Here is a 144179-nt window from a genome sequence, read left to right on the forward strand (position 1 = left end):
AATCTGCCATCCTGTCCGACAGTGCAGTGCCACTCCTAGATGGGCCAGGTGTTTGTGTCGGCCACTTGGGTCGCTTAGCTTAGCCACACAGCTACCTCATTGCACCTCTATTTTTCTTGGCATCATGTGCTGTTTGGGGACTATTTTTTAAATCTGTCATCCTGTCTGACACTGCAGTGCCACTCCTAGATGGGCCAGGTGTTTGTGTCGGCCACTTGGGTCACTTAGCTTAGCCATTCAGCTACCTCATTGCACCTCTTTTATTCTTTGCATCATGTGCTGTTTGGGGACTATTTTTTAAATCTGCCATCCTGTCTGACAGTGCAGTGCCACTCCTAGATGGGCCAGGTGTTTGTGTCGGCCCCTTGGGTCGCTTAGCTTAGCCACACAGCTACCTCATTGCACCTCTTTTTTTCTTTGCATCATGTGCTGTTCGGGGACTATTTTTTAAATCTGCCATCCTGTCTGACACTGCAGTGCCACTCCTAGATGGGCCAGGTGTTTGTGTCGGCCACTTGGGTCGCTTAGCTTAGTCATCCAGCGACCTCGGCGTAAATTTTAGGACTAAATATAATATTGTGAGGTGTGAGGTGTTCAGAATAGACTGGAAATGAGTGGAAATTGTGGTTATTGAGGTTAATAATACTATGGGACCAAAATTACCCCCAAATTCTATGATTTAAGATGTTTTTGAGGTGGTTTTGGAAAAAAAACACCCGAATCCAAAACACACCCGAATCCGACAAAAAATGTTAAGGGAGGTTTTGCCAAAACGCGTCCGAATCCAAAACACGGCCGCGGAACCGAATCCAAAACCAAAACACAAAACTCGAAAAATTTCCGGTGCACATCTCTTATAATAATGCACCTGACACATATGCCCCATATTAGTAATGCTAGTAGCTTTTTTTTAATTAAACTTATCACTGCGTTTTGTGTTGGTTATACAAAAAGACCAGTATCAAACATGTAGCAACTGTTCATTCTCTTTACTGTTCAGTGTGTTTCCTGGTGTCTGTTACTCCCAGCAACTACATGCCCTTTATTTTATACTGTGGGAGTGATATGCTCTGCCCTCCAGTCTGACGTGTCCGAAAGTCACGCTGCACTGATGTTTCATATAGAAATAGCGCAACACAACGAACTGACCATGTTACAGTACTGGATGGCAGGGGAATTTTACGGCATGGACTAACTAGAAAATAAAGTGTGGGGAGAACACTGCTCATGTTATGTCCCTGCAGACACATGGAGATTGCATAGGGATAAGGGACACACACAGGATGGCAGGGTTCCCCTCCCCCATGTGCACAAGCAGTAGAGATGATGTCAGATTTATGTGAAGCAGTCTTCAAAAATACACATGTGGTATCATAAGGAGCCATCCAGTAATAACCTTTTATAGTCAGTGAAAATATCACAGGTCAAGGAATTGCAGTTACTGGGCTTCTGCTGTCTGTCTGAGGTCTCACAAGTCAGGGGTATTCAAGCATGTTGGAGGGAGTTTAACAAACTTTAAGGGACAGTGTGCATTCTATTTGACAAATGTAAACAGCAGTGTATACAAGTACTGATTGAATACATTTGGAAAGCAACAGTTAGTTTGTAGACTGTCCCTCCCAGCATGCAGGGACATGCTTGGACGCCCCTAGACATACTTGGATGCCCTAGGCAAATGCATAGCCTGCCTATGGCTAAGGTCGGCTCTGCGTGTCAGTTTACCACCGTCATGTGGTGCTTTATACAGTGCATCCGGAAAGTATTCACAGTGCTTCACTTTTTCCACATTTTGGTATGTTACAGCGTCATTTCAAATTAAGCTGTAGAAACATCCAGGGGCAGATTGGCCAAAGGGCTCACCATGAAGAATCCTGGTAGGCCGATGTGTCTGTGGGGCCTGTTTTGTGTTTTGACATGTGGGCCCAGCCCACCACATTGCATTGTTCCCATTCATTCTGTTATTCCATCTCATCAATACAGCAACTCTGCCATACAGTTATGCTGCCATGGCTACATGGTATGTTATACCTCTTGTGCTGCTAACGTCACGCCACTTCTACAAAACAGTATAGGGCCACTTTTGGTTCCGAATCTGCCCCTGGTCTCAGACACAGGGGCAGCAAAGATGCAAGGAGAGCCGCATTTGCAAACAATCAGGCCCTATGAGGAGGGATCTTGCACCCCCTCAGCAGACCCCACCCGCTCATAAGACCACACCTCTATTAGGGTTGCTTCCATAAATTTCCCAGGGTGGTTTTCCATCCCAATCTGCCCCTGGGAACATCTCAAGGATGATCAGTGGAAACAGGATGCACCTGTGCTCAATTTTGAGCTTCATGGCAAAGGCTGTGAATACTTATGTAAATGTAATTTTTTCGTTTTTTAATTTTAATAAATTTGCACAAATCTTAAAAAACTTTTTCCATGATGTCATTAAAGGGTATTGTGATTAGAATTTTGAAGGAAAAATTAATGTATTCCATTTTGGAATAAGGCTGTAGCATAACAAAATGTGGAAAAAGTGAAGCGCTGTGAATACTTTCCGGATGCACTGTACCTTTCTCCTGCTGACTTAATTCTTAAAATATAAATACAAGCCCCAACACAGTCAGTATATAGAGAGGTATCAACAGCATTTGTAAAAAAAAAAAGGTCAAATATTTTGGTTAATTATATTCCCTAATATCTAATAATTTGCAAGAGTGGAGGGGTAAGGAAAGGAGGGGTACAATCTCCTAACCTGGACAGGATATAAAGACACATAGACAATTAGTGGTATCAAATGACATGGGTGAGGGAGGATATTGAGAGAAGTCAAATAAATTCAGCGTCTACTCAAAGTATGTTTAAATATGTGGACTACCCACCTGAATCTTTGAACTGGAGTCTGTAAAACAAAAAGGGAGATAAACTCAGAGTATCTGTAAAATGCCGAAAGAGTGATATCTTTGATTTCAATATATAAATTAATACTGTTAAATTAAGCTCAAAATGATGAGTTTTTCCAGAAAACTGGGATAATCGCTTTTGCTGCATTAGAGCTGACGGCCTAATATTGGGAAATAAGGGTAACATTTAATTTGGTGGGCATATTTTTTTCCAATTCAGAATCCCATTTTAATCTTTGACCTCATTTTGTAGATTTTCTTGAATCTTTTCTTCTTCATAATGTCTTTCTACAAATTTGTTATCCACTCTATTTCCTCCTAGATTTCGAGTTAGTGTTTTCTTGATATAAGTAGAAAGTTATCACACTCATCTGGCAGTTTGATACGAGTCCGGGTTCTTACTGGATTCTTATTATTGAAAATCTCCATTTAAAAAGAAAAAAAAAAAAACGAAACACCACTCTCTGCTTGTCATGGCTATAAAATAAAATATACATGTTTCTTATTTGAATAATATGAGGGGTCCATGCCTAACAACTAGTGATGAGCAGGTTCGGATCCTCGGAATCCGAACCCCCCCGAACTTCACCCTTTTTACACAGGTCCGAGGCAGATTCGAACCTTCAGGCCTTGCTCGGTTAACCCGAGCGCGCCCGAACGTCATCATCCCGCGGTCGGATTCTCGCGAGATTCGTATTCTATATAAGGAGCCACGCGTCACCGCCATTTTTCACTTGTGCATTGGAAATGATAGTGAGAGGACGTGGCTGGCGTCCTCTCAGTTTTATTCAGGTGGCTGCAAATATCTGTGCTCACTGCTTTATTGTGGGGACTGGGGACCAGCAGTATTATATAGGAGGAGTACAGTGCAGAGTTTTGCTGACCAGTGACCACCAGTATTATACGTTCTCTGCCTGAAAAATGCTCCATATCTGTGCTCAGTGTGCTACATATATTTGTGCTCACACTGCTTTATTGTGGGGACTGGGGACCACCAGTATTAAATAGTAGTGATGAGCGGGTTCGGTTCCTCGGAATCCGAACCCCCCCGAACTTCAGCCTTTTTACACGGGTCCGAGGCAGACTCGGATCTTCCCGCCTTGCTCGGTTAACACGAGCGCGCCCGAACGTCATCATCCCGCTGTCGGATTCTCGCGAGGCTCGTATTCTATAGCGAGACTCGGATTCTATATAAGGAGCCGCGCGTCGCCGCCATTTTCACACGTGCATTGAGATTCATAGGGAGAGGACGTGGCTGGCGTCCTCTCCATTTAGATTAGAAGAGAGAGAGTGAGAGTGAGACACTTGATTTACTGGAGCTTAGGAGTACTCAGAGAGTGCAGAGTTTACTAGTGACTGACCAGTGACCACCAGTGCAGTTTTATTATATTATTATTTAATATAATCCGTTCTCTGCCTGAAAAAAAACTATACACAGTGACACAGTAACAGTATACCATATCTGTGCTCAGCCTCAGTGTGCTGCATCATCTATGTATATCTGACTGTGCTGAGTGCTCAGTGCTCACACAGCTTAATTGTGGGGGAGACTGGGGAGCAGTAGCAGGAGTACATATTATTTAACAGTGCACACTTTTGCTGCCAGAGTGCCACTGCCAGTGTGACTGACCAGTGACCACTGTCTGACCACCAGTATATTGTGATTGTCTGCCTGAAAAAGTTAAACACTCGTCGTGTGGTGTTTTTATTCTATAAACGCATTCTGCTGACAGTGTCCAGCAGGTCCGTCATTAATTATATAATATATACCTGTCCGGCTGCAGTAGTGATATATATATATATTTTTTATATCATTATCATCCAGTCTATATTAGCAGCAGACGCAGTACGGTAGTCCACGGCTGTAGCTACCTCTGTGTCGGCAGTCGCTCATCCATCCATAATTGTTTACCACCTACCTGTGGTGTTTTTTTTTTCTTCTATCTTCTTGATACTAGTAGCTTACTTTAGGAGTCTGCAGTGCTGACAGTGTCCAGCAGATCCGTCATTATAATATATACCTGTCCGGCTGCAGTAGTGATATATATATATATTTTATATCATTATCATCCAGTCTATATTAGCAGCAGACGCAGTACGGTAGTCCACGGCTGTAGCTACCTCTGTGTCGGCAGTCGCTCGTCCATCCATAATTGTATACCACCTACCTGTGGTGTTTTTTTTTTTCTATCTTCTTGATACTACTAGTAGCTTACTTTAGGAGTCTGCAGTGCTGCTGACAGTGTCCAGCAGGTCCGTCATTATATAATATATACCTGTCCGGCTGCAGTAGTGATATATATATATTTTTTATATCATTATCATCCAGTCTATATTAGCAGCAGACGCAGTACGGTAGTCCACGGCTGTAGCTACCTCTGTGTCGGCAGTCGCTCGTCCATCCATAATTGTATACCACCTACCTGTGGTGTTTTTTTTTTTCTATCTTCTTGATACTACTAGTAGCTTACTGTAGGAGTCTGCAGTGCTGCTGACAGTGTCCATCAGGTCCGTCATTATATAATATATACCTGTCCGGCTGCAGTAGTGATATATATATATTTTTTAAATCATTATCATCCAGTCTATATTAGCAGCAGACGCAGTACGGTAGTCCATGGCTGTAGCTACCTCTGTGTCGGCAGTCGCTCGTCCATCCATAATTGTATACCACCTACCTGTGGTGTTTTTTTTTTCTATCTTCTTGATACTAGTAGCTTACTTTAGGAGTCTGCAGTGCTGACAGTGTCCAGCAGGTCCGTCATTATATAATATATACCTGTCCGGCTGCAGTAGTGATATATATATATTTTTATATCATTATCATCCAGTCTATATTAGCAGCAGACGCAGTACGGTAGTCCACGGCTGTAGCTACCTCTGTGTCGGTAGTCGCTCGTCCATCCATAATTGTATACCACCTACCTGTGGTGTTTTTTTTTTCTATCTTCTTGATACTAGTAGCTTACTTTAGGAGTCTGCAGTGCTGACAGTGTCCAGCAGGTCCGTCATTATATAATATATACCTGTCCGGCTGCAGTAGTGATATATATATATTTTTTATATCATTATCATCCAGTCTATATTAGCAGCAGACGCAGTACGGTAGTCCACGGCTGTAGCTACCTCTGTGTCGGCAGTCGCTCGTCCATCCATAAGTATATTAGTATCCATCCATCTCCATTGTTTACCTGAGGTGCCTTTTAGTTGTGCCTATTAAAATATGGAGAACAAAAATGTTGAGGTTCCAAAAATAGGGAAAGATCAAGATCCACTTCCACCTCGTGCTGAAGCTGCTGCCACTAGTCATGGCCGAGACGATGAAATGCCAGCAACGTCGTCTGCCAAGGCCGATGCCCAATGTCATAGTACAGAGCATGTAAAATCTAAAACACCAAATATCAGTAAAAAAAGGACTCAAAAATCTAAAATAAAATTGTCGGAGGAGAAGCGTAAACTTGCCAATATGCCATTTACCACACGGAGTGGCAAGGAACGGCTGAGGCCCTGGCCTATGTTCATGGCTAGTGGTTCAGCTTCACATGAGGATGGAAGCACTCAGCCTCTCGCTAGAAAAATGAAAAGACTCAAGCTGGCAAAAGCACAGCAAAGAACTGTGCGTTCTTCGAAATCACAAATCCACAAGGAGAGTCCAATTGTGTCGTTTGCGATGCCTGACCTTCCCAACACTGGACGTGAAGAGCATGCGCCTTCCACCATTTGCACGCCCCCTGCAAGTGCTGGAAGGAGCACCCGCAGTCCAGTTCCTGATAGTCAGATTGAAGATGTCAGTGTTGAAGTACACCAGGATGAGGAGGATATGGGTGTTGCTGGCGCTGGGGAGGAAATTGACCAGGAGGATTCTGATGGTGAGGTGGTTTGTTTAAGTCAGGCACCCGGGGAGACACCTGTTATCCGTGGGAGGAATAGAGCCATTGACATGCCTGGTGAAGATACCAAAAAAATCAGCTCTTCGGTGTGGAAGTATTTCAACAGAAATGCGGACAACATTTGTCAAGCCGTGTGTTGCCTTTGTCAAGCTGTAATAAGTAGGGGTAAGGACGTTAACCACCTCGGAACATCCTCCCTTATACGTCACCTGCAGCGCATTCATCATAAGTCATTGACAAGTTCAAAAACTTTGGGCGACAGCGGAAGCAGTCCACTGACCAGTAAATCCCTTCCTCTTGTAACCAAGCTCATGCAAACCACCCCACCAACTCCCTCAGTGTCAATTTCCTCCTTCCCCAGGAATGCCAATAGTCCTGCAGGCCATGTCACTGGCAATTCTGACGAGTCCTCTCCTGCCTGGGATTCCTCCGATGCATCCTTGCATGTAACGCCTACTGCTGCTGGCGCTGCTGTTGTTGCTGCTGGGAGTCGATGGTCATCCCAGAGGGGAAGTCGGACTCATAAGACCACTTTTACTACTTCCACCAAGCAATTGACTGTCCAACAGTCCTTTGCGAGGAAGATGAAATATCACAGCAGTCATCCTGCTGCAAAGCGGATAATTGAGGCCTTGGCATCCTGGGCGGTGAGAAATGTGGTTCCGGTATCCATCATTACTGCAGAGCCAACTAGAGACTTGTTGGAGGTACTGTGTCCCCGGTACCAAATACCATCTAGGTTCCATTTCTCTAGGCAGGCGATACCGAAAATGTACACAGACCTCAGAAAAAGACTCACCAGTGTCCTAAAAAATGCAGTTGTACCCAATGTCCACTTAACCACGGACATGTGGACAAGTGGAGCAGGGCAGGCTCAGGACTATATGACTGTGACAGCCCACTGGGTAGATGTATGGACTCCCGCCGCAAGAACAGCAGCGGCGGCACCAGTAGCAGCATCTCGCAAACGCCAACTCTTTCCTAGGCAGGCTACGCTTTGTATCACCGCTTTCCAGAATACGCACACAGCTAAAAACCTCTTACGGCAACTGAGGAAGATCATCGCAGAATGGCTTACCCCAATTGGACTCTCCTGTGGATTTGTGGCATCGGACAACGCCAGCAATATTGTGTGTGCATTAAATCTGGGCAAATTCCAGTACGTCCCATGTTTTGCACATACCTTGAATTTGGTGGTGCAGAATTATTTAAAAAACGACAGGGGCGTGCAAGAGATGCTGTCGGTGGCCAGAAGAATTGCGGGACACTTTCGGCGTACAGGCACCACGTACAGAAGACTGGAGCACCACCAAAAACGCCTGAACCTGCCCTGCCATCATCTGAAGCAAGAAGTGGTAACGAGGTGGAATTCAACCCTCTATATGCTTCAGAGGTTGGAGGAGCAGCAAAAGGCCATTCAAGCCTATACAACTGAGCACGATATAGGAGGTGGAATGCACCTGTCTCAAGCGCAGTGGAGAATGATTTCAACGTTGTGCAAGGTTCTGCAACCTTTTGAACTTGCCACACGTGAAGTCAGTTCAGACACTGCCAGCCTGAGTCAGGTCATTCCCCTCATCAGGCTTTTGCAGAAGAAGCTGGAGACATTGAAGGAGGAGCTAACACTGAGCGATTCCGCTAGGCATGTGGGACTTGTGGATGGAGCCCTTAATTCGCTTAACAAGGATTCACGGGTGGTCAATCTGTTGAAATCAGAGCACTACATTTTGGCCACCGTGCTCGATCCTAGATTTAAAACCTACCTTGGATCTCTCTTTCCGGCAGACACAAGTCTGCTGGGGTTCAAAGAACTGCTGGTGACAAAATTGTCACGTCAAGCGGAACGCGACCTGTCAACATCTCCTCCTTCACATTCTCCCGCAACTGGGGGTGAGAGGAAAAGGCTCAGAATTCCGAGCCCACCCGCTGGCGGTGATGCAGGGCAGTCTGGAGCGACTGCTGATGCTGACATCTGGTCTGGACTGAAGGACCTGACAACGATTACGGACATGTCGTCTACTGTCACGGCATATGATTCTCTCCCCATTGAAAGAATGGTGGAGGATTATATGAGTGACAGCATCCAAGTAGGCACGTCAGACAGTCCGTACTTATACTTGCAGGAAAAAGAGGCAATTTGGAGGCCCTTGCACAAACTGGCTTTATTCTACCTAAGTTGCCCTCCCACAAGTGTGTACTCCGAAAGAGTGTTTAGTGCCGCCGCTCACCTTGTCAGCAATCGGCGTACGCGGTTACATCCAGAAAATGTGGAGAAGATGATGTTCATTAAAATGAATTATAATCAATTCCTCCGCGGAGACATTCACCAGCAGCAATTGCCTCCACAAAGTACACAGGGAGCTGAGATGGTGGATTCCAGTGGGGACGAATTGATAATCTGTGAGGAGGGGGATGTACACGGTGATATATCGGAGGATGATGATGAGGTGGACATCTTGCCTCTGTAGAGCCAGTTTGTGCAAGGAGAGATTAATTGCTTCTTTTTTGGTGGGGGTCCAAACCAACCCGTCATTTCAGTCACAGTCGTGTGGCAGACCCTGTCACTGAAATGATGGGTTGGTTAAAGTGTGCATGTCCTGTTTATACAACATAAGGGTGGGTGGGAGGGCCCAAGGACAATTCCATCTTGCACCTCTTTTTTCTTTCATTTTTCTTTGCGTCATGTGCTGTTTGGGGGGTGTTTTTTGGAAGGGCCATCCTGCGTGACACTGCAGTGCCACTCCTAGATGGGCCAGGTGTTTGTGTCGGCCACTAGGGTCGCTTAGCTTAGTCACACAGCTACCTCATTGCGCCTCTTTTTTTTCTTCTTTGCGTCATGTGCTGTTTGGGGACTAGTTTTTTGAAGGGCCATCCTGCGTGACACTGCAGTGCCACTCCTAGATGGGCCAGGTGTTTGTGTCGGCCACTTGGGTCGCTTATCTTACTCACACAGCTACCTCATTGCGCCTCTTTTTTTTCTTCTTTGCGTCATGTGCTGTTTGGGGAGTGTTTTTTGGAAGGGCCATCCTGCGTGACACTGCAGTGCCACTCCTAGATGGGCCAGGTGTTTGTGTCGGCCACTTGGGTCGCTTATCTTACTCACACAGCTACCTAATTGCGCCTCTTTTTTTCTTTGCGTCATGTGCTGTTTGGAGAGTGTTTTTTGGAAGGGCCATCCTGCATGACACTGCAGTGACACTCCTAGATGGGCCAGGTGTTTGTGTCGGCCACTTGGGTCGCTTATCTTACTCACACAGCTACCTCATTGCGCCTCTTTTTTTCTTTGCGTCATGTGCTGTTTGGGGAGTGTTTTTTGGAAGGGCCATCCTGCGTGACACTGCAGTGCCACTCCTAGATGGGCCAGGTGTTTTTGTCGGCCACTTGGGTCGCTGAGCTTAGTCATCCAGCGACCTCGGTGCAAATTTTAGGACTAAAAATAATATTGTGAGGTGTGAGGTGTTCAGAATAGACTGAAAATGAGTGGAAATAATGGTTATTGAGGTTAATAATACTTTGGGATCAAAATGACCCCCAAATTCTATGATTTAAGCAGTTTTTTAGGGTTTTTTGAAAAAAAAACCCGAATCCAAAACACACCCGAATCCGACAAAAAAAATTCGGTGAGGTTTTGCCAAAACGCGTTCGAACCCAAAACACGGCCGCGGAACCGCACCCAAAACCAAAACACAAAACCCGAAAAATTTCCGGTGCTCATCACTATTAAATAGGAGGAGTACAGTGCAGAGTTTTGCTGACCAGTGACCACCAGTATTATACGTTCTCTGCCTGAAAAACGCTCCATATCTGTGCTCAGTGTGCTGCATATATCTGTGCTCACTCCGCTTTATTGTGGGGACTGGGGAACCACCAGTATTATATAGGAGGAGTACAGTGCAGAGTTTTGCTGACCAGTGACCACCAGTATTATACGTTCTCTGCCTGAAAAACGCTCCATATCTGTGCTCAGTGTGCTGCATATATCTGTGCTCACACTGCTTTATTGTTGGGACTGGGGACTAGCAGTATTATATAGGAGGAGTACAGTGCAGAGTTTTGCTGACCAGTGACCACCAGTATTATATGTTCTCTGCCTGAAAAACGCTCCATATCTGTGCTCAGTGTGTTGCATATATCTGTGCTCACACTGCTTTATTGTGGGGACTGGGGACCAGCAGTATTATATAGGAGGAGTACAGTGCAGAGTTTTGCTGACCAGTGACCACCAGTATTATACGTTCTCTGCCTGAAAAACGCTCCATATCTGTGCTCAGTGTGCTGCATATATCTGTGCTCACACTGCTTTATTGTGGGGACTGGGGACCAGCAGTATTATATAGGAGGAGTACAGTGCAGAGTTTTGCTGACCAGTGACAACCAGTATTATACTAGAGATGAGCGGGTTCGGTTCCTCGGAATCCGAACCCGCCCGAACTTCATTTTTTTTTACACGGGTCCGAGCGACTCGGATCTTCCCGCCTTGCTCGGTTAACCCGAGCGCGCCTGAACGTCATCATCCCGCTGTCGGATTCTCGCGAGGCTCGGATTCTATCGCGAGACTCGGATTCTATATAAGGAGCCGCGCGTCGCCGCCATTTTCACACGTGCATTGAGATTCATAGGGAGAGGACGTGGCAGGCGTCCTCTCCGTTTATAGAGAAGAGAGTGAGACAGTAGAGAGAGACACAGTAGTAATTTTGGGGAGCATTAGGAGGAGTACTAGACTAGTTACTTGCTGAAATGATAGATAGTGTGACTGTATTATCTGACTTGTGGGGGAGACACTGACAGTGGGGAGCAGTTAGAGTCTGAGAGCAGGACTCAGGAGTACATATAACGTACAGTGCACACTTTTGCTGCCAGAGTGCCACACTGCCATTGTGACCACACTGACCACCAGTATAATATATATTGTGATTGTCTGCTTAGGAGTACTACTTGCAAGTTGCTGATAGTGTGACCAGTGACCTGACCACCAGTTTAATAATCACCACCAGTTTAATATATATATATATATATATATATATAATTGTATATAATATATATATAATATTGTATACCACCTACCCGTGGTTTTTTTTTTCTTTCTTCTTTATACATACTACTATAGTAGCTTACTGTAGCAGTCTGCGGTGCTGCTGAGCTGACAGTGTCCAGCAGGTCCGTCATCAGTCATTACATAATAAATATATCTACCTGTCCGGCTGCAGTACTAGTGTGATATAATATATATTGATTTCATCTCATTATCATCCAGTCTATATTAGCAGCAGACACAGTACGGTAGTCCACGGCTGTAGCTACCTCTGTGTCGGCAGTCGCTCGTCCATCCATAATTGTATACCACCTACCCGTGGTTTTTTTTTTCTTTCTTCTTTATACATACTACTATAGTAGCTTACTGTAGCAGTCTGCGGTGCTGCTCAGCTGACAGTGTCCAGCAGGTCCGTCATCAGTCATTACATAATAAATATATCTACCTGTCCGGCTGCAGTACTAGTGTGATATAATATATATTGATTTCATCTCATTATCATCCAGTCTATATTAGCAGCAGACACAGTACGGTAGTCCACGGCTGTAGCTACCTCTGTGTCGGCAGTCGCTCGTCCATCCATAATTGTATACCACCTACCCGTGGTTTTTTTCTTTTCTTTCTTCTTTATACATACTACTATAGTAGCTTACTGTAGCAGTCTGCGGTGCTGCTGAGCTGACAGTGTCCAGCAGGTCCGTCATCAGTCATTACATAATAAATATATCTACCTGTCCGGCTGCAGTACTAGTGTGATATAATATATATTGATTTCATCTCATTATCATCCAGTCTATATTAGCAGCAGACACAGTACGGTAGTCCACGGCTGTAGCTACCTCTGTGTCGGCAGTCGCTCGTCCATCCATAATTGTATACCACCTACCCGTGGTTTTTTTTTTTCTTTCTTCTTGATACATACTACTATAGTAGCTTACTGTAGCAGTCTGCGGTGCTGCTGAGCTGACAGTGTCCAGCAGGTCCGTCATCAGTCATTACATAATAAATATATATACCTGTCCGGCTGCAGTACTAGTGATATTATATATATATATATATATTAATTTCATCTCATTATCATCCAGTCTATATTAGCAGCAGACACAGTACGGTAGTCCACGGCTGTAGCTACCTCTGTGTCGGCAGTCGCTGGTCCATCCATAATTGTATACCACCTACCCGTGTTTTTTTTTTTTCTTTCTTCTTGATACATACTACTATAGTAGCTTACTGTAGCAGTCTGCGGTGCTGCTGAGCTGACAGTGTCCAGCAGGTCCGTCATCAGTCATTACATAATAAATATATCTACCTGTCCGGCTGCAGTACTAGTGATATTATATATATATATATATTAATTTCATCTCATTATCATCCAGTCTATATTAGCAGCAGACACAGTACGGTAGTCCACGGCTGTAGCTACCTCTGTGTCGGCAGTCGCTGGTCCATCCATAATTGTATACCACCTACCCGTGTTTTTTTTCTTTCTTTCTTCTTGATACATACTACTATAGTAGCTTACTGTAGCAGTCTGCGGTGCTGCTGAGTTGACAGTGTCCAGCAGGTCCATCATCAGTCATTACATAATAAATATATATACCTGTCCGGCTGCAGTACTAGTGATATTATATATATATATTAATTTCATCTCATTATCATCCAGTCTATATTAGCAGCAGACACAGTACGGTAGTCCACGGCTGTAGCTACCTCTGTGTCGGCAGTCGCTGGTCCATCCATAAGTATACTAGTATCCCTCCATCTCCATTGTTTACCTGAGGTGCCTTTTAGTTGTGCCTATTAAAATATGGAGAACAAAAATGTTGAGGTTCCAAAATTAGGGAAAGATCAAGATCCACTTCCACCTCGTGCTGAAGCTGCTGCCACTAGTCATGGCCGAGACGATGAAATGCCAGCAACGTCGTCTGCCAAGGCCGATGCCCAATGTCATAGTACAGAGCATGTAAAATCCAAAACACCAAATATCAGTAAAAAAAGGACTCCAAAATCTAAAATAAAATTGTCGGAGGAGAAGCGTAAACTTGCCAATATGCCATTTACCACACGGAGTGGCAAGGAACGGCTGAGGCCCTGGCCTATGTTCATGGCTAGTGGTTCAGCTTCACATGAGGATGGAAGCACTCAGCCTCTCACTAGAAAAATGAAAAGACTCAAGCTGGCAAAAGCACCGCAAAGAACTGTGCGTTCTTCGAAATCCCAAATCCACAAGGAGAGTCCAATTGTGTCGGTTGCGATGCCTGACCTTCCCAACACTGGACGTGAAGAGCATGCACCTTCCACCATTTGCACGCCCCCTGCAAGTGCTGGAAGGAGCACCCGCAGTCCAGTTCCTGATAGTCAGATTGAAGATGTCAGTGTTGAAGTACACCAGGATGAGGAGGATATGGGTGTTGCTGGCGCTGGGGAGGAAATTGACAAGGAGGATTCTGATGGTGAGGTGGTTTGTTTAAGTCAGGCACCCGGGGAGACACCTGTTGTCCGTGGGAGGAATAGGGCCGTTGACATGCCTGGTGAAAATACCAAAAAAATCAGCTCTTCGGTGTGGAAGTATTTCACCAGAAATGCGGACAACATTTGTCAAGCCGTGTGTTGCCTTTGTCAAGCTGTAATAAGTAGGGGTAAGGACGTTAACCACCTCGGAACATCCTCCCTTATACGTCACCTGCAGCGCATTCATAATAAGTCAGTGACAAGTTCAAAAACTTTGGGCGACAGCGGAAGCAGTCCACTGACCAGTAAATCCCTTCCTCTTGTAACCAAGCTCACGCAAACCACCCCACCAACTCCCTCAGTGTCAATTTCCTCCTTCCCCAGGAATGCCAATAGTCCTGCAGGCCATGTCACTGGCAATTCTGACGAGTCCTCTCCTGCCTGGGATTCCTCCGATGCATCCTTGCGTGTAACGCCTACTGCTGCTGGCGCTGCTGTTGTTGCCGCTGGGAGTCGATGGTCATCCCAGAGGGGAAGTCGTAAGCCCACTTGTACTACTTCCAGTAAGCAATTGACTGTTCAACAGTCCTTTGCGAGGAAGATGAAATATCACAGCAGTCATCCTACTGCAAAGCGGATAACTGAGGCCTTGACAACTATGTTGGTGTTAGACGTGCGTCCGGTATCCGCCGTTAGTTCACAGGGAACTAGACAATTTCTTGAGGTAGTGTGCCCCCATTACCAAATACCATCTAGGTTCCACTTCTCTAGGCAGGCGATACCGAGAATGTACACGGACGTCAGAAAAAGACTCACCAGTGTCCTAAAAAATGCAGTTGTACCCAATGTCCACTTAACCACGGACATGTGGACAAGTGGAGCAGGGCAGGGTCAGGACTATATGACTGTGACAGCCCACTGGGTAGATGTATGAACAGCAGCGGCGGCACCAGTAGCAGCATCTCGCAAACGCCAACTCTTTCCTAGGCAGGCTACGCTTTGTATCACCGGTTTCCAGAATACGCACACAGCTGAAAACCTCTTACGGCAACTGAGGAAGATCATCGCGGAATGGCTTACCCCAATTGGACTCTCCTGTGGATTTGTGGCATTGGACAACGCCAGCAATATTGTGTGTGCATTAAATATGGGCAAATTCCAGCACGTCCCATGTTTTGCACATACCTTGAATTTGGTGGTGCAGAATTTTTTAAAAAACGACAGGGGCGTGCAAGAGATGCTGTCGGTGGCCAGAAGAATTGCGGGACACTTTCGGCGTACAGGCACCACGTACAGAAGACTGGAGCACCACCAAAAACGCCTGAACCTGCCCTGCCATCATCTGAAGCAAGAAGTGGTAACGAGGTGGAATTCAACCCTATATATGCTTCAGAGGTTGGAGGAGCAGCAAAAGGCCATTCAAGCCTATACAATTGAGCACGATATAGGAGGTGGAATGTACCTGTCTCAAGCGCAGTGGAGAATGATTTCAACGTTGTGCAAGGTTCTGCAACCTTTTGAACTTGCCACACGTGAAGTCAGTTCAGACACTGCCAGCCTGAGTCAGGTCATTCCCCTCATCAGGCTTTTGCAGAAGAAGCTGGAGGCATTGAAGGAGGAGCTAAAAGGGAGCGATTCCGCTAGGCATGTGGGACTTGTGGATGGAGCCCTTCATTCGCTTAACAAGGATTCACGGGTGGTCAATCTGTTGAAATCAGAGCACTACATTTTGGCCACCGTGCTCGATCCTAGATTTAAAACCTACCTTGGATCTCTCTTTCCGGCAGACACAAGTCTGCTGGGGTTCAAAGACCTGCTGGTGACAAAATTGTCAAGTCAAGCGGAACGCGACCTGTCAACATCTCCTCCTTCACATTCTCCCGCAACTGGGGGTGCGAGGAAAAGGCTCAGAATTCCGAGCCCACCCGCTGGCGGTGATGCAGGGCAGTCTGGAGTGACTGCTGATGCTGACATCTGGTCCGGACTGAAGGACCTGACAACGATTACGGACATGTCGTCTACTGTCACTGCATATGATTCTCTCCCCATTGAAAGAATGGTGGAGGATTATATGAGTGACCGCATCCAAGTAGGCACGTCAGACAGTCCGTACTTATACTGGCAGGAAAAAGAGGCAATTTGGAGGCCCTTGCACAAACTGGCTTTATTCTACCTAAGTTGCCCTCCCACAAGTGTGTACTCCGAAAGAGTGCTTAGTGCCGCCGCTCACCTTGTCAGCAATCGGCGTACGAGGTTACTTCCAGAAAATGTGGAGAAGATGATGTTCATTAAAATGAATTATAATCAATTCCTCCGTGGAGACATTGACCAGCAGCAATTGCCTCCACAAAGTACACAGGGAGCTGAGATGGTGGATTCCAGTGGGGACGAATTGATAATCTGTGAGGAGCGGGATGTACACGGTGATATATCGGAGGATGATGATGAGGTGGACATCTTGCCTCTGTAGAGCCAGTTTGTGCAAGGAGAGATTAATTGCTTCTTTTTCGGTGGGGGTCCAAACCAACCCGTCATTTCAGTCACAGTCGTGTGGCAGACCCTGTCACTGAAATGATGGGTTGGTTAAAGTGTGCATGTCCTGTTTATACAACATAAGGGTGGGTGGGAGGGCCCAAGGACAATTCCATCTTGCACCTCTTTTTTCTTTCATTTTTATTTGCGTCATGTGCTGTTTGGGGAGTGTTTTTTGGAAGGGCCATCCTGCGTGACACTGCAGTGCCACTCCTAGATGGGCCAGGTGTTTGTGTCGGCCACTAGGGTCGCTTATCTTACTCACACAGCTACCTCATTGCGCCTCTTTTTTTCTTTGCGTCATGTGCTGTTTGGGGAGTGTTTTTTGGAAGGGCCATCCTGCGTGACACTGCAGTGCCACTCCTAGATGGGCCAGGTGTTTGTGTCGGCCACTAGGGTCGCTTAGCTTACTCACACAGCTACCTCATTGCGCCTCTTTTTTTCTTTGCGTCATGTGCTGTTTGGGGAGTGTTTTTTGGAAGGGCCATCCTGCGTGACACTGCAGTGCCACTCCTAGATGGGCCAGGTGTTTGTGTCGGCCACTAGGGTCGCTTATCTTACTCACACAGCTACCTCATTGCGCCTCTTTTTTTCTTTGCGTCATGTGCTGTTTGGGGAGTGTTTTTTGGAAGGGCCATCCTGCGTGACACTGCAGTGCCACTCCTAGATGGGCCAGGTGTTTGTGTCGGCCACTAGGGTCGCTTATCTTACTCACACAGCTACCTCATTGCGCCTCTTTTTTTCTTTGCGTCATGTGCTGTTTGGGGAGTGTTTTTTGGAAGGGCCATCCTGCGTGACACTGCAGTGCCACTCCTAGATGGGCCAGGTGTTTGTGTCGGCCACTAGGGTCGCTTATCTTACTCACACAGCTACCTCATTGCGCCTCTTTTTTTCTTTGCGTCATGTGCTGTTTGGGGAGTGTTTTTTGGAAGGGCCATCCTGCGTGACACTGCAGTGCCACTCCTAGATGGGCCAGGTGTTTGTGTCGGCCACTAGGGTCGCTTATCTTACTCACACAGCTACCTCATTGCGCCTCTTTTTTTCTTTGCGTCATGTGCTGTTTGGGGAGTGTTTTTTGGAAGGGCCATCCTGCGTGACACTGCAGTGCCACTCCTAGATGGGCCAGGTGTTTGTGTCGGCCACTAGGGTCGCTTATCTTACTCACACAGCTACCTCATTGCGCCTCTTTTTTTCTTTGCGTCATGTGCTGTTTGGGGAGTGTTTTTTGGAAGGGCCATCCTGCGTGACACTGCAGTGCCACTCCTAGATGGGCCAGGTGTTTGTGTCGGCCACTAGGGTCGCTTAGCTTACTCACACAGCTACCTCATTGCGCCTCTTTTTTTCTTTGCGTCATGTGCTGTTTGGGGAGTGTTTTTTGGAAGGGCCATCCTGCGTGACACTGCAGTGCCACTCCTAGATGGGCCAGGTGTTTGTGTCGGCCACTAGGGTCGCTTATCTTACTCACACAGCTACCTCATTGCGCCTCTTTTTTTCTTTGCGTCATGTGCTGTTTGGGGAGTGTTTTTTGGAAGGGCCATCCTGCGTGACACTGCAGTGCCACTCCTAGATGGGCCAGGTGTTTGTGTCGGCCACTAGGGTCGCTTATCTTACTCACACAGCTACCTCATTGCGCCTCTTTTTTTCTTTGCGTCATGTGCTGTTTGGGGAGTGTTTTTTGGAAGGGCCATCCTGCGTGACACTGCAGTGCCACTCCTAGATGGGCCAGGTGTTTGTGTCGGCCACTAGGGTCGCTTATCTTACTCACACAGCTACCTCATTGCGCCTCTTTTTTTCTTTGCGTCATGTGCTGTTTGGGGAGTGTTTTTTGGAAGGGCCATCCTGCGTGACACTGCAGTGCCACTCCTAGATGGGCCAGGTGTTTGTGTCGGCCACTAGGGTCGCTTATCTTACTCACACAGCTACCTCATTGCGCCTCTTTTTTTCTTTGCGTCATGTGCTGTTTGGGGAGTGTTTTTTGGAAGGGCCATCCTGCGTGACACTGCAGTGCCACTCCTAGATGGGCCAGGTGTTTGTGTCGGCCACTAGGGTCGCTTATCTTACTCACACAGCTACCTCATTGCGCCTCTTTTTTTCTTTGCGTCATGTGCTGTTTGGGGAGTGTTTTTTGGAAGGGCCATCCTGCGTGACACTGCAGTGACACTCCTAGATGGGCCAGGTGTTTGTGTCGGCCACTAGGGTCGCTTATCTTACTCACACAGCTACCTCATTGCGCCTCTTTTTTTCTTTGCGTCATGTGCTGTTTGGGGAGTGTTTTTTGGAAGGGCCATCCTGCGTGACACTGCAGTGCCACTCCTAGATGGGCCAGGTGTTTGTGTCGGCCACTAGGGTCGCTTATCTTAGTCACACAGCTACCTCATTGCGCCTCTTTTTTTCTTTGCGTCATGTGCTGTTTGGGGAGTGTTTTTTGGAAGGGCCATCCTGCGTGACACTGCAGTGCCACTCCTAGATGGGCCAGGTGTTTGTGTCGGCCACTAGGGTCGCTTATCTTACTCACACAGCTACCTCATTGCGCCTCTTTTTTTCTTTGCGTCATGTGCTGTTTGGGGAGTGTTTTTTGGAAGGGCCATCCTGCGTGACACTGCAGTGCCACTCCTAGATGGGCCAGGTGTTTGTGTCGGCCACTAGGGTCGCTTATCTTACTCACACAGCTACCTCATTGCGCCTCTTTTTTTCTTTGCGTCATGTGCTGTTTGGGGAGTGTTTTTTGGAAGGGCCATCCTGCGTGACACTGCAGTGCCACTCCTAGATGGGCCAGGTGTTTGTGTCGGCCACTAGGGTCGCTTAGCTTAGTCATCCAGCGACCTCGGTGCAAATTTTAGGACTAAAAATAATATTGTGAGGTGTGAGGTATTCAGAATAGACTAAAAATGAGTGGAAATTATAGTTTTTGAGGTTAATAATACTTTGGGATCAAAATGACCCCCAAATTCTATGATTTAAGCTGTTTTTTAGTGTTTTTTGAAAAAAACACCCGAATCCAAAACACACCCGAATCCGACAAAAAAAATTCGGTGAGGTTTTGCCAAAACGCGGTCGAACCCAAAACACGGCCGCGGAACCGAACCCAAAACCAAAACACAAAACCCAAAAAATTTCAAGTGCACATCTCTATATTATATGTTCTCTGCCTGAAAAACGCTCCATATCTGTGCTCAGTGTGCTGCATATATCTGTGCTCACACTGCTTTATTGTGGGGACTGGGGACCAGCAGTATTATATAGGAGTACAGTGCAGAGTTTTGCTGACCAGTGACCACCAGTATTATACGTTCTCTGCCTGAAAAACGCTCCATATCTGTGCTCAGTGTGCTGCATATATCTGTACTCACACTGCTTTATTGTGGAGACTGGGGACCAGCAGTATTATAAAGGAGGAGTACAGTGCAGAGTTTTGCTGACAAGTGACCACCAGTATTATACGTTCTCTGCCTGAAAAACGCTCCATATCTGTGCTGCATTGTAGTATATACTGTAGTAGGAGTACAGTGCATAATTTTGCTGACCACCAGTATATAATATATAGCAGTACGGTACAGAAGGCCACTGCTCTACCTACCTCTGTGTCGTCAAGTATACTATCCATCCATACCTGTGGTGCATTTCAGTTTTGCACAGTTTGCTGACCACCAGTATATAATATATAGCAGTACGGTACAGAAGGCCACTGCTCTACCTACCTCTGTGTCGTCAAGTATACTATCCATCCAACTTGTGGTGCATTTCAGTTTTGCACAGTTTGCTGACCACCAGTATATAATATATAGTAGTACGGTACAGAAGGCCACTGCTCTACCTACCTCTGTGTCGTCAAGTATACTATCCATCCATACTTGTGGTGCATTTCAGTTTTGCACAGTTTGCTGACCACCAGTATATAGTATATAGCAGTACGGTACAGTAGGCCACTGCTCTACCTACCTCAGTGTCGTCAAGTATACTATCCATCCATACCTGTGGTGCATTTCAGTTGTGCGCAGTATATATAGTAGTAGGCCATTGCTATTGATACTGGCATATAATTCCACACATTAAAAAATGGAGAACAAAAATGTGGAGGGTAAAATAGGGAAAGATCAAGATCCACTTCCACCTCGTGCTGAAGCTGCTGCCACTAGTCATTGCCGAGACGATGAAATGCCATCAACGTCATCTGCCAAGGCTGATGCCCAATGTCAAAGTAGAGAGCATGTAAAATCCAAAAAACAAAAGTTCAGTAAATGACCCAAAAATCAAAATTAAAAGCGTCTGAGGAGAAGCGTAAACTTGCCAATATGCCATTTACGACATGGAGTGGCAAGGAACGGCTGAGGCCCTGGCCTATGTTCATGGCTAGTGGTTCAGATTCACATGAGGATGGAAGCACTCATCCTCTCGCTAGAAAACTGCAGTGCCACTCCTAGATGGGCCAGGTGTTTGTGTCGGCCACTTTGGTCGCTTAGCTTAGTCACACCGCTACCTCATTGCGCCTCTTTTTTTCTTTGCATCATGTGCTGTTTGGGGACTATTTTTTAAATCTGCCATCCTGTCTAACACTGCAGTGCCACTCCTAGATGGGCCAGGTGTTTGTGTTGGCCACTTGGGTCGCTTAGCTAAGTTACACAGCTACCTCATTGCGCCTCTTTTTTTCTTTGCATCATGTGCTGTTTGGGGACTATTTTTTTGAAGTGCCACTCCTAGATGGGCCAGGTGTTTGTGTCGGCCACTTGTGTCGCTTAGCTTAGCCATTCAGCGACCTTGGTGCACCTCTTTTTTTCTTTGCATCATGTGCTGTTTGGGGACTATTTTATTGAAGTGCCATCCTGCCTGACATTGCAGTGCCACTCCTAGATGGGCCAGGTGTTTGTGTCGGCCACGTGGGTCGCTTAGCTTAGCCATCCAGCGACCTTGGTGCACCTCTTTTTTTCTTTGCATCATGTGCTGTTTGGGGACTATTTTTTAAATCTGCCATCCTGTCTGACACTGCAGTGCCACTCCTAGATGGGCCAGGTGTTTGTGTCGGCCACTTGAGTCGCTTAGCTTAGTCACACAGCTACCTCATTGCGCCTCTTTTTTTCTTTGCATCATGTGCTGTTTGGGGACTATTTTATTGAAGTGCCATCCTGCCTGACATTGCAGTGCCACTCCTAGATGGGCCAGGTGTTTGTGTCGGCCACTTGGGTCGCTTAGCTTAGCCATCCAGCGACCTTGGTGCACCTCTTTTTTTCTATGCATCATGTGCTGTTTGGGGACTATTTTTTAAATCTGCCATCCTGTCTGACACTGCAGTGCCACTCCTAGATGGGCCAGGTGTTTGTGTCGGCCACTTGAGTCGCTTAGCTTAGTCACACAGCTACCTCATTGCGCCTCTTTTTTTCTTTGCATCATGTGCTGTTTGGGGACTATTTTTTTGAAGTGCCATCCTGCCTGACACTGCAGTGCCACTCCTAGATGGGCCAGGTGTTTGTGTCGACCACTTGTGTCGCTTAGCTTAGCCATCCTGCGACCTTGGTGCACCTCTTTTTTTCTTTGCATCATGTGCTGTTTGGGGACTATTTTTTGGAAGTGCCATTCTGTCTGACACTGCAGTGCCAGTCCTAGATGGGCCAGGTGTTTGTGTCGGCCACTTGGGTCGCTTAGCTTGCTTAGTCATCCAGCGACCTCGGTGCAAATTTTAGGACTAAAAATAATATTGTGAGGTGTGAGGTGTTCAGAATAGACTGAAAATGAGTGTAAATTATGGTTATTGAGGTTAATAATACTATGGGATCAAAATGACCCCCAAATTCTATGATTTAAGCTGTTTTTGAGGGGTTTTTGTAAAAAAATACCCGAATCCAAAACACACCCGAATCCGACAAAAAATTTTCAGGGAGGTTTTGCCAAAATGCGTCCGAATCCAAAACACGGCCGCGGAACCGAATCCAAAACCAACATACAAAACCCGAAAAATTTCCGGTGCACATCACTACTAATAACAAAGATGTCAACAATGTAGTTAAAACAGCACATAAGATTAGTCTACCACTTAAAAAATAAAGATACATTTCTATACTTTTTATTATGAAACTAGGTGATTCATCACATCCTACGGGTCCTCTTCACACCGTTGTGAGGGGCTACGCCCCTTAACCCTTGCACGCCCTTGTGGCGTGCAATATTTGTATTATATGGGGTATTACCTCCAGTCATAATTGTGTGAGTTGTTAAAAACTGCACGAACAAAGGGCCTGCGATGGTTAAGGGGTCATAGCCCCTTGCAACAGCGTGAACAGTGCACGCAGGGCCTGATGAATCACCTAGTAAGTGCTGTGGTTGGTGGAGTGGCGGGTGCTGGGCAGACACGGATGTGCCACGGGTAGGGGAGGGTCTCGTGCATTGGTGCCATGGGTGGGGGTGGGTGCCGCAGGTTGGGGTCCAGAGCCACCACGGGAGCGGGGGTACCGTGGGTGGGCGGGTGGGGGAGGGGCGGGTGCAGGGGTGCTGCGGTGCTGCGGGTGGGGGTCCGGAGTCACTACGGGTGGTGAAGGGGTGCATGTGGGGTGCCGCGGATGGGGCCCGGAGGTACTGCGAATGGGGGAGGGGTGGGTAATGCTTCTCCTGCTTCTCCTCCTGGAAGCAGTTAAACTGCTGTTCTCCCTTTGGCAGTGGCTCTCCCGGAAACTCGCACAGTAGCCAAGTAGCCAGTAACTATTGTTAGTGCCGCTGTCCCATCGCACCGCATTACAGGGAAGAAGATGCACTCAATAAACTATAGCTCCCAGCAGGCCTTAGCACTTTGGCATTAAGGGCTGCCGGGAGGTGTAGTTTATTTAGTGTGTCTACTTCCCTGTAACGCGGCACGTTGGGACACCGGCGCTAAAAATAGTGACTGGCTGGCAGAACTGACTGACTTGCTGAATCAATGTAAAAGATGAGAGAGCTGTGCATTGTCAGTGACACTGCACACCCACTGCACTGCACAGCACTGTCACCTTTTACATTGATTCAGCGTCCAAACATTACCCTCCGCGATATCACCCACTCTATCCATTACATTAGCCAACTCGGAGCTTCCAGGTCGGCAGCCCAGGTGCTGTGTTACTGAGTCAGGGCCTCAGGGGATCTGAGCATGGCTGTAGCGGGGAGGCACTTCTGTGACATCACGCGCACAGGAGGCTTCGGGGCTTAGAGAGTATGCGGCGCAGGGAGGGCTATGAAAGCCTTCCACTGCACCGCTTTCATACACATCTATGCCAGTGGCCGCAGCAGCTTTTTTTCCACCTGCTAGAGAGTGGGGATTGTTAATGCCGGAGGGGGCAGGTGGACTGGCAGCAGGACATAGGGGGTAATTCCGACCCGTTTGCACGCTGCTGTTTTTTGTAGCAGTGCGAAGGGGTCGGTTCTGCGCATGTGCGGTGGCCACAATGCGCAGGCGCGTTGTTGCCCAGCGACGGCTGTCGCTGGGCAACGAAAGAAGAACAAAGAAAGCGATCACTGCCGCGATCGCAAGAAGATTGATAGGAGGAAGGTGTTCTGAGGCGTCAACTGACCGTTTTCTGGGAGTGGTGCGACGAACGCAACCATGTCCAGCCGTTTGCAGGACGGGCATCTGACGTCAATTCCGGGACCTGACAGGCTGAAGACATCGCAGCGGGTAAATAACTCCAGAGCTACTCAGAAAGTGCACAAAATGTTTTTGCATAGCTCGGCTGCACAAGGGTTCGCAGCCTTGCTATGCAAAAAAACCCACCCCCATAGGCGGCATCTAGTTGATCGCACGGGCAGCAAAAAGTTGCTACGTGCGATCAACTCGGAATGACCCCCATAGGACGCTGCAGTAAAAGGATTTTTTGTTTTCCCTATCTACAGCGAGGGGCTTGCTGCAGATGCAGTTGCATACCCTCCAGCTGTACCTTTTTGGCAGGTACAGTAACTGTTTTTTATGGTCAGTACTGATGTTTGGCTCTCCAAACTTCCATTGAAAGTATCGGAAAGGGGGCGTGGCCACACCACTGTACCTATGGCCATGCCCCTTTTTTTTATTTGTAGCAATTTTTATGTGTAAATTGTTGGAGGGTATGTTGCTACAGATGCAGTGGACCTATTTTGGGGTGTGAACCTGGGGCTGCAGCTCCATCAGCCTTATTGTTAATCCTGCTCTGTGAACACACAGCAGCCAAAGGGCAGAACCTCCCATTGGATATAACCTGTGTGGGAGGGCGTTTCTTGACCAATCAGCTGTGGGCTGGGTGTGATAGATCTGCTGCTAACATAGGGGGTAATTCCAAGTTGATTGCAGCAGGAAATTTTTTAGCAGTTGGGCAAAACCATGTGCACTGCAGGGGAGGCAGATATAACATGTGCAGAGAGAGTTAGATTTGGGTGTGGTGAGTTCAATCTGCAATCTAAATTGCAGTGTAAAAATAAAGCAGCCAGTATTTACCCTGCACATAAACAAAATAACCCACCCAAATCTAACTCTCTCTGCACATGTTATATCTGCCCTCCCTGCAGTGCACATGGTTTTGCCCAACTGCTAAAAAATTTCCTGCTGCGATCAACTTGGAATTACCCCCATAATTAGAGCTCCTAGCCATGCCCAGCATTAACCACACAGTCACAGAGTGACAGATCTGGGCAATTATATAGGAGATTTATTTGTTCTGTTTTTTCTTTAACCAGATTGCTCACAAGATAAATTATGTGACTGCACCAGCCATTAACTCAGGGTATAATGAGATCACCAGTTTCTACTAGAGATGTGCACCGGAGATTTTTCGGGTTTTGTGTTTTGGTTTAGATTCGGTTCTAGAGATGAGCGCCTGAAATTTTTCGGGTTTTGTGTTTTGGTTTTGGGTTCGGTTCCGCGGCCGTGTTTTGGGTTCGAACGCGTTTTGGCAAAACCTCACCGAATTTTTTTTGTCGGATTCGGGTGTGTTTTGGATTCGGGTGTTTTTTTCAAAAAACACTAAAAAACAGCTTAAATCATAGAATTTGGGGGTCATTTTGATCCCAAAGTATTATTAACCTCAAAAACCATAATTTACACTCATTTTCAGTCTATTCTGAATACCTCACACCTCACAATATTATTTTTAGTCCTAAAATTTGCACCGAGGTCGCTGTGTGAGTAAGATAAGCGACCCTAGTGGCCGACACAAACACCGGGCCCATCTAGGAGTGGCACTGCAGTGTCACGCAGGATGTCCCTTCCAAAAAACCCTCCCCAAACAGCACATGACGCAAAGAAAAAAAGAGGCGCAATGAGGTAGCTGTGTGAGTAAGATTAGCGACCCTAGTGGCCGACACAAACACCGGGCCCATCTAGGAGTGGCACTGCAGTGTCACGCAGGATGTCCCTTCCAAAAAACCCTCCCCAAACAGCACATGACGCAAAGAAAAAAAGAGGCGCAATGAGGTAGCTGACTGTGTGAGTAAGATTAGCGACCCTAGTGGCCGACACAAACACCGGGCCCATCTAGGAGTGGCACTGCAGTGTCACGCAGGATGTCCCTTCCAAAAAACCCTCCCCAATCAGCACATGATGCAAAGAAAAAGAAAAGAAAAAAGAGGTGCAAGATGGAATTGTCCTTGGGCCCTCCCACCCACCCTTATGTTGTATAAACAAAACAGGACATGCACACTTTAACCAACCCATCATTTCAGTGACAGGGTCTGCCACACGACTGTGACTGATATGGCGCACTACGAGAACCCTGCACATTAGATACATGGAGCATAGGAGGAATGTAATTAGAGGAGCGAAACATCCCTTGTCAGATCACGTGATACAGTGTCAAAAGGCAAGATGGGAGAATATGACCATGATAGGTATTGAACATATTAAAACAACAAGTAGAGGGGGGGATCGTTTCAATAGGCTCCGCAGGCGCGAAGCTTATTGGATCTTTCTATTAGACACCATGGTTCCCTCGGGCCTGAACGATACGGTAGAATTAAATGGAGTGTAGAGAGGATTAGAAATTGTCCATTGTATATATCCTCAATAATACCATGTGTAGTTTTTAGATAAATCAGGGTTAAACAATGAGGATATATAATCATCACACTTATTAGTTCCATACATATGCATATACATATATGTGCATGTATACATGTACTCATTCATCTGGATAATAGACATAAGTAGATATTTTAGGGCATATTAGAATTATATGATATGTATTCAAATAATAAATAATACACACCCACTTAATTCTATATTGTCCACTATATTAGGTGGTAAGATAAATAAAGAGTAATAGTTCATAAATACTAATAATGGCCATAAAAGAATAAAGTGGAGTTCGATCATAGAAAATTGCGTGTTATATATATTTCTTTATGTTAATTAAACTGTAAAGATTGGGGACACTCTTATGCATAGATATAAGAAAGAAAATAAAAATGCAAATGAGTGCCATTATTATGGGTATATATTGAAATGTCTCTTGTTGGCAATACAGAAGAAGGGTCTTTTTATATTTTTTATATTTATTATTAATATTATTTTATAATATATTTTTTTTTTTATATATATATTTATTTTTATTTTTATTTTTTAGATTATTTGCACACTATGTTATTCTTTATATATATATTATATATGTACATTTAAAACTGTTTCCTAGGCAGTATATAAATCGATAAAGTAATAATGACTAATAATAGGATAGAGATATATGCCTATGGAGAGAGGGAATGATTAGTATATTAATTGCACATGATTTGTTCAATTGAATGGCTATTAAAAAGGAGTAGCCAGGGGAGAAAGTTCATGACACTGAGGAAGCCGCCGATACCTGCAAGTAGGCGGAGAAACGCGTATGTCAGCATCTCCGGTCACATTGTATTGTAGACCGAGCCCACCAGCCAGCCAGCTCAGCACAGTCTCTGTGGAGAGGAGAAACCTTTCACCTTTACCTGCTCACGGACTCCTGACAAGGCCGAGGGGAGTGCGTACCGGCCGGGAGGAAAACGGAGCACAGTTCCTTTGGAAAGGGGGAAAAAATCCTTCAACATCACCCGTTCATGGACTCCGGATAAGGCCGAGGTTAGTGCTCACCGGCCGGGAGGAGAACGGAGCACACTGCGGATAAAAGCCGCTCAACCCTAACGAAAAGGCTTTTGTGGAGCATCAGCCAGGAGGAGCATTACCATCTTTGTGCCTAAACAGAGGCTATTTCACGGTATTTTCAATTATCATATACACAGTGACATATTCATCATACATGCATTAACTTTATCCATGAACCACACTTAATATCTCCGAATCAGTCCACCATAGGATTGGTCGTATCCATTGGGAATATATGCACTTTATTAACCCGGGATCCATGGACATAAGTGTGGTCTAATTTTGCTATAGAGACACATGTCTATAAAGTGTCAGACCAAACAGCAATAAGATATTTACATGAGAAGACAAACAGGTGGATTAATTGTATGCATGTAAATTTCTGTCTTAATATAAAACAGATTAGAATTTAGAATCATTGTGCTTATAATATATAGGTGAAAGATTTTATCCATAATCAGTGTGATTATTACTTAGTTGATTGTAATATATATATATTTTTTATCATTATTGTTTGTGCATTGCCGGCCGGCATTTGAATGTGCTTTTAGCAAAAATTGATTATTAAGGAAAAATAAAATCCACATCAAATGTGAATAGCGCTTTCTCATTTTTTCGTTTTTTCTGTTTCCTTATTAGGGGCGAAATACCAATTGCCCCTGAGAGAGCTGCTTACGCACTTGTTTAAATCATAGCGCCTGGTATTTTCTCTTGTTTTCCTTTTCCTATATTGGTATCCAGGCAGCTTTTGATTTATTGTGGATTTTTCTATTGTTATACATATATATATATATAGAGGAACCCTTCTTTCTCTTATTTTTATTTATATTAATATACAAAAAAGTTGAAATAAGACACATTTGTATATAGAGTTAACATGACACAATTAACGTGTATTGCCAACAGACTTGAGAGGAGAGACCTATATTTAAGGGGCAATAACACTGTGAATGTGGAAAAGAGCACCGGGGCGGTTGCAGAGATGCATGGTTGGTTCAATAAATTGGAAAACCTCTGCATCTCTGAAACCAAGCACTGGTGGGACCAAGTATCCTTACAAAAATATCTAGATGGGGGCCTCATCCCTAGGGGTCTCAGAATCCTGAAGGAATCTACCTTCAGAGAGGATAAAACCTTCACTGATGAATGGAACACCACACTGGACAATTGTTCTAGGCATCTTATGCAGTTACTCATTAGGTATAGAGAACAAAAAGTTAAAGAACTCCAAACAGAAATAGAAACCATTCACTCTTCCTTAAAAGATTATGAAAAATTAGAAGAATTTAAAGAGAGAGATGTCAAAGTAAATAAAAAATTATTGGATTTTGAACAAACATTAGTGGACAGAAAAGATCACAAAATGGAAAGGGATGTTACAGATTACGAGAAGGGAATATCACGTGACTATAGAAAGACATATGCATCTAATAACTACAACTCCCATCAGGGTACACCTAATGTAGGGTATAAAAAGAGACAACCCTATAGAGGTCAAAATACATCACGACAATGGGAAAACCAATATGAGAATAGGGGGAGGAACCCACGCATGCAAATGCAAAATCGGAGAGTAGAATTCACACATAGAAACAGATATCAGGTACTAGATGATGATAGAAATCATAGATCTTACAATAGAACAATGAGACCATCTGAAACTGAGGAGGAGCAGGAATCCACACCTGTCAATCATAACAATTTTTTAGACAGGCGCAGGGGATCAAATATGTGGCACACAAACAAATATCACATGAAGAGAGGAAGAAACAGAGAAGGAGAGGATGTAGAGGAGGAGGGAGACGGAAACAGATTCAAAACACCCCGCAGAAAGTAACACATAAGGGAACTGGGAAAGGCATTTTTAATTTATCCAAGAGAGTATTAACAGAGGAGGAGAAAAACTTGCTTGAAAAGGGATTAAATTATGCTCCTGTGGCTAAACCCAACCTCTTCCAGTTATTTGTCGATCTAAATAGATACATCCGTACATTAAGTAGGAAAAGGTATTTTGCTCTTAAAGTTTTAAAAAAGAACAAAAGTGATGAATTGCCTATAATATTAGATGAGGAAGATTCTAATGCATTAGAGATCCTCGAATGTCTGGAACAGGAAGGAGCCACAGAGATGTCTAAGATGGAAAGTAAGATTCCCATTTATGATATAAAAAATCATTTATTCAAAAAGAAAACAGATTTTTACCCTTTAGCTTATAAAGGGCCTTATGTAGACAGTTTTTATAAGTCCACATTAGCTAACTTTAGGGACATATGTGAAAAATCAGATGAGTGCAAACATTGGGACAACTTGACCCCTGGGGAACGTAAGGCCCTAAAAACAATACAAGGGGATACATCTATTATAATAAAATCTGCGGATAAGGGCGGTGGGGTTGTAATTTTAAACACGGAGGACTATACCTCAGAGTGCTATAGACAATTACGAGATGGGCACTTTTATCGTAGTATAGGTGCAAACCCCACCGTCCTGTTCCAAAAACAACTCAATGAATTGTTAGACTCTGCTTATGAAGAAGGCTCTATATCAAAAGAAACTCAAAATTTCTTATTTTGTGCACACCCTATCACACCCACGTTTTATGTTTTACCTAAAATTCACAAGACACTTATTAATCCACCTGGTCGACCAATAATTTCGGGAGTGGGATCACTTACTAATAATTTGTCCTTTTTTGTTGATCATTACTTACAGGGACACGTAGAGAGTCTAAGATCACACATAAAAGATACTCAACATTTTTTGAATGCTATCAATGCGATAGTATGGAAAAATAACTATTATTTACTGACATGTGATGTCGAAGCATTATACTCGAACATACCACATGATAAAGGAATATCTGCAGTTGATCACTATCTAAAACAAAGTGATCTTGCGGACTCTCTGCGTGTCTTTGTTTTAAAAGCAATTCAATTTATTTTATCACATAATTATTTTATGTTTGACACTCAATATTATTTACAGACACGAGGTGCGGCCATGGGGGCCAGATTCGCTCCGAGTCTCGCGAACCTATACATGGGTATGTTTGAGGAGGAGCATGTATGGGGGAGTGAGCTCGGGGCGGATCTGATCTACTATGGTCGGTATATAGATGATTTGTTTATTATTTGGGGTGGCACATTAGATTCACTTCACTTGTTCACGAATAGTTTAAATAATAATGAATACGGATTAAAATTTACGTCTAATTACAGTAAAAATAATATTAGTTTTCTTGATATAGAGCTAATAATTGAGCAAGAAAAACTGGTCACAAGAACATTTATTAAGGAAGTAGATCATAACAAATATTTGAATTATAAAAGTTCCCATAAACAGTGTTGGAAGGACAACATCCCCAGGGGCCAATTTTTACGTCTAAGACGAAATTGCACCTCCATCACCACCTACAAAACTCAAGCTAACATACTTATGGAATCTTTTTCTGAACAAGGATATCCTCAAGACTTATTAGAAAAAGCTTATATAGAAGTTGAGAAAATACAAAGAGAACAATTGCTTATACCTAAGGATAAAAAAGAAAAGGGATATACTTTAGGCTCTAATAAGAACGATAAAAATATGGCTTTTATTACACAATATAACAGTTGTGCACACAAAATCAGTCAAGTAATAAGGAAAAATACCTCACTGTTACTCTTGGATGATGTATTAAAGCCACTTATAAATCCGAAAGGCTCTATGATTTTTAGGAAGGCTGATAATTTAAGAAAAAAATTAGTACCCAGTCATTTTGTTAAGGAAAAGAAATCCACTTCTATAATACAGAACACATGGCTTCCTGTACGACCAATAGGATACCACAGGTGTGGCAAAGCCAATTGTCAGTCCTGTATGAATATTCCCAAAAAAAGTGTAAATTATAAATCCCATACAACAGGGGAAATTTATTCTATAAAAGATTTTATTAATTGCATGTCCACATTTATTATATACCTAATCTCCTGTCAATGTGGAAAACAATACGTGGGGCGCACTACGAGAACCCTGCACATTAGATACATGGAGCATAGGAGGAATGTAATTAGAGGAGCGAAACATCCCTTGTCAGATCACGTGATACAGTGTCAAAAGGCAAGATGGGAGAATATGACCATGATAGGTATTGAACATATTAAAACAACAAGTAGAGGGGGGGATCGTTTCAATAGGCTCCGCAGGCGCGAAGCTTATTGGATCTTTCTATTAGACACCATGGTTCCCTCGGGCCTGAACGATACGGTAGAATTAAATGGAGTGTAGAGAGGATTAGAAATTGTCCATTGTATATATCCTCAATAATACCATGTGTAGTTTTTAGATAAATCAGGGTTAAACAATGAGGATATATAATCATCACACTTATTAGTTCCATACATATGCATATACATATATGTGCATGTATACATGTACTCATTCATCTGGATAATAGACATAAGTAGATATTTTAGGGCATATTAGAATTATATGATATGTATTCAAATAATAAATAATACACACCCACTTAATTCTATATTGTCCACTATATTAGGTGGTAAGATAAATAAAGAGTAATAGTTCATAAATACTAATAATGGCCATAAAAGAATAAAGTGGAGTTCGATCATAGAAAATTGCGTGTTATATATATTTCTTTATGTTAATTAAACTGTAAAGATTGGGGACACTCTTATGCATAGATATAAGAAAGAAAATAAAAATGCAAATGAGTGCCATTATTATGGGTATATATTGAAATGTCTCTTGTTGGCAATACAGAAGAAGGGTCTTTTTATATATTTTATATATATTTTTTATATTTATTATTAATATTATTTTATAATATATATTTTTTTTTATATATATATTTATTTTTATTTTTATTTTTTAGATTATTTGCACACTATGTTATTCTTTATATATATATATTATATATGTACATTTAAAACTGTTTCCTAGGCAGTATATAAATCGATAAAGTAATAATGACTAATAATAGGATAGAGATATATGCCTATGGAGAGAGGGAATGATTAGTATATTAATTGCACATGATTTGTTCAATTGAATGGCTATTAAAAAGGAGTAGCCAGGGGAGAAAGTTCATGACACTGAGGAAGCCGCCGATACCTGCAAGTAGGCGGAGAAACGCGTATGTCAGCATCTCCGGTCACATTGTATTGTAGACCGAGCCCACCAGCCAGCCAGCTCAGCACAGTCTCTGTGGAGAGGAGAAACCTTTCACCTTTACCTGCTCACGGACTCCTGACAAGGCCGAGGGGAGTGCGTACCGGCCGGGAGGAAAACGGAGCACAGTTCCTTTGGAAAGGGGGAAAAAATCCTTCAACATCACCCGTTCATGGACTCCGGATAAGGCCGAGGTTAGTGCTCACCGGCCGGGAGGAGAACGGAGCACACTGCGGATAAAAGCCGCTCAACCCTAACGAAAAGGCTTTTGTGGAGCATCAGCCAGGAGGAGCATTACCATCTTTGTGCCTAAACAGAGGCTATTTCACGGTATTTTCAATTATCATATACACAGTGACATATTCATCATACATGCATTAACTTTATCCATGAACCACACTTAATATCTCCGAATCAGTCCACCATAGGATTGGTCGTATCCATTGGGAATATATGCACTTTATTAACCCGGGATCCATGGACATAAGTGTGGTCTAATTTTGCTATAGAGACACATGTCTATAAAGTGTCAGACCAAACAGCAATAAGATATTTACATGAGAAGACAAACAGGTGGATTAATTGTATGCATGTAAATTTCTGTCTTAATATAAAACAGATTAGAATTTAGAATCATTGTGCTTATAATATATAGGTGAAAGATTTTATCCATAATCAGTGTGATTATTACTTAGTTGATTGTAATATATATATATTTTTTATCATTATTGTTTGTGCATTGCCGGCCGGCATTTGAATGTGCTTTTAGCAAAAATTGATTATTAAGGAAAAATAAAATCCACATCAAATGTGAATAGCGCTTTCTCATTTTTTCGTTTTTTCTGTTTCCTTATTAGGGGCGAAATACCAATTGCCCCTGAGAGAGCTGCTTACGCACTTGTTTAAATCATAGCGCCTGGTATTTTCTCTTGTTTTACTGATATGACGGGTTGGTTTGGACCCCCCCCAAAAAAGAAGCAATTAATCTCTCCTTGCACAAACTGGCTCTACAGAGGCAAGATGTCCACCTCATCTTCACCCTCCGATATATCACCGTGTACATCCCCCTCCTCACAGATTATCAATTCGTCCCCACTGGAATCCACCATCTCAGCTCCCTGTGTACTTTGTGGAGGCAATTGCTGCTGGTCAATGTCTCCGCGGAGGAATTGATTATAATTCATTTTAATGAACATCATCTTCTCCACATTTTCTGGATGTAACCTCGTACGCCGATTGCTGACAAGGTGAGCGGCGGCACTAAACACTCTTTCGGAGTACACACTTGTGGGAGGGCAACTTAGGTAGAATAAAGCCAGTTTGTGCAAGGGCCTCCAAATTGCCTCTTTTTCCTGCCAGTATAAGTACGGACTGTGTGACGTGCCTACTTGGATGCGGTCACTCATATAATCCTCCACCATTCTATCAATGTTGAGAGAATCATATGCAGTGACAGTAGACGACATGTCCGTAATCGTTGTCAGGTCCTTCAGTCCGGACCAGATGTCAGCATCAGCAGTCGCTCCAGACTGCCCTGCATCACCGCCAGCGGGTGGGCTCGGAATTCTGAGCCTTTTCCTCGCACCCCCAGTTGCGGGAGAATGTGAAGGAGGAGATGTTGACAGGTCGCGTTCCGCTTGACTTGACAATTTTGTCACCAGCAGGTCTTTCAACCCCAGCAGACCTGTGTCTGCCGGAAAGAGAGATCCAAGGTAGGCTTTAAATCTAGGATCGAGCACGGTGGCCAAAATGTAGTGCTCTGATTTCAACAGATTGACCACCCGTGAATCCTTGTTAAGCGAATTAAGGGCTGCATCCACAAGTCCCACATGCCTAGCGGAATCGCTCCCTTTTAGCTCCTTCTTCAATGCCTCCAGCTTCTTCTGCAAAAGCCTGATGAGGGGAATGACCTGACTCAGGCTGGCAGTGTCTGAACTGACTTCACGTGTGGCAAGTTCAAAGGGCATCAGAACCTTGCACAACGTTGAAATCATTCTCCACTGCACTTGAGACAGGTGCATTCCACCTACTATATCGTGCTCAATTGTATAGGCTTGAATGGCCTTTTGCTGCTCCTCCAACCTCTGAAGCATATAGAGGGTTGAATTCCACCTCGTTACCACTTCTTGCTTCAGATGATGGCAGGGCAGGTTCAGTAGTTTTTGGTGGTGCTCCAGTCTTCTGTACGTGGTGCCTGTACGCCGAAAGTGTCCCGCAATTTTTCTGGCCACCGACAGCATCTCTTGCACGCCCCTGTCGTTTTTAAAAAAATTCTGCACCACCAAATTCAAGGTATGTGCAAAACATGGGACGTGCTGGAATTTGCCCATATTTAATGCACACACAATATTGCTGGCGTTGTCCGATGCCACAAATCCACAGGAGAGTCCAATTGGGGTAAGCCATTCCGCGATGATCTTCCTCAGTTGCCGTAAGAGGTTTTCAGCTGTGTGCGTATTCTGGAAAGCGGTGATACAAAGCGTAGCCTGCCTAGGAAAGAGTTGGCGTTTGCGAGATGCTGCTACTGGTGCCGCCGCTGCTGTTCTTGCGGCGGGAGTCCATACATCTACCCAGTGGGCTGTCACAGTCATATAGTCCTGACCCTGCCCTGCTCCACTTGTCCACATGTCCGTGGTTAAGTGGACATTGGGTACAACTGCATTTTTTAGGACACTGGTGAGTCTTTTTCTGACGTCCGTGTACATTCTCGGTATCGCCTGCCTAGAGAAGTGGAACCTAGATGGTATTTGGTAACGGGGGCACACTGCCTCAATAAATTGTCTAGTTCCCTGTGAACTAACGGCGGATACCGGACGCACGTCTAACACCAACATAGTTGTCAAGGACTCAGTTATCCGCTTTGCAGTAGGATGACTGCTGTGATATTTCATCTTCCTCGCAAAGGACTGTTGAACAGTCAATTGCTTACTGGAAGTAGTACAAGTGGGCTTACGACTTCCCCTCTGGGATGACCATCGACTCCCAGCGGCAACAACAGCAGCGCCAGCAGCAGTAGGCGTTACACGCAAGGATGCATCGGAGGAATCCCAGGCAGGAGAGGACTCATCAGAATTGCCAGTGACATGGCCTGCAGGACTATTGGCATTCCTGGGGAAGGAGGAAATTGACACTGAGGGAGTTGGTGGGGTGGTTTGCGTGAGCTTGGTTACAAGAGGAAGGGATTTACTGGTCAGTGGACTGCTTCCGCTGTCACCCAAAGTTTTTGAACTTGTCACTGACTTATTATGAATGCGCTGCAGGTGACGTATAAGGGAGGATGTTCCGAGGTGGTTAACGTCCTTACCCCTACTTATTACAGCTTGACAAAGGGAACACACGGCTTGACACCTGTTGTCCGCATTTCTGGTGAAATACCTCCACACCGAAGAGCTGATTTTTTTGGTATTTTCACCTGGCATGTCAACGGCCATATTCCTCCCACGGACAACAGGTGTCTCCCCGGGTGCCTGACTTAAACAAACCACCTCACCATCAGAATCCTCCTGGTCAATTTCCTCCCAAGCGCCAGCAACACCCATATCCTCCTCATCCTGGTGTACTTCAACACTGACATCTTCAATCTGACTATCAGGAACTGGACTGCGGGTGCTCCTTCCAGCACTTGCAGGGGGCGTGCAAATGGTGGAAGGCGCATGCTCTTCACGTCCAGTGTTGGGAAGGTCAGGCATCGCAACCGACACAATTGGACTCTCCTTGTGGATTTGGGATTTCGAAGAATGCACAGTTCTTTGCTGTGCTGCTTTTGCCAGCTTGAGTCTTTTCATTTTTCTAGCGAGAGGCTGAGTGCTTCCATCCTCATGTGAAGCTGAACCACTAGCCATGAACATAGGCCAGGGCCTCAGCCGTTCCTTGCCACTCCGTGTGGTAAATGGCATATTGGCAAGTTTACGCTTCTCCTCCGACAATTTTATTTTAGGTTTTGGAGTCCTTTTTTTACTGATATTTGGTGTTTTGGATTTTACATGCTCTGTACTATGACATTGGGCATCGGCCTTGGCAGACGACGTTGCTGGCATTTCATCGTCTCGGCCATGACTAGTGGCAGCAGCTTCAGCACGAGGTGGAAGTGGATCTTGATCTTTCCCTAATTTTGGAACCTCAACATTTTTGTTCTCCATATTTTAATAGGCACAACTAAAAGGCACCTCAGGTAAACAATGGAGATGGATGGATTGGATACTAGTATACAATTATGGACGGGCTGCCGAGTGCCGACACAGAGGTAGCCACAGCCGTGAACTACCGCACTGTACTGTGTCTGCTGCTAATATATAGACTGGTTGATAAAGAGATAGTATACTCGTAACTAGTATGTATGTATAAAGAAAGAAAAAAAAACCACGGTTAGGTGGTATATACAATTATGGACGGGCTGCCGAGTGCCGACACAGAGGTAGCCACAGCCGTGAACTACCGCACTGTACTGTGTCTGCTGCTAATATAGACTGGTTGATAAAGAGATAGTATACTCGTAACTAGTATGTATGTATAAAGAAAGAAAAAAAAACCACGGTTAGGTGGTATATACAATTATGGACGGGCTGCCGAGTGCCGACACAGAGGTAGCCACAGCCGTGAACTACCGCACTGTACTGTGTCTGCTGCTAATATATAGACTGGTTGATAAAGAGATAGTATACTCGTAACTAGTATGTATGTATAAAGAAAGAAAAAAAAACCACGGTTAGGTGGTATATACAATTATGGACGGGCTGCCGAGTGCCGACACAGAGGTAGCCACAGCCGTGAACTACCGCACTGTACTGTGTCTGCTGCTAATATATAGACTGGTTGATAAAGAGATAGTATACTCGTAACTAGTATGTATGTATAAAGAAAGAAAAAAAAACCACGGTTAGGTGGTATATACAATTATGGACGGGCTGCCGAGTGCCGACACAGAGGTAGCCACAGCCATGAACTACCGCACTGTACTGTGTCTGCTGCTAATATATAGACTGGTTGATAAAGAGATAGTATACTCGTAACTAGTATGTATGTATAAAGAAAGAAAAAAAAACCACGGTTAGGTGGTATATACAATTATGGACGGGCTGCCGAGTGCCGACACAGAGGTAGCCACAGCCGTGAACTACCGCACTGTACTGTGTCTGCTGCTAATATAGACTGGTTGATAAAGAGATAGTATACTCGTAACTAGTATGTATGTATAAAGAAAGAAAAAAAAACCACGGTTAGGTGGTATATACAATTATGGACGGGCTGCCGAGTGCCGACACAGAGGTAGCCACAGCCGTGAACTACCGCACTGTACTGTGTCTGCTGCTAATATAGACTGGTTGATAAAGAGATAGTATACTACTAATATTATATATACTGGTGGTCAGGTCACTGGTCACTAGTCACACTGGCAGTGGCACTCCTGCAGCAAAAGTGTGCACTGTTTAATTTTAATATAATATTATGTACTCCTGGCTCCTGCTATAACCTATAACTGGCACTGCAGTAGTGCTCCCCAGTCTCCCCCACAATTATAAGCTGTGTGAGCTGAGCAGTCAGACAGATATATAATATATATAGATGATGCAGCACACTGGCCTGAGCCTGAGCAGTGCACACAGATATGGTATGTGACTGACTGAGTCACTGTGTGTATCGCTTTTTTCAGGCAGAGAACGGATATATTAAATAAACTGCACTGTGTGTCTGGTGGTCACTCACTATATAATATATTATGTACTCCTGGCTCCTGCTATAACCTATAACTGGCACTGCAGTAGTGCTCCCCAGTCTCCCCCACAATTATAAGCTGTGTGAGCTGAGCAGTCAGACAGATATATATAATATTATATATAGATAATAGATGATGCAGCACACTGGCCTGAGCCTGAGCAGTGCACACAGATATGGTATGTGACTGAGTCACTGTGTGCTGTGTATCGCTTTTTTCAGGCAGAGAACGGATTATAAATAAAACTGGTGGTCACTATCAGCAAAACTCTGCACTGTACTGAGTACTCCTAATGCTCCCCAAAATTAGTAAATCAAGTGTCTCTCTAATCTATTCTAAACGGAGAGGACGCCAGCCACGTCCTCTCCCTATCAATCTCAATGCACGTGTGAAAATGGCGGCGACGCGCGGCTCCTTATATAGAATCCGAGTCTCGCGATAGAATCCGAGCCTCGCGAGAATCCGACAGCGTCATGATGACGTTCGGGCGCGCTCGGGTTAACCGAGCAAGGCGGGAAGATCCGAGTCGCTCGGACCCGTGAAAAAAAACATGAAGTTCTGGCGGGTTCGGTTTCAGAGAAACCGAACCCGCTCATCTCTATTCGGTTCCGCGCCCGTGTTTTGGATTCGGACGCATTTTGGCAAAACCTCGGATTCGTTTTTTTTTTTTCAAAAACCCCTCAAAAACAGCTTAAATCATAGAATTTGGGGGTAATTTTGATCCCATAGTATTATTAACCTCAATAACCATAATTTCCACTCATTTCCAGTCTATTCTGAACACCTCACACCTCACAATATTATTTTTAGTCCTAAAATTTGCACAGAGGTCGCTGGATGACTAAGCTAAGCGACCCAAGTGGGCGGCACAAACACCTGGCCCATCTAGGAGTGGCACTGCAGTGTCAGACAGGATGGCACTTAAAAATTTAGCCCCAAACATCACATGATGCAAAGATAAATAAAAAAAAAGAGGTGCAAGATGGAATTGTACTTGGGCCCTCCCACCCACCCCTCCCACCCACCCTTATGTTGTATAAACAGGACATGCACACTTTAACAAACCTATCATTTCAGCCACAAGGTCTGCAACACAACTGTGGCTGAAATGACTGGTTGGTTTGTGCCCCCACCAAAAAAAAAGCAATTAATCTCTCCTTGCACAAACTGGCTCTACAGAGGCAAGATGTCCACCTCCTCCTCATCGTACAATTCATCACCCCTTTCACTGTGTACATCCTGCTCCTCACAGAGTATTAATTCGTCCCCACTGGAATCAACCATCTCAGGTCCCTGTGTACTTTCTGGAGGCAGTTGCTGGTTAATCTCTCCACGGAGGAATTGATTATAATTCATTTTGATGAACATCATCTTCTCCACATTTTGTGGAAGTAACCTCAAACGCCGATCGCTGACAAGGTGACCGGCTGCACTAAACACTCTTTCGGAGTACACACTGGAGGGGGGGCAACTTAGGTAAAATAAAGCCAGTTTCTGCAAGGGCCTCCAAATTGCCTCTTTTTCCTGCCAGTATACGTACGGACTGTCTGACGTGCCTACTTGGATGCTGTCACTCATATACTCCTCCACCATTCTTTCAACGGTGACAGAATCATATGCAGTGACAGTAGACGACATGTCAGTAATCGTTGGCAGGTCCTTCAGTCTGGACCAGATGTCAGCACTCGCTCCAGACTGCCCTGCATCACCGCCAGTGGGTGGGCTCGGAATTCTTAGCCTTTTCCTCGCAGCCTCAGTTGCGGGAGAATGTGAAGGAGGAGTTGTTGACGGGTCACGTTCCGCTTGACTTGACAATTTTCTCACCAGCAGGTCTTTGAACCTCTGCAGACTTGTGCCTGCCGGAAAGAGAGATACAACGTAGGCTTTAAACCTAGGATAGAGCACGGTGGCCAAAATGTAGTGCTCTGATTTCAACAGATTGACCACCCGTGAATCCTGGTTAAGCGAATGAAGGGCTCCATCCACAAGTCCCACATGCCTAGCGGAATCGCTCCGTATTAGTTCCTCCTTCAATCTCTCCAGCTGCTTCTGCAAAAGCCTTATGAAGGGAATGACCTGACTCAAGCTGGCAGTGTCTGAACTGACTTCACGTGTTATTTTACTGAACTTTTGTTTTTTGTATTTTACATGCTCTCTACTATGACATTGGGCATCGGCCTTGGCAGACGACGTTGATGGCATTTCATCGTCTCGGCCATGACTAGTGGCAGCAGCTTCAGCACGAGGTGGAAGTGGATCTGATCTTTCCCTATTTTACCCTCCACATTTTTGTTCTCCATTTTTTAATGTGTGGAATTATATGCCAGTAATATATCAATAGCAATGGCCTACTGTACTGTCTGTACTACTACTGCTGGTCACCAAAATGCTGCACTGTCCTACTATATACTGCTCACAATAATGCAGCACAGATATGGATAGTATACTTGACACAGAGCTGCAAGATACATCAATGGCCTACTGTACTGAACTATTTGTATACTGCTGGTCACCAAAATGCTGCACTGTCCTACTATTATTATTATTATTATTATTTTATTATTATCCTTTATTTATATGGCGCCACAAGGGTTCCGCAGCGCCCAATTACAGAGTACATAAATAATCAAACAGGAAAACAGCAACTTACAGTTGATGACAGTATAGGACAAGTACAGGGTAAATAAACATAGTTACATCAGCAGATGACACTGGAATAAGTATCAGGTGGCAGAAGACTGTTGGAGTTGATGCAGTTGAATATTATTAAAGTAAGAAAGGATAAGCACATGAGGGAAGAGGGCCCTGCTCGTGAGAGCTTCCATTCTAAAGGGGAGGGGTAGACAGACATGGGTGACACAGATGGGGTACATGGAGAGTGTAGAACAGAGGGTTAGGATGAGATTTGGCTGGGTTTGGTGAAGAAGTGGGTGTTGAGAGCCCGTTTGAAGTTTTGTAGAGAGGTGGAGAGTCTGAGGGGGAGAGGTAGGGAATTCCAGAGAAGTGGTGCAGCACGCGAAAAATCTTGGAGGTAGGAGTGGGAGGAGGTAATCCATAGGCAGGAAAGTCATCGTGCATTAGCAGAGCGAAGAGGACGTGTGGGAATGTAAAGGGAGATAAAATCAGAGATGTAGATGGGAGAGGAGTGGGTGAGGGCTTTGTAAGCGAGTGTGAGAAGCTTGAAATGGATTCTGAAAGGGAAGGGGAGCCAGTGAATGTCTAGTAAGAGAGGAGAGGTAGACGTAGTGTGTTTGGTGAGGAAAATGAGCCGGGCAGCAGCATTGAGGATAGATTGGAGTGGAGAGAGGTGTTTGTCAGGAATGCCAGTCAGGAGGAGATTACAGTAATCCAGTCTGGAGATGACCAGTGAGTGGTTAAGAGTCTTAGTAGCATCCTGGGTCAGAAAGGGTCTGATCCTGGAAATATTTTTTAGATGAAAACGGCAGGTTTGTGAGAGGTACTATATACTGCTCACAATAATGCAGCACAGATATGGATAGTATACTTGACAGAGCTGCAAGATACAGCAATGGCCTACTGTACTGTACTATATGTATACTGCTGGTCACTAAAATGCTGCACTGTCCTACTATATACTGCTCACAATAATGCAGCACAGATATGGATAGTATACTTGACACAGAGCTGCAAGATACAGCAATGGCCTACTGTACTGTACTGTACTATATGTATACTGCTGGTCACCAAAATGCGGTACTGGCCTACTATATACTGCTCACAATAATGCAGCACAGATATGGATAGTATACTTCACAGAGCTGCAAGATACAGCAATGGCCTACTGTACTATATGTATACTGCTGGTCACCAAAATGCTGCACTGTCCTACTATATACTGCTCACAATAATGCAGCACAGATATGGATAGTATACTTGACACAGAGCTGCAAGATACAGCAATGGCCTACTGTACTGTACTATATGTATACTGCTGGTCACCAAAATGCTGCACTGTCCTACTATATACTGCTCCCAATAATGCAGCACAGATATGAATAGTATACTTGACACAGAGCTGCAAGATACAGCAATGGACTACTGTACTGTACAACTATAATTATATACTGGTGGTCCCCACAATGCAGCACACTGAGCACATATATTTGCAGCACACTGAGCACAGATATGGAGCGTTTTCAGGCAAAGAACGTAGATATTTTCAGCACACTGAGCACAGATATTTGCAGCACACTGAGCACAGATATTTGCAGCACACTGAGCACAGTTACGGAGCTTTTCAGAGAGAGAACGCAGCCACGTCCTCTCCGTTCAATCTCCAATGCACGAGTGAAAATGGCAGAGACGCGCGGCTCTTTATATAGAATATGAATCTCGCGAGAATCCGACAGCGGGATGATGACATTCGGCCGCGTTCGGGTTAACCGAGCAAGGCGGGAAGATCTGAGGCTGCCTCGGAACCGTGTAAAATAGGTGAAGTTCGGGGGGGGTTGGGATCTCGACGAACCGAACCCGCTCATCTCTAGTTTCTACAGAAAAATATCTCTATAATTAGACAAATTGGAAATCAGTGTTATAGATGGAAATATTGGGAATAAAATGGATTGTTTTGTCCTGATGTATTATTGCAAGGTGGAGAAGTATGCACTGCAGGGGTCTTTTACACAGAGATAGTCTATGTTGAATTGTAAAAGAAGCTCTTCTTGATAGTGGGCTGACAGTTGTGCAAGGTACTTCATTTTGGGGTTATTTTTTTTTTTTTAATATGTGCCTGTTTCCCTGAGTTCAAATATTGTGTCTTCTAGGTACGTAGTTGTATTGAAAATGACTAAGTAACCCCCTCTTTGAGACTTCCAGTTCTGGCTGGAATGGAGTGAGCAATGTCTCCCAGGTACTCTGGTAACAGCCTCGCCATACTGCTGAACTGCTGCAATTGTTAGCTCTGCGATGTGCAGCAGCAATGTGCGTCATCTCCCCCCCTCCCTACAGCAGTGATTGCGTGAGGTTGTATGGAGAAGTTTTTAGCACTCCTATGCACAGGTTACAAAAGACATGCCAGGACTGGAGCCATGCAGCACTGCATGCTAAAATGGCCACTGCAGCCTGTGCCGGATTAAGCCTTGGGGGGAAGGGGGGGGGGGCTGGTGCACTTAGGACAGGGGGGCTCTGGTGAAGGGTATATTAGAGTATATTAGATTGTGCATACCTCTAAGTATGACCCATTCCAGGAGGAACAAAATCCTCCTACCTGGACTTCCCTTTTAATATATGATTGTCATCACATATGTTGAACTATTTCATTGATAAAAAAAAAGGTATTTCAACACAAATGATTATAATTACACATTAAGAGGGAAGTCTAGGTAGAGAGCATTTTGTCCCTCCTGGAATGGGTCATGTTGGGAGGTATGGATTGTGTGTATTAAATATAAACCAATGGTGTACAGTATACAGGATTAGATTTAAACTAATAGTTTAATAAGGCCTAGGTACTGTTTATATCTCCACCTAATAGAGAGACAGCTATTTTATAATGTTTTCCTGTAGTGGAACAAAGACAACTTAAGCTTAAAATACACATAGAAAAATAAAATCTATAATTTATCTTGAAAAAATGCAATAGCTGCAGCCTCTGTACTACCTACACACTGGGACAGGACTCAGGAGGATGCTCTGTGTGTCTCTCTCTCTAGACATGAATGCTCTCATTAGATAACAGGTTAAACAGGACCCTGACACCCAGGGGTAGGAAAAGCTGGGATTATTGGGTCACTTACAGCTCCCTCCCCTCTGCTGTCTCTCCTCTGGACAGGAAGCTTTGTCTGAATTTCTTGAAAACATGATACTCCTGTATCTGTGCCTGCAATGCATACTGTCCTGCCCACATTCTGGCAGCCTGATTCTGCTGCTGCACAAGAGGGAGAGCTAGTGATGTCAGTATGCTCTGGCTGGAGGCCCTCTTGACAGAGTGAGGCCCAGGGTACAGTGTGCTGGGTACAAATGCTGGGTCACTGGTAATGCATCATGTGGGGGTCCCGCATGTGGCAACAAATATTCCTAACACCCCAGTTTACGTACGTAGATGTGGTGCAAGCCATACAAGAAATGGTGAGCCCTCTCTTTAAAGAGCAGGCACAAGAACAGGCTGTGGTTTTGCAGCAAACAGTAGCAGATATTAAAGAGCAGATACAGCAATTGAAACAGAGGCCCTCATTCCGAGTTGTTCGCTCGCAAGGCGATTTTAGCAGAGTTACACACGCTAAGCCGCCGCCTACTGGGAGTGAATCTTAGCTTCTTAAAATTGCGAACGATGTATTCGCAATATTGCGATTACAAACTACTTAGCAGTTTCTGAGTAGCTTCAACCTTACTCGGCATCTGCGATCAGTTCAGTGCTTGTCGTTCCTGGTTTGACGTCACAAACACACCCAGCGTTCGGCCAGACACTCCTCCGTTTCTCCAGCCACTCCCGCGTTTTTTCCGGAAACTGTAGCGTTTTTATCCACACGCCCATAAAACGCCGTGTTTCCGCCCAGTAACACCCATTTCCTGTCAATCACACTACGATCGCCGGAGCGAAGAAAAAGCCGTGAGTAAAAATACTATCTTCATAGCAAAATTACTTGGCGCAGTCGCAGTGCGAACATTGCGCATGCGTACTAAGCAGAAAAACGCTGCGATGCGAAGAAAAATACCGAGCGAACGACTCGGAATGAGGGCCAGAGTGTCTCTGTTGGAATATAGGTGTGGTGAAGACTTTCAGGATTTTACAGAGTTAAAAGCACTGACTTCTAGATTGTAATAGTCTGACCAACAAATATGGGCTAAATTAGATGACCTTTAGAACAAATCTTGGTATAATAATCTGACAATTGTTTGTTCACCAGAAACATTTAAAGGTCCTGCACTATATACATTTTTGAAAAAACAGTACCTGGGATCCTTCAGATAGAAGATGTATGCAGTGACTTTGTCATTAACTGGCAGGACTGGGCCTATTAGATCACAGCCTTAAGATATTAAATATACTTTGCACACCATTGAATTGTAGCATGAACGTTAAATCTGAGATGTTAGAAATGATCTCAGGTGGAATATATATGGGGAGAGTTCAAAAAAGATCATTAATGCACCATATAAATGATCATTCAAGAAGTTATGAGGGTCATTCCGAGTTGATCGCTCGCTAGCTACTTTTTGCATCGCTGCGATAAGATAGTCGCCGCCTATAGGGGAGTGTATTTTCGCTTTGCAAGTGTGCAAACGCTTGTGCAGCCGAGCGGTACAAAAAAGTTTTGTGCAGTTTCCAAGTAGGTCTGAACTTACTCAGCCGCTGTGATCACTTCTGCCTGTCCGGTCCCGGAATTGACGTCAGACACCCGCCCTGCAAACACTTGGACATGCCGGCATTTTTCCATCCACTCCCTGAAAACGGTCAGTTGACACCCATAAACGCCTTCTTCCTGTCAATCTTCTTGCGATCGGCTGTGTGAATGGATTCTTCGTTAAATCCATGGCCCAGCAATGATACACTATGTCCCGTACGACTCACCTGCGCATTGCGGTGCATACGCATGCGCAGTTTTGCAGAGTTTTAACCTGATCGCAGCGCTGCAAAAAGTAGCTAGCGAGCTACTTTGATAATTTGTAATGTTTTACAGGGTATATGCTTAAATATTAACGTAATGTGGTTGCCACTAAAATGAGACTGATGTATTGGAGTTAAATTAAAAGAAAATGTCTCTAAAGCAGCACAAATGACTTCAATAGTAGATGGTTTTAAAAGGAAGGCTTCCTCCAGATGCCAATGAGGAGGAGTGATTGATCTTTAAGAAAATTATGAGCTTACCTGTGATTATAGTGTGCTCTCTGGGGTTTGAGCCACCAAGACAGAGGCTTCAGTGGTCCCAGTCCTCATGTTTTCTGCAGCGGGGTACACTGGTATTCCACAGGGAATAACATCGGGGTGTAGAGTTGGATCTTGATCCGAGGCACCAACAGGCTAAAGCTTTGACTGTTCCCAGGATGCACTGCACCACCTCCTCTATAGCCCAGCCTCCAGGCACTGGAGCTCAGTTTGTAAGTTGGTGCTGTCACAACTGAGGGCCTGAGCTGACGGGAGGCAGCCTCAGTTGTAGGGGCTGAGATGTACCGGAACCTGGGAGGTTGTATCAGACCCCTGGACATGTAAGTAACATGAATAATAACTGCCCGAAGGCGTGACCACGACAACTTAGATAAAAGTCAATGATGTTTATTATGACAACTCCGCAACACAGCAGCAGTAAAAGAAAACGTAAAAGTCAGCAAATAATAAATACAGTTCCTGGGTACTACAGGATGGCAGGAGCCACAGGGCACTGGTAGTGTGAGATAGTTCTTATGATCTTCTAGATGGAAAGTCCTTACCAGGCCCGACTGTAGCAATGGAGATAACCCAGGATTGTGCCAGCTGGTGTTCCAGGAAAAGCTGGGTTGCTGAAGGTAAAACAGCTGCTGTGGATACTGGCTGGAACCAGACTGTTGTTAGCACGGAGTGGATACTGGCTGGAACCAGTTAAATAATAAATGAACTTGGGAGCGATGAAATATGAACTGAAATGTAGAACTTGAGAGCGGAGAAATAATAATACCGGTGGAGAGTGGTAAAGTGTAGAAAGGACACCGGCCCTTTAAGGGAAGCTGTACTCTGCTGGAAGCTGAGCTGGAAGCAGGTAATGTTGTAGCTGGAAACAGATGAATCCACAATGGATTGGAGAGTCAGGCTACACCGCAGGTGGAATGCTGGTGCGGGTCTCTATGGTGGAAGTCTTGAGACAGGAGCTGGAACCTGGAAGACAATCACAGGAGAGAGACAAACAGGAACTAGGTTTGACAACCAAAGCACTGACGCCTTCCTTGCTCAGGCACAGTGTATTTATACCTGCAGCAAGGAAGGGATTGGCTAGGCAATTATGCAGATTAACAATACTGACAACAGATTGGAGGAAATGATCAGCTGACAGAATCCAAGATGGCTGCGCCCATGCAGACACTTGGAGGGAAGTTTGGTTTGTAATCCATGTGGTAATGAAAACAGTAATGGCGGCGCCGGCCACTGGAGACAGGAGACGCCAGGCTGACAAGTGCACATCCAACCACGCGGACACAGCGGAGGCCGCGGCTGACGTAATCGCCACTCTGACACTCTGCATGCAGAAGCTCAGGGACGGCGGCGGAGGCCGCGGGAGACGCCATGCCAGATGTAATAAGGCGTTACTGTGACAGCGTCTCAGAGAGACAGGAGAGGATGCAGGAATGTGAACATTAGGATAACAGATGGGATCCGGTCCTGGAGCGCTGAGCCAGCCTTAGGAGGCATCTGATGGGTAAGAAATGGCGTCCAGATACCCGGATCGTGACAGCACCCCCCTCTTTAGGAGTGGCCCCAGGACACTTCTTTGGCTTTTGAGGAAACTTGGAATGGAATCTCCGGACCAAGGCAGGAGCATGGACATCAGAAGCATTGGTCCATGAACGTTCCTCAGGACCATAACCCTTCCAGTCAATAAGATATTGTAGTTGACCGTAACGGTGACGTGAGTCCAGGATCTTGGCCACTTCATACTCAACGCCTCGTTGAGTTTGGACTTTCGGAGTTGGAGGAAGTGAGGAATGAAACCGATTCAAGATCAGCGGTTTCAACAGGGAAACATGGAATGTCCTGGGTATTTTTAAGAAGGGAGGCAACTGGAGTCTGTAAGCAACAGGATTGATGACTTGTTCAATCTTGAAAGGACCGATATAGCGAGGTGCAAACTTCATACTGGGAACTCTTAACCTCAAATTCTTCGTGGATAACCATACCCGATCACCCACCTTGAGAGCAGGAACTGCTCGACGCTTCTTATCCGCAAACTTCTTGTACCTGAACGATGCCTTGAGCAGAGCTGATCGTACGCTCTTCCAGATATTGGCAAACTGATGCAAGGTGATATCCACTGCGGGAACAGAAGTTGCTGGAAGCGGTTGGAACTCAGGAACTTTAGGGTGGAATCCAAAGTTAGTGAAGAATGGTGTTGAAGCAGATGAAGAATGATACTGGTTGTTATGACAGAACTCGGCCCAGGGAAGTAATTGAACCCAGTCATCTTGAGAGGAGGACACATAGATGCGGAGGAAGGCCTCCAAGTCCTGATTCACCCTCTCGGTTTGACCATTGGTCTGAGGATGGTAAGCCGTGGAAAACTTTAGCTTGACTTGGAGGACTTGACATAAACTTCGCCAGAATTTGGCTGTGAATTGAACTCCTCGATCTGAGATAATTTCTTCAGGAAGACCGTGGAGTCGGAAGATCTCTTGTATGAATACTTGAGCCAACTTGGAAGCTGACGGAAGACCGGTGAGAGGAATGAAGTGGGCCATCTTGGTGAACCGGTCAACTACCACCCAGATGGTATTGAACTTGTTGCACATGGGTAAGTCTGTAATGAAATCCATCGACAAGTGGGTCCATGGTCGACGGGGAACGGATAGTGGAACCAGTTGCCCCGCAGGCGACTGGCGGGATACTTTATGTTGGGCACACTTTGGGCAAGATGCAATAAACTCCAAGACGTCCTTTTTCAGAGTTGGCCACCAATAGGACCTAGAGATAAACTCCAGGGTTTTTTGGATACCTGTATGTCCGGCAAAACGGGAAGCATGGGCCCAATACATGAGCTTCTTCCTTAGCATCGGCTTCACAAAACTTTTCCCTGATGGGGGCGTAGAGTCCATCCCTACCGTGGAGAATGCCAACGGATTTATAATAGGATGCTTGTCTGAAGACTCTGACTCATTTTCTTGCTCCCATGAGCGGGAAAGGGCATCGGCCTTGCGATTCTGAGAGCCCGGACAGAACTGGAGTTTAAAGTCGAACCTGGAAAAGAAAAGTGCCCATCTGGCCTGACGAGGGTTGAGACATTGTGCGCCCTTCAGGTATAAAAGGTTCTTGTGGTCTGTAAGTATGGTGATTAAATGAGAAGCTCCCTCCAACAGATACCTCCACTCTTCTAGAGCGAGCTTGATGGCTAGCAACTCCTGGTCGCCAATGGCATAGTTGCGCTCAGCTGGGGAGAACTTCCGGGAGAAGAAACTGCAAGGATGTAAATGGCCATCTTTAGCCCTCTGAGATAACACCGCTCCTACTCCAACGGAGGAGGCATCCACCTCTAGGATGAAAGGAGAGTCGATGTCAGGCTGTTTCAGGACAGGCGCAGAGATGAACCTCTGTTTTAAAAGATGAAAAGCTTGCATGGCTTCTTCAGACCACTTGGACGGGTTAGCACCCTTCTTGGTGAAAGCAGTAATAGGCGCCACAATGGTGGAAAAGTCTCGTATAAACTTTCGGTAATAATTGGCGAACCCTAAGAACCTCTGGACCCCTTTGAGGGTTAAGGGTACCGGCCAATTCTGAATTGCTTGTAGTTTCTCAGGATCCATCTCTAGTCCGGAACCGGACACAATGTACCCTAGAAACGGAATGGACTTGACTTCAAAGACGCATTTTTCTAATTTGCAATAGAGATGATTGACACGGAGACGGGACAGAACCTCTTTAACCCAAAAACGATGTTCCTCTAAATCGTTGGCAAAAATGAGGATATCGTCTAGATAGACCACGACATGACGGTATAGAATGTCTCTGAAAATCTCATTGACAAAATGCTGGAAGACAGCTGGAGCATTGCTCAATCCGAAGGGCATGACGAGGTACTCATAATGTCCGTCACGGGTGTTAAAGGCGGTCTTCCACTCGTCACCCTCACGGATCCGGATGAGATTGTATGCACCTCGCAAGTCCAGCTTTGTAAAGATGGTAGCTCCGCTAACTCTGTCAAAGAGCTCAGTAATCAGGGGTAAAGGATAACGGTTCTTGATGGTAATGTCGTTCAAACCTCTGTAGTCGATGCACGGCCGCAGACCACCATCTTTCTTTTTTACAAAAAAGAAGCCTGCGCCGGCTGGGGAAGAAGAAGGTCGAATGAACCCCTTTGCTAGGTTCTCTTTAATGTATTCCTCCATAGAATGCGTCTCAGGCAGAGACAACGGATAAGTTCGGCCTCGAGGTGGAACCTTCCCTGGAACGAGATCAATCGGGCAGTCCCATTCTCTATGAGGAGGAAGGATATCAGCAGAAGCTTTACTGAACACATCCGTGAAATCTTGATATGGAGGAGGTGGAACATCAGACGACCTGGGGGAGGAAGAACAGACAGGCAATACTTTAAACAAACATGTCTCTGCACAGGAGGAACCCCATGCCAGGATTTGCGTAGTCGTCCAATCAATTGTAGGATTGTGAAGACGGAGCCATGGAAGGCCCAGGACCACAGGATGTGTGGCTCTTGGAATCACTAAAAGTGAAATAAGTTCGGAATGAAGAACTCCCACTCTCAGACGAACTGGTAGAGTCCTTAGAGCAATAACAGTATCAAAAATGTTACTGCCATCCACGGCAGTTAAGGAAAAGGAGGAAGGAAGTCTCTCGGTGGGTAGGGACCACCGTTTAACATAGGCTTCAGTAATAAAGTTCCCAGCTGCTCCGGAATCAAGGAGAGCAATGACGTTCCGATAACGTTGAGCAACTTGAAGCGAGACTGGGAGATTACAATCATGAGGAGATGGAGAGGAGATCATTACTCCTAGCCGGCCCTCTCCTGGGTGAGCTAGGGTTTGGAGTTTTCCCGGACGTTCGGGACAGGCATTGATGGTGTGAGACGGAGCTGCACAGTAAAGACAAAGAGACTCAGAGAGACGTCTTCGGCGCTCAGCAGGAGTTAAACGGGAATGGCCAATTTGCATGGGCTCATCTTTAGATGGTGACAGTTGACGAGGAGGAGGAGCAGAAGATTTTGGAGCAGATGATCTTCCACGCTCAGTTGCTCTCTCTCTGAAACATAAATCAACTTTCGTGCAGAGTGAGATTAGCTCATCTAACTTAGAAGGTAAGTCTCTGGTAGCTAACTCATCTTTAATAAGCTCAGATAAGCCATGCCAGAATGCAGCATACAGGGCCTCGTCGTTCCATGCCAGTTCGGATGCCAGGATCTGGAACTGTATCAGATATTGTCCTACAGTACGTGACCCCTGGCGTAACCGGAGAATCTCGGATGAAGCTGAGGTTACCCGGCCTGGCTCGTCGAAGATGCGCCTGAATGTTGACACGAATGCAGTGTAAGAAGATAGCAGGGTGTCGGACCTCTCCCATAACGGTGATGCCCAGTCAAGGGCGGAGCCACTGAGAAGAGAGATGATGTAGGCAATTTTTGTACGATCACTGGGAAAATTGCCAGGTTGTAGCTCAAACTGAATCTCACACTGGTTGAGAAATCCCCTGCAGAATCTTGGAGATCCGTCAAATTTTGCTGGCGTTGGAAGATGAAGACGTGGAGCAGAAATGGGTAAGGTGGGTGGGGTTATAGCTGGAGTCACTGTGGTTGACGCACCAGATGCGCCTGATCCACGGAGAGTTGTCTGAATCCCATCCAGCCGAGTAGAGAGATCCTGGAGACAGCGGATGATGTGGCCCTGTGCAGCCTCCTGATGTTCTAGTCGGGCTGCCAGTTCTTGCATCGGCCTGGCCGCTTGATCCTGGTCTCCGGCTGGATTCATTAGGTCAGTGCTTACTGTCACAACTGAGGGCCTGAGCTGACGGGAGGCAGCCTCAGTTGTAGGGGCTGAGATGTACCGGAACCTGGGAGGTTGTATCAGACCCCTGGACATGTAAGTAACATGAATAATAACTGCCCGAAGGCGTGACCACGACAACTTAGATAAAAGTCAATGATGTTTATTATGACAACTCCGCAACACAGCAGCAGTAAAAGAAAACGTAAAAGTCAGCAAATAATAAATACAGTTCCTGGGTACTACAGGATGGCAGGAGCCACAGGGCACTGGTAGTGTGAGATAGTTCTTATGATCTTCTAGATGGAAAGTCCTTACCAGGCCCAACTGTAGCAATGGAGATAACCCAGGATTGTGCCAGCTGGTGTTCCAGGAAAAGCTGGGTTGCTGAAGGTAAAACAGCTGCTGTGGATACTGGCTGGAACCAGACTGTTGTTAGCACGGAGTGGATACTGGCTGGAACCAGTTAAATAATAAATGAACTTGGGAGCGATGAAATATGAACTGAAATGTAGAACTTGAGAGCGGAGAAATAATAATACCGGTGGAGAGTGGTAAAGTGTAGAAAGGACACCGGCCCTTTAAGGGAAGCTGTACTCTGCTGGAAGCTGAGCTGGAAGCAGGTAATGTTGTAGCTGGAAACAGATGAATCCACAATGGATTGGAGAGTCAGGCTACACCGCAGGTGGAATGCTGGTGCGGGTCTCTATGGTGGAAGTCTTGAGACAGGAGCTGGAACCTGGAAGACAATCACAGGAGAGAGACAAACAGGAACTAGGTTTGACAACCAAAGCACTGACGCCTTCCTTGCTCAGGCACAGTGTATTTATACCTGCAGCAAGGAAGGGATTGGCTAGGCAATTATGCAGATTAACAATACTGACAACAGATTGGAGGAAATGATCAGCTGACAGAATCCAAGATGGCTGCGCCCATGCAGACACTTGGAGGGAAGTTTGGTTTGTAATCCATGTGGTAATGAAAACAGTAATGGCGGCGCCGGCCACTGGAGACAGGAGACGCCAGGCTGACAAGTGCACATCCAACCACGCGGACACAGCGGAGGCCGCGGCTGACGTAATCGCCACTCTGACACTCTGCATGCAGAAGCTCAGGGACGGCGGCGGAGGCCGCGGGAGACGCCATGCCAGATGTAATAAGGCGTTACTGTGACAGCGTCTCAGAGAGACAGGAGAGGATGCAGGAATGTGAACATTAGGATAACAGATGGGATCCGGTCCTGGAGCGCTGAGCCAGCCTTAGGAGGCATCTGATGGGTAAGAAATGGCGTCCAGATACCCGGATCGTGACAGGTGCCTGCAGTGCAGGTCACTAACAGGTGGGGCTGCGCTAGTCAGTCCTGAAAAGAGCTTTTCAGAAGACTTCAAGGGCCGCAGCACTTTCTATGTCTTTATGACATGCTGTGCTGCTGCTGCATCACCTCTCTCAGTGGCGCTGCCTACTTCCGCGGCCGGGTTCCCGGGTATTTGCAGCAGAGACGCAGCGGTTTTCAAGCACACCACCACTGCCGCTCTCCAGGATCGCGTGGCTGCACTAAAGGGAGGAGGTAAGAGGGTCCCCCAGGTGGGACCCGCCGGTAAATCACGATCCGGTCGTGGTCCCAGGAGACAGAGCGCGCCGCTGGCGTGGGCACTGTGTCGCACAGGGTCCCCACTATATCCACCAGGGCAGGGAGCACATGTCGGATTTAATAAATCCATTCATAATAGACTCCACAGTACCTGGTGGTGAAGTCCAGCAGAGGGGATAAGGCGCTGACCGGTAGCCCCTCCCCCAGCTCTGGGCGCCATCTACTGCTGGTGTTCCCGCCCTGGAGCTGAAATTCTCTCTCCCTCACTCCCTGACAGAGATTATAGCGCCATTACATAGCTGGGCTGATCTCCGGGACTGCTGGGCACTGTCACCTCTGTAAATCCGCCTGTATCATCAGCGATGTGCATATACAGACACTTAAGTATTCTGCATGTCATTTTAGACAGTGTTAGTTAAGAACAATTGTACTGCTATCTGAATATTTAGTACAAGTATTCTGTGAAATACATCCAGTGTTTACTGTGCATTGTTATATCTGTATACATTCATATCTATATGTAATTTACTAGTCCAGTGCAGTTTTATTGTTTATATGTAATAATTCCTGCATTGTACTTATGACTGAGTGTGTCTGTAGCTGTGTGGATTCCATTCTTGTGTATCACACGTTTTGCTATCACTATATTCTGTACCCTGGGGGCTAGGTGCGTCAGGGTCTCAAATTATATATAGTGCTACAGAGGGTATACTGTTTTGTATTTCAGTCACCCCACACCACTTAAATCCTCTGTTTGTGCTCTGTGTTTACTGTCACATAAAACGGGATTATTTGCTGGTTTTCTGTTTGTCTGGCTATATTGTACTGTTATGTCCTAAGGCTACATCCCATACAATGTCTGCTACACAGGGCGGGACATCCGCGGACGCTCTTGCATCATGCAGTGCTGTCACCACGGATTCCCCAGTGGGGGAAGTGTTAGCTGCTGGTTCAGGCGCTGCGTGCCATACATCTCCCAGTTCACCTGCGGCACCTGTGGCCAATCAGAACCTACCTTGGGCAGCATTTTCAAATATACTGACTACGCTTGTAACACGTCTTACAACCCCTGTGGGACCTCCTGTGCCATTACAACCACATATTGTCCCTGTAGTTAATCCGCCATGGGCGGATACTCTGTCTACCCAGTTACAGCAATTAAATCAGTCTTTGGTTATACAAAAGTCTACCCACGCCCCTCTGGGGCCAAAGGGTCAGCTAAACAGGCCATTTCTTCCTCATAATCCACTAATATTTCGGATAATTCTTCAGATGAGGATGGGGAATATACTGATCCGTCAGACACTGATACAGTTGCTTCTGATGAGGAATCTACAACCCAGGTTGATGTTCCTGACCTTGTGGAGGGTATCAAGCTGATTCTCCAAATTGATGATGACACTGAGCCCCCTGCTACGTCTAAGAAACCTGATAAGTTCAAACGTCAAAAGGTTGCTGAAGTAGTTTTACCACATTCTGACCTTTTAATTGACATACGTCAGGAATCCTGGTCATCTCTGGGAAAGAAGTTTTCCCTGTCTAAAAAGATGCTAGCTTGTTATCCTATCCCTGCGGAGTTGAGTAACAAGTGGGAAAATCCACCGCTGGTGGACTCTCATGTCGCCCGTCTTGTGGTGTCATCTACTCTGCCTGTCACCACTGTCACCTCACTGAAGGAACCGACAGATAAGCGTGTGGAGGGATGCCTGAAGTCTATTTACCCTCTCACCAGTGCTGTACATAGACCCACTACGGCTGCCTCTTGGGCGGCAAAAGGAATTGAAGCATGGGTTTAGGCAATTGAAGATGAGTTGCCTCAGGATTTTTCTGACACTGCCAGACAATATCTGTCGTATATTACCACAGCCTCTCATTATATTCAAGAGGCGGCCTCTGATGCAGGGGTCATGGCGGCCAAGGCATCTACTACATCTATCCTGGCTTGCCGGATTTTGTGGTTGAGATCCTGGAAAGTGGACCTGGACTCTAAAAAGACCTTGGAGGTGCTTCCTTTCAAGGAAGACGTACTATTTGGGGAGGATCTGAACAAGATTGTAACTGACTTGGCGACTGCCAAGACTGCGTTTCTCCTTAGTATTAATCCTTCTGCTCCAAAGGTTAAGAGTACAACTTTTCATTCCTTTCGACCTCTAGGTAAAGCAAAAGGTCAGGCGTACCCGAGACAGGCTCTCACTTCCAAAACCACTAAGCCCAAATCTAAACAATTCTGGGCAGCCTGGGGACCCCAGGGTGGGAGGCCAACTTCTGCAGTTCGCCCAGGCCTGGTTAAAGACCACTTGAGATGCCTGGGTGCAGGAAGTTGCCTCTCACGGTTACGCAATCTCTTTCAAGAGACATCCTTCTCGCCAGTTCTGTTCAACGGCTATCCCTTCGAATCCATTGAAAGCGCAAGCTCTACACCTGGTTGTACAATCCCTCATGGAAACAGGAGTGGTAGTGCCGGTACCTCTGTCCCAGAGATGCAGGGGTTACTATTCGACCTTGTTCCCAGTCCCAAAACCAAATGGGTCTTTCCGGTCTATCCGCAACCTCAAATCATTGAACAAGTTTTTGAGAGTGTACAAATTCCGTATGGAAACTCTGCACTCTATTGTACTGGCCATGGAACCCGAGGACTATATGGTATCCATGGACATACAGGATGCTTACTTGCAGGTACCTATTGCTATTTTGCATCAGCAATATCTGCGGTGTGCTATTGGCAACCTTCATTTTCAATTCCAGGCTCTGCCATTTGGACTGGCCACGGCACCTCGGATTTTCACCAAGGTCATGGCCGTGATGACGGCTTTCCTCCGTCGTCAGGGAATCAGGATCCTGCCGTATCTGGATGACTTGCTGATTCTGGCGAACTCCCAAGATGTCCTCCTCAGTCAACTGGAGACGTCGGTCCAATTCCTACAAGCCCACGGGTGGTTCATCAATTTGAAGAAGTCCTCACTGGTCCCTGCTCGGATCATGGTGCACCTGGGGGCGCTGCTGGACACACACAGCCAAAGACTGTTTCTGTCTCCGGAGAAGGTCCTGAAACTTCGGGACAAGATCAGATACTTCCTCTCTCGCCCGAGAGTGTCGATACACTCAGCGATGCAAGTACTAGGCCTCATGGATTTGGCTTTCAACATGGTAGAGTACGCTCAATTTCATTACCGCCCTCTGCAGAGGTTAATCCTTTCCAGGTGGGATGGCCTGCCTCATCAGATCAGGTCTCAAATGATCTCCTTGACTCCGGAGGTTCGTCTGTCACTAAGCTGGTGGCTACAGGACCAACAGTTGAGCAGGGGCCGTCCCTTCTGGATCTCCAACTGGGTCCTCCTGACAACGGATGACAGTCTGTGGGGTTGGGGCGCGGTGTTGGAGCAACACTCTCTCCAAGGTCGGTGGGCCAGGGAGGAATCTCTCCTCCTGATAAACATTCTGGAATTGTGGGCTGTGTTCAATACGTTGACACTGGCCCTGCCTCTAGTACAGAACAGGCCTGTTCAAGCAAAATCAGACAATTCCTGCACGGTGGCATACATAAATCATCAAGGCAGCACTCCAAGCTGCATGGCACTGCTGGAAGTATCAAAAATCCTCTGTTGGGCGAAACGCCATCTGCCAGCAATATCGGCAGTGTTCATCCCCGGAGTCCTCGACTGGGAAGCGGATTTCCTCAGTCGTCAGGACGTTCACACCGGAGAGTGGAGTCTTTTTCTGGAAGTCTTTCAATTCCTAGTGGACAGGTGGGGCCTACCAGATGTAGACCTGATGGCGTCTCAACACAATCACAAGGTTCCGGTCTTCGGATCAAGGACAAGGGATCCTCAAGCAGCGTTCGTGGACGCATTGGCAATTCCATGGAACTTTCGGCTGCCATACATGTTCCCTCCAGTGTCACTCCTGCCCAGGGTTCTACGGAAGTTCAAACCAGAAAGAGGAATACTACTTCTAGTTGCTCCAGCGTGGCCCAGTCAGCATTGGTTCTCAGACCTGCAGGGTCTCTTGATAGAGCATTCTCTTCTACTTCCTCAACGCCCAGACCTCCTCATTGTCATGCAGCTGCACGCCTGCGTTGCCGGGAGCGCGCCCCTAAAATGGCGGCCAAATGCCAATGGCCTGCCCAGCAACCGCCTCTGACTGTTAATCAGGCAGATTTAATCAGGCAGAGGTGATCGCAGGGCTGAGACAGCCGACGACTGTCTGGCATGCGCCGGCGTACTGCGGCGCATGCGCAGTTCAGACATGATCGGCTGCTGTGCAAAAATGCACAGCAGTGATGAGGTCTGAATTAGGCCCATAAGGCGCTTGTCTTGTGGGAAAGGGGCTTGACAAAATTAATCGCAGAAAAAGCCCATGCTATGATGCCCCTTTCCACATTTTGGCCCATCTAGGAGTGGCACTGCAGTGTCAGACAGGATGGCAGATTAAAAAAATAGTCCCCAAACAGCACATGATGCAAAGAAAAAAAAAGAGGCGCAATGAGGTAGCTGTGTGACTAAGCTAAGCGACCCAAGTGGCCGACACAAACACCTGGCCCATCTAGGAGTGGCACTGCAGTGTCAGACAGGATGGCACTTCCAAAAAATAGTCCCCAAACAGCACATGATGCAAAGAAAAAAAGAGGCGCAATGAGGTAGCTGTGTGACTAAGCTAAGTGACCCAAGTGGCCGACACAAACACCTGGCCCATCTAGGAGTGGCACTGCAGTGTCAGACAGGATGGCACTTCCAAAAAATAGTCCCCAAACAGCACATGATGCAAAGAAAAAAAGAGGCGCAATGAGGTAGCTGTGTGACTAAGCTAAGTGACCCAAGTGGCCGACACAAACACCTGGCCCATCTAGGAGTGGCACTGCAGTGTCAGACAGGATGGCACTTCCAATAAATAGTCCCCAAACAGCACATGATGCAAAGAAAAAAAGAGGCGCAATGAGGTAGCTGTGTGACTAAGCTAAGCGACCCAAGTGGCCGACACAAACACCTGGCCCATCTAGGAGTGGCACTACAGTGTCAGACAGGATGGCAGATTATAAAAATAGTCCCCAAACAGCACATGATGCAAAGAAAAAAAGAGGCGCAATGAGGTAGCTGTGTGACTAAGCTAAGCGACCCAAGTGGCCGACACAAACACCTGGCCCATCTAGGAGTGGCACTGCAGTGTCAGACAGGATGGCACTTCCAAAAAATAGTCCCCAAACAGCACATGATGCAGAGAAAAAAAGAGGCCCAAGAAGGTAGCTGTGTGACTAAGCTAAGCGACCCAAGTGGCCGACACAAACACCTGGCCCATCTAGGAGTGGCACTGCAGTGTCAGACAGGATGGCACTTCCAAAAAAAGTCCCCAAACAGCACATGATTCAAAGAAAAAAAGAGGCGCAATGAGGTAGCTGTGTGACTAAGCTAAGCGACCCAAGTGGCCGACACAAACACCTGGCCCATCTAGGAGTGGCACTGCAGTGTCAGACAGGATGACACTTCCAAAAATAGTCCCCAAACAGCACATGATGCAAAGAAAAAAAGAGGTGCAATGAGGTAGCTGTGACTAAGCTAAGCGACCCAAGTGGCCGACACAAACACCTGGCCCATCTAGGAGTGGCACTGCAGTGTCAGACAGGATGGCAGTTTAAAAAATTGGCCACAAACAGCACATGATGCAAAGAAAAAAAGAGGCGCAATGAGGTAGCTGTGTGACTAAGCTAAGCAACCCAAGTGGCCGACACAAACACCTGGCCCATCTAGGAGTGGCACTGCAGTGTCAGACAGGATGGCACTTCCAAAAAATAGTCCCCAAACAGCACATGATGCAAAGAAAAAAAGAGGCGCAATAAGGTAGCTGTGTGACTAAGCTAAGCGACCCAAGTGGCCGACACAAACACCTGGCCCATCTAGGAGTGGCACTGCAGTGTCAGACAGGATGGCACTTCCAAAAAAAAGTCCCCAAACAGCACATGATGCAAAGAAAAAAAGAGGCGCAATGAGGTAGTTGTGTGACTAAGCTAAGCGACCCAAGTGGCTGACACAAACACGTGGCCCATCTAGGAGTGGCACTGCAGTGTCAGACAGGATGGCACTTCCAAAAAATAGTCCCCAAACAGCACATGATGCAAAGAAAAAAAGAGGCGCAATAAGGTAGCTGTGTGACTAAGCTAAGCGACCCAAGTGGCCGACACAAACACCTGGCCCATCTAAAAGTGGCACTGCAGTGTCAGACACGATGGCACTTCCAATAAATAGTCCCCAAACAGCACATGATGCAAAGAAAAAAAGAGGCGCAATGAGGTAGCTGTGTGACTAAGCTAAGCGACCCAAGTGACCGACAGAAACACCTGGCCCATCTGGGAGTGGCACTGCAGTGTCAGACAGGATGGAACTTCCAAAAAATAGTCCCCAAACAGCACATGATGCAAAGAAAAATAGAGGCGCAATGAGGTAGCTGTGTGACTAAGCTAAGCGACCCAAGTGACCGACAGAAACACCTGGCCCATCTGGGAGTGGCACTGCAGTGTCAGACAGGATGGAACTTCCAAAAAATAGTCCCCAAACAGCACATGATGCAAAGAAAAATAGAGGCGCAATGAGGTAGCTGTGTGACTAAGCTAAGCGACCCAAGTGGCCGACACAAACACCTGGCCCATCTAGGAGTGGCACTGCAGTGTCAGACAGGATGTCACTTCCAAAAAAAATAGTCCCCAAACAGCACATGATGCAAAGAAAAAAAGAGGCGCAATGAGGTAGCTGTGTGACTAAGCTAAGCGACCCAAGTGGCCGACACAAACACCTGGCCCATCTAGGAGTGGCACTGCAGTGTCAGACAGGATGGCACTTCCAAAAAAAAGTCCCCAAACAGCACATGATGCAAAGAAAAAAGAGGCGCAATGAGGTAGCTGTGTGACTAAGCTAAGCGACCCAAGTGGCCGACACAAACACCTGGCCCATCAAGGAGTGGCACTGCAGTGTCAGACAGGATGGCACTTCCAAAAAAAAGTCCCCAAACAGCACATGATGCAAAGAAAAAAGAGGCGCAATGAGGTAGCTGTGTGACTAAGCTAAGCGACCCAAGTGGCCGACACAAACACCTGGCCCATCTAGGAGTGGCACTGCAGTGTCAGACAGGATGGCACTTCCAAAAAAAAGTCCCCAAACAGCACATGATGCAAAGAAAAATAGAGGCGCAATGAGGTAGCTGTGTGACTAAGCTAAGCGACCCAAGTGGCCGACACAAACACCTGGCCCATCTAGGAGTGGCACTGCAGTGTCAGACAGGATGGCACTTCCAAAAAAAAGTCCCCAAACAGCACATGATGCAAAGAAAAAAGAGGCGCAATGAGGTAGCTGTGTGACTAAGCTAAGCGACCCAAGTGGCCAACACAAACACCTGGCTCATCTAGGAGTGGCACTGCAGTGTCAGACAGGATGGCACTTCCAAAAAATAGTCCCCAAACAGCACATGATGCAAAGAGAAAAAGAGGTGCAATGAGGTAGCTGTGTGACTAAGCTAAGCGACCCAAGTGGCCGACACAAACACCTGGCCCATCTAGGAGTGGCACTGCAGTGTCAGACAGGATGGCACTTCCAAAAAAAAGTCCCCAAACAGCACATGATGCAAAGAAAAAAGAGGCGCAATGAGGTAGCTGTGTGACTAAGCTAAGCGACCCAAGTGGCCGACACAAACTCCTGGCCCATCTAGGAGTGGCACTGCAGTGTCAGACAGGATGCACTTCCAATAAATAGTCCCCAAACAGCACATGATGCAAAGAAAAAAAGAGGCGCAATGAGGTAGCTGTGTGACTAAGCTAAGCGACCCAAGTGACCGACAGAAACACCTGGCCCATCTAGGAGTGGCACTGCAGTGTCAGACAGGATGGAACTTCCAAAAAATAGTCCCCAAACAGCACATGATGCAAAGAAAAATAGAGGCGCAATGAGGTAGCTGTGTGACTAAGCTAAGCGACCCAAGTGGCCGACACAAACACCTGGCCCATCTAGGAGTGGCACTGCAGTGTCAGACAGGATGGCACTTCCAACAAATAGTCCCCAAACAGCACATGATGCAAAGAAAAAAAGAGGCGCAATGAGGTAGCTGTGTGACTAAGCTAAGCGACCCAAGTGGCCGACACAAACACCTGGCCCATCTAGGAGTGGCACTGCAGTGTCAGACAGGATGGCACTTCCAAAAAATAGTCCCCAAACAGCACATGATGCAAAGAAAAAAAGAGGCGCAATGAGGTAGCTGTGTGACTAAGCTAAGCGACCCAAGTGGCCGACACAAACACCTGGCCCATCTAGAAGTGGCACTGCAGTGTCAGACAGGATGGCACTTCCAAAAAAAAGTCCCCAAACAGCACATGATGCAAAGAATAAAGAGGCGCAATGAGGTAGCTGTGTGACTAAGCTAAGCGACCCAAGTGGCCGACACAAACTCCTGGCCCATCTAGGAGTGGCACTGCAGTGTCAGACAGGATGGCACTTCCAAAAAAAAGTCCCCAAACAGCACATGATTCAAAGAAAAAAAGAGGCGCAATGAGGTAGCTGTGTGACTAAGCTAAGCGACCCAAGTGGCCGACACAAACACCTGGCCCATCTAGGAGTGGCACTGCAGTGTCAGACAGGATGACACTTCCAAAAATAGTCCCCAAACAGCACATGATGCAAAGAAAAAAAGAGGTGCAATGAGGTAGCTGTGACTAAGCTAAGCGACCCAAGTGGCCGACACAAACACCTGGCCCATCTAGGAGTGGCACTGCAGTGTCAGACAGGATGGCAGTTTAAAAAATTGGCCACAAACAGCACATGATGCAAAGAAAAAAAGAGGCGCAATGAGGTAGCTGTGTGACTAAGCTAAGCAACCCAAGTGGCCGACACAAACACCTGGCCCATCTAGGAGTGGCACTGCAGTGTCAGACAGGATGGCACTTCCAAAAAATAGTCCCCAAACAGCACATGATGCAAAGAAAAAAAGAGGCGCAATAAGGTAGCTGTGTGACTAAGCTAAGCGACCCAAGTGGCCGACACAAACACCTGGCCCATCTAGGAGTGGCACTGCAGTGTCAGACAGGATGGCACTTCCAAAAAAAAGTCCCCAAACAGCACATGATGCAAAGAAAAAAAGAGGCGCAATGAGGTAGTTGTGTGACTAAGCTAAGCGACCCAAGTGGCTGACACAAACACGTGGCCCATCTAGGAGTGGCACTGCAGTGTCAGACAGGATGGCACTTCCAAAAAATAGTCCCCAAACAGCACATGATGCAAAGAAAAAAAGAGGCGCAATAAGGTAGCTGTGTGACTAAGCTAAGCGACCCAAGTGGCCGACACAAACACCTGGCCCATCTAAAAGTGGCACTGCAGTGTCAGACACGATGGCACTTCCAATAAATAGTCCCCAAACAGCACATGATGCAAAGAAAAAAAGAGGCGCAATGAGGTAGCTGTGTGACTAAGCTAAGCGACCCAAGTGACCGACAGAAACACCTGGCCCATCTGGGAGTGGCACTGCAGTGTCAGACAGGATGGAACTTCCAAAAAATAGTCCCCAAACAGCACATGATGCAAAGAAAAATAGAGGCGCAATGAGGTAGCTGTGTGACTAAGCTAAGCGACCCAAGTGACCGACAGAAACACCTGGCCCATCTGGGAGTGGCACTGCAGTGTCAGACAGGATGGAACTTCCAAAAAATAGTCCCCAAACAGCACATGATGCAAAGAAAAATAGAGGCGCAATGAGGTAGCTGTGTGACTAAGCTAAGCGACCCAAGTGGCCGACACAAACACCTGGCCCATCTAGGAGTGGCACTGCAGTGTCAGACAGGATGTCACTTCCAAAAAAAATAGTCCCCAAACAGCACATGATGCAAAGAAAAAAAGAGGCGCAATGAGGTAGCTGTGTGACTAAGCTAAGCGACCCAAGTGGCCGACACAAACACCTGGCCCATCTAGGAGTGGCACTGCAGTGTCAGACAGGATGGCACTTCCAAAAAAAAGTCCCCAAACAGCACATGATGCAAAGAAAAAAGAGGCGCAATGAGGTAGCTGTGTGACTAAGCTAAGCGACCCAAGTGGCCAACACAAACACCTGGCCCATCAAGGAGTGGCACTGCAGTGTCAGACAGGATGGCACTTCCAAAAAAAAGTCCCCAAACAGCACATGATGCAAAGAAAAAAGAGGCGCAATGAGGTAGCTGTGTGACTAAGCTAAGCGACCCAAGTGGCCGACACAAACACCTGGCCCATCTAGGAGTGGCACTGCAGTGTCAGACAGGATGGCACTTCCAAAAAAAAGTCCCCAAACAGCACATGATGCAAAGAAAAATAGAGGCGCAATGAGGTAGCTGTGTGACTAAGCTAAGCGACCCAAGTGGCCGACACAAACACCTGGCCCATCTAGGAGTGGCACTGCAGTGTCAGACAGGATGGCACTTCCAAAAAAAAGTCCCCAAACAGCACATGATGCAAAGAAAAAAGAGGCGCAATGAGGTAGCTGTGTGACTAAGCTAAGCGACCCAAGTGGCCAACACAAACACCTGGCTCATCTAGGAGTGGCACTGCAGTGTCAGACAGGATGGCACTTCCAAAAAAAAGTCCCCAAACAGTACGTGATGCAAAGAAAAAAGAGGCGCAATGAGGTAGCTGTGTGACTAAGCTAAGCGACCCAAGTGGCCGACACAAACTCCTGGCCCATCTAGGAGTGGCACTGCAGTGTCAGACAGGATGCACTTCCAATAAATAGTCCCCAAACAGCACATGATGCAAAGAAAAAAAGAGGCGCAATGAGGTAGCTGTGTGACTAAGCTAAGCGACCCAAGTGACCGACAGAAACACCTGGCCCATCTAGGAGTGGCACTGCAGTGTCAGACAGGATGGAACTTCCAAAAAATAGTCCCCAAACAGCACATGATGCAAAGAAAAATAGAGGCGCAATGAGGTAGCTGTGTGACTAAGCTAAGCGACCCAAGTGGCCGACACAAACACCTGGCCCATCTAGGAGTGGCACTGCAGTGTCAGACAGGATGGCACTTCCAACAAATAGTCCCCAAACAGCACATGATGCAAAGAAAAAAAGAGGCGCAATGAGGTAGCTGTGTGACTAAGCTAAGCGACCCAAGTGGCCGACACAAACACCTGGCCCATCTAGGAGTGGCACTGCAGTGTCAGACAGGATGGCACTTCCAAAAAATAGTCCCCAAACAGCACATGATGCAAAGAAAAAAAGAGGCGCAATGAGGTAGCTGTGTGACTAAGCTAAGCGACCCAAGTGGCCGACACAAACACCTGGCCCATCTAGAAGTGGCACTGCAGTGTCAGACAGGATGGCACTTCCAAAAAAAAGTCCCCAAACAGCACATGATGCAAAGAATAAAGAGGCGCAATGAGGTAGCTGTGTGACTAAGCTAAGCGACCCAAGTGGCCGACACAAACTCCTGGCCCATCTAGGAGTGGCACTGCAGTGTCAGACAGGATGGCACTTCCAAAAAATAGTGCCCAAACAGCACATGATGCAAAGAGAAAAAGAGGTGCAATGAGGTAGCTGTGTGACTAAGCTAAGCGACCCAAGTGGCCGACACAAACACCTGGCCCATCTAGGAGTGGCACTGCAGTGTCAGACAGGATGGCACTTCCAAAAAATAGTCCCCAAACAGCACATGATGCAAAGAAAAAAAGAGGCGCAATGAGGTAGCTGTGTGACTAAGCTAAGCGACCCAAGTGGCCGACACAAACACCTGGCCCATCTAGGAGTGGCACTGCAGTGTCAGACAGGATGGCACTTCCAAAAAATAGTCCCCAAACAGCACATGATACAAAAAAAAAAAGTCGCAATGAGGTAGCTGTGTGACTAAGCTAAGCGACACAAGTGGCCGACACAAACACCTGGCCCATCAAGGAGTGGCACTGCATTGTCAGACAGGATGGCACTTCCAAAAAATAGTCCCCAAACATCACATGATGCAAAGAAAAATGAAAGAAAAAAGAGGTGCAAGATGGAATTGTCCTTGGGCCCTCCCACCCACCCTTATGTTGTATAAACAGGACATGCACACTTTAAAAAAACCATCATTACAGCGACAGGGTCTGCCACACAACTGTGACTGAAATGACTGGTTGGTTTCGGCCCCCACCAAAAAAGAAGCAATCAATCTCTCCCTGCAAGATGTCCACCTCCTCCTCATCGTCCGATTCCTCACCCCTTTCACTGTGTACATCCCCCTCCTCACAGATTATTAATTCGTCCCCACTGGAATCCACCATTTCAGGTCCCTGTGTACTTTCTGGAGGCAATTGCTGGTGAATGTCTCCACGGAGGAATTGATTATAATTCATTTTGATGAACATCATCTTCTCCACATTTTCTGGAAGTAACCTTGAACGCCGGTTGCTGACAAGGTGAGCGGCTGCACTAAACACTCTTTCGGAGTACACACTGGAGGGGGGGCAACTTAGGTAAAGTAAAGCCAGTTTGTGCAAGGGCCTCCAAATTGCCTTTTTTTCCTGCCAGTATACGTACGGACTGCCTGACGTGCCTACTTGGATGCTATCACTCATATAATCCTCCACCATTCTTTCAATGGTGACAGAATCATATGCAGTGACAGCAGACGACATGTCAGTAATCGTTGGCAGGTCCTTCAGTCCGGACCAGATGTCAGCACTTGCTCCTGACTGCCCTGCATCACCGCCAGCGGGTGGGCTCGGAATTCTTGCCTTTTCCTCGCAGCCCCAGTTGCGGGAGAATGTGAAGGAAAAGCTGTTGACGGGTCACGTTCCGCTTAACTTGACAATATATATATATATATATATATATATATATATATTTATATACTGGTGGTCAGCAAACTGTGCAAAACTGAAATGCACCACAGGTGTGGATGGATAGTATACTTGACGATACAGAAGTAGGTAGAGCAGTGGCCTACTGTACCGTACTGCTATATATTATATATACTGGTGGTCAGCAAACTGTGCAAAACTGAAAGGCACCACAGATATGGATGGATAGTATACTTGACGACACAGAGGTAGGTAGAGCAGTGGCTTACTGTACCGTACTGCTATATATTATATATACTGGTGGTCAGCAAATTGTGCAAAACTGAAATGCACCACAGGTATGGATGGATAGTATACTTGACGACAGAGGTAGGTAGAGCAGTGGCCTACTGTACCGTACTGCTATATATTATATATACTGGTGGTCAGCAAACTGTGCAAAACTGAAAAGCACCACAGGAATGGATGGATAGTATACTTGACGACACAGAGGTAGGTAGAGCAGTGGCCTACTGTACCGTACTGCTATATGTTATATATACTGGTGGTCAGCAAACTGTGCCAAACTGAAATGCACCACAGGTATGGATGGATAGTATACTTGACGACACAGAGGTAGGTAGAGCAGTGGCCTACTGTACCGTACTGCTATATATTATATATACTGGTGGTCAGCAAACTGTGGAAAACTGAAATGCACCACAGGTATGGATGGATAGTATACTTGACGACACAGAGGTAGGTAGAGCAGTGGCCTACTGTACCGTACTGCTATATATTATATATACTGGTGGTCAGCAAACTGCAAAACTGAAATGCACCACATGTATGGATGGATAGTATACTTGACGACACAGAGGTAGGTAGAGCAGTGGCCTACTGTACCGTACTGCTATATATTATATATACTGGTGGTCAGCAAACTGTGCAAAACTGAAATGCACCACAGGTATGGATGGATAGTATACTTGACGACACAGAGGTAGTTAGAGCAGTGGCCTACTGTACCGTACTGCTATATGTTATATATACTGGTGGTCAGCAAACTGTGCCAAACTGAAATGCACCACAGGTATGGATGGATAGTATACTTGACGACACAGAGGTAGGTAGAGCAGTGGCCTACTGTACCGTACTGCTATATATTATATAAACTGGTGGTCAGCAAACTGCGTAAAACTGAAATGCACCACAGGTATGGATGGATAGTATACTTGACGACACAGAGGTAGGTAGAGCAGTGGCCTACTGTACCGTACTGCTATATATTATATATACTGGTGGTCAGCAAACTGTGCAAAACTGAAATGCACCACAGGTATGGCTGGATAGTATACTTGACGACACAGAGGTGTAGGTAGAGCAGTGGCCTACTGTACTGTACTGCTATATATTATATATACTGGTGGTCAGCAAACTGTGCAAAACTGAAATGCACCACAGGTATGGATGGGATAGTATACTTGATGACACAGAGGTAGAGCAGTGGACTACTGTACCGTACTGCTATATATATAGTTATACTGGTGGTCAGCAAAATTCTGCACTGTCCTCCTACTATATACTACAATGCAGCACAGATATGGAGCGTTTGTCAGGCAGAGAACGTATAATACTGGTGGTCACTGGTCAGCAAAACTCTGCACTGTCCTCCTACTATATAATACTGCTGGTTCCCAGTCCCCACAATAAAGCAATTAGCACACTGAGCACAGATATTTGCAGCAAACTGAGCACAGATATTTGCAGCACACTGAGCACAGATATTTGCAGCACACTGAACATAGAAACTGAGAGGACGCCAGCCACGTCCTTTCACGATCATCTCCAATGCACGAGTGAAAAATGGCGGCGACGCGCGGCTCCTTATATAGAATACGAATCTCGCGAGAATCCGACCGCGGGATGATGACGTTCGGGCGCGCTCGGGTTAACCGAGCAAGGCGGGAGGATCCGAGTCTGCTCGGACCCGTGCAAAAAAGGGTGAAGTTCGGGGGGGGTTCGGATTAGGGATGAGCGGGTTCGGTTCCTCGGAATCCGAACCCGCCCGAACTTCATGTTTTTTTACACGGGGCCGAGCGACTCGGATCCTCCCGCCTTGCTCGGTTAACCCGAGCGCGCCCGAACGTCATCATCCCGCTGTCGGATTCTCGCGAGGCTCGGATTCTATCGCGAGACTCGGATTCTATATAAGGAGCCGCGCGTCGCCGCCATTTTCACACGTGCATTGAGATTCATAGGGAGAGGACGTGGCTGGCGTCCTCTCCGTTTATAGAGAAGAGAGTGAGACAGTAGAGAGAGACACAGTAGTAATTTTGGGGAGCATTAGGAGGAGTACTAGTTACTTGCTGAAGTGATAGATAGTGTGACTGTATATTATCTGACTTGTGGGGGAGACACTGACAGTGGGGAGCAGTTAGAGTCTGAGCGCAGGACTCAGGAGTACATATAACGTACAGTGCACACTTTTGCTGCCAGAGTGCCACACTGCCATTGTGACCACACTGACCACCAGTATAATATATATTGTGATTGTCTGCTTAGGAGTACTACTTGCAAGTTGCTGATAGTGTGACCAGTGACCTGACCACCAGTCACCACCAGTTTAATATATATATAATATATATAATTGTATATAATATATATATAATATTGTATACCACCTACCCGTGGTTTTTTTTTTCTTTCTTCTTTATACATACTACTATAGTAGCTTACTGTAGCAGTCTGCGGTGCTGCTGAGCTGACAGTGTCCAGCAGGTCCGTCATCAGTCATTACATAATAAATATATATACCTGTCCGGCTGCAGTACTAGTGATATTATATATATATATATATATTGATTTCATCTCATTATCATCCAGTCTATATTAGCAGCAGACACAGTACGGTAGTCCACGGCTGTAGCTACCTCTGTGTCGGCAGTCGCTCGTCCATCCATAATTGTATACCACCTACCCGTGGTTTTTTTTTTTCTTTCTTCTTTATACATACTACTATAGTAGCTTACTGTAGCAGTCTGCGGTGCTGCTGAGCTGACAGTGTCCAGCAGGTCCGTCATCAGTCATTACATAATAAATATATATACCTGTCCGGCTGCAGTACTAGTGATATTATATATATATATATTGATTTCATCTCATTATCATCCAGTCTATATTAGCAGCAGACACAGTACGGTAGTCCACGGCTGTAGCTACCTCTGTGTCGGCAGTCGCTCGTCCATCCATAATTGTATACCACCTACCCGTGGTTTTTTTTTTTCTTTCTTCTTTATACATACTACTATAGTAGCTTACTGTAGCAGTCTGCGGTGCTGCTGAGCTGACAGTGTCCAGCAGGTCCGTCATCAGTCATTACATAATAAATATATATACCTGTCCGGCTGCAGTACTAGTGATATTATATATATATATATATTGATTTTATCTCATTATCATACAGTCTATATTAGCAGCAGACACAGTACGGTAGTCCACGGCTGTAGCTACCTCTGTGTCGGCAGTCGCTCGTCCATCCATAATTGTATACCACCTACCCGTGGTTTTTTTTTTCTTTCTTCTTTATACATACTACTATAGTAGCTTACTGTAGCAGTCTGCGGTGCTGCTGAGCTGACAGTGTCCAGCAGGTCCGTCATCAGTCATTACATAATAAATATATATACCTGTCCGGCTGCAGTACTAGTGATATTATATATATATATATATATATTGATTTCATCTCATTATCATCCAGTCTATATTAGCAGCAGACACAGTACGGTAGTCCACGGCTGTAGCTACCCCTGTGTCGGCAGTCGCTCGTCCATCCATAATTGTATACCACCTACCCGTGGTTTTTTTTTTTCCTTTCTTCTTTATACATACTACTATAGTAGCTTACTGTAGCAGTCTGCGGTGCTGCTGAGCTGACAGTGTCCAGCAGGTCCGTCATCAGTCATTACATAATAAATATATCTACCTGTCCGGCTGCAGTACTAGTGTGATATAATATATATTGATTTCATCTCATTATCATCCAGTCTATATTAGCAGCAGACACAGTACGGTAGTCCACGGCTGTAGCTACCTCTGTGTCGGCAGTCGCTCGTCCATCCATAATTGTATACCACCTACCCGTGGTTTTTTTTTTTTTCTTTCTTCTTTATACATACTACTATAGTAGCTTACTGTAGCAGTCTGCGGTGCTGCTGAGCTGACAGTGTCCAGCAGGTCCGTCATCAGTCATTACATAATAAATATATATACCTGTCCGGCTGCAGTACTAGTGATATTATATATATATATATTGATTTCATCTCATTATCATCCAGTCTATATTAGCAGCAGACACAGTACGGTAGTCCACGGCTGTAGCTACCTCTGTGTCGGCAGTCGCTCGTCCATCCATAATTGTATACCACCTACCCGTGTTTTTTTTTTTTCTTTCTTCTTTATACATACTACTATAGTAGCTTACTGTAGCAGTCTGCGGAGCTGCTGAGCTGACAGTGTCCAGCAGGTCCGTCATCAGTCATTACATAATAAATATATCTACCTGTCCGGCTGCAGTACTAGTGTGATATAATATATATTGATTTCATCTCATTATCATCCAGTCTATATTAGCAGCAGACACAGTACGGTAGTCCACGGCTGTAGCTACCTCTGTGTCGGCAGTCGCTCGTCCATCCATAATTGTATACCACCTACCCGTGGTTTTTTTTTTTCTTTCTTCTTTATACATACTACTATAGTAGCTTACTGTAGCAGTCTGCGGTGCTGCTGAGCTGACAGTGTCCAGCAGGTCCGTCATCAGTCATTACATAATAAATATATATACCTGTCCGGCTGCAGTACTAGTGATATTATATATATATATATATATATATATTGATTTCATCTCCTTATCATCCAGTCTATATTAGCAGCAGACACAGTACGGTAGTCCACGGCTGTAGCTACCTCTGTGTCGGCAGTCGCTCGTCCATCCATAAGTATACTAGTATCCATCCATCTCCATTGTTTACCTGAGGTGCCTTTTAGTTGTGCCTATTAAAATATGGAGAACAAAAATGTTGAGGTACCAAAATTAGGGAAAGATCAAGATCCACTTCCACCTCGTGCTGAAGCTGCTGCCACTAGTCATGGCCGAGACGATGAAATGCCAGCAACGTCGTCTGCCAAGGCCGATGCCCAATGTCATAGTACATATCATGTAAAATCCAAAACACCAAATATCAGTAAAAAAAGGACTCCAAAATCTAAAATAAAATTGTCGGAGGAGAAGCGTAAACTTGCCAATATGCCATTTACCACACGGAGTGGCAAGGAACGGCTGAGGCCCTGGCCTATGTTCATGGCTAGTGGTTCAGCTTCACATGAGGATGGAAGCACTCAGCCTCTCGCTAGAAAACTGAAAAGACTCAAGCTGGCAAAAGCACCGCAAAGAACTGTGCGTTCTTCGAAATACCAAATCCACAAGGAGAGTCCAATTGTGTCGGTTGCGATGCCTGACCTTCCCAACACTGGACGTGAAGAGCATGCGCCTTCCACCATTTGCACGCCCCCTGCAAGTGCTGGAAGGAGCACCCGCAGTCCAGTTCCTGATAGTCAGATTGAAGATGTCAGTGTTGAAGTACACCAGGATGAGGAGGATATGGGTGTTGCTGGCGCTGGGGAGGAAATTGACAAGGAAGATTCTGATGGTGAGGTGGTTTGTTTAAGTCAGGCACCCGGGGAGACACCTGTTGTCCGTGGGAGGAATAGGGCCGTTGACATGCCTGGTGAAAATACCAAAAAAATCAGCTCTTCGGTGTGGAAGTATTTCACCAGAAATGCGGACAACATTTGTCAAGCCGTGTGTTGCCTTTGTCAAGCTGTAATAAGTAGGGGTAAGGACGTTAACCACCTCGGAACATCCTCCCTTATACGTCACCTGCAGCGCATTCATAATAAGTCAGTGACAAGTTCAAAAACTTTGGGCGACAGCGGAAGCAGTCCACTGACCAGTAAATCCCTTCCTCTTGTAACCAAGCTCACGCAAACCACCCCACCAACTCCCTCAGTGTCAATTTCCTCCTTCCCCAGGAATGCCAATAGTCCTGCATGCCATGTCACTGGCAATTCTGACGAGTCCTCTCCTGCCTGGGATTCCTCCGATGCATCCTTGCATGTAACGCCTACTGCTGCTGGCGCTGCTGTTGTTGCTGCTGGGAGTCGATGGTCATCCCAGAGGGGAAGTCGTAAGCCCACTTTTACTACTTCCACCAAGCAATTGACTGTCCAACAGTCCTTTGCGAGGAAGATGAAATATCACAGCAGTCATCCTGTTGCAAAGCGGATAACTGAGGCCTTGACAACTATGTTGGTGTTAGACGTGCGTCCGGTATCCGCCGTTAGTTCACAGGGAACTAGACAATTTCTTGAGGCAGTGTGCCCCCGTTACCAAATACCATCTAGGTTCCACTTCTCTAGGCAGGCGATACCGAGAATGTACACGGACGTCAGAAAAAGACTCACCAGTGTCCTAAAAAATGCAGTTGTACCCAATGTCCACTTAACCACGGACATGTGGACAAGTGGAGCAGGGCAGGGTCAGGACTATATGACTGTGACAGCCCACTGGGTAGATGTATGGACTCCCGCCGCAAGAACAGCAGCGGCGGCACCAGTAGCAGCATCTCGCAAACGCCAACTCTTTCCTAGGCAGGCTACGCTTTGTATCACCGGTTTCCAGAATACGCACACAGCTGAAAACCTCTTACGGCAACTGAGGAAGATCATCGCGGAATGGCTTACCCCAATTGGACTCTCCTGTGGATTTGTGGCATTGGACAACGCCAGCAATATTGTGTGTGCATTAAATATGGGCAAATTCCAGCACGTCCCATGTTTTGCACATACCTTGAATTTGGTGGTGCAGAATTTTTTAAAAAACGACAGGGGCGTGCAAGAGATGCTGTCGGTGGCCAGAAGAATTGCGGGACACTTTCGGCGTATAGGCACCACGTACAGAAGACTGGAGCACCACCAAAAACGCCTGAACCTGCCCTGCCATCATCTGAAGCAAGAAGTGGTAACGAGGTGGAATTCAACCCTCTATATGCTTCAGAGGTTGGAGGAGCAGCAAAAGGCCATTCAAGCCTATACAATTGAGCACGATATAGGAGGTGGAATGTACCTGTCTCAAGCGCAGTGGAGAATGATTTCAACGTTGTGCAAGGTTCTGCAACCATTTGAACTTGCCACACGTGAAGTCAGTTCAGACACTGCCAGCCTGAGTCAGGTCATTCCCCTCATCAGGCTTTTGCAGAAGAAGCTGGAGGCATTGAAGGAGGAGCTAAAAGGGAGCGATTCCGCTAGGCATGTGGGACTTGTGGATGGAGCCCTTAATTCGCTTAACAAGGATTCACGGGTGGTCAATCTGTTGAAATCAGAGCACTACATTTTGGCCACCGTGCTCGATCCTAGATTTAAAACCTACCTTGGATCTCCCTTTCCGGCAGACACAAGTCTGCTGGGGTTCAAAGACCTGCTGGTGAGAAAATTGTCAAGTCAAGCGGAACGCGACCTGTCAACATCTCCTCCTTCACATTCTCCCGCAACTGGGGGTGCGAGGAAAAGGCTCAGAATTCCGAGCCCACCCGCTGGCGGTGATGCAGGGCAGTCTGGAGCGACTGCTGATGCTGACATCTGGTCCGGACTGAAGGACCTGACAACGATTACGGACATGTCGTCTACTGTCACTGCATATGATTCTCTCACCATTGAAAGAATGGTGGAGGATTATATGAGTGACCGCATCCAAGTAGGCACGTCAGACAGTCCGTACTTATACTGGCAGGAAAAAGAGGCAATTTGGAGGCCCTTGCACAAACTGGCTTTATTCTACCTAAGTTGCCCTCCCACAAGTGTGTACTCCGAAAGAGTGTTTAGTGCCGCCGCTCACCTTGTCAGCAATCGGCGTACGAGGTTACTTCCAGAAAATGTGGAGAAGATGATGTTCATTAAAATGAATTATAATCAATTCCTCCGTGGAGACATTGACCAGCAGCAATTGCCTCCACAAAGTACACAGGGAGCTGAGATGGTGGATTCCAGTGGGGACGAATTGATAATCTGTGAGGAGCGGGATGTACACGGTGATATATCGGAGGATGATGATGAGGTGGACATCTTGCCTCTGTAGAGCCAGTTTGTGCAAGGAGAGATTAATTGCTTCTTTTTCGGTGGGGGTCCAAACCAACCCGTCATTTCAGTCACAGTCGTGTGGCAGACCCTGTCACTGAAATGATGGGTTGGTTAAAGTGTGCATGTCCTGTTTATACAACATAAGGGTGGGTGGGAGGGCCCAAGGACAATTCCATCTTGCACCTCTTTTTTCTTTCATTTTTATTTGCGTCATGTGCTGTTTGGGGAGTGTTTTTTGGAAGGGCCATCCTGCGTGACACTGCAGTGCCACTCCTAGATGGGCCAGGTGTTTGTGTCGGCCACTAGGGTCGCTTATCTTACTCACACAGCTACCTCATTGCGCCTCTTTTTTTCTTCTTTGCGTCATGTGCTGTTTGGGGAGTGTTTTTTGGAAGGGCCATCCTGCGTGACACTGCAGTGCCACTCCTAGATGGGCCAGGTGTTTGTGTCGGCCACTAGGGTCGCTTATCTTACTCACACAGCTACCTCATTGCGCCTCTTTTTTTCTTCTTTGCGTCATGTGCTGTTTGGGGAGTGTTTTTTGGAAGGGCCATCCTGCGTGACACTGCAGTGCCACTCCTAGATGGGCCAGGTGTTTGTGTCGGCCACTAGGGTCGCTTAGCTTACTCACACAGCTACCTCATTGCGCCTCTTTTTTTCTTCTTTGCGTCATGTGCTGTTTGGGGAGTGTTTTTTGGAAGGGCCATCCTGCGTGACACTGCAGTGCCACTCCTAGATGGGCCAGGTGTTTGTGTCGGCCACTAGGGTCGCTTATCTTACTCACACAGCTACCTCATTGCGCCTCTTTTTTTCTTCTTTGCGTCATTTGCTGTTTGGGGAGTGTTTTTTGGAAGGGCCATCCTGCGTGACACTGCAGTGCCACTCCTAGATGGGCCAGGTGTTTGTGTCGGCCACTAGGGTCGCTTATCTTACTCACACAGCTACCTCATTGCGCCTCTTTTTTTCTTCTTTGCGTCATGTGCTGTTTGGGGAGTGTTATTTGGAAGGGCCATCCTGCGTGACACTGCAGTGCCACTCCTAGATGGGCCAGGTGTTTGTGTCGGCCACCAGGGTCGCTTATCTTACTCACAGAGCTACCTCATTGCGCCTCTTTTTTTCTTCTTTGCGTCATGTGCTGTTTGGGGAGTGTTTTTTGGAAGGGCCATCCTGCGTGACACTGCAGTGCCACTCCTAGATGGGCCAGGTGTTTGTGTCGGCCACTAGGGTCGCTTAGCTTACTCACACAGCTACCTCATTGCGCCTCTTTTTTTCTTCTTTGCGTCATGTGCTGTTTGGGGAGTGTTTTTTGGAAGGGCCATCCTGCGTGACACTGCAGTGCCACTCCTAGATGGGCCAGGTGTTTTTGTCGGCCACTAGGGTCGCTTAGCTTAGTCATCCAGCGACCTCGGTGCAAATTTTAGGACTAAAAATAATATTGTGAGGTGTGAGGTATTCAGAATAGACTGAAAATGAGTGGAAATTATGGTTTTTGAGATTAATAATACTTTGTGATCAAAATGACCACCAAATTCTATGATTTAAGCTGTTTTTTAGGGTTTTTTGAAAAAAACACCCGAATCCAAAACACACCCGAATCCGACAAAAAAAATTCGGTGAGGTTTTGCCAAAACGCGGTCGAACCCAAAACACGGCCGCGGAACCGAACCCAAAACCAAAACACAAAACCCGAAAAATGTCAAGTGCACATCCCTAGTTCGGATCCCGAGGATCCGAACCCGCTCATCACTAAGTTCTGAATAGTCTGGAAATGAGTGGAAATGAATGTTATTGAGGTTAATAATACTGTTGGAACAAAAACATCCCCAAATTCTGTTATTTTAGCTGTTTTGATGATTTTTTCGAAAGAAATCCAGATCCAAAACCTATACTAAAACAAAAACCCGCAAGGGTGGTTTTGGCGAAAACAATCCAGATCCAAAACACAAAGAAGATCCAGATCCAAAACCAAAACACAAAACACGAAAAATGACCTAGTGCACACTCCTATCCAAAACATGAACGGAGACCCAGATTCAAAACCAAAACACAAAACCTGGTGCACATCTATTATCATAACATGATTATAATAATTCACAATAAGGTTTGTTCGGGTGAAATATCATATGACAATGGAACAGTAAGATGTTGAGTCCATAACCTTATCACTTTCCTACCAAATGATCTCTGCTGTGTAGTCATAAATTAGACTGTGTAGACATTTATGCCCCCTACACATTGGGGCGATATGCCGCCGAGCTGCCCGGCGGTGGATACGGCCAACTGGTGACCCGGTGGCGGGGGGGAGGTGACGTGGGGAGTGAAGTTTCTTCATTACCCCTGTCACCCTGCTCCATACCAGTGCATGCTAATATGGACAATCTCATCCATATTGGCCTGTATGCATAAGCGACTGGGCACCAACGATGAACGAGCGCGGGGCCGCGCATCGTTCATCGTTGGTGCCTACACACTAAAAGATATGAATGAGTTCTCGTACATTAATGAACGAGAACGTTCATATCGTTTAGTCAAATCTATTAGTGTGCAGGGCCTTTTACTCATAAACTAGACCTTTCATCTGTCACTTTTTGTTTTACGTTTATTTTCCCTAACGGTTGACTGTTGATCATCAAAGTGATAAAATATATACTGTATATGAGAATAGGCTAATGACATTTTTTGCTTCATTCTGTGATCTGAGAACATTTTAAGTTATATAAGGAGGAGCCTTAAAATTATGAAAACATTTACTATTTAATGAATCATCTAAAAGTTGATTTAGGTATTATACCTATAAAATATTTCAGTATGCAATAATAACGGTTTTATGTTTCTGTTTATGTATCCGAATACTGGAAAATGACAAATTTGTGGAACAAAGGATTCTGCACAGTTGTTTGTTTGTCGTGTGGGTGTTTTAGGAGACTATGGGGGTAATTCCAAATTGATCGCAGCAGGAATTATGTTAGCAACTGGGCAAAACCATGTGCACTGCAGGGGAGGCAGATATAACATGTGCAGAGAGAGTTAGATTTGGGTGTGGTGTGTTCAATCTGCAATCTAATTTGCAGTGTAAAAATAAAGCAGCTAGTATTTACCCTGCACAGAAATAAAATAACCCACCCAAATCTAACTCTCTCTGCAAATGTTATATCTGCCTCCCCTGCAGTGCACATGGTTTTGCCCAACTGCTAAAACATTTCCTGCTGCGATCAACTTGGAATTACCCCCTATATACCTCAGTTCTTGACATATACTAATGCACAATGTATAATCCTACATCTGATTTTCATAACCTTGTTTATTTCCTTGCAGTAGCAATGCAGACATTTGTATTCCTACCAGACACACGATTTTCCCTCCCTTCTGGTAAAATCTGACCATGTGTTCTGAAGTTGATGGTGTATTTGAGTGGGATACATTTAGAAATGACATCGTAACTTTATTGGGAATGTAACCCAACCTAAAGAATAGAGTGCTTTATTGAATAAGGAAAAATATTTAATCCTCCCCGCTTAAGGGATAAACATTACACAAACCAGGTGTTGTCATTAAAGAAACTTGTACATACAGTGATGCTTTGCCTTCAATTTGGATACACAAAGTATAGCACATGAATTTAAGGACAAGTAATAATACGATCAAAACGGTAAATGTTCCCTAACTATCCACATAACACATCTGCCATTGCACTACTGTAACATGTATATCTTGTTAGACACAATTATATTTAAGAAAATATATAGGGGGTCATTCCGAGTTGATCGCTCGCTAGCAGTTTTTAGCAGCCGTGCAAACGCATTGTCGCCACCCACTGGGGAGTGTATTTTCGCTTGTGCAGCAGAGCCCCTGCAAAATCTTTTTGTGCAAAACAAGACCAGCCCTGTAGTTACTCTTCGTGTGCGTTGATTCTAACGACGGAGGGACGGCTTTTGACGTCACACACCCGCCCAGCGAACGACCAGCCAAGCATGTGTTTATTCTGCCAGGCCTGCGTTTTACCAAACACTCCCTGAAAACGATCAGTTGCCACCCGGAAACGCCCACTTCATGTCAATCTCCTTGCGATCAGCTGTGTGTTTGGAATCGTCAGTAGAACCAGTGCAAAACCACAAAGGACTTAGTACCCGTACGACGCGCATGCGCATTGCGGTGCATGCGCATTGCGGTGCATACGCATGCGCAGATTACCAGTTTTTTTCACTGCTCGCTATGCAGCGAACAACGGCAGCTAGCGATCAACTCGGAATGATCCCCATAGTTAGTTTGAAAAGGAACACAGCTCTTGAAATAAACAGAAAGGCATTGCAATGCCTGAAATGCACAGGAGTTACTGGAGACAAACTCACAGTAGTGGGCAGGTATTTCCTGGCTGTAGTTTCAAGCAAGCATTTGGACTTTATTGCGTATTAGTAAAGGACACACATATGTGGCCCATAAGAATACATTATAAATCTATATATAAAACCTATAAACAAGTCCACATGCCATTTCTTTCTGTGTTGTTGTAGGAATGGCAGTAGCACTATCAGTAATGTAACAGAGCTGAAGATAGCTGGTCTCCTCACTGTGGGAGCAGCGTAGGAGGGAGCCTAGTGAAAGCACTTGCTGGGGGCAGCACAGCAGGCTGCTGAAGACAGGGGTTTCTTTCTTTTTTGTTATTACAACTTTTTTTATTATTATTTTTTTAAACTGGCGGGGGTGGAATAATGGTCTGCAAATTGTGGTGTGGGAGGTTGTGTCTGTTTGCATGAAGGCATCGGGACTGGCCTTGACATAAATGGGGGCAGTGACATGATGGGGGGACCAATAATGTGCTTAGGGGCGGCCTGACCCTCCTCACCATGATCCTTCCCTAGCCTTTAATGCAGCCAGATATGTCATTATGCTGCTGCAGCCCAATATGTGACAAAGCAGCCCAATGTGTTACTACACTCTTCTGTCTTTATTTTCAGAAGACTTGACTTTAAAAAATGTTTCAACCCTAAAATATAATTTACCATCAAGGTTATTGAGACCATTTTCCACACTCCAATTGCATTTTGGTTCTTCTTTGTCAATGTAGCCTGCAATGGTTCACAAATCCAATGTCAAAGTCTGCAATTTTGGCGGAGAACTATTTACTAGGTGGTACATGTACAGACATGTTACTTCTTGTATAGTGATTCATTCTAGTGCAACGTAATTAGCTTACTGTAGGCTAAAGACTCAATTCCAAAGCTACATATTGACACTTGTGACATCATGTACCAACTTTTGCAAAAATGTGTACAATTGCCTATATATATATATATATATATATATATATATATATATATATATATCAACTCCATTCACCATGAAACCTGCTAGGGGAGGGGAAGGGGAGGGGGCATCATTTGCCATGAAGAATATGCATTTGGGTGTATTTTGCTCTGGTCTACTCCTGTTAGAGGATAATGGAAGAGAGTTCCATCAGACATTCAACATTATTTATGTTGTCATACAGTAATCTTAAAATACAATCATACATAAAATGTGAAGATCGTTCAACCCATATAGACTGCACCTTGCGCTTACAAATTAACAATGCTAAATGCTAAAATTATTTATTTAATCATAATAATAATAAATAAATAGTATCTGTATATAGTTATTATAGTTGCCATTGTAACCGATTTTTAGGTAAATAATATAATTTTTTGCTTGTTTATTTCAGAGAATCATTCGGTCAGTTAATCTCTTAATAGACATGGGATTATGGGGGTCATTCCGAGTTGATCGCTAGCTGCCGTTGTTCGCAGCGCAACGATCAGGCTAAAAATCAGCATTTCTGCGCATGCGTATGCACCGCAATGCGCACTCACGACGTACTGGTACAAAGTCCTTTGTGGTTTTGCACAGGTTTTAGTGAAGCTTTCAGTCGCACGGCAGAATGCAGGAAGATTGACATGAAGTGGGCGTTTCTTGGTGGCAACCAACCGTTTCTAGGGAGTGCTTAGAAAAACGCAGTCATGTCGGGGAAAACGCAGGTGTGGCTGGGTGAACGCTGGGCGAGTGTGTGACGTCAAAAGCCGTTCCTTCATCGTTAGAATCAATGCACACGAAGAGTAACTACAGGGCTGGTCTTGTTTTGCACAAAAAGATTTTGCAGGGGCTCCGCTGCACAAGCGTTTGCACTTCTGCAAAGTGAAAATACACGCCCCAGTGGGCAGCGACAATGCGTTTGCACGGCTGCTAAAAGTAGCTAGCGAGCGATCAACTCGGAATGACCCCCAATATCCACAAGTAATTCAACCACACATGGACTGCTGGGGTGGTATTCATGTGACCGGCGGTCGGGAGACTGACAGTCACATGACCTCCTCCAGCATCCCGACCCCTCACTATACCAATGGTCGGCATGCCGACCAACAGGAACTATTTCCACTCGTGGGTGTGCACGACACCCATACAGTGGGAATAGAACCCGTGGCGACCGCTTGCTGCACTCGCCCCTCCCCGCCGGAATCCGGCGTCGGTATGCTGCCGGGATCCTGGCGTCGGTATGCTGACCAGTGGTCTCCTGACCGCCGGTCAGCCATACTACACCCGGACTGCTGATATAAGCAAGTGGAAAGTGAAAATGAATAGAATCTTTATCTTGGCCATTAAGCAGTGACTGCATTGTCTGTTTTGCAGTTAAATAGTGAAGCTTCTGTTTGCCGAGGGGCTTTCAGACTTTTATAACTATAAATAGCAGCTTCCCATATGTTGCAGTGTTGTCACTGCACATGTGTCCATGACAGAAGTAATAAAACAATACAAAAGGTCCACTTTCTGTAAAGCTGGAATTACAGAAGTAGAATCACATTCTTCGTTGCTACAGAGTTATCCAGAAAGGGGATTAACGTATTAGCTAGATAAAATAAATGTTAAAATGATTGTTCTGAATGTGCTCAAGATTATTAAGTTTAAGACGCATTGAAAGTCTCTTCCTCTCAGATATTGTCTGTGTTTTTATTTAAGTTAAGGACCCGTAATAAAAGGGGCTTTTGTCATTCACTTAGTAAAATAACCCAAACTCAATTTAGGTGGAGGGGTGGTCAAGCAAACACATTGTGCATACATTTCATTTTTCCTTTCAATTCAATTCCAGATCATCTTTTCATTTCAATTATCATAAGAACACATTCTAGTCTCCTAGCCCAAGTACATATAGCAAGTCCCGAGGCTTGGACTCCAGATTAGAACCCTACAATTTTCAGGTGTATTACACGGTCACCACTGAACTAATATGAAACCATCACTGAAATATGTTGATCTCACAGTTGATTTCACAGTTGAACTGGTAGTTTTTGTGATCATTCATTATCCAGAAGAGAAGCTTTAATAATCAGTCAGCCAGTGATAGGAGTGAAATTGGATTAAAAATGAGCTAAAAATGAATATCCCCTTTATTCTGGATCCACTGCATATTATGTGATGAGGCAAAGGTTTAGATTCCTTCCTTGTTTTAAAAACAAAATAGCTTTACTTAATTTACACAGATTAAGAACGGATAATAACAATCTTTAATATATGTACAATAAAATATTGGCTGTTATCTGGGATAAAACCCACGATGACATAGCCTTAAAGAGTGCAACTGTCCTTTATAATTAGGGACTGTCTGCAACTGTGAATTCAATGGGAAAAATTGTGGGAACTTTGTGACTGCAGAGAATGTCAATTTTGACCGCTTTTAACCACTGTGATTTTCTGACAGCTACGCCACTGTCTCACTTGTTGAGTTACTATAATAACAAGTTATAACTCTCTTAGGAGCTACCTTACTGACTATGTTTGGCAAACTTGAAATCAAGACCTAATTTTTACAAGGCACTAACCAAACATACATGTATATGTAATATTTTCCACTGCTATTCCACAACTATAAGCTCCAGCCGACAGTAACATAATATCAGCTCAGTATTTTGAGGCCCTAGTGGAAATATAACTGTGCACTTAAAAATTATTTTCATCAATAGATGCTGGAGAAGTTCACACATGGAATGTTAAGTTATTGCATGTGTTTTAACTATGGGGATCATTCAGAGTTGATCGCTCGCTAGCTAGTTTTAGCAGCCGTGCAAACGCTATGCCGCCGCCCACTGGGGTGTGTATTTTATCTTAGCAGAAGTGCGAACGCATGTGCAGCCGAGCTCTGTAAAAAAAGTTTGTGCAGTTTCTGAGTAGCTCTGAACCTACTCAGCGCTTGCAATCATTTCAGCCTATATGTGTCCGGATTTGACGTCATACACCCGCCCAGCGAACGCCCAGCCACGCCTGCATTTTTTCAAACACTCCCTTAAAATGGTCAGTTGACACCCAGAAACGCCACCTTCCTGTCAATCTTCTTGCGGCCATCAGTGCGACTGAAAACTTCGCTACAACCTGTGCACTACCACAACAAGCTTTGTACCCGTATGACGCGCGTGCGCATTGCGGCCCATACACATACGTAGAAATGCCAATTTTTAGCCTGATCGCTGTGCTGCGAACAACGGCAGCTAGCGATTAACTCGGAATGACCCCTATGTCTTAATGTTTTTTTCATTAAAAAAACATTTATGTGGACAGGGCCCGTGCAAGGGTGTTTGGCACCCTCCTGCAAACTACTATGCATTTGCGCCCTCACTCCCATACTTTACAAAGGAACAGAGCCGCCAAAGGGTTGTGGTCTCACAAGAAAGGGGTGTGGCCGCAGAGTAGTACCAACATTTCATATTACACCACACAGTAGCGCAATCTTATTCACATTACTCCAGGGACGTTCGGTGAGGTAAATGGCTCAGGAGGCACTGGCTAATACCAAAGCCAGAGTTACAAACAATATATGAGCCAGAGAGTTCATGTGGGCATTGTACAAAGATTCAGCAGTACATTCTGCTGGAAATTCGCTGAGCTTTGATCAGAGATGAGCGGAAAAGATAGGCATTGCCTCACCTGCCATAGACTTTTTACTCCAGAGTTTTGATTATAAAAATGATCAGAATAATACAAAGAAGATATTTCTACTATATTCTTTTTATTTTTCATTTTCATATAAGGCTTTGCCTCACCTGACCACACGTCACTGCATTACACCACATTGTAGTGTACCTTATTCACATTACGACACACAGTAGTGCCCCTTATTCACGTTACGCTAAGCAGTGGTACCCCTTATACATGTTTTGCCGCAGAGTGTTGCTCATTATACACATTACACCTACACAATAGTAGCCCTAATACACGTTACGTCACACAGTAGTGCCCCTTCTAAACAATGTCCACCGCAGTAGTGCCGCTTACTGTAGTTTGAGTGGGGCCACAGGGGGAATGGAGCGGGAGAGTGTGTAATGAGGTTGGGGGCCCGGGCACATGTGCACACAAGAACATGCCAAGACATAGCAATATACCGCATTCCACCACCAAAGCTTACCTACATTCAGTGTCTCTGAATATGGACTCACTGGTGCTCTCCGGCCAGGACTGGCTGCTGCTGGCGGGGGGTAGGCGCTGAGTGGGAGTCGTCCATCAGAAAATACATGCAGGCAGGGGAGTGAGCTGAGTTCGGCATTCTTAGTTACAGGGGCTGGCTGGCTGGCAAATTTATCTTGGGGGCAAGACCAAAGCCCTGACTTATGAGCAGCCCATAGATACAGTCAGAGGCACAAAGATAGCGGCATACATAGGTAATGGCAGTGAAACACATGGCTAAAGGCAGTGGCAGACATGGGTACAGGCAGAGGCACACATGGGTGCAGACAGAGGCACACATGGGTGTTGACACAGGCACACATGGGTAGTAGATAGGGGTAGAGGGACAGATGAAGATAAGTGCACAAATTGGTGATTAAGTGGGAAAACTTATGGTGGTGAGAGAGAAAGTGACAGGCACATGTGAGGGATGGGAGGAGCAGACACATATTGTTGGTTAACAGCCAAAATGTAGGGGAAGAAGGTGAGATGTGAGCTGAGGAGGAATGGGTCAGGGCAGTTAAGTGTGGTCAGGCTGGGCTTAGAGCAGATGTGAACATCTGATCACTTACATCTTTAGTTGCTGGTCACACGGCCTCCTCCTCCAATGGGAGACAGCAAACAGGGGTAATCACTGGTCGGACAAAATACAGAAGGAAATGGTGTGGTCGGTACTGGCCATGGCAGAGAGGCTGGCACCAATTTATCAGCCACCCGTGGGCTTGAAGGAAAGTTACCATCAGTTGGAGATGACTGAGGAGAATTTCCTGTGAATTGCCAGGATCAGAAGACCATCCAGGTATGGCAGGGTTCTGATCCCCTTGCGACGGAGGTAAGCCACCATAACAGCCATGACCTTGGTGAAGATACGGGGAGCTGCCGCCAGTCCAAATGGAAGCACCTGAAATTGGTAATGTAGGCTGCCAATGGAAAATCACAGGAACTGATGATGTGACTTGGCAAGATGAATATGCTGATATGCATCCTTATATCCAGGAATACCATATAGCCTCCGGGTTCCATAGCTTGAACTTTCTAGCTCAAAGTTTCCATACGAAAGTTGGATACTCTCACAAACGTATTCAAAGATTTGAGGTTGTGTATAGGCTGGTGTGACCCATTGGGTTTGGGTACCAAGAACAGGGTCGCGTAATAACCTCTGCCCCTTTGGGACTGAAAAACTGGCACAATCACTCCTGTGTGAAAGAGGGACTAGACCACAGTTTGCAGAGTTTGCGCCTTCAGTGGGTCCTGTGGAAGGCCCATGGTAAGAACTGGTGAGGGGGAAGTCCCTTGAGCGAGACAGTGTACCCGTGAGAGACAACTTTAGCACCAAAGCGTCCAAAGTGGTCGTGTGCCAGACCTGGGCGAAGTGCAGAAGTCAGGCTCCCACCCTGGGATCCACCAGGGGAAGGCTTGCCCCATCAGACTGTAGGATTGTCAGGCTTAGAGGTAGGCTGACAGGCTGCCCGGGGCTGTTTAGCCTTGGGCTTGGAGGGTTTGGGATTGCGAGACTGTCTGGTGTATGACTGACCTGTCGCTTTTCCCTGAGGCCAAAAGGAACGAAAAGTGGTATTCTTGGCCTTCTCAGAAGGATTAGTAATGGGGAGAAAACCTGTTTTGGCAGCCGCCAGTTCAGACACTATTTTATTTAGGTCTTCCACAAACAGAATGTCTACAGTGAAGGGGAGGATTTCCAAGGTTTTCTTGGAATCTAAATCCACTTTCCACAGTCTCAACCACAGAATGCAGTGCACCAGAATGGACGCAGCAGACGCTTTGACAGCCAGCACTCCTGCCTCAGATTATGCTTCTTGTATGTAATAAGAAGCCATCTTAATGTGAGACAGGTATAATCTCAGAGATATGCTCAAGTAGCTCATACTCCAGTGCCTGAACCCAAGCTTCTATGGCCTTTGCAGCCCAAGAAGCAGCTATAGTGGGTCTATGAACAGCTCCTGTAAGGGAGTATATAGATTTCAGGTGCCCTTCAATACGTTTTTTTCAGTCGGTTCCTTCAGAGAGGCGACTGTAGTAACTGCCAGAGTGGATGACACCACGAGGTCTGCAGGGAGAGGGTAATGAGCTAAAGCCCTTTTGGAGACAGGGAACTTTTAACCTGGGGTAGTCTAGGGTTCCCGCTTGAATAAATTATCAGAATGGGGTCATTCAGTTTTAACCACCTTCTGCTTTTTAAACTTGGCAGTATTTTTAGCCACTGTAGTGGAATCCTCCTCCTCAGAGAGTAGGAGGATATGCTTAATAGCATTCACCAGTGCAAGGACATATATGGACTAGAGATGAGCGCCTGAAATTTTTCGGGTTTTGTGTTTTGGTTTTGGGTTCGGTTCCGCGGCCGTGTTTTGGGTTCGAACGCGTTTTGGCAAAACCTCACCGAATTATTTTTGTCGGATTCGGGTGTGTTTTGGATTCGGGTGTTTTTTTCCAAAAACACTAAAAAACAGCTTAAATCATAGAATTTGGGGGTCATTTTGATCCCAAAGTATTATTAACCTCAAAAACCATAATTTACACTCATTTTCAGTCTATTCTGAATACCTCACACCTCACAATATTATTTTTAGTCCTAAAATTTGCACCGAGGTCGCTGTGTGAGTAAGATAAGCGACCCTAGTGGCCGACACAAACACCGGGCCCATCTAGGAGTGGCACTGCAGTGTCACGCAGGATGTCCCTTCCAAAAAACCCTCCCCAAACAGCACATGACGCAAAGAAAAAAAGAGGCGCAATGAGGTAGCTGTGTGAGTAAGATTAGCGACCCTAGTGGCCGACACAAACACCGGGCCCATCTAGGAGTGGCACTGCAGTGTCACGCAGGATGGCCCTTCCAAAAAACCCTCCCCAAACAGCACATGACGCAAAGAAAAAAAGAGGCGCAATGAGGTAGCTGTGTGAGTAAGATTAGCGACCCTAGTGGCCGACACAAACACCGGGCCCATCTAGGAGTGGCACTGCAGTGTCACGCAGGATGGCCCTTCCAAAAAACCCTCCCCAAACAGCACATGACGCAAAGAAAAAAAGAGGCGCAATGAGGTAGCTGACTGTGTGAGTAAGATTAGCGACCCTAGTGGCCGACACAAACACCGGGCCCATCTAGGAGTGGCACTGCAGTGTCACGCAGGATGTCCCTTCCAAAAAACCCTCCCCAAACAGCACATGACGCAAAGAAAAAAAGAGGCGCAATGAGGTAGCTGTGTGAGTAAGATTAGCGACCCTAGTGGCCGACACAAACACCGGGCCCATCTAGGAGTGTCACTGCAGTGTCACGCAGGATGTCCCTTCCAAAAAACCCTCCCCAATCAGCACATGATGCAAAGAAAAAGAAAAGAAAAAAGAGGTGCAAGATGGAATTATCCTTGGGCCCTCCCACCCACCCTTATGTTGTATAAACAAAACAGGACATGCACACTTTAACCAACCCATCATTTCAGTGACAGGGTCTGCCACACGACTGTGACTGATATGACGGGTTGGTTTGGACCCCCCCCAAAAAAGAAGCAATTAATCTCTCCTTGCACAAACTGGCTCTACAGAGGCAAGATGTCCACCTCATCTTCACCCTCCGATATATCACCGTGTACATCCCCCTCCTCACAGATTATCAATTCGTCCCCACTGGAATCCACCATCTCAGCTCCCTGTGTACTTTGTGGAGGCAATTGCTGCTGGTCAATGTCTCCGCGGAGGAATTGATTATAATTCATTTTAATGAACATCATCTTCTCCACATTTTCTGGATGTAACCTCGTACGCCGATTGCTGACAAGGTGAGCGGCGGCACTAAACACTCTTTCGGAGTACACACTTGTGGGAGGGCAACTTAGGTAGAATAAAGCCAGTTTGTGCAAGGGCCTCCAAATTGCCTCTTTTTCCTGCCAGTATAAGTACGGACTGTGTGACGTGCCTACTTGGATGCGGTCACTCATATAATCCTCCACCATTCTATCAATGTTGAGAGAATCATATGCAGTGACAGTAGACGACATGTCCGTAATCGTTGTCAGGTCCTTCAGTCCGGACCAGATGTCAGCATCAGCAGTCGCTCCAGACTGCCCTGCATCACCGCCAGCGGGTGGGCTCGGAATTCTGAGCCTTTTCCTCGCACCCCCAGTTGCGGGAGAATGTGAAGGAGGAGATGTTGACAGGTCGCGTTCCGCTTGACTTGACAATTTTGTCACCAGCAGGTCTTTCAACCCCAGCAGACCTGTGTCTGCCGGAAAGAGAGATCCAAGGTAGGCTTTAAATCTAGGATCGAGCACGGTGGCCAAAATGTAGTGCTCTGATTTCAACAGATTGACCACCCGTGAATCCTTGTTAAGCGAATTAAGGGCTGCATCCACAAGTCCCACATGCCTAGCGGAATCGCTCCGTGTTAGCTCCTTCTTCAATGCCTCCAGCTTCTTCTGCAAAAGCCTGATGAGGGGAATGACCTGACTCAGGCTGGCAGTGTCTGAACTGACTTCACGTGTGGCAAGTTCAAAGGGCATCAGAACCTTGCACAACGTTGAAATCATTCTCCACTGCACTTGAGACAGGTGCATTCCATCTCCTATATCGTGCTCAATTGTATAGGCTTGAATGGCCTTTTGCTGCTCCTCCAACCTCTGAAGCATATAGAGGGTTGAATTCCACCTCGTTACCACTTCTTGCTTCAGATGATGGCAGGGCAGGTTCAGTAGTTTTTGGTGGTGCTCCAGTCTTCTGTACGTGGTGCCTGTACGCCGAAAGTGTCCCGCAATTTTTCTGGCCACCGACAGCATCTCTTGCACGCCCCTGTCGTTTTTAAAAAAATTCTGCACCACCAAATTCAAGGTATGTGCAAAACATGGGACGTGCTGGAATTTGCCCATATTTAATGCACACACAATATTGCTGGCGTTGTCCGATGCCACAAATCCACAGGAGAGTCCAATTGGGGTAAGCCATTCCGCGATGATCTTCCTCAGTTGCCGTAAGAGGTTTTCAGCTGTGTGCGTATTCTGGAAAGCGGTGATACAAAGCGTAGCCTGCCTAGGAAAGAGTTGGCGTTTGCGAGATGCTGCTACTGGTGCCGCCGCTGCTGTTCTTGCGGCGGGAGTCCATACATCTACCCAGTGGGCTGTCACAGTCATATAGTCCTGACCCTGCCCTGCTCCACTTGTCCACATGTCCGTGGTTAAGTGGACATTGGGTACAACTGCATTTTTTAGGACACTGGTGAGTCTTTTTCTGACGTCCGTGTACATTCTCGGTATCGCCTGCCTAGAGAAGTGGAACCTAGATGGTATTTGGTAACGGGGGCACACTGCCTCAATAAATTGTCTAGTTCCCTGTGAACTAACGGCGGATACCGGACGCACGTCTAACACCAACATAGTTGTCAAGGACTCAGTTATCCGCTTTGCAGTAGGATGACTGCTGTGATATTTCATCTTCCTCGCAAAGGACTGTTGAACAGTCAATTGCTTACTGGAAGTAGTACAAGTGGGCTTACGACTTCCCCTCTGGGATGACCATCGACTCCCAGCGGCAACAACAGCAGCGCCAGCAGCAGTAGGCGTTACACGCAAGGATGCATCGGAGTAATCCCAGGCAGGAGAGGACTCGTCAGACTTGCCAGTGACATGGCCTGCAGGACTATTGGCATTCCTGGGGAAGGAGGAAATTGACACTGAGGGAGTTGGTGGGGTGGTTTGCGTGAGCTTGGTTACAAGAGGAAGGGATTTACTGGTCAGTGGACTGCTTCCGCTGTCACCCAAAGTTTTTGAACTTGTCACTGACTTATTATGAATGCGCTGCAGGTGACGTATAAGGGAGGATGTTCCGAGGTGGTTAACGTCCTTACCCCTACTTATTACAGCTTGACAAAGGGAACACACGGCTTGACACCTGTTGTCCGCATTTCTGGTGAAATACCTCCACACCGAAGAGCTGATTTTTTTGGTATTTTCACCTGGCATGTCAACGGCCATATTCCTCCCACGGACAACAGGTGTCTCCCCGGGTGCCTGACTTAAACAAACCACCTCACCATCAGAATCCTTCTGGTCAATTTCCTCCCCAGCGCCAGCAACACCCATATCCTCCTCATCCTGGTGTACTTCAACACTGACATCTTCAATCTGACTATCAGGAACTGGACTGCGGGTGCTCCTTCCAGCACTTGCAGGGGGCATGCAAATAGTGGAAGGCGCATGCTCTTCACGTCCAGTGTTGGGAAGGTCAGGCATCGCAACCGACACAATTGGACTCTCCTTGTGGATTTGGGATTTCAAAGAACGCACAGTTCTTTGCGGTGCTTTTGCCAGCTTGAGTCTTTTCAGTTTTCTAGCGAGAGGCTGAGTGCTTCCATCCTCATGTGAAGCTGAACCACTAGCCATGAACATAGGCCAGGGCCTCAGCCGTTCCTTGCCACTCCGTGTGGTAAATGGCATATTGGCAAGTTTACGCTTCTCCTCCGACAATTTTATTTTAGGTTTTGGAGTCCTTTTTTTTCTGATATTTGGTGTTTTGGATTTGACATGCTCTGTACTATGACATTGGGCATCGGCCTTGGCAGACGACGTTGCTGGCATTTCATCGTCTCGGCCATGACTAGTGGCAGCAGCTTCAGCACGAGGTGGAAGTGGATCTTGATCTTTCCCTAATTTTGGAACCTCAACTTTTTTGTTCTCCATATTTTATAGGCAGAACTAAAAGGCACCTCAGGTAAACAATGGAGATGGATGGATTGGATACTAGTATACAATTATGGACGGACTGCCACGGTTAGGTGGTATAAAAAAACCACGGTTAGGTGGTATATATTGTAATACAATTATGGATGGACGGACTGCCTGCCGAGTGCCGACACAGAGGTAGCCACAGCCGTGAACTACCGCACTGTACACTGGTTGATAAAGAGATAGTAGTATACTCGTAACAACTAGTATGACTGACTATGACGGTATAAAGAATGAAAAAAAAACCACGGTTAGGTGGTATATATTGTAATACAATTATGGATGGACGGACTGCCTGCCGAGTTCCGACACAGAGGTAGCCACAGCCGTGAACTACCGCACTGTACACTGGTTGATAAAGAGATAGTAGTATACTCGTAACAACTAGTATGACTGACTATGACGGTATAAAGAATGAAAAAAAAACCACGGTTGGGTGGTATATATTATAATACAATTATGGATGGACGGACTGCCTGCCGACTGCCGACACAGAGGTAGCCACAGCCGTGAACTACCGCACTGTACACTGGTTGATAAAGAGATAGTAGTATACTCGTAACAACTAGTATGACACTATGACGGTATAAAGAATGAAAAAAAAACCACGGTTAGGTGGTATATATTATAATAATACAATTATGGATGGACGGACTGCCTGCCGAGTTCCGACACAGAGGTAGCCACAGCCGTGAACTACCGCACTGTACACTGGTTGATAAAGAGATAGTAGTATACTCGTAACAACTAGTATGACTGACTATGACGGTATAAAGAATGAAAAAAAAACCACGGTTAGGTGGTATATATTATAATACAATTATGGATGGACGGACTGCCTGCCGACTGCCGACACAGAGGTAGCCACAGCCGTGAACTACCGCACTGTACACTGGTTGATAAAGAGATAGTAGTATACTCGTAACAACTAGTATGACACTATGACGGTATAAAGAATGAAAAAAAAACCACGGTTAGGTGGTATATATTATAATACAATTATGGATGGACGGACTGCCTGCCGACTGCCGACACAGAGGTAGCCACAGCCGTGAACTACCGCACTGTACACTGGTTGATAAAGAGATAGTAGTATACTCGTAACAACTAGTATGACACTATGACGGTATAAAGAATGAAAAAAAAACCACGGTTAGGTGGTATATATTATAATACAATTATGGATGGACGGACTGCCTGCCGAGTGCCGACACAGAGGTAGCCACAGCCGTGAACTACCGCACTGTACACTGGTTGATAAAGAGATAGTAGTATACTCGTAACAACTAGTATGACTGACTATGACGGTATAAAGAATGAAAAAAAAACCACGGTTAGGTGGTATATATTATAATACAATTATGGATGGAAGGACTGCCTGCCGACTGCCGACACAGAGGTAGCCACAGCCGTGAACTACCGCACTGTACACTGGTTGATAAAGAGATAGTAGTATACTCGTAACAACTAGTATGACACTATGACGGTATAAAGAATGAAAAAAAAACCACGGTTAGGTGGTATATATTATAATACAATTATGGATGGACGGACTGCCTGCCGACTGCCGACACAGAGGTAGCCACAGCCGTGAACTACCGCACTGTACACTGGTTGATAAAGAGATAGTAGTATACTCGTAACAACTAGTATGACACTATGACGGTATAAAGAATGAAAAAAAAACCACGGTTAGGTGGTATATATTATAATAATACAATTATGGATGGACGGACTGCCTGCCGACTGCCGACACAGAGGTAGCCACAGCCGTGAACTACCGCACTGTACACTGGTTGATAAAGAGATAGTAGTATACTCGTAACAACTAGTATGACTATGACGACGGTATAAAGAAAGAAAAAAAAATACCACGGTTAGGTGGTATATAATTATACAATTATGGATGGACGGACTGCCTGCCGAGTGCCGACTGCCGACACAGAGGTAGCCACAGCCGTGAACTACCGCACTGTACTGTGTCTGCTGCTAATATAGACTGGTTGATAAAGAGATAGTATACAACAATATACTACTATACTGGTGGTCAGGCACTGGTCACCACTAGTCACACTGGCAGTGGCACTCCTGCAGCAAAAGTGTGCACTGTTTAATTTTAAATTAATATAATATTATGTACTCCTGGCTCCTGCTATAACAACCTGCAGTGCTCCCCAGTCTCCCCCACAATTATTATAAGCTTTTATACATTGATGTGCAGCACACTGGGCTGAGCTGAGTGCACACAGACTGAGTCACACTGTGTGACTGCTGTGTATCGTTTTTTTCAGGCAGAGAACGGATATAGCAGAGAACGGATATATTAAATAAAAGTTAACTTAACAACAACTGCACTGGTCACTGTGGTAAACTCTGTCTGCACAATCTCTCTCTCTTCTAATCTATTCTAATGGAGAGGACGCCAGCCACGTCCTCTCCCTATCAATCTCAATGCACGTGTGAAAATGGCGGCGACGCGCGGCTCCTTATATAGAATCCGAGTCTCGCGAGAATCCGACAGCGTCATGATGACGTTCGGGCGCGCTCGGGTTAACCGAGCAAGGCGGGAAGATCCGAGTCGCTCGGACCCGTGAAAAAAAAAGTGAAGTTCGTGCGGGTTCGGATTCAAAGAAACCGAACCCGCTCATCTCTAATATGGACATGGGATACTCCTCATCTGCAACACAGGAGTCTGTATCAGAGAGCATAGTACACTCCGCCTCCTCTTCAGATGAAACATCAGAGAGGATAGTGGATTGTGAGGAAGCAGTAGCCCGCTTGGAGAGATTAGAGACATGTGTGTGTCCTGTGGGAGCATTCTATCTAGCCAGCGACTGATTAAGCTGCTGCAATTGATTAGACAAATTTTCCGCCCACAGCAGGTTCACTATAGGGACAATTTGAGGAGGTAGTGCCATAGGGGGCACAAGGCGTTCTACCAGAGTACCGAGTAATTATGAAAATGCTGCCCATGGGGGCTCCTGAACAGGGGCAGGAGGACCGGACTGACAGGTAGATACATAACAAACAGTACAGAGACCATCATGTGATATGTCCCCCTCAGCCAAACAGCACACTCTGCATGACATTAATACAGGGGCTTCAGACAGTTTGTGGCCCTTTTTGATAGCCGTTATGATAATGGAAAACAACTGGACTTATACAGTATGATACATGCAATGTAAACAGAATTCTTTATGCAAGCAGTACAGGGTACAATGTGACTGTGACACAGATTAATATACTTATATATGCATATAGATAAAACCTGTGTTACTTATGATCCAAATGCACCTCAGCCCAGGGTACAGTATAGAATAATAGAGAGATATATCTGAGATACACTTGAAAGTGAAACAAGACAGCAGGTATAGGCACTCAGTCACACACAATGTAGATATTATATCACATTAACACTGCAGTGGACCCCTATATCACAGCACAGCCCGGAGACTGGTGGATATAGCAGACAACTTGTACAAAAATATCTGCAGGTAACACTATTCTCAACTAACACTGTCTTATGAGACAGGTAGGAAACTCAAGTGTTTGTAAAAAGCAGTCCTGTTCAGGCATTTTTACAGGGAGACATTGCCCAGCAATCCCGGAGACCAGTTGCTGCTATGTTGTAAAATGGCTGCCCTGTGTCTACTGTGAGGGAAGTTGGAGAGTGAGGCAGCTCAAGGGTGGGAAATCTGCTGTAGATGTCACCCAGAGCTGGGGGAGGGGCTACATGTCAAGCGCCACCTCCCCTATGCTGATCATCCAGCCAAGGTACTGCAAGGCCTTATTAAACTAGATGTTTATACACCTAAACCTGTGTATTTATGCCCTGGTGGTCTGGTGGGGTCCCTGTTCGGTGACAGTGTCCACGCCAGCGCCGCAGTCCTCCCCAGACCGCGGTCAGAATGTGATTTAATGACGGGTCTTGCAAGGAGACCCTCTACCTGCCTCCCGGTAGCAGCCCCGCAAACCCAGGGAGCATTCCACGGCTGTGCCTATGACCACGGACGTCCCCACCGCAAGTACCTGGGCAAGCCAGTAGGATTATGCAGCGCCACTTGGGAGGTGATGGAGCTGCAGCGCTGAAGTCACCCTGACTTACAGCGCTGCCTGCTCATGAATAAAAAAGTCAACTTCTTTTAAAAAACAAAAGCTTTCAGGGCTGCCTGTGCAGCCCTCCTGTTTAGTGACCTGCTACTCCAGGCACCAACTACAAAACTGAGCTCACAGTGCCTGGAGGCGGGATTATATAGGAGGGCCCCAATGCATCCTGGTACAGCTAAAGCTTTTGCCTGTTGGTGCCTGGATCCAGATCCATCTCTACACCCCGATGTTTCCCTGTGGAAACCCTATGTACCCTGCTGCAGAAAAAAACTTTTTAACGCTTTCCCCCATACACATCTAAAGAGATTAAACAGATTCAGCAGTGATAAAAAAAGACTATAGGAATGGCTTATCTTAACTAGTGTTACTACAGTCCAGCCAAGATTCTACCTACTGCTCACCCCTACCCCCACTGTGTCCGCCCCTCTATATACATACCTTCCTGTTTCAGAGTGGTATTATGGTCATACAAGGGGCCCCCTGAGAGCCTGTGCGGCTTTTCTCTGTGGAAGTGCAAGTGCCTGTTAAAGATCATCCGTGCTTTTGTGAGAGGGGCATGTGTCCCGATATGCAACCCTCCTTAAACTGGAACTTGAAAGATTCAGGTCCCTAGCATGATGAGGCATGTCCTGGGCATACCCAGATTAAAGGGGGGGCACACGAGTAATGTACCCAGGGCCCACCTCTGTCAAGGGGCCCCTTGGTCGGAGTACACTGATATAATTAGCTCTCCCTCTTGTGCAGCAGCAGAACCAGGCAGCTAGAGTGCAAGCAGGACAGTATGCAGTGCAGGTAGAGACACATAAGTATCAGGTTTCAAGAGCTACCAACAGAGCTTCCCGACCAGAGAAGAGATGGGAAGGGGAGAGAGCTGTAAGTGACCCAGGGATTTAAGTTTCTCCTTCTCCCCGTCTGGGTGTCTGGGTCCTGTGTAACCTATTATCTAATGAGAGCATTTAGGTCTAGAGAGACACACAGAGAGTCCTCCTGAGTACTGTTCCAGTGTGTAAATAGTACAAAGGCTGCTGCTGCTATTCTTGCATGTGACAAGATAAATTATACATTTTTTATTTTTTCTATGTGTGTTTTAAGGTTGTTTAAGTTGTCTTTGTTCCACTACAAGAAAACGTTATAAAATAGCTACAAACAGTACCCAGGCATTATTAAAATATTATTTTCAATCTAATATACAGCATTGGTTTAAATTTAATATACACAAGCCATACCTCCCAACATGACCCATTCCAGGATGGACAAAATGCTCTCTACCTGGACTTCCCTCTTAATTTATGATTGCAATCACTTGTGTTGAAAGACCTTTCTTATCAAAGAAATAGTTCAAGACAGGGGACACCAAACATACACTATATGGACAAAAGTATTTGGCCACACCTGTTAATTATTGATTTCAGGTGTTTCAATCAGACCCATTGCCACAGGTGTACAAAATCAAGCACCTAGCCATGCAGTCTCCATCTGCAAACATTTGTGAAACAAAATCAGTTGGTCTGAAGAACTCAGTGACTTCAAGCGTAGTACTGTGATAGGAAGCCACCTTTGCAATAAGACGGTTCTTGAAGTTTCATCCCTGCTGGATATTCTGTGGTCAACTGTAATTGCTATTATTAGAATGTAGAAGTGTTCAGGAACAACAGCAACTTAGCCACAAATCGGAAGACCATGTAAAATCACAGAGCGGGGTCAACGACTGCTAAGGAGCATGGTGTGTAAATTGCCAACGCTCTGCTGATTCCATAGCTGAAGAGTTCGAACTTACACTGGCATTAATTTATGCACAAAAACTGTGCAGCAGGAGCTTAATGAAATGGGTTTCCATGGCCGAGCAGCTGCATGCAAGCCTTACATTACCAAGTCCAATGCTAAGTGTTGAACGGAGAGGTATATATAAAGCGCACCGAGACTGGACTGTCGAGCAGTGGAAACGTGTTCTGTGGAGTGATGAATCACACTTCTCTATTTGGCAGTCAGATGGGCGAGTCTGGGTTTGGTGGATGAACGTTACCTGCCTGACTGCATTATGCCAAATGTGAAGTTTGGTGGAAGAAGGATCATGGTATAGGGCTGTTTTTCAGGGTTTGAGCTAGGCCCCTTATCTCAAGTGAAGGGCAATCTTAATGCTTCAGCATACCAAGACATTTTGGACAATGCTATTCTTCCAACTTTGTGGCAACAGTTTGGGGAAGGCTAATTTCTATTCCAACATAATTGTGCCCCAGTGCACAAAGCAAGGACTATAAAGACATGGGGGGTTATTCCAAGTTGATCGCAGCAGGAATTCTGTTAGCAATTGGGCAAAACCATGTGCACTGCAGGGGAGGCAGATATAACATGTGCAGAGAGAGTTAGATTTGGGTGTGGTGTGTTCAATCTGCAATCTAATTTGCAGTGTAAAAATAAAGCAGCCAGTATTTACCCTGCACAGAAATAAAATAACCCACCCAAATCTAACTCTCTCTGCAAATGTTATAACTGCCTCCCCTGCAGTGCACATGGTTTTGCCCAACTGCTAAAAAATTTCCTGCTGCGATCAACTTGGAATTACCCCCATGGTTTGATGAGTTTGGTGTGGAAGAACTGACTGGCCCACACAGAGCCTGGACTTCAACCCCATTGAGCACCTTTGGGATGAAATGGAACGGAGACTGTGAGCCAGGCCTACTCATCCGACATCAGTGCCTGACATCATAAATGCTCTATAGCAGACTTGTCCAACTCGCAGGCTGCAGGTCACATGCGGGCCACAATGCATACTTTTGCGGCCTAAGTTTACCTTTTTTAAACAATGGAATGCGGCCCACCACTGCCGGATGAGTTACTGTTGGCTCATCTGCTGTGATCGGAGCCTAGCTCAAATCGGGCAGCTTTCACCATACTGCACATGTGCGGGAATGTAGTGATAGAGATGGCGAAATATCCACGGGGAAGCAGCTGTGCATGCCTGGCTGCCTTTGCAAAGCTCTGCCCCCTGCCGCATTCCGCCTGCTCAGCGCCAATAGCACTGAAGCCGTCACGCCCTGTATCTGTGTGTGCCCAGCTGCCATGTGTACCCAGCTGCCCTAATTGCAGGAGGATTCTTCTGGAACGGAACAAGAGGAACAGAGGGCTTGTGGCTGGAGGGGACAGAAGGAACAAGAGGGGATACCAGGGGGCATGTGGCTGGACTGGAGGGACAGAGAGGGGCTGGAAGTGACACATTTTACTAGCACTGATATGTATTATATAGGAGAGTGGACCACACAGTGATATATGAGGGGGTATAACACAGCTCTCAGCTCACACTATTAAATTTGTTTTCTCCCTAATACTTGACATCTCTTTGATTTTACGTTATTATTGGTTTTTCGAATAAATCTTTCAAAATTGCATATGACTTTTACTTGAGGCCCACCCAAGAATTAGAGCTTGATTATTCAGCCCATTTGAGATTTTGAGTTTGGCATGCTTGCTGTACAGAATGAATGGGCACAAATTCACTTAGAAACACTCCAATATCTTGTGGATAACCTTTCAGGAAGTTTGGAAGCTGTTATAGCTGCAAAAGGGGGACCAACTTCATATTAAAGTATATGTAATCTGAATACTTTTGTCAATATATTATATATTAAGAGGGAAGTCTAGGAGGGAGCATTTCGTCCCTCCTAGAATGGGTCATGTAGGGAGATATGCACAATCAAATATACACCCCCTTTTTTCCCGGGACCCCCTGTCTTAAGTGCCTCGGGCCCTCCAAGGCTCAATCTGGGTCTGGTCCCGGGGCTACCTTCTTGCTTGCAAGACACCTTTTGAATTTGATGCATTCACCAGCACACTGGGGAACACTTTCCAGCTACAAGTTTTAGCAATGCAAAACGCAAATGCAGTTTAAAGGAAAGACCAGCATTATATGAAAAGACGAACAGTGAAAGATCGGAGGATAACTGTGTAGCTTTTGTCTTTGCCATGGGGGTCATTCCGAGTTGTTCGCTCGGTAAAAATCTTCGCATCGCAGCGATTTTCCGCTTAATGCGCATGCGCAATGTCCGCACTGCGACTGCGCCAAGTAAATTTGCTATGCAGTTAGGAATTTTACTCACGGCTTTTTCATCGTTCTGGCGATCATAATGTGATTGACAGGAAATGGGTGTTACTGGGCGGAAACAGGCCGTTTTATGGGCGTGTGGGAAAAAACGCTCCCGTTTCCAGAAAAAACGCAGGAGTGGGCGGAGAAACGGAGGAGTGTCTGGGCGAACGCTGGGTGTGTTTATGACGTCAAACCAGGAACGACAAGCACTGAACTGATCGCAGATGCCGAGTAAGTCTGGAGCTACTCAGAAACTGCTACGAGGTGTGTAATCGCAATATTGCGAATACATCGTTCGCAATTTTAAGATGCTAAGATTCACTCCCAGTAGGCGGCGGCTTAGCATGAGCAAATCTGCTAAAATCCGCTTGCGAGCGAACAACTCGGAATGACCCCCCATGATATGATGGGCAGTGTTTTTACTGAATTTATGGTTTAAAGTTAACAAAGCACTATTTAATAAGAACTTGGTAAGAGGTTGTCTTAAAATGAGATACAGCAACTCAGACAACTTAATGTCAGATTTATTTATAGAAAATATACTTTGTTGCGCTAGTTTTAAAGCCCAACCACAGACTGTATCTATTACAGAAATCCTCCATCTTTCCTAACTTAGATATTTATATTATATGTTTCTTACACATCATATTTCATAGTGATGTGCAGTAAATTGATACATTCTCTACACTTTTCCAATGAAATCCGCCCATGGAACAATGACTCTGTACTTTCCAGCAGACAGATTAAATATGTGTGAGAACATTCCAAGTTTGTAATGAGTCATAAAGGAGATTTTGTTCAAGACTAAAAACAATGGTGATACTTTCTGTTGTAATTCTATATGAAAGATATATAAACAGAGTGATAGAGTGATATAGGTCCTAATTCAGACCTGATTGCAGCACAGCAAAATTGTTCTCTAATGGGCAAAACCATGGGGGTAATTCCAAGTTGATCGCAGCAGGAATTTGTTTAGCAGTTGGGCAAAACCTTGTGCACTGCAGGTGGGGCAGATATAACATTTGCAGAGAGAGTTAGATTTGGGTAGGTTATTTTGTTTCTGTGCTGGGTAAATACTGGCTGCTTTATTTTTACACTGCAATTTAGATTTCAGTCTGAACACGCCCCACTCAAATCTAACTTTCTCTGCACATGTTATATCTGCCCTCCCTGCAGTGCACATGGTATTGCTCAACTGCTAAAACATTTGATGCTGCGATCAACTCAGAATTAGGCCCAATGTGCACTGCAGGGGAGGCAGATTTAACATGTGCAGAGTGAGTTAGATTTGGGTGTGGTGTGTTCAATCTGCAATCTAAATTGCAGTGTAAAAATAAAGCAGCCAGTATTTACCCTGCACAGAAATAAAATAACCCACCCAAATCTAACTCTCTCTGCAAATGTTATATCTGCCACACCTGCAGTGCACATGGTTTTGCCCAACTGCTAAAAAATTTCCTGCTGCGATCAACTTGGAATTACCCCCCATGTGCACTGCTTGTGGGGCATATATAACATGTGCAGAGAGAGATTTGGGTGGGTTATTTTGTTTCTGTGCAGGGTAAATATTGGCTGCTTTATTTTTACACTGCAATTTAGATTAGAGTTTGAACACACCCCACCGAAATCTTAAGGGCTCTACACATTGGCCGAGGTGCCCAATGACTGATACAGCCGACGGGCGACCCGGCGGTGGGGAGGGGGTGTGACGGGGGTCTCCCTGATGTCGCCCGGCCCCATAGCACTGCATGCTAATATGGACGAGATTGTTCATATTGGCTTGCATGTATAAACCAGCCGGCATCAACGATGAACTAGCGCGGGGCCGCGCATCGCTCATCGTTGGTGTCTACACACTGAGCGATATGAATGATATCTCGTTCATTAATTAACGAGATTGTTCATATCGCTCAGTGTAATCGGCAAGTGTGTAGGGCCCTCTACTTTCTCTGCACATGCTATATCTGCCCCCCTCCCTGCAGTGCACATGGTTTTGCCCATTAGAGGGGATGCAGTCAATTTACCTACAATCAAAATCCCGACGGTCAAAATACCGACAACCATTGAGCGATGGTCAAAATACCGACATGGTCAAAATACAGATATTAACAATGTCGACACTGTCAAAATACCGACAGTTGAAATGTCGACAGGTCAAAAAATCAACATGAGTTTTTCAAGATTTTTCATTGAAACCTACTTGTTCATACTTTTCCATCCCACGTGGAGGGGGAATATACAGTAATAGTATGCCGAGTGCAGCGAGGCACCGTGCCCGCGAGGGTCCATGTCGACCTATGTTGACATACACACCAAAAAAACTAGAAAACTAGAAAAACTTGTGTCTACTTTTTGACCTGTCCACAGGGCCGGACTGGCCATCTGGCACTTCTGGCAAATGCCAGAAGGGCCGATGGCCACGTGGGCCGGTCCAGCGCTGACTGAGACACGCTGCCGCTCAGTCCGGCGGTAGCATGTCTCAGCTGTCAGGAGAGGAGAGAGCCCGCCAGCGCGGCTGTGACTGGCGCGGCAGCGACTGGCGCAGCAGCGTATAGCGGACTTCAAACCAGCCGCCGGTTCGCGAGCCAATGAGAGCTCGCGGACCGGCAGCCAATCAGAAGCCGCCGGTCCGCGAGCTCTGATTGGCTCACGAACCGGCGGCTGATTTGAACGAAGTCTGCTATACGCCGCCGTGCCAGACACAGCCGCGCTGGCGGGCCCTACCTCTCCTGACTCACCCGTCCCTCACAGCCGTAGCCCGGAGGAGGAGCAGCAGCAGCAGCAGTGCAGCAGCGGTAAGCAGCTGCAGCACTGGCTGCTGTGGGGGAAATTGTATACCTGCCTGGCACTGTGGGGGCAATTGGCTGGCACTATGGGGCATTTGTATACCTGGCACTGTGGGGGCAATTGTTTACCTGGCACTGTGGGGGCATTTGTATTAGTGATGAGCGGGTTCGGTTTCTCGGAAACCGAACCCCCCCGAACTTCACCCTTTTTACACGGGTCCGAGCCATACTCGGATTCTCCCGTATGGCTCGGGTAACCCGAGCGCGCCCGAACGTCATCATCCCGCTGTCGGATTCTCGCGAGATTCGGATTCTATATAAGCAGCCGCGCGTCGCCGCCATTTTCACTCGTGCATTGGAAATGTTAGGGAGAGGACGTGGCTGGCGTCCTCTCCGTTATTGTTGAACTTGATTGTGCTGTGCAGTGCACTATTGCTTAATTGTGGGGAGGGCTGGGGAGCAGCTGTATATAGGAGGAGTACAGTGCAGAGTTTTGCTGATCAGTGACCACCAGTTATCCGTTCTCTGCCTGAAAAAAATGCTCCATATCTGTGCTCACAGTGTGCTGCATATATCTGTGCTCACACGGCTTAATTGTGGGGACTGGGGAGCAGCTGTATTATATTGCAGGAGTACAGTGCAGAGTTTTGCTGACAGTGACCACCAGTATACGTTGTCTGCCTGAAAAACACTCCATATCTGTGCTCAGTGTGCTGCTTTATTGTGGGGACTGGGACCACCAGTATAATATTATATAGGAGGAGTACAGTGCAGAGTTTTGCTGACCAGTGACCACCAGTATATAATATATAGCATGACGGTACAGTAGGCCACTGCTGTACCTACCACTGTGTCGTCATTAAGTATACTATCCATCTACATTCTATACCTGTGGTGCATTTTAGTTTTGCAGTTTGCTGACACACTGACCACCAGTATACTATATATAGCAATACGTAAGGCCACTGCTGTACCTACCTCTGTGTCGTCATTCATTAAGTATACTATCCATCTACATTCTATACCTGTGGTGCATTTTAGTTTTGCAGTTTGCTGACACAGTGACCACCAGTATACTATATATAGCAGTACGGAAGGCCACTGCTGTACCTACCTCTGTGTCGTCATTCATTAAGTATACTATCCATCTACATTCTATACCTGTGGTGCATTTTAGTTTTGCAGTTTGCTGACACAGTGACCACCAGTATACTATATATAGCAGTACGGAAGGCCACTGCTGTACCTACCTCTGTGTCGTCATTCATTAAGTATACTATCCATCTACATTCTATACCTGTGGTGCATTTTAGTTTTGCAGTTTGCTGATACAGTGACCACCAGTATACTATATATAGCAGTACGGAAGGCCACTGCTGTACCTACCTCTGTGTCGTCATTCATTAAGTATACTATCCATCTACATTCTATACCTGTAGTGCATTTTAGTTTTGCTGTTTGCTGATACAGTGACCACCAGTATACTATATATAGCAGTACGGACGGACACTGCAGTACCTACCTCTGTGTCGTCATTCATTAAGTATACTATCCATCTACATTCTATACCTGTGGTGCATTTTAGTTTTGCAGTTTGCTGACACAGTGACCACCAGTATACTATATATAGCAGTACGGTACGGAAGGCCACTGCTGTACCTACCTCTGTGTCGTCATTCATTAAGTATACTATCCATCTACATTCTATACCTGTGGTACATTTTAGTTTTGCAGTTTGCTGACACAGTGACCACCAGTATACTATATATAGCAGTACGGAAGGTCACTGCTGTACCTACCTCTGTGTCGTCATTCATTAAGTATACTATCCATCTACATTCTATACCTGTGGTGCATTTTAGTTTTGCAGTTTGCTGACACAGTGACCACCAGTATACTATATATAGCAGTACGGTACGGAAGGCCACTGCTGTACCTACCTCTGTGTCGTCATTCATTAAGTATACTATCCATCTACATTCAATACCTGTGGTGCATTTTAGTTTTGCAGTTTGCTGACACAGTGACCACCAGTATACTATATACAGCAGTACGGAAGGCCACTGCTGTACCTACCTCTGTGTCGTCATTCATTAAGTATACTATCCATCTACATTCTATACCTGTGGTGCATTTTAGTTTTGCAGTTTGCTGACACAGTGACCACCAGTATACTATATATAGCAGTACGGTATGGAAGGCCACTGCTGTACCTACCTCTGTGTCATCATTCATTAAGTATACTATCCATCTACATTCTATACCTGTGGTGCATTTTAGTTTTGCAGTTTGCTGACACAGTGACCACCAGTATACTATATATAGCAGTACGGAAGGCCACTGCTGTACCTACCTCTGTGTCGTCATTAAGTATACTATCCATCTACATTCTATACCTGTAGTGCATTTTAGTTTTGCTGTTTGCTGATACAGTGACAACCAGTATACTATATATAGCAGTACGGAAGGCCACTGCTGTACCTACCTCTGTGTCGTCATTCATTAAGTATACTATCCATCTACATTCTATACCTGTGGTGCATTTTAGTTTTGCAGTTTGCTGACACAGTGACCACCAGTATACTATATATAGCAGTACGGAAGGCCACTGCTGTACCTACCTCTGTGTCGTCATTCATTAAGTATACTATCCATCTACATTCTATACCTGTGGTGCATTTTAGTTTTGCAGTTTGCTGATACAGTGACCACCAGTATACTATATATAGCAGTACGGTACGGAAGGCCACTGCTGTACCTACCTCTGTGTCGTCATTCATTAAGTATACCATTCATCTACATTCTATACCTGTGGTGCATTTTAGTTTTGCAGTTTGCTGACACAGTGACCACCAGTATACTATATATAGCAGTACGGTACGGAAGGCCACTGCTGTACATACCTCTGTGTCGTCAAGTATACTATCCATCCATACCTGTGGTGCATTTCAGTTGTGCACAGTAAATATAGTAATAGGCCATTGCTATTGATACTGGCATATAATTCCACACATTAAATAATGGAGAACAAAAATGTGGAGGTTAAAATAGGGAAAGATCAAGATCCACTTCCACCTCGTGCTGAAGCTGCTGCCACTAGTCATGGCCGAGACGATGAAATGCCATCAACGTCGTCTGCCAAGGCCGATGCCCAATGTCATAGTAGAGAGCATGTAAAATCCAAAAAACAAAAGTTCAGTAAAATTACCCAAAAATCAAAATTGAAAGCGTCTGATGAAAAGCGTAAACTTGCCAATATGTCATTTACGACACGGAGTGGCAAGGAACGGCTGAGGCCCTGGCCTATGTTCATGGCTAGTGGTTCAGATTCACATGAGGATGGAAGCACTCATCCTCTCACTAGAAAAATGAAAAGACTTAAGCTGGCAAAAGCACAGCAAAGAACAGTGCGTTCTTCTAAATCACAAATACCCAAGGAGAGTCCAATTGTGTCGGTTGCGATGCCTGACCTTACCAACACTGGACGGGAAGAGCTTGCGCCTTCCACCATTTGCACGCCCCCTGCAAGTGCTGGAAGGAGCACCCGCAGTCCAGTTCCTGATAGTCAAATTGAAGATGTCACTGTTGAAGTACACCAGGATGAGGATATGGGTGTTGCTGGCGCTGGGGAGGAAATTGACAAGGAGTATTCTGATGGTGAGGTGGTTTGTTTAAGTCAGGCACCCGGGGAGACACCTGTTGCCCGTAGGATGAATATGGCCATTGACATGCCTGGTCAAAATACTAAAAAAATCACCTCTTCGGTGTGGAATTATTTCAACACAAATGCGGACAACAGGTGTCAAGCCGTGTGTTGCCTTTGTCAAGCTGTAATAAGTAGGGGTAAGGATGTTAACCACCTCGGAACATCCTCCCTTATACGTCACCTGCAGCGCATTCATCATAAGTCAGTGACAAGTTCAAAAACTTTGGGTGACAGCGGAAGCAGTCCACTGACCACTAAATCCCTTCCTCTTGTAACCAAGCTCCTGCAAACCACACCACCAACTCCCTCAGTGTCAATTTCCTCCTTACCCAGGAAAGCCAATAGTCCTGCAGGCCATGTCACTGGCAAGTCTGACGAGTCCTCTCCTGCCTGGGATTCTTCCGATGCATCCTTGAGTGTAACGCCTACTACTGCTGGCGCTGCTGTTTTAGCTGCTGGGAGTCGATTGTCATCCCAGAGGGGAAGTCGGAAGACCACTTTTACTACTTCCAGTAAGCAATTGACTGTCCAACAGTCCTTTGCGAGGAAGATGAAATATCACAGCAGTCATCCTGCTGCAAAGCAGATAACTCAGGCCTTGGCAGCCTGGGCGGTGAGAAACGTGGTTCCGGTATCCACCGTTAATTCAGAGCCAACTAGAGACTTGATTGAGGTACTGTGTCCCCGGTACCAATTACCATCTAGGTTCCATTTCTCTAGGCAGGCGATACCGAAAATGTACACAGACCTCAGAAAAAAACTCAGCAGTGTCCTAAAAAATGCAGTTGTACCCAATGTCCGCTTAACCACGGACATGTGGACAAGTGGAGCAGGGCAGACTCAGGACTATATGACTGTGACAGCCCACTCGGTAGATGTATTGCCTCCCGCAGCAAGAACAGCAGCGGCGGCACCAGTAGCAGCATCTCGCAAACGCCAACTCGTTCCAAGGCAGGCTACGCTTTGTATCACCGTTTTCCAGTATAGGCACACAGCTGACAACCTCTTACGGCAACTGAGGAAGATCACCGCAGAATGGCTTACCCCAATTGGACTCTCCTGGGGATTTGTGACATTGGACAACGCCAGCAATATTGTGCGTGCATTACATCTGGGCAAATTCCAGCACGTCCCATGTTTTGCACATACATTGAATTTGGTGGTGCAGAATTATTTAAAAAACGACAGGGGCGTGCAAGAGATGCTGTCGGTGGCCCGAAGAATTGCGGGCCACTTTCGGCATTCAGCCACCGCATACAGAAGACTGGAGCACCACCAAACACCCTGAACCTGTCCTGCCATCATCTGAAGCAAGAAGTGGTAACGAGGTGGAATTCAACCCTCTATATGCTTCAGAGGATGGAGGAGCAGCAAAAGGCCATTCAAGCCTATACATCTGCCCACGATATTGGCAAAGGAGGGGGAATGCACCTGACTCAAGCGCAGTGGAGAATAGAGATGAGCGGGTTCGGTTTCTCTGAATCCGAACCCGCCAGAACTTCATGTTTTTTTTCACGGGTCCGAGCGACTCGGATCTTCCCGCCTTGCTCGGTTAACCCGAGCGCGCCCGAACGTCATCATGACGCTGTCGGATTCTCGCGAGGCTCGGATTCTATCGCGAGACTCGGATTCTATATAAGGAGCCGCGCGTCGCCGCCATTTTCACACGTGCATTGAGATTGATAGGGAGAGGACGTGGCTGGCGTCCTCTCCATTTAGATTATAAGAGACTGAGAGAGATTTACTGGAGCTGACTAGGAGGAGTACTGTTACTGTAGAAGTGTAGAGACTGAGTGGAGAGAGTTTACTAGTGAGGACAGTGCAGTTTACTTTATAATCCGTTCTCTGCCTGAAAAAAGCGATACACAGCACACAGTGACTCAGTCACATACCATATCTGTGTGCACTGCTCAGGCTCAGGCCAGTGTGCTGCATCATCTATTATCTATATATAATATTATATATATCTGTCTGACTGCTCAGCTCACACAGCTTATAATTGTGGGGGAGACTGGGGAGCACTACTGCAGTGCCAGTTATAGGTTATAGCAGGAGCCAGGAGTACATAATATATTATATAGTGAGTGACCACCAGACACACAGTGCAGTTTATTTAATATATCCGTTCTCTGCCTGAAAAAAGCGATACACACAGTGACTCAGTCAGTCACATACCATATCTGTGTGCACTGCTCAGGCTCAGGCCAGTGTGCTGCATCATCTATTATCTATATATAATATTATATATATCTGTCTGACTGCTCAGCTCACACAGCTTATAATTGTGGGGGAGACTGGGGAGCACTACTGCAGTGCCAGTTATAGGTTATAGCAGGAGCCAGGAGTACATAATATATTATATAGTGAGTGACCACCAGACACACAGTGCAGTTTATTTAATATATCCGTTCTCTGCCTGAAAAAAGCGATACACACAGTGACTCAGTCAGTCACATACCATATCTGTGTGCACTGCTCAGGCTCAGGCCAGTGTGCTGCATCATCTATTATCTATATATAATATTATATATATCTGTCTGACTGCTCAGCTCACACAGCTTATAATTGTGGGGGAGACTGGGGAGCACTACTGCAGTGCCAGTTATAGGTTATAGCAGGAGCCAGGAGTACATAATATATTATATAGTGAGTGACCACCAGACACACAGTGCAGTTTATTTAATATATCCGTTCTCTGCCTGAAAAAAGCGATACACACAGTGACTCAGTCAGTCACATACCATATCTGTGTGCACTGCTCAGGCTCAGGCCAGTGTGCTGCATCATCTATATATATTATATATCTGTCTGACTGCTCAGCTCACACAGCTTATAATTGTGGGGGAGACTGGGGAGCACTACTGCAGTGCCAGTTATAGGTTATAGCAGGAGCCAGGAGTACATAATATATTATATAGTGAGTGACCACCAGACACACAGTGCAGTTTATTTAATATATCCGTTCTCTGCCTGAAAAAAGCGATACACACAGTGACTCAGTCAGTCACATACCATATCTGTGTGCACTGCTCAGGCTCAGGCCAGTGTGCTGCATCATCTATTATCTATATATAATATTATATATATCTGTCTGACTGCTCAGCTCACACAGCTTATAATTGTGGGGGAGACTGGGGAGCACTACTGCAGTGCCAGTTATGGGTTATAGCAGGAGCCAGGAGTACATAATATATTATATAGTGAGTGACCACCAGACACACAGTGCAGTTTAATATATCCGTTCTCTGCCTGAAAAAAGCGATACACACAGTGACTCAGTCAGTCACATACCATATCTGTGTGCACTGCTCAGGCTCAGGCCAGTGTGCTGCATCATCTATTATCTATATATAATATTATATATATCTGTCTGACTGCTCAGCTCACACAGCTTATAATTGTGGGGGAGACTGGGGAGCACTACTGCAGTGCCAGTTATAGGTTATAGCAGGAGCCAGGAGTACATAATATATTATATAGTGAGTGACCACCAGACACACAGTGCAGTTTATTTAATATATCCATTCTCTGCCTGAAAAAAGCGATACACACAGTGACTCAGTCAGTCACATACCATATCTGTGTGCACTGCTCAGGCTCAGGCCAGTGTGCTGCATCATCTATATATATTATATATCTGTCTGACTGCTCAGCTTACACAGCTTATAATTGTGGGGGAGACTGGGGAGCACTACTGCAGTGCCAGTTATAGGTTATAGCAGGAGCCAGGAGTACATATTATATTAAAATTAAACAGTGCACACTTTTGCTGCAGGAGTGCCACTGCCAGTGTGACTGACCAGTGACCTGACCACACTGACCACCAGTATAGTTAGTAGTATACTTATATTGTGATTGCCTGAAAAAGTTAAACACTCGTCGTGTGACTTCACTTGTGTGATTTTTTTTTTTTTTATTCTATAAAAATAAAACTCATTCTGCTGACAGACAGTGTCCAGCAGGTCCGTCATTATATAATATATAATATATACCTGTCCGGCTGCAGTAGTGATATATATATATTTTTTATATCATTTATCATCCAGTCGCAGCAGACACAGTACGGTAGTTCACGGCTGTGGCTACCTCTGTGTCTCTGCACTCGGCAGGCAGTCCGTCCATAATTGTAATACCACCTAACCGTGGATTTTTTTCATTCTTCTTTATACATACATAGTTACATAGACATCTTCTCTTTATCAACCAGTCTATATTAGCTGCAGACACAGTACAGTACGGTAGTTCACGGCTGTGGCTACCTCTGTGTCTGCACTCGGCAGGCAGTCCGTCCATAATTGTATACCACCTAACCGTGGTTTTTTTTCATTCTTCTTTATACATACATAGTTACATAGACATCTTCTCTTTATCAACCAGTCTATATTAGCTGCAGACACAGTACAGTACGGTAGTTCACGGCTGTGGCTACCTCTGTGTCTGCACTCGGCAGGCAGTCCGTCCATAATTGTATACCACCTAACCGTGGATTTTTTTCAGTCTTCTTTATACATACATAGTTACATAGACATCTTCTCTTTATCAACCAGTCTATATTAGCTGCAGACACAGTACAGTACGGTAGTTCACGGCTGTGGCTACCTCTGTGTCTGCAGTCGGCAGGCAGTCCATAATTGTATTAGAGATGAGCGGGTTCGGTTTCTCTGAAACCGAACCCGCACGAACTTCATGTTTTTTTTACGGGTCCGAGCAGACTCGGATCCTCCCGCCTTGCTCGGTTAACCCGAGCGCGCCCGAACGTCATCATGACGCTGTCGGATTCTCGCGAGACTCGGATTCTATATAAGGAGCCGCGCGTCGCCGCCATTTTCACACGTGCATTGAGATTGATAGGGAGAGGACGTGGCTGGCGTCCTCTCCATTAGAAATTAGATTAGAAGAGAGAGAGAGATTGTGCAGAGTCAGACAGAGTTTACCACAGTGACCAGTGCAGTTGTTGTTAGTTAACTTTTATTTATTTTAATATAATATATCCGTTCTCTGCTATATCCGTTCTCTGCCTGAAAAAAAACGATACACAGCAGCAGCCAGTCACACAGTGTGACTCAGTCTGTGTGCACTCAGCTCAGCCCAGTGTGCTGCACATCAATGTATAAAAGGCAAAGCTTATAATAATTGTGGGGGAGACTGGGGAGCACTGCAGGTTGTTATAGCAGGAGCCCCCAGGAGTACATAATATTATATTAATTTAAAATTAAACAGTGCACACTTTTGCTGCAGGAGTGCCACTGCCAGTGTGACTAGTGGTGACCAGTGCCTGACCACCAGTATAGTAGTATATTGTTGTATGTATTGTATACTATCTCTTTATCAACCAGTCTATATTAGCAGCAGACACAGTACAGTGCGGTAGTTCACGGCTGTGGCTACCTCTGTGTCGGCAGTCGGAACTCGGCAGGCAGTCCGTCCATCCATAATTGTATTACAATATATACCACCTAACCGTGGTATTTTTTTTTCTTTCTTTATACCGTCGTCATAGTGTCATACTAGTTGTTACGAGTATACTACTATCTCTTTATCAACCAGTGTACAGTGCGGTAGTTCACGGCTGTGGCTACCTCTGTGTCGGCAGTCGGCAGGCAGTCCGTCCATCCATAATTGTATTATTATTATAATATATACCACCTAACCGTGGTTTTTTTTTCATTCTTTATACCGTCATAGTGTCATACTAGTTGTTACGAGTATACTACTATCTCTTTATCAACCAGTGTACAGTGCGGTAGTTCACGGCTGTGGCTACCTCTGTGTCGGCAGTCGGCAGGCAGTCCGTCCATCCATAATTGTATTATTATTATAATATATACCACCTAACCGTGGTTTTTTTTTCATTCTTTATACCGTCGTCATAGTGTCATACTAGTTGTTACGAGTATACTACTATCTCTTTATCAACCAGTGTACAGTGCGGTAGTTCACGGCTGTGGCTACCTCTGTGTCGGCAGTCGGCAGGCAGTCCGTCCATCCATAATTGTATTATTATTATAATATATACCACCTAACTGTGGTATTTTTTTTTCTTTCTTTATACCGTCGTCATAGTGTCATACTAGTTGTTACGAGTATACTACTATCTCTTTATCAACCAGTGTACAGTGCGGTAGTTCACGGCTGTGGCTACCTCTGTGTCGGCAGTCGGCAGGCAGCCCGTCCATCCATAATTGTATTATTATTATAATATATACCACCTAACTGTGGTATTTTTTTTTCTTTCTTTATACCGTCGTCATAGTGTCATACTAGTTGTTACGAGTATACTACTATCTCTTTATCAACCAGTGTACAGTGCGGTAGTTCACGGCTGTGGCTACCTCTGTGTCGGCAGTCGGCAGGCAGTCCGTCCATCCATAATTGTATTATTATTATAATATATACCACCTAACCGTGGTTTTTTTTTCATTCTTTATACCGTCGTCATAGTGTCATACTAGTTGTTACGAGTATACTACTATCTCTTTATCAACCAGTGTACAGTGCGGTAGTTCACGGCTGTGGCTACCTCTGTGTCGGCAGTCGGCAGGCAGTCCGTCCATCCATAATTGTATTATTATTATAATATATACCACCTAACCGTGTTTTTTTTTTCATTCTTTATACCGTCATAGTGTCATACTAGTTGTTACGAGTATACTACTATCTCTTTATCAACCAGTGTACAGTGCGGTAGTTCACGGCTGTGGCTACCTCTGTGTCGGCAGTCGGCAGGCAGTCCGTCCATCCATAATTGTATTATTATTATAATATATACCACCTAACCGTGGTTTTTTTTTCATTCTTTATACCGTCGTCATAGTGTCATACTAGTTGTTACGAGTATACTACTATCTCTTTATCAACCAGTGTACAGTGCGGTAGTTCACGGCTGTGGCTACCTCTGTGTCGGCAGTCGGCAGGCAGTCCGTCCATCCATAATTGTATTATTATTATAATATATACCACCTAACTGTGGTATTTTTTTTTCTTTCTTTATACCGTCGTCATAGTGTCATACTAGTTGTTACGAGTATACTACTATCTCTTTATCAACCAGTGTACAGTGCGGTAGTTCACGGCTGTGGCTACCTCTGTGTCGGCAGTCGGCAGGCAGTCCGTCCATCCATAATTGTATTATTATTATAATATATACCACCTAACTGTGGTATTTTTTTTTCTTTCTTTATACCGTCGTCATAGTGTCATACTAGTTGTTACGAGTATACTACTATCTCTTTATCAACCAGTGTACAGTGCGGTAGTTCACGGCTGTGGCTACCTCTGTGTCGGCAGTCGGCAGGCAGTCCGTCCATCCATAATTGTATTATTATTATAATATATACCACCTAACTGTGGTATTTTTTTTTCTTTCTTTATACCGTCGTCATAGTGTCATACTAGTTGTTACGAGTATACTACTATCTCTTTATCAACCAGTGTACAGTGCGGTAGTTCACGGCTGTGGCTACCTCTGTGTCGGCAGTCGGCAGGCAGTCCGTCCATCCATCCATAATTGTATTATTATTATAATATATACCACCTAACCGTGGTTTTTTTATACCACCTAACCGTGGCAGTCCGTCCATAATTGTATACTAGTATCCAATCCATCCATCTCCATTGTTTACCTGAGGTGCCTTTTAGTTCTGCCTATAAAATATGGAGAACAAAAAAGTTGAGGTTCCAAAATTAGGGAAAGATCAAGATCCACTTCCACCTCGTGCTGAAGCTGCTGCCACTAGTCATGGCCGAGACGATGAAATGCCAGCAACGTCGTCTGCCAAGGCCGATGCCCAATGTCATAGTACAGAGCATGTCAAATCCAAAACACCAAATATCAGAAAAAAAAGGACTCCAAAACCTAAAATAAAATTGTCGGAGGAGAAGCGTAAACTTGCCAATATGCCATTTACCACACGGAGTGGCAAGGAACGGCTGAGGCCCTGGCCTATGTTCATGGCTAGTGGTTCAGCTTCACATGAGGATGGAAGCACTCAGCCTCTCGCTAGAAAACTGAAAAGACTCAAGCTGGCAAAAGCACCGCAAAGAACTGTGCGTTCTTTGAAATCCCAAATCCACAAGGAGAGTCCAATTGTGTCGTTTGCGATGCCTGACCTTCCCAACACTGGACGTGAAGAGCATGCGCCTTCCACTATTTGCATGCCCCCTGCAAGTGCTGGAAGGAGCACCCGCAGTCCAGTTCCTGATAGTCAGATTGAAGATGTCAGTGTTGAAGTACACCAGGATGAGGAGGATATGGGTGTTGCTGGCGCTGGGGAGGAAATTGACCAGGAGGATTCTGATGGTGAGGTGGTTTGTTTAAGTCAGGCACCCGGGGAGACACCTGTTGTCCGTGGGAGGAATATGGCCGTTGACATGCCAGGTGAAAATACCAAAAAAATCAGCTCTTCGGTGTGGAGGTATTTCACCAGAAATGCGGACAACAGGTGTCAAGCCGTGTGTTCCCTTTGTCAAGCTGTAATAAGTAGGGGTAAGGACATTAACCACCTCGGAACATCCTCCCTTATACGTCACCTGCAGCGCATTCATAATAAGTCAGTGACAAGTTCAAAAACTTTGGGTGACAGCGGAAGCAGTCCACTGACCAGTAAATCCCTTCCTCTTGTAACCAAGCTCACGCAAACCACCCCACCAACTCCCTCAGTGTCAATTTCCTCCTTCCCCAGGAATGCCAATAGTCCTGCAGGCCATGTCACTGGCAAGTCTGACGAGTCCTCTCCTGCCTGGGATTCCTCCGATGCATCCTTGCGTGTAACGCCTACTGCTGCTGGCGCTGCTGTTGTTGCCGCTGGGAGTCGATGGTCATCCCAGAGGGGAAGTCGTAAGCCCACTTGTACTACTTCCAGTAAGCAATTGACTGTTCAACAGTCCTTTGCGAGGAAGATGAAATATCACAGCAGTCATCCTACTGCAAAGCGGATAACTGAGTCCTTGACAACTATGTTGGTGTTAGACGTGCGTCCGGTATCCGCCGTTAGTTCACAGGGAACTAGACAATTTATTGAGGCAGTGTGCCCCCGTTACCAAATACCATCTAGGTTCCACTTCTCTAGGCAGGCGATACCGAGAATGTACACGGACGTCAGAAAAAGACTCACCAGTGTCCTAAAAAATGCAGTTGTACCCAATGTCCACTTAACCACGGACATGTGGACAAGTGGAGCAGGGCAGGGTCAGGACTATATGACTGTGACAGCCCACTGGGTAGATGTATGGACTCCCGCCGCAAGAACAGCAGCGGCGGCACCAGTAGCAGCATCTCGCAAACGCCAACTCTTTCCTAGGCAGGCTACGCTTTGTATCACCGCTTTCCAGAATACGCACACAGCTGAAAACCTCTTACGGCAACTGAGGAAGATCATCGCGGAATGGCTTACCCCAATTGGACTCTCCTGTGGATTTGTGGCATCGGACAACGCCAGCAATATTGTGTGTGCATTAAATATGGGCAAATTCCAGCACGTCCCATGTTTTGCACATACCTTGAATTTGGTGGTGCAGAATTTTTTAAAAAACGACAGGGGCGTGCAAGAGATGCTGTCGGTGGCCAGAAAAATTGCGGGACACTTTCGGCGTACAGGCACCACGTACAGAAGACTGGAGCACCACCAAAAACTACTGAACCTGCCCTGCCATCATCTGAAGCAAGAAGTGGTAACGAGGTGGAATTCAACCCTCTATATGCTTCAGAGGTTGGAGGAGCAGCAAAAGGCCATTCAAGCCTATACAATTGAGCACGATATAGGAGATGGAATGCACCTGTCTCAAGTGCAGTGGAGAATGATTTCAACGTTGTGCAAGGTTCTGATGCCCTTTGAACTTGCCACACGTGAAGTCAGTTCAGACACTGCCAGCCTGAGTCAGGTCATTCCCCTCATCAGGCTTTTGCAGAAGAAGCTGGAGGCATTGAAGAAGGAGCTAACACGGAGCGATTCCGCTAGGCATGTGGGACTTGTGGATGCAGCCCTTAATTCGCTTAACAAGGATTCACGGGTGGTCAATCTGTTGAAATCAGAGCACTACATTTTGGCCACCGTGCTCGATCCTAGATTTAAAGCCTACCTTGGATCTCTCTTTCCGGCAGACACAGGTCTGCTGGGGTTGAAAGACCTGCTGGTGACAAAATTGTCAAGTCAAGCGGAACGCGACCTGTCAACATCTCCTCCTTCACATTCTCCCGCAACTGGGGGTGCGAGGAAAAGGCTCAGAATTCCGAGCCCACCCGCTGGCGGTGATGCAGGGCAGTCTGGAGCGACTGCTGATGCTGACATCTGGTCCGGACTGAAGGACCTGACAACGATTACGGACATGTCGTCTACTGTCACTGCATATGATTCTCTCAACATTGATAGAATGGTGGAGGATTATATGAGTGACCGCATCCAAGTAGGCACGTCACACAGTCCGTACTTATACTGGCAGGAAAAAGAGGCAATTTGGAGGCCCTTGCACAAACTGGCTTTATTCTACCTAAGTTGCCCTCCCACAAGTGTGTACTCCGAAAGAGTGTTTAGTGCCGCCGCTCACCTTGTCAGCAATCGGCGTACGAGGTTACATCCAGAAAATGTGGAGAAGATGATGTTCATTAAAATGAATTATAATCAATTCCTCCGCGGAGACATTGACCAGCAGCAATTGCCTCCACAAAGTACACAGGGAGCTGAGATGGTGGATTCCAGTGGGGACGAATTGATAATCTGTGAGGAGGGGGATGTACACGGTGATATATCGGAGGGTGAAGATGAGGTGGACATCTTGCCTCTGTAGAGCCAGTTTGTGCAAGGAGAGATTAATTGCTTCTTTTTTGGGGGGGGTCCAAACCAACCCGTCATATCAGTCACAGTCGTGTGGCAGACCCTGTCACTGAAATGATGGGTTGGTTAAAGTGTGCATGTCCTGTTTTGTTTATACAACATAAGGGTGGGTGGGAGGGCCCAAGGATAATTCCATCTTGCACCTCTTTTTTCTTTTCTTTTTCTTTGCATCATGTGCTGATTGGGGAGGGTTTTTTGGAAGGGACATCCTGCGTGACACTGCAGTGCCACTCCTAGATGGGCCCGGTGTTTGTGTCGGCCACTAGGGTCGCTTATCTTTCTCACACAGTCAGCTACCTCATTGCGCCTCTTTTTTTCTTTGCGTCATGTGCTGTTTGGGGAGGGTTTTTTGGAAGGGACATCCTGCGTGACACTGCAGTGCCACTCCTAGATGTGCCCGGTGTTTGTGTCGGCCACTAGGGTCGCTAATCTTACTCACACAGTCAGCTACCTCATTGCGCCTCTTTTTTTCTTTGCGTCATGTGCTGTTTGGGGAGGGTTTTTTGGAAGGGCCATCCTGCGTGACACTGCAGTGCCACTCCTAGATGGGCCCGGTGTTTGTGTCGGCCACTAGGGTCGCTAATCTTACTCACACAGCTACCTCATTGCGCCTCTTTTTTTCTTTGCGTCATGTGCTGTTTGGGGAGGGTTTTTTGGAAGGGACATCCTGCGTGACACTGCAGTGCCACTCCTAGATGGGCCCGGTGTTTGTGTCGGCCACTAGGGTCGCTTATCTTTCTCACACAGCTACCTCATTGCGCCTCTTTTTTTCTTTGCGTCATGTGCTGTTTGGGGAGGGTTTTTTGGAAGGGACATCCTGCGTGACACTGCAGTGCCACTCCTAGATGGGCCCGGTGTTTGTGTCGGCCACTAGGGTCGCTTATCTTTCTCACACAGTCAGCTACCTCATTGCGCCTCTTTTTTTCTTTGCGTCATGTGCTGTTTGGGGAGGGTTTTTTGGAAGGGACATCCTGCGTGACACTGCAGTGCCACTCCTAGATGGGCCCGGTGTTTGTGTCGGCCACTAGGGTCGCTTATCTTACTCACACAGCGACCTCGGTGCAAATTTTAGGACTAAAAATAATATTGTGAGGTGTGATGTGTTCAGAATAGGCTGAAAATGAGTGTAAATTATGTTTTTTGAGGTTAATAATACTTTGGGATCAAAATTACCCCCAAATTCTATGATTTAAGCTGTTTTTTAGGGTTTTTTGAAAAAAACACCCGAATCCAAAACACACCCGAATCCGACAAAAAAAATTCGGTGAGGTTTTGCCAAAACGCGTTCGAACCCAAAACACGGCCGCGGAACCGAACCCAAAACCAAAACACAAAACCCGAAAAATTTCAGACGCTCATCTCTAAATTGTATACTAGTATCCATCTCCATTGTTTACCTGAGGTGCCTTTTAGTTGTGCCTATTAAAATATGGAGAACAAAAATGTTGAGGTTCCAAAATTAGGGAAAGATCAAGATCCACTTCCACCTCGTGCTGAAGCTGCTGCCACTAGTCATGGCCGAGACGATGAAATGCCAGCAATGTCGTCTGCCAAGGCCGATGCCCAATGTCATAGTACAGAGCATGTCAAATCCAAAACACCAAATATCAGAAAAAAAAGGACTCCAAAACCTAAAATAAAATTGTCGGAGTAGAAGCGTAAACTTGCCAATATGCCATTTACCACACGGAGTGGCAAGGAACGGCTGAGGCCCTGGCCTATGTTCATGGCTAGTGGTTCAGCTTCACATGAGGATGGAAGCACTCAGCCTCTCGCTAGAAAAATGAAAAGACTCAAGCTGGCAAAAGCAGCACAGCAAAGAACTGTGCATTCTTCGAAATCCCAAATCCACAAGGAGAGTCCAATTGTGTCGGTTGCGATGCCTGACCTTCCCAACACTGGACGTGAAGAGCATGCGCCTTCCACCATTTGCACGCCCCCTGCAAGTGCTGGAAGGAGCACCCGCAGTCCAGTTCCTGATAGTCAGATTGAAGATGTCAGTGTTGAAGTACACCAGGATGAGGAGGATATGGGTGTTGCTGGCGCTGGGGAGGAAATTGACCAGGAGGATTCTGATGGTGAGGTGGTTTGTTTAAGTCAGGCACCCGGGGAGACACCTGTTGTCCGTTGGAGGAATATGGCCGTTGACATGCCAGGTGAAAATACCAAAAAAATCAGCTCTTCGGTGTGGAGGTATTTCACCAGAAATGCGGACAACAGGTGTCAAGCCGTGTGTTCCCTTTGTCAAGCTGTAATAAGTAGGGGTAAGGACGTTAACCACCTCGGAACATCCTCCCTTATACGTCACCTGCAGCGCATTCATAATAAGTCAGTGACAAGTTCAAAAACTTTGGGTGACAGCGGAAGCAGTCCACTGACCAGTAAATCCCTTCCTCTTGTAACCAAGCTCACGCAAACCACCCCACCAACTCCCTCAGTGTCAATTTCCTCCTTCCCCAGGAATGCCAATAGTCCTGCAGGCCATGTCACTGGCAATTCTGACGAGTCCTCTCCTGCCTGGGATTCCTCCGATGCATCCTTGCGTGTAACGCCTACTGCTGCTGGCGCTGCTGTTGTTGCCGCTGGGAGTCGATGGTCATCCCAGAGGGGAAGTCGTAAGCCCACTTGTACTACTTCCAGTAAGCAATTGACTGTTCAACAGTCCTTTGCGAGGAAGATGAAATATCACAGCAGTCATCCTACTGCAAAGCGGATAACTGAGGCCTTGACAACTATGTTGGTGTTAGACGTGCGTCCGGTATCCGCCGTTAGTTCACAGGGAACTAGACAATTTATTGAGGCAGTGTGCCCCCGTTACCAAATACCATCTAGGTTCCACTTCTCTAGGCAGGCGATACCGAGAATGTACACGGACGTCAGAAAAAGACTCATCAGTGTCCTAAAAAATGCAGTTGTACCCAATGTCCACTTAACCACGGACATGTGGACAAGTGGAGCAGGGCAGGGTCAGGACTATATGACTGTGACAGCCCACTGGGTAGATGTATGGACTCCCGCCGCAAGAACAGCAGCGGCGGCACCAGTAGCAGCATCTCGCAAACGCCAACTCTTTCCTAGGCAGGCTACGCTTTGTATCACCGCTTTCCAGAATACGCACACAGCTGAAAACCTCTTACGGCAACTGAGGAAGATCATCGCGGAATGGCTTACCCCAATTGGACTCTCCTGTGGATTTGTGGCATCGGACAACGCCAGCAATATTGTGTGTGCATTAAATATGGGCAAATTCCAGCACGTCCCATGTTTTGCACATACCTTGAATTTGGTGGTGCAGAATTTTTAGCCTATACAATTGAGCACGATATAGGAGGTGGAATGCACCTGTCTCAAGTGCAGTGGAGAATGATTTCAACGTTGTGCAAGGTTCTGATGCCCTTTGAACTTGCCACACGTGAAGTCAGTTCAGACACTGCCAGCCTGAGTCAGGTCATTCCCCTCATCAGGCTTTTGCAGAAGAAGCTGGAGGCATTGAAGAAGGAGCTAAAAGGGAGCGATTCCGCTAGGCATGTGGGACTTGTGGATGCAGCCCTTAATTCGCTTAACAAGGATTCACGGGTGGTCATTCTGTTGAAATCAGAGCACTACATTTTGGCCACCGTGCTCGATCCTAGATTTAAAGCCTACCTTGGATCTCTCTTTCCGGCAGACACAAGTCTGCTGGGGTTGAAAGACCTGCTGGTGACAAAATTGTCAAGTCAAGCGGAACGCGACCTGTCAACATCTCCTCCTTCACATTCTCCCGCAACTGGGGGTGCGAGGAAAAGGCTCAGAATTCCGAGCCCACCCGCTGGCGGTGATGCAGGGCAGTCTGGAGCGACTGCTGATGCTGACATCTGGTCCGGACTGAAGGACCTGACAACGATTACGGACATGTCGTCTACTGTCACTGCATATGATTCTCTCACCATTGATAGAATGGTGGAGGATTATATGAGTGACCGCATCCAAGTAGGCACGTCACACAGTCCGTACTTATACTGGCAGGAAAAAGAGGCAATTTGGAGGCCCTTGCACAAACTGGCTTTATTCTACCTAAGTTGCCCTCCCACAAGTGTGTACTCCGAAAGAGTGTTTAGTGCCGCCGCTCACCTTGTCAGCAATCGGCGTACGAGGTTACATCCAGAAAATGTGGAGAAGATGATGTTCATTAAAATGAATTATAATCAATTCCTCCGCGGAGACATTGACCAGCAGCAATTGCCTCCACAAAGTACACAGGGAGCTGAGATGGTGGATTCCAGTGGGGACGAATTGATAATCTGTGAGGAGGGGGATGTACACGGTGATATATCGGAGGGTGAAGATGAGGTGGACATCTTGCCTCTGTAGAGCCAGTTTGTGCAAGGAGAGATTAATTGCTTCTTTTTTGGGGGGGGTCCAAACCAACCCGTCATATCAGTCACAGTCGTGTGGCAGACCCTGTCACTGAAATGATGGGTTGGTTAAAGTGTGCATGTCCTGTTTTGTTTATACAACATAAGGGTGGGTGGGAGGGCCCAAGGACAATTCCATCTTGCACCTCTTTTTTCTTTTCTTTTTCTTTGCATCATGTGCTGATTGGGGAGGGTTTTTTGGAAGGGACATCCTGCGTGACACTGCAGTGCCACTCCTAGATGGGCCCGGTGTTTGTGTCGGCCACTAGGGTCGCTAATCTTACTCACACAGTCAGCTACCTCATTGCGCCTCTTTTTTTCTTTGCGTCATGTGCTGTTTGGGGAGGGTTTTTTGGAAGGGACATCCTGCGTGACACTGCAGTGCCACTCCTAGATGGGCCCGGTGTTTGTGTCGGCCACTAGGGTTGCTAATCTTACTCACACAGCTACCTCATTGCGCCTCTTTTTTTCTTTGCGTCATGTGCTGTTTGGGGAGGGTTTTTTGGAAGGGACATCCTGCGTGACACTGCAGTGCCACTCCTAGATGGGCCCGGTGTTTGTGTCGGCCACTAGGGTCGCTAATCTTACTCACACAGCTACCTCATTGCGCCTCTTTTTTTCTTTGCGTCATGTGCTGTTTGGGGAGGGTTTTTTGGAAGGGCCATCCTGCGTGACACTGCAGTGCCACTCCTAGATGGGCCCGGTGTTTGTGTCGGCCACTAGGGTCGCTAATCTTACTCACACAGCTACCTCATTGCGCCTCTTTTTTTCTTTGCGTCATGTGCTGTTTGGGGAGGGTTTTTTGGAAGGGACATCCTGCGTGACACTGCAGTGCCACTCCTAGATGGGCCCGGTGTTTGTGTCGGCCACTAGGGTCGCTTATCTTACTCACACAGCGACCTCGGTGCAAATTTTAGGACTAAAAATAATATTGTGAGGTGTGAGGTATTCAGAATAGACTGAAAATGAGTGTAAATTATGGTTTTTGAGGTTAATAATACTTTGGGATCAAAATGACCCCCAAATTCTATGATTTAAGCTGTTTTTTAGTGTTTTTTGAAAAAAACACCCGAATCCAAAACACCCGAATCCGACAAAAAAAATTCGGTGAGGTTTTGCCAAAACGCGTTCGAACCCAAAACACGGCCGCGGAACCGAACCCAAAACCAAAACACAAAACCCGAAAAATTTCAGGCGCTCATCTCTAGGAATGATTTCAACGTTGTGCAAGGTTCTGCAACCCTTTGAACTTGCCACACGTGAAGTCAGTTCAGACACTGCCAGCCTGAGTCAGGTCATTCCCCTCATCAGGCTTTTGCAGAAGAAGCTGGAGACATTGAAGGAGGAGCTAAAACAGAGCAATTCCGCTAGGCATGTGGGACTTGTGGATGGAGCCCTTAATTCGCTTAACCAGGATTCACGGGTGGTCAATCTGTTGAAATCAGAGCACTACATTTTGGCCACTGTGCTCGATCCTAGATTTAAAACCTACGTTGTTTCTCTCTTTCCGGCAGACACAAGTCTGCAGAGGTTCAAAGACCTGCTGGTGAGAAAATTGTCAAGTCAAGCGGAACGTGACCCGTCAACATCTCCTCCTTCACATTCTCCCGCAACTGGGGGTGCGAGGAAAAGGCTAAGAATTCCGAGCCCACCCGCTGGCGGTGATGCAGGGCAGTCTGGAGCGAGTGCTGACATCTGGTCCGGACTGAAGGACCTGCCAACGATTACTGACATGTCGTCTACTGTCACTGCATATGATTCTCTCACCATTGAAATAATGGTGGAGGATTATATGAGTGACCGCATCCAAGTAGGCACATCAGACAGTCCGTACGTATACTGGCAGGAAAAAGAGGCAATTTGGAGGCCCTTGCACAAACTGGCTTTATTCTACCTAAGTTGCCCTCCCTCCAGTGTGTACTCCGAAAGAGTGTTTAGTGCAGCCGCTCACCTTGTCAGCAATCGGTGTACGAGGTTGCTTCCAGAAAATGTGGAGAAGATGATGTTCATCAAAATGAATTATAATCAATTCCTCCGTGGAGACATTCACCAGCAGCAATTGCATCCACAAAGTACACAGGGACCTGAGATGGTGGATTCCAGTGGGGAGGAATTAATAATCTGTGAGGAGGGGGATGTACACAGTGAAAGGGGTGAGGAATCGGAGGATGATGATAAGGTGGACATCTTGCCTCTGTAGAGCCAGTTTGTGCAAGGAGAGATTGATTGCTTCTTTTTTTGGTGGGGGCCCAAACCAACCAGTCATTTCAGTCACAGTCGTGTGGCAGACCCTGTCGCTGAAATGATGGGTTCGTTAAAGTGTGCATGTCCTGTTTATACAACATAAGGGTGGGTGGGAGGGCCCAAGGACAATTCCATCTTGCACCTCTTTTTTCTTTCATTTTTCTTTGCATCGTGTGCTGTTTGGGGACAATTTTTTTGAAGTGCCATCCTGCCTGACACTGCAGTGCCACTCCTAGATGGGCCAGGTGTTTGTGTCGGCCACTTGTGTCGCTTAGCTTAGTCACACAGCGACCTTGGTGCGCCTCTTTTTTTCTTTGCATCATGTGCTGTTTGGGGACAATTTTTTTGAAGTGCCGTCCTGCCTGACACTGCAGTGCCACTCCTAGATGGGCCAGGTGTTTGTGTCGGCAACTTGTGTCACTTAGCTTAGTCACACAGCGACCTTGGTGCGCCTCTTTTTTTCTTTGCATCATGTGCTGTTTGGGGACAATTTTTTTGAAGTGCCATCCTGCCTGACACTGCAGTGCCACTCCTAGATGGGCCAGGTGTTTGTGTCGGCCACTTGTGTCGCTTAGCTTAGTCACACAGCGACCTTGGTGCGCCTCTTTTTTTTCTTTGCATCATGTGCTGTTTGGGGACAATTTTTTTGAAGTGCCATCCTGCCTGACACTGCAGTGCCACTCCTAGATGGGCCAGGTGTTTGTGTCGGCCACTTGTGTCGCTTAGCTTAGCCATCCAGCTACCTCGGTGCAAATTTTAGGACTAAAAATAATATTGTGAGGTGTGAGGTGTTCAGAATAGACTGGAAATGAGTGGAAATTATGGTTATTGAGGTTAATGAAACTATGGGATCAAAATGACCCCCAAATTCTATGATTTAAGCTGTTTTTTAGGGTTTTTTGTAAAAAAACACCCGAATCCAAAACACACCCGAATCCGACAAAAAAATTTCGGTGAGATTTTGCCAAAACGCGTCCGAATCCAAAACACGGCCGCGGAACCGAATCCAAAACCAAAACACAAAACCCGAAAAATTTCCGGTGCACATCACTAATTTGTATACCTGGCACTGTGGGGGCATTTGTGGATCTGGCACTGTGGGGGCATTTGTGGATCTGGCACTGTGGGGGCATTTGTATACCTGGCACTGTGGGGGCATTTGTGGATCTGGCACTGTGGGGGTATTTGTGGATCTGGCACTGTGGGGGCATTTGTGGATCTGGCACTGTGGGGGCATTTGTATACCTGGCACTGTGGGGGCATTTGTATACCTGGCACTGTGGGGCATTTGTATACCTGGCACTGTGGGGGCAATCGTGGATCTGGCACTGCACTATTGGGGGCATATAATGTAAATTTCGGCTCATACCGGGTGCTATAATGTAACTTTTGGCTCATACTGTGTGGTACAATGTGAAAGAGGCACCAGTACTAGATAGTATAAGTGGTCCTACTATTGTGGTGCATAATGAGTATAAGGGGCGTATGGTGTGGTAAACTACACTGAAGGCCATGCCCCCTTTTGAGTGGCCACGCCCCAAACTTCACATTTCCATACCCCCACTTAAAAATGTCCTCTTCAACCACTGGTTGTGTGTATTTTAATAGAGAATGGTGTACGCTTGTATGTTGTTAGAATATTAATTATATTTGTAAGAGCATAGACTAATAAGTGGGAGGAGTCAGGAATAGTAAGGGGAGGAGTCACAGAGGTGGGCCTGTGTGCTTCGAAAATGCCAGGGCCTATTTTTAGTCCCAGTCCGGCCCTGCCTGTCGACATTCTGACCATGTCGACATTTTAAATGTCGGTATTTTGACCTTGTTTATATTTTGACCATCGGTCAATTGTTGTCAGTATTTTGACCGTAGGGATTTAGATTGTAGGTAAATCATATCGATCCCCATTAGAGAACAATTTTGCTGCTACGATCAGGTCCGATTTAGGCCCAAAGTATGGACACACCACCATTAAAATAAGGATGTAACCACATATTGCTTACCGGAATTTGATGCTCAACACTCACTTTTAACATTAATTAAAGAATTTTAAGTTCAAAGCAGGTTTACATTTTAAAATATAAAGTAGGGGGATAATTATCACAACTAGAGATAAAGTGGAAATAAAGTAGGTTCTGTCATATTACATGGTGTGTTTAAAAAATGTCAGAAGCTGATTGGTTGGTACTTTATCTCTCTCCACTTTCTCTCTGTCCAAGCTTTGATAAATAGTTTATCAGCCATAACCGGGGGGTGGGGTTGTGAAAATCTCACTAATGTCAACATCTCGTGATATGTACAAACATACTGCACTCAAAACAGAATGTACTGTATAGTGTGAGATTACAGGAGGGCTTCGGCATGGTCACAGAAAATATAAGTTTGTGTCCTGATGCTTCCAGTTATGCCCACACTTCCATGCAGCTACATCTAAAGCAGTGGTGCAAGTAGGAATATTTTGTTAGTGGTACTGAGTGCCAAAAAATGGGCGTGGTCACGTGCTGTGAGGAGACGTGACCACATGCTGCTAGTGAGAGTGGCTACATGACAGCCCCCTTTTTTGGGGGGGGAATCTGGAGGCAAGGCTAAAAGTATATAGTAGTGCCTCCAGTATAATAGAAATATATAGTAATGCACCCAATTTAATAACAATATATAGTAATGCCTTCATTATAACAGGAAAATACAGCTACTGTCGCACTCCCAGTAACCCTGACAAAGTGGGAGGAGCCGTCATGCTGCCAAGCACCATGGTCTCGTTGCTTTGTGGCACATTATAATTGTGGTAATGGCAAAGGGAGTGGCAGGTGGTACTGCGTACCCGCTGCCAAATTCTTAAGGGTACTCCGTACTTGAGTGTACCTGCATACTTGCACCGCTGATCTAAAGTACTTTATAATGGGCACGCTCTATTAGATCAGAGATTTTGGACTATTGGGAATGAAGTGTATGAGTTTGCATAGAATTGCTAAATCAGCTACTACATGCATGACACTATTCTATACATAAGTGTGCCATAGTACCTGCGGTTTATGATAATACAAATAAAATCTCCTGCTTTAGTTAGAGATGAGCGGGTTCGGTTTCTCGGAAACCGAACCCCCCCCGAACTTCACCCTTTTTACACGGGTCCGAGGCAGGTTCGAACCTTCCCGCCTTGCTCGGCTAAACCGAGCGCGCCCGAACGTCATCATCCCGCTGTCGGATTCTCGCGAGATTCGGATTCTATATAAGCAGCCGCGCGTCGCCGCCATTTTCACTCGTGCATTGGAGATGATAGGGAGAGGATGTGGCTGGCGTCCTCTCCGTTTATTGTTGAACTTGATTGCTTTATTGCTTAATTGTGGGGAGGACTGGGGAGCAGCTGTTAGGAGGAGTACAGTGCAGAGTTTTGCTGATAAGTGACCACCAGTTTTTATCCGTTCTCTGCCTGAAAAAAACGCTCCATATCATATCTGTGCTCAGTGTGCTGCATAATATATCTGTGCTCACAACTGCTTAATTGTGGGGACTGGGGAGCAGCTGTATTATATAGGAGGAGTACAGTGCAGAGTTTTGCTGACAGTGACCACCAGTATACGTTGTCTGCCTGAAAAACACTCCATATCTGTGCTCAGTGTGCTGCTTTATTTTAATGTGGGGACTGGGGACCACCAGTATAATTAATATTATATAGGAGGAGTACAGTGCAGAGTTTTGCTGACCAGTGACCACCAGTATACTATATATAGCAGTATGGTAGGCCACTGCTGTACCTACCTCTGTGTCGTCATTCATTAAGTATACTATCCATCTACATTCTATACCTGTGGTGCATTTTAATTTTGCAGTTTGCTGACACAGTGACCACCAGTATACTATATATAGCAGTACGGTAGGCCACTGCTGTACCTACCTCTGTGTCGTCATTCATTAAGTATACTATCCATCTACATTCTATACCTGTGGTGCATTTTAGTTTTGCAGTTTGCTGACACAGTGACCACCAGTATACTATATATAGTAGTACGGTAGGCCACTGCTGTACCTACCTCTGTGTCGTAATTCATTAAGTATACTATCCATCTACATTCTATACCTGTGGTGCATTTTAGTTTTGCAGTTTGCTGACACAGTGATCACCAGTATACTATATATAGCAGTACGGAAGGCCACTGCTGTACCTACCTCTGTGTCGTCATTCATTAAGTATACTATCCATCTACATTCTATACCTGTGGTGCATTTTAGTTTTGCAGTTTGCTGACACAGTGACCACCAGTATACTATATATAGCAGTACGGTAGGCCACTGCTGTACCTACCTCTGTGTCGTCATTCATTAAGTATACTATCCATCTACATTCTATACCTGTGGTGCATTTTAGTTTTGCAGTTTGCTGACACATTGACCACCAGTATACTATATATAGCAGTACGGTAGGCCACTGCTGTACCTACCTCTGTGTCGTCATTCATTAAGTATACTATCCATCTACATTCTATACCTGTGGTGCATTTTAGTTTTGCAGTTTGCTGACACAGTGACCACCAGTATACTATATATAGCAGTACGGTAGGCCACTGCTGTACCTACCTCTGTGTCGTCATTCATTAAGTATACTATCCATCTACATTCTATACCTGTGGTGCATTTTAGTTTTGCAGTTTGCTGACACAGTGACCACCAGTATACTATATATAGCAGTACGGTAGGCCACTGCTGTACCTACCTCTGTGTCGTCATTCATTAAGTATACTATCCATCTACATTCTATACCTGAGGTGCACCTCTTTTTTTCTTTGCATCATGTGCTGTTTGGGGACAATTTTTTTGAAGTGCCATCCTGTCTTGATTGACACTGCAGTGCCACTCCTAGATGGGCCAGGTGTTTGTGTCGGCCACTTGTGTCGCTTAGCTTAGCCATCCAGCGACCTCGGTGCAAATTGTAGGACTAAAAATAATATTGTGAGGTGTGAGGTGTTCAGAATAGACTGGAAATGAGTGGAAATTATGGTAATTGAGGTTAATAATACTATGGGATCAAAATGACCCCCAAATTCTACGATTTAAGCTGTTTTTTAGGGTTTTTTGAAAAAAACACCCAAATCCAAAACACACCCGAATCCGACAAAAAAATTTCGGTGAGGTTTTGCCAAAACGCGTCCGAATCCAAAACACGGCCGCGGAACCGAATCCAAAACCAAAACACAAAACCCGAAAAATGTCCGGTGCACATCACTAGTTTTAGTCTCTGATGACTTCTGCATGTCTCTACTGCTAAATTAAAAAAACAAAAGCAAAACAGTTTCATTGTTCTAAGTTGGCAAACTATGATCATTTGCGGAACCCTGGTGTTGGCCTTGATTTTGGCTTGACTCTCAAAAACCAGGTGTCAGCCATGATTATATAATTTATTCCTTTATCACACTTCTGTTCTTCCCACACTCCAAGTGTATACAGACGGTGCAATATTACCTTGCGATTTTGACTATATAGTAAAAATCGCAAGGAAAGTTAGTGCAAATCGCAAGGTGCTAGCCACCTTGTGATATCAATGCGATCCCGATGCGCAGTCCCACGGGGTCACTATCGCAAGGTTAGATAGACTGTTCAGGCAAGTCAGTCTTGACTATCTAGTACTAAAGCATAGTCAAAATTGCCACTTGGTCAAAATCGCACATAGCCAATATTGCAAGCACACATACTCAATATCGCATAGTCCATAGAGCATAGTCAAAATCGAAGATAGCCAAAATCTCATGGTGTGTATGCATCACTCACACATTACTTTGTGTCCTCATGCTTGGACTACTGCAAGGCCCTCTACCTGGAAGGAATTGCTACAATAATTGTATGTCTGTCTGTCAACTAATCAGCCCCCTTCTTGCCACATACTTTAACACTTGTTCTCTATACCCTTTACTGACTGCCTGTAAGATAGCAAATCTGTTTCACTATTGGTTTATTAAATTTCAAAGGTGCAGATTTATCACATTTTGGAGAGAGCTAAAAGAGAGAAACAGTTGCTTATAGCAACCGAGCAGCTCTTATTATATTTCTCGCACAGCCTCTAAAATAAAATGAGTATTAGAAGTTGGTTGGTTGGATGTTTGGTTGGTTGGTTGGTTGGTTGGTTGGTTGGTTGGTTGGTTGGTATGGTCAGCTGCTCCACTTCATCTCTTTCTAAGATTTGATAAATCACCCCCAAAAGTCCTATATAATCAAGGTCACTATTCACTTGATTACTGATTGGGTGAATGTAGCTGCAGCTCCAAGCTCCTCATCAAAATAGGCCCACATGAAGATCTACTGTACTGCTGTAGACATGAAATTATTTTCCTGTTACTGTAGCCTGCCAGCAACTTTCCTTCCGAGCCCCCCCCCCCCCCCCTTCCCCAACTCCCCCCGACTGGACAAACATTGGGCTTACTGTTACACTCACTATGAAACACTGTGAAAGATGCAGGGGCATGAAGCTGCTCCAGGGCTCAGTTCACCCTGCACATACAGCTCGTCCAGCATCAAGTCAACACAAGCAGAGACTACAGTGGTTAGTTTCTGTGGGTCTTCCTTCCCTCTCTGCTGACCAATCTCGTTCTGTTAGCCATCTGTTCAACCCTCCTGCTTATTACAGTATGTCCCTATCCTCTCCCATCAACTTCCTTCTTTTTCCTTATCTTCCCTTTCATCTTCTCCCTCTCCTCAAAGGTCCAAATGCCCGGCACCCCTCGTGGCCCCACCGACCTCCAACATACACACACACACACACACACACACACACACACACACACACACACACACACACACACACTCCTCTTCCTCCTCCTAGTCCTCACTGGTCCAGCAGAAAAATTGAAGAAGAGGCCAAGCGTCATGACAGACAGCCTCAGAATGGGTGGGAGTTACCAGATACTGTGTATTTTTATATAAAGGTGAGTGCATAACTGTCATATTATTGTCATTTTAATACAGCATTATCTGCATTACTACTCTTCTCTACTGTTTTTAACACGCTCTTTCTCTCTCTTAGTAAATAAATGGATCACTTGCCGGGTCACCTCAGCCACTCCAGCCATACTGTCCACTCCTCCCATCTCTGGCCCATTATATTTAACCTCCCTGTTCTCAGTCCTCTACATTCCCATTGCTGTGGCAAACGCATGCAATGCACAGGACCGAGGGGCTCCTTTTTATTCCACACCCTGCACTACTATAGATACACCTATGTCTACCCAGTAGGCAATGTTATAAAGAGCTCCGGCGGATTGCTGCGGAGCTAGGTGTTTCTCTAGAAGCATTGGGGGCACCTTTAAAATTTTGGTATGGAGCCAAAAAATCCTAATTATGCCCCGGAAGCATTCACTGGCCCTCCCTGCACCACACAGTGTTTCGGGCCAGCGCCTCCTCCACGCCGTGTGAGGCATGTAGGTGCCAACCGTCCACAGTGCCCAAAAGCAGTCAAGCCCAAGCTCATCTCTGGGTTGAGTAACTGATCTTTAGGTGTTGCTGCTGCTGCTTATCATGGAGTCCTGAGCCTCACATCTTAAAAAGTTTAAAACATGGGGGTGCACATCAAAAGAGATATGGACATCAGTCCATTATACAGCATAAAGCAAGAGAGGTGCACTCAACAGATTTTTAAAAGGTTTTAAAAAATATATTCAGCCAAAATTCATTGTGCTTAAGGTCCTAAAAATGGGATGTAGTTGGGTTCCCGGCATTTGGGATCCCGGAAGACAGAATGCTGGTGCTGGAATCCCGGCATCTGTCAGAATGCCAACGCAGCAATCCTGATTGCTGAAATCCCAAATGTAAGTATGCCAGGGAGGGTTAGGCTGCGTGGGGAGTGGTAGGGTTAGGTTGTGGGCGGAGGGTTAGATTTAGGCTGTGAGAAGGGAGGGTTAAGGTTAGACTGCAGTGAGACAGGGTTAGGGTTAGGCTGCTGGGAGGGAGGGTTAGAATTAGCTATACCTGCCTCCTGCACCACTGTAACTTTTTGCTAAATAAAACTTTGGAAACCTTTAAAATACCTGGAGAGTTCACCTCTCTTTTGCTATCTATCTATCTATCTATCTATCTATCTATCTATCTATCTATCTATCTATCTATCTATCTATCTAGTGTGGATTCAGTATGAATTCCCAAATCAGGCCCGTGGGCGACCTTCGGTCACTCCACTAGTCTTTTACCCCTTGGATGCGGGAGTGGACCACCACCTAAGTGGGGATTCAAGGCGGCGGACGGGATTCCGACCACCAGCATTTCAATGGGTGTCGGTATTCTGGCATCAGTATTTCGACTGCTAGGATCTCAACAGTCTGGAAATTAACTGCGTCCCATATATATGGCAGAAGACAAACAAGGCACTGCAGGATTTTTTAGAAAGCAATTTTACTCCTTCTGAAGGAAGGAGTAGAAGGAGTAAGGATTGCTTTCTAAAAAATACTGCAGTGCCGTGTTTGTCTTCTACCATCACAGAAAATGCTTGGAGTATATACACATTCGCACAATGGCGCGCAGGTTGCTGCATCATTGTTGTGAGTGCCGAACCTACTTGCATATATATATGTATATATATATAGAAATACAGCAGCAGCCGGCACTCCTAAATTCAATCCAGCGTGCTCAGGTGCCAAGTTCAAAGTTAATAGAGAGTCCAATCGAGCACGGCACTCAGAGACAGTAATCAAGTTAATTTATTATGTCAATAGTCGACTATTGACATAATAAATTAACTTGATTACTGTCTCTGAGTGCCGTGCTCGATTGGACTCTCTGTATATATATATATATATATATATATATTCTAATTGTAAAGCGCAACAGAATTTTCTGCGCTATATAAGAAACTGTTAATAAATAAATAAAATAAATATATATGTATATATACACATACACACACAGTATGTATGTATTTATTTATTTATGTATGTGTGTGATGTATATAGAAATATACTGCCTAGCTATACACACACAATTAGATACATTAGCATATGCCAGGTCATCTGCTGCTCCCATCACGTCCCCACTCCTGTCCTATCCGGTCTGGTATTGCCTCTTTACTATCCCTGCCCTCCCAGGGACATGCGGTGAGCTAAATGGCGCCAGAGCCAGATTTACACGCAATATATGAGCCAAAGCGTACATCTGGACATTATATACAGGTGCAGTACTATAAACTCTTGGAAATTTGATGAGTTTTGATCAGAGATGTGCGGGAAAGTTACCCAGGTGAGCAGAGGCGTATCTAGCACGGGGCGAGCAGGGCACGTGCCCTGGGCGCCATGGCAGCCCCAACAGAGGGGGGCGCCACCGGCACGGCCCACTCGCCCCATGCGTCAGGGATTCCGCCGGCGCTACCCGCGGCGGTTTCCCTGTCTCCCCGGCTGCTGTGCCTGTCACAATAGACAGGCAGCGGCAGCCAGGAGCCTCCCCCTACTCCCCCTACTCCCCCCTGCAAAGTGTACGCGATCGCGACCGCGGAGGTGCGCGCATGCGCGTGCGCGACCTCGGGGGGCGCGCGGCCCCTGAACAGCAGTGAGTGCAGCCTTGCAGGTGAGCGGGGTAATCTTCTTTATACTTCCCTGTCGGGACAGGGAATGCGGGACATTTTGTGTGTGTGTTAAGTGTGTGTGTGTGTGGGACAGTGTTCTTGTGGGACAGTGTGTGTGTGTTAATTGTGTGTGTGTCGGACAGTGTGCGTGTGACAGTGCGTGTGTGTTAATTGTGTGTGTGTGGGACAGTGTGAGTGTGTTAATTGTGTGTGTGGGACAGTTTGAGTGTGTAAATTGTGTGTGTGTGTGGGACAGTGTGAGTGTGTATTAATTGTGTGTGTGTAGGACAGTGTGCGTGTGTTAATTGTGTGTGTGTGGGACAGTGTGTGTGTGTGTTAATTGTGTGTGTGTGTGGGACAGTGTGAGTGTGTTAATTGTGTGTGTGGGACAGTTTTGCGTGTTTGTTAATTGTGTGTGTGTGTGTGTGTGTGTGTGTGTGTGTGTGTGTGTGTGTGGGACAGTGTGAGTGTGTTAATTGTGTGTGTGGGACAGTTTTGCGTGTTTGTTAATTGTGTGTGTGTGCGAGTGTGTGGGACAGTGTGAGTGTGTTAATTGTGTGTGTGGGACAGTTTGAGTGTGTGTTAATTGTGTGTGTGTGTGGGACAGTTTGAGTGTGTGTTAATTGTGTGTGCGTGTGTATTAATTGTGTGTGTGTGTGGGACAGTGTGCGTGTGTGTTAATTGTGTGTGTGTGGGACAGTGTGCGTGTGTTAATTGTGTGTGTGTGTGTGTGTGTGTGTGTGTGTGGGACAGTGTGAGTGTGTTAATTGTGTGTGTGTGTGTGTGTGTGGGGGGGACAGTGCGTGTTTGTTAATTGTGTGTGTGGGATAGTGTGCGTGTTATTTGTGTGTGTGGGACAGTGTGCGTGCATGTGTGTTAATTGTGTGTGTGTGTGGGACAGTGTGCGTGTGTTAATTGTGTGTGTTAATTGTCCCGGCGGTTATTGGCGTCTGTAGTGTGCGCCCCGTCCTCCTCCGCTGCCGCTGACAGGCGGTGTGCGGCTCTCCCCCTCCCTCGCCGGCTCCGTCCTCCCGTCGTGGCCCTGCAGTGTGTGCCGGTCTCCCCAGCAGCAGCAGCAGGTTAGTCTCTCTCTCCCCCCCCCCCACTCCTCCTCCTCCTTCTCTCTCTCTCTCTCTCTCTCTCTCTCTCTCCTCCTGTGGATTGAAGTTTGTAAGTATCATTTTCATTTTTACAGGTACCCCTATTGGATTCTACTGGACAAGTGGACGTGACCCGCATGGGATGTAGGTAAGTAATCTGTCTCTCATTTTTACAGATTCCCCTACTGAATTCTACTGACAAGTGGACGTGATCGGCGTGGGATGTAGGTAAGTAATCTGTCTGTCATTTTTACAGGTACCCCTATTGGATTCTACTGGACAAGTGGACGTGACCGGCGTGGGATGTAGGTAAGTAATCTGTCTCTCATTTTTACAGGTACCCCTATTGGATTCTACTGGACAAGTGGACGTGACCGGCGTGGGATGTAGGTAAGTAATCTGTCTCTCATTTTTACAGATTCCCCTACTGAATTCTACTGACAAGTGGACGTGACCAGCGTGGGATGTAGGTAAGTAATCTGTCTCTCATTTTTACAGATTCCCCTACTGAATTCTACTGGACAAGTGGACGTGACCGGCGTGGGATGTAGGTAAGTAATCTGTCTCTCATTTTTACAGATTCCCCTACTGGATTCTACTGGACAAGTGGACGTGATCGGAGTGGGATGTAGGTAAGTAATCTGTCTCTCATTTTTACAGCTACCCCTACTGAATTCTACTGACAAGTGGACGTGATCGGCGTGGGATGTAGGTAAGTAATCTGTCTCTCATTTTTACAGGTACCCCTATTGGATTCTACTGACAAGTGGACGTGACCGGCGTGGGATGTAGGTAAGTAATGTGTCTCTCATTTTTACAGCTACCCCTATTGGATTCTACTGGACAAGTGGACGTGACCGGCGTGGGATATAGGTAAGTATGTGTGAGTGTGTCAGTGTGCTATAATAAATTTTTACTGTCACGGTGTGTGAGTTGTGTTTTTATTTGGGTATTTTTTCTGTTGTAGAACTACAGGTACCGGCGGGCCCGTTATTTCCCTGCATGTTGGTACTTGAGGTTCTCCAAGTACCAGCAAGCGGGGGAGGCTTTCTGGGCCTTGTAGTTCCACAACAAAAAACAATATTCTTTTTTTACTTACATGGTTATCAGCCTCCCATCCACAGCCCACGGATGGGGGGGACAGCCTCGGGCTTCACCCCTGGCCCTTGGGTGCCTGGAGGGGGGGTGACCCCTTGATTTAAGGGGTCCCCACTCCTCCAGGGAACCCCGGCCAGTGGTGACTAGTTGGGGGGGTAATGCCATGGCCGCAGGGACCTACATAAATGTGTCCCCCGGCTGTGGCATTATGTCCCTGGCTAGTGGAGCCCGGTGCTGGTTTTAAAAATACGGGGGGACCCCTACATCTTTTGTCCCCCATATTTTTGGAACCAGGACCGGACTAAGAGCCCGATGCTGGTTGTCTAAATACGGGGAACCCCTGTCCAATTTTTTCCCAGTATTTAAACAACCAGGACCGGCTCAAAGAGCCCGAGGCTGGTTATACTTAGGAGGGGGACCTCACGCAGTTTTTTTTTTACATTTTTAACCCATTCAGACCCTTCTCCATTAAGTTAATGGAAACCCTGGACAACAAAATTGCATTCATGTCCTCCCACTCCCTTCCCTGTCCCAAACACTAATTATTAATTTTTTCTATAAAAATGTACAATATATCACAAGTATGATGAGCAGGCATGCAGCGGGCATTGGCGGCTTTGGACTGAGTTGCAAATTAGTGGGGGAGGGCAGGGTCAGTTGATGGTGGGCGAATTTGTAAGCCATTGGTGGTGGCAGCGGGCATCGGCTCAGAATCAGTGGCGGGCATTGGCTCGGTAGGGGTCATCGGCAGGATTCGGCGGACATTATGGCTGTAGTGCCTCACCTCACGCCACTGACCTCACCGCATGCCACTGGTGTGTGGGACAGTGTGCGTGTGTGTTAATTGTGTGTGTGGGACAGTGTGAGTGTGTGTTAATTGTGTGTGTTTGGAACAGTGTCAGTGTGTGTAAATTTTTGCAGTCCAGTGTGTGTGTGGGGGAGAGGAAAGTATGAGAATGTGTGTGTGTGTGTAGTCTGAGTGGGTGTGTGTAGGATTTGGGGGTGGCAAGTCTGTGTGTGTGTAATCAGTGTGTGTGGGATGTACTAATGGCCATTTACCGAAGACAGATATGTATTAAACCACGGGCACTGAGATGCCCTTCTCACTCACCATCCAGCTGGGTGGGCGAGCCGGGCGGGTGGAAAGCCAGCAGCAGGGGCAGCATGCCGGATATCAGCAGCCGAGGGTGGGGGCTGTAATGCACGTGCGGAGCCCAAAGCCGGAGATCAGCAGCATGCTGACCGGCAATAAGCAGCTTCTGCTTCCGCGTTCAACATGCTGCTGATCTCCGGCTTTGGGCTACGCAGGGTTCGGGGGATGGGTGTCCTCTGCCGGTGTACTGCAGCTCCGGGGGTGCGGGCTCCGGAGGCTTTCAGCACTGTTGAATATCCAGCTGCCTCAAGTATGTACAGCCCGCACCCTCTGCTGCTGATATCCGGCATGCTGCTGCTGCTGCTGGCTGTCCCCCCGCCCGGCTCGGCCACACAGCTATATGGTGAGAAGGGCATCTCAGTTCCTGAGGTTTAACACATATGCCTCAGAAAATGGCCTCTGCGGTAAACGATACTAATGCTTACCATGACAGTAACAGCGGGGAGGAAGGCGCACATCGGGATCCTGCAGCATGAAACAAGAACCCCTTCGGAGCGCAGCAGACCACACTGAAAAAGGTGCATACCCGGTGCGGTGCTCTGCATCCCGGGTGGTGCCGAAGATGTGGAGTGTCGGAGGTGGCAGAAGCGCCGCAGCTTGGGGTGAGAAACCGCTGCAGCCCTTCCGCTGCTAAACTCTGCAATTAGTCTATTAAGGGGGTGGGCTCCCCTCATCATAGTGCCCCACAGGCCATGTTAATTCTGGGGGTAGGATCCCCTAACTCTATAATGGGAATTTTGGCTCATATCATGTGCTGTAACGTGAATTTTGGCTCATACCGTGTGCTATAATGTGAATTTTGGCTCATACTATGTGGGGTAATGTGAATTTTGGCTCATTCCGTGTGCTGTAATGTGAATTTCGGCTCATACCGTGTGCTGTAATGTGAATTTCAGCTCATACCATGTGGGGTAATGTGAATTTTGGCTCATACCGTGTGCTCTAATGTGAATTTCGGCTCATACCGTGTGCTATAATGTGAATTTTGGCTCATACCATGTGGGGTAATGTGAATTTCGGCTCATACGGTGTGCTATAATGTGAATTTCGGCTCATGCCGTGTGGGGCAATGTGGTTTTCGGCTCATACTGTGTGCTATAATGTGAATTTCGGCTCATACCGTGTGCTATAATGTCAAAGGGGCACCAGTACTAGATAGTATAAGGGGTCCTACTACACTGAAGGACACGCCCCTTTTGAGTGACCACGCCCCTTTTCCGGAGCGCGCGCGCAGAAGGCGCGCGTGCTCCGGAAAAGGGGCGTGGTCACTCAAATGGGGCGTGTCCTTCAGTGTAGTAGGACCCCTTATACTATCTAGTACTGGTGCTCCTTTCACATTATAGCACACGGTATGAGCCGAAATTCACATTACCCCACACGGTATGAGCCGAAATTCACATTATAGCACACAGTATGAGCCGAAATTCACATTACCCCACATGGTATGAGCCGAAATTCACATTATAGCACCCAGTATGAGCCGAAATTCATATTATCCCACACGGTATGAGCCGAAATTCACATTACAGCACACGGTATGAGCCGAAATTCACATTACCCCACACGGTATGAGCCGAAATTCACATTACCCCACATGGTATGAGCCGAAAATTCACATTACCCCACATGGTATGAGCCGAAATTCACATTACCCCACATGGTATGAGCCGAAATTCACATTATAGCACCCAGTATGAGCCGAAATTCATATTATCCCACACGGTATGAGCCGAAATTCACATTACAGCACACGGTATGAGCCGAAATTCACATTACCCCACACGGTATGAGCCGAATACTGTGTGCTATAATGTGAATTTCGGCTCATACCGTGTGCTATAATGTCAAAGGGGCACCAGTACTAGATAGTATAAGGGGTCCTACTACACTGAAGGACACGCCCCTTTTGAGTGACCACGCCCCTTTTCCGGAGCGCGCGCGCCTTCTGCGCTATCTGCACTCTTTCATTCCACCTTCAAAAATTCAACTTCGACCACTGCACCTACATACACACCCTGACATCTTTATATGCAGTGACACCGGTGGCGTCTGCACATACTTTCCTTTTTTTTTTTTTATTATCATTTTATTAATTTAATATTTTTATTAAAAAAACTTTTTTTTTTTTTGGGGGGGGGGGGCGCCATTATTGATCTTGCCCTGGGCTCCAAAAACCCTAGTTACGCCTCTGCAGGTGAGGCACTGCCTCCCCTGCCATAGACTTTTTACTCAGGAGTTTTGGCTATAAAAATGATTAGAATAATGCAAAGAAGATGTTTCAAACATATTCTTTGTATTTTTCATATACTTTATACAGTAAAAACTCTGGCACAAACGTTAGTATGACAGGAAAGGCTCTGCCTCACCTGCCTCACCCCACCGCACGTCACTACCCCATTTCCGTCGGCCAGCCAGGTCCTCCTCCTAGGCTAGATCTATCCCATTTCTCTATGCGCATACACGTCGGAGACTGGACAGACATTAGCAGATTTACATTATCACTAAGTGCAATTTTTATTTATTTTGTCAGATTATTGTCACGTTAACAACGGTTGTTTCCCTTTATTGACTCTCACAATACATTATTATACCCTCTGTGCAGGGTATACCCCCTGTGCAGACCACACCCCGACAACACTGGTCACAACCCCTGCGGCGGGACACAATAGGCCTTTCATAAATTTCAGCTCCAGGCAGTGTCGGACTGGGGCATGAAGGGCCCACCAGGGGGGGATGCTATTGTAGAGGCCCATGCTTAAGGGTGTGGCCAGGCTCAAGTGGGGGTATGGCCAGCCACCACAGAGGTTTGGCTAACCATTAAAGAGTACATTTTCTGTGGCCAATGGTAAATATATAATAAACCATATTCTTGTAAAGTATAATGTAACATAGGTATAATGCATAATTCAAATGCACCTGGATAAAGTCTGGAACCTGATCCTTAGAGGAGGAAGGTCCACAGAAAGTGGGGCCCACCGGTGGTTTCCCCTGTGGGCCATTCCGACTCTGGCTCCAGGCCCATGTGGACCTTTATCTGGCACTGCAACCCTGTAATATGTTTTCTCACAATGCTTTCAAGAAGTGTTTTTTTGCCAATACATAACAGATGTAAAAAACAAAAAAACACATAATACAGATATAGCCACGCTCATCGTGGCTACATCTTGCCGTGATCGCGCCTTGTTTAGCCGCACCGAGGGTGCTCGTTTATTGCAGAAGTAGCCACAAAGAGTGTGGCTACATATGTAGTGTGATACAGTCAGAAAAAATATACTAAAATAGACCCCCTTTCTTTGTACTAAATACAAGGCTAAATAGCGTAGAATTTTGCATCTCCAAACAAAGGAATATTTAAATCCTTCAACAAAATTAAATTATGGTTTTTCAATTAAATCTTTGATATATTTTTTTCCTCTCACCCTTCATCGATCAAGAAAATAATATCCCATCATGTACTGAAAATTCCTCCAGCCCCGGATGGTTCATCAGTTTTTGTTAAGTCTCTTAATCCTGGACACGTTTCTATACGTAATGTGTATCTTTATCATCTACCTGTTGTAGATGTTACCAAAACTCTACAAATGATGTGAATTGTCATAAGAAATATTAAGAAGAGGACTTCCAGTTCCGGCGCCCATGTGAGGAGTAGCTGATCTCTGCAGCTCTCCTGCACCCTCGGCAACCGGAGCACACAGCGCCTCCCGTTCGCGGCTTTTTTCCGCGCTTGGAAAAGCGCTGGGGACTGGATGGAAAGGTTTCTGTCCTCCCCCATGCCCCCTAAAGCCCAGAGATCGAGGTCTGAAAAAAGGTCCAGGAAATCCAAGATGGCCGCCGCACCTAGCTCACAAACAAGCCTGCAGGCTGCTGGCAGCGTCAAACAGGCTTCTGCAAAGCACATTTCTTCCTCAGGTGAGCCTGACTGCTCCCCTGCCTCTCCAGTGACTTATCCTAATGTAGTGAGAGCTGTAAGGGATGCCATGGAGCCTATTATGGATGCACATGCTGCTAAAATGCAGCATGCAGTGAAAGATCGAAAATCCCAAATCAAGCAGTTAACTAAGACTGTCCTTACAAATGAACAAAGGCTGGGGGAGGCTTTCCAGGATGTTGGGGATCTAAAGCATAGATATGATGAGCTCCAGAAATCTCACTTCCAGCTGCTGAATAAGGCGGACGATCTTGAAAATAGATCGAGGAGATCAATCTTCGGGTGCTGGGGCTCCCTGAGTCACTGAAAGGTCCTGACTTGACCCTTTTTCTACAAACGTCCCTCCTAGATTTATTGCATATTCAGGATGAATGCACTGGTTTAGTCATCGAGAGAGCCCACAGACTGGGTCCCCCACGCTCTTCACCTAATAGCAAACCACGTGTGGTTATATTTAAATGTTTGAACTTTCTCCATAAGGAGGCAATATGGACGGCATCCAGGAAACATAGGAATTTACAATGGGAAGGAGCTCGTTTGGCCATTTTCCAAGACTACTCCGCGGAGGTTTCCCGGGCTGTCGGGAATTTAATCCCCTTTGTTCCCGATTGGTAAAGGCGAATAGGAAATTTGCTCTGCTCTTCCCTGCTAGACTACGCCTGTTCAAGGGTAACTCTTTCCGGGACTTTACAATTTTCGCAGATGCAGAGGCTTATGTATCTGAAGCCTCCATAGCAGATGACGACTTCTCTCCGGCGGATGACACCCAGGATCGTGATGGCTGAGTATTGTCCCGGGACTTCTATTTGTTTCCTGTTCTGTCTGCCAATTTAATTTTTGCTGTGGGATCAGCTGCAGGTGTTTCTTTTTCCAAAAGGGACTTTTGTCTTAGACAGCGGGCTGAGCCTTTTTGCCCTGTTTTATGCTTTAGATTTTTACCATTCATTTGTTGTATTTCTGTAGCCATGTAATCTTACCAGAATGATTATGTATGCTTGGTGGAGATATTTCCCTCTTCTTCACTCTTATTACATTCATATGTGGAAGGCTGCGTTTTTTGTTAGACAGAAAAGAGAAGAAATCTTTTGCTGCGCCTGTGTTTAACAATAATTAACTAATCAATCTAAAAAAAATGAACCTGGAACTGATAGTGTAGGAGCACGTTCGCCACTATAAGGAGTTGTGCGATACTCCTATGAACATAACCAGCTAGAGAAATTAATAGAAGCGCTCATGAGATCCAAACACCATAATTTCACAGGTTCTATAACAACCAAAGAGTCAAATGAATTTGTACAAAGTATATATATTTAATATTCGCAATGATCTAATAAAAATACCATTTAATAAAGACAATTCATAGGTAATATTAATTGTAGCTTTCTGATTTGCCACATGCATAAATTTAAAAACACATGAATTATCTAAGCTATTGCAATTGTTGTTTGTGACAATAAAACTTCACTGAACTGGCTGATTGAAAGTTCAAATGTAACAATATGTTACAATCCTTGGGAAACACTGTTGCCACAGCTGCTGAATGTGATTCCTGAGTAAGACACAGTTACTGCACGTTTGAAAAGTGCAACTTCAATGCAGATGATCGGCATAGGTAGGTTGTGTATGAAAGAAATTACCTCTCCATGTGGGCTGGTGGACCCGAGCGTCCCCGGGTGAGTCCAGAACTTGCCCAGTAAAGTGTGGAGCTGGAGGGTATGTGGCGTGTCTGGATGTATAAACCACCGCTGAGTTGAGCTCGATTAACCTGCAGATATTCCCCCAATGAATGCCGTGTAGACAGGTGCGGAAGGCAGGCGTGAGGCTGCTGGACAAGACACCGCCACAGAGAACCGGCTGCACTGAAAAACCTCCTCCCAGACTACCTGGACGTGCACCGTCCGCCGGTGGTCAGCGGGATGGAGGATGCTGAGGCCGGTCGCAACTGCCGCACAGAGCCCACGGCTCGATACCGTGCCAGATGATAGCCGCCCGTCTCTGCCGCCGGTAAATTACAGGTGGAGTAGCTGTGTCCTGGAAGATGCAGGTGTTCAGTGAGAGAAAAGGGGAGGAGTCATGACGCGTTTCGTCACGTGACCCGTGACTTTTTCAAAGATGACTCCTGTTTCCAAGGTGTGTGTTATTTAAAGGGCTCCCAATCGAGCCTACACATATGTAATTAATCAATTTGATGATGCACCGATAATTGCACAAACACTTATACATAGCATCTTTGGTTGTTTGAATAGTGATTATGTCTGAAAACATAATGAGAACATTTATAATATAGAAGGTGGAATTATCTTTCCACACATACATACTTCAGAAATCCTTAAATAAAATAAAATGTACTAAAGGGCAATGGCGGAGCTAACAAATAAATAGATAAATAAACTATCATAAACAGAAAGGATGGGAATGATATAGTGTATTGCAATACCTATACCAACTTTAATTGTCAATGCACGATGTAAATACTGAAAACGTTTATATATATATTGAAGATGTTGGAGACTTTTGTAAAAACTGGAGACTTTTGTATATAATGGAGAATCCGAAATGATGAAATATATGTATACAGGTTGAGTATCCCATATCCAAATATTCCGAAATACGGAATATTCCGAAATACGGACTTTTTTGAGTGAGAGTGATATAGTGAAACCTTTGTTTTTTGATGGCTCAATGTACGCAAACTTTGTTTAATACACAAAGTTTTTAAAAATACACAAAGTTTTTAAAAATATTGTATTAAATGACCTTCAGGCTGTGTGTATAAGATGTATATGAAACATAAATGAATTGTGTGAATGTACACACACTTTGTTTAATGCACAGAGTTATAAAAAATATTGGCTAAAATTACCTTCAGGCTGTGTGTATAAGGTGTATATGTAACATAAATGCATTCTGTGCTTAGATTTAGGTCCTATCACCATGATATCTCATTATGGTATGCAATTATTCCAAAATACGGAAAAATCCCATATCCAAAATGCCTCTGGTCCCAAGCATTTTGGATAAGGGATACTCAACCTGTATATAGGAGACAACTTATCAGGAATATATCAATAGCAATTGTTTGCGGGTTACATATCATGAAAAAAAAATAAAAAAAAAATATATAAAAATATATATATAATAATATTAATAATATGTCTAAAACATATATATATATATATATATATATATATATATATATATATATACAAACCATTGTTGGTTTGTAACTGGTGAAATAATGTTATAGAATACAGTTCAATGATAATAATAAAGTAAATATAGAAAACATAAAAATAATAATAATAATAATAATAATAATAACAACATTCCTCCTAAATCTAATGCTACTATAAAGGGCCTAAAATGGGACTCTGAAAAAAAATCGCTGAAAACCCTGGAAACAAATGCACATATCAAGAATGTGACCACTAAAAAACCATAATGATGGGGTTAAAAACCCTTTCTATCATTTTGTTTACATGACAACAAATAAATTATTAACATAAATTCAAAAGGAGAAGGAAGAAAAAAGTGATGTTCATAAGATCACATCACCGGTCAATCTCGATACACTCGTTGAGGCCACCAGGAATGAGTGTCCTCAATCTGTGTATCCAGAAATTCTCCCTGCGGCAAAGCCTATCAAATCTGTCTCCACCTCTACGAGTGGGGCTGATTGTCTCAATACCTATTAACTTTAAACCTTTAGGATCTCTATTATGGAAGTGTGAAAAATGCTTTGAGACTCCATGATTCAAAAAGCCCTTTATGATGTTGCGTCTATGTTCTAAAAAATGAACTTTTAGCTTTTGTGTCGTTCTCCCTATATACTGGAGCCCGCAGGGAACTGCACCACATGTCCTTACATTCAGAACAACTTACACATTTTTGAATCTACTCTGAGAGAGGAATTTGTGATAAAATCATTTATCAATTGTAACAGTGAATACATCATTTATATGCTAGTATGCCCTTGTGGGCTCCAGTATATAGGGAGAACGACACAAAAGCTAAAAGTTCGTTTTTTAGAACATAGACGCAACATCATAAAGGCCTTTTTGAATCATGGAGTCTCGAAGCATTTTTCACACTTCCATAATAGAGATCCTAAAGGTTTAAAGTTAATAGGTATTGAGACAATCAGCCCCAC

The sequence above is a fragment of the Pseudophryne corroboree genome, chromosome 5, assembly GCF_028390025.1.
Source record: "Pseudophryne corroboree isolate aPseCor3 chromosome 5, aPseCor3.hap2, whole genome shotgun sequence".
In the NCBI taxonomy this organism is placed as follows: Eukaryota; Metazoa; Chordata; class Amphibia; order Anura; family Myobatrachidae; genus Pseudophryne; species Pseudophryne corroboree.